Source organism: Podarcis erhardii, assembly GCF_964252035.2.
Source record: "Podarcis erhardii genome assembly, chromosome: 2".
Taxonomy (NCBI): domain Eukaryota; kingdom Metazoa; phylum Chordata; class Lepidosauria; order Squamata; family Lacertidae; genus Podarcis; species Podarcis erhardii.
This window is the reverse complement of record NC_138498.1, coordinates 62,901,951-63,015,284: the sequence shown is the minus strand read 5'-3', so window position 1 is coordinate 63,015,284 and position 113,334 is coordinate 62,901,951. Positions and strand designations below refer to the sequence as shown.

Below are 113,334 nucleotides of genomic sequence, written 5' to 3'. Positions count from 1 at the left end.
ACCACTGAGCCTAGGACTTGCAGATCAGAAGGTTGGCGGTTCGAATCCCCACGACGGGGTGAGCTCCCGTTGCTTGGTCCCTGCTCCTTCAGTTCGAAAGCACATCAAAGTCCAAGTAGATAAATAGGTACCACTCCGACAGGAAGGAAAATGGCGTTTCCGTGCGTTGCTCTGGTTCCCCAGAAGCAGCTTAGTCATGCTGGCCACATGACCCAGAAGCTGTCTGTGGACAAACGCTGGCTCCCTAGGCCAATAAAAGCGAGATGAGTGCCGCAACCCCAGAGTCGGTCACGACTGGACCGAATGGTCAGGGGTCCCTTTACCTTTACCTAATTAAGATTATTTCTGTTTTGTTTCCAGCCCCGTAGCAAGTAGTTATTTACACTGGATTTGCCCCTTTCCACTTCTGAGAGGTGCTGCACAATGGTTCAAGAAATATATTTTTTTTAATTATGTAGTTAGTGACAGTGGAACAGGAAATACAGTCACAAATTCTTGATCAATATTCAAGGCTAGCTGCCCTAGTGGTTCCATCAGGACAAAACATGGAAGCAGGACCTGGATACCACATGCACACATGAACACATGCACGCACACGCATGCACACACACAGAGCGAGAATGAACAGGAAGTCCTCCAAACACAGCAAGGCTAGTTTACCATATTTTGAAGCAAGTGAAGTGATGCACATTGTCATCTAAAGAAGAGCACCCTGGTAAGACAATTAAATCCAGAGTCTTAAACTACCCAACAGTACCACTAAGCAATTCCGCAGCTGGTATTAGGAAAAGACAGGGCCAAAGTAAGCATCAGGCATAGATATTTGCATTGAGGTCAGGGTGCTGGGGAAGATAGAGATTAACCCTTTCCTTCCAGACAGCTTTCCTGATTAAAATCACCCCACCTCCCAGAAGCTGTAGTTTCCCCCTGTAGGCTGAAACATGAAAGGTTTGTGTTACCTGAAGGCTGCAAATTTATACACATAGTACTAGGATTAAGCCCGTTTAAAATCAGTGGTATTTTATTTCTGAGTAAACATACTTGGATCCAAGCTGATTGTTGGGTCCCTTTGGAGCAATTGCTGCCTCTGAGACTGAGTGCAGGCTCCAATTAGAATTCCAGTGTTTGCTGCAGAACACTGAGCACCTAGCAAGTGCCTGCCGTGCTTCACTGACAAATTAAGCAGCAGTGCCATTCTACTCCCCTCCCTTCCTATCAAACAATTATTTTTGTTTGTTCGTAAGCATGTTTCCTTGAAATATTTTGTCACTCTTTGTGCTGTAAACCGCGTTTGTGGTTACACAAAGCCTTTGCCAGCAACAGCCTGTTCTGTTGTGCACCACTGCAGTTTATTTCCAATTTGATGCCAGGAGCAATGAACTATTAAGAGGGTTAGAGAAAGCCCTAAGAAATGTGCTCTGGGTGATAAGGGTGATGTATTGTATTCACAGAAGGAGTGATGAATTGTGCAATGGCACAGCCTGCGCTCCTGTGCGCAGGGCTTAGTTCTGAGTAACAGAGAACACAACAGAGGCAGCAAAACTGAAAGGCGGCACTCATACTTCACAGCCGAGAGAAGCATAATACCCCATTGCTTGTGTGTGTGTATACTTTGGAGGGTATGGTTCAGCGCTAGAATTACATACAGGTCTTAATCACTTTAGAAGGTTTGGAGTAGGGGTCTCCAATGTGGCGTTTATGACCACACATGTAGTAGTAGTAATTGTTGTTAGTGGTGGTGTTGTTGTTTGTACCCTATCTGATGCGGGTGGCATTGTGGGTTAAACCACAGATCCTAGGGCTTGCCGATCAGAAGGTTGGCGGTTCGAATCCCCACGACGGGGTGAGCTCCCGTTGCTTGGTCCCTGCTCCTGCCAACCTAGCGTTCAAAAGCACATCAAAGTGCAAGTATATAAATAGGTACTGCTCCGGTGGGAAGGTAAACAGCATTTCCGTGTGCTGCTCTGGTTTGCCAGAAGCAACTTAGTCATGCTGGCCACATGATGCGGAAGCTGTACGCCGGCTCCCTTGGCCAGTAAAGTGAGATGAGCACCACAACCCCAGAGTCGTCCATGACTGGACCTAATGGTCAGGGGCCCCTTTACCTTTACCTTACCTATCTGACTGGGTTGCCTCAACCACTCTGGGTAGCTTCCTGCTTATAAAAAATAATAATAAAACATTAAAAACTTTCGTATACAGGGCTGCCTTCAAATGTCTTCTAAAGGTTATATAGCTATTTGTCTCCTTGACATATGATGGAAGGGTGTTCCACAGGTGGGCGCCACTACCGATAAGACTCTCTGCCTACCCTCTCCCTGCAACTTCACTTCTTGCAGTGGGGGAACCGCCAGAAGGCCCTTGGAGCTATATCTCAAGTATCCAGGCTGAATGATGGGGGTGGAGACGCTCCTTCCACTTTCCTCCATCCCTGCTACAGCAGCAAGTCTGGTTTGGCCTCATAGCAGACAGACCAGCCCCCTGTCTCTTTTCATGATGTGGAGTCGGAGATATTACTACTATTCCTCTGCTGCAGAGATGGGGAACCTCTGACTCTCTAGCTGGTGTTAAGATTACAACTCCCATCATCCCTGACCATTTGTCATAGACTAAAAGGATCATAGAGCTGTAGAGCTGGAAGGGACTTGAAGGGTTGTCTTATCCAACTCCCTGCAGTGCAAGAATTGTAACTAAAGGATCTGAAATATACTCAGAGTCGCAAAGTGATTTCATGCTCTTTATTCAGCTCATAGTGGTGAGGAGGAATGAATGAATGTCCCCTCAAAGTATCTGCTTTATATACATTATTTACACAATGGGCTGCACATGATTGGCTAATTCCAGGATTCTACTGTAGGCCAATCAGGTTGTGGATTCACTTCTATCTGGAGCATGATTGGGTGGTTCCTGCTAACCAATCATACTGCTGCATTGTTCTAGGACCAATCAGACTGCTGCATTCTGAATCCTATTGTTCTAGGACCAATCAGACTGCTGCCTTTTGGAGCCTATTGTTCTAGGACCAATCAGACTGCTGCAGTTTGGATCCTATTCAACTCAGTACATAACAGGATCCTTGACAGATGACTATCCAACCTCCAATGAAGGGGAGTCCACCACCTTCCATGGTAGTCCATTCCACTAGTGGTAAGCGCTGATGGGAGTTGGAGTCCAGCGATGTCTGGAGGATCCCCAATCCCTGTTCTCTTTATTAGTGCTTGGTGGAATAAATGTTTGAGAGGTTAGGACAGACTGGATAAACCCAAGGACATATGCGGTCTCAATCTCTCCTTTGCAAAATTCGCAGTAAGAACAGCAGGTGGTGCTGCTGGCTTAGCTGGAGTTCGCATATGATAGGCGTGAGTATTTTCTCTTGTATTCTGCGCCCACAGAGTACAAACAAGAAAGGACAGAGAGGAGCCCTTCCTAGCTTCTTTTAGTTTTGCATCATCACAAAGCCTGGGTTTTTCTGACTAGCTTCTAGCATTTGTATCCGCCTGAAGCCTATAAAAAGATACAGTTATCTTCTGCCACTGTAACGATATATCTTGCTAGGAATGCTGTGTTTCAGTGTTTTCTTAGCTTTGCTATTAAATGTCCTCCTTGGGGATACTTGAGCAATTTGTAGGGAAAACTCATCATAGTTTGCAATAGCCTCCCTTTGCTCAAAAAGTTCTACAGGCATCTCTGTGTCCCCTCCCCACAATAGACTGTATTGGGAGGGTTGCACTGGCTGTGTGGCAGCTGTTCACTGCCTCTTCCAGTTGGGATATTTAAGACTAGGGATTGCTGCAATGATTGACTGACAGCTGTAGGAGTAGATAGAGAGGAACAGTTGGAAGAGAGACATGGAGGGATTAAGGCTAGTTCGTATGCTACTGCAGTTGAGGGGGGCATATGTGTGTCTGGGGCAATTAATCCTAGCTGGAGCTTGTAATAAATATCTGTGTTTGGGTACTGTTGGGACTACTAGAGAGTTGGGATCATGTGCATACTTGTGTGGGTTTGTGAATAAGCATTAGAATTTTTGCACAGTGGTGCAGTCTGAAACCAGCTATAGCCAGTGCTGAACTATAAAAGGAGAAAAATCAGTTTTCAACCTTGCTTGCATACTGATTCAACCTTGAGTGTATGCTGGCACACAGCATGTTCTAGTGCTGATCCTTTAGTTTAAGACTCTTGACAGAAAAGGGATTCCCCCCCCCCCCAACACCTTGCCATACTCTCAGAAAACTTCACTGCAAATGTTTCAGGTTTTAGAACTAGACTGAGATTATGCCTATCTTTGGCACCATGTGTTTTATCCACACTTTATTTTTCACTCTTGATATATATGTGCTACTGCTGTGTGGTGCTGCCTGCAATCATCCAAAGCCCATTTATATTCTGGGCTCTCCTGGTCTACCTGGTCTACCACTACCATAACACTGGCCACATTAGGGGGTTATTTCTAATTGTCTTTTCCTTTGCAAAACATCATTTTAAAAAATCAGCACATGACATGTATGACCCTGTGTACAAGCAAATGTGTGCAGCTTTATGACCTCTCAAACTCCTCTAATTATCCAGATAGCTGTGCGAGGGTAGGAAAGAGGATAGATGGAGAGTATGCCTCTGAGTGTGGACCTCTCTCTGCCCCACTAAGCCCTGTTACCTCTTCAGCTTCCAACACTTCCTCCCAGTCTTCTCCCTCTGACCACTCATCATCGTCCCACCACCAGTCTCTTGGCTCTGAGCCTTCCTCTCTTGTGGGTTCCCCAGCTGGTTACTCCCACCATTCCTCTGCATCCAACCAATCCATGACATCACTCATAAACCCAACCCATCCTTAAAATTGATTTACTCTCTGCAAGACACAAATGCATAGTCTTTGCACTTGCTTCAAGATTCAGGTTTCTTTCGCTTTTAAAATAAAAATGAAAACCACACACAATGTTTTTATTCAAATAGATCAGATACAGAATAAAATCGAAAGGCATCAGAATAAAAATAAGTGAAACACAATTAAGAACTGTGCCCATCAAATCTCATATAAGGAAAGGTAGATGTGCAAGACAGTTATTTTTTGCTTCAGTGGTTTCTATAAATGTATTTGTGATTGAAGTTGAAGTTGAAGAAAAGAGTATTATGCAAGACGAACACCTACACAAATCCATCCTTTCTGGTATTGGCAGTGTTTGTTTCAATCCATAGCAAAGGTTTGCAAAACTATTGTTTTGGCTTCCTCCCTTGTAAGCATGCAAAGGATTGCAGCCTTGGTTACATGTAATGCACACAGTGCTCAGTTACAAATGAGTAAAGGCTGGCTGACAATTGCCCAATTGCGCAATCAAATCCCCAAATGGTAGTGACAATGGTGCATGATATTATCTGTAACTAATTGGCTAGTAGTGTCTGTTACAGAAAGTTATTTTCAGTTTATTAGTTCCATTCCTTCTTGCGCACTCTGTCTTCTTTCTAAAGTCCTGTTTATCTTTTGTTTGTTTATTATGCCATTTATATTCCACCTTTCCTCCAAGGAGTTTCACACGGTGTACATGGTCCTATCATTTTATCCTCACAAGAAGCCTATGAGAGTCAGGCTGAGACAGTGACTGGCTCAAGGTCACCTAGTGGGGAGATTAACCTTTCTCTCAAAGGTCCTAGTCTGACACTAACCACTCACTATTCCACACTGGCTCTATTGTCTTCTTTTTCTTCCACTCTTCAGCTTCCCCCTTCTCCAGCTGCCACCAACTAACAGCGCCATAGCTGCAGGAAGGCTAGCAGTGGGTTTTTTTTTGCCCTGGGTGAAACCTCCAGAGGGGTTCCATTGAAGCTCCCAGCCTGTGTGTGTGTCAAATTGGGTCTTTGACCCATGTGAAATAAAGCCTACCTCCCTTACATTTTCTCAGCATCCTGTATTCTTCTTTTTACTGGCTCCATATTTCATAATAAGCACACAGGAGTAGGCATTGCATGTAGAATGCTCCATAACCTCAAGACGTAGTCCGAAGGTTTAATGCAGTTTCTTGAGATAGAAGGCAATTCCAAATGACACTTCGATTCCCCTATACTCCTCCTCCTCCTCCTCCTCGTATGCCATTGATGTTTAGAAGTACTGTATGTGGTTTCATGCATTTCCTTACACACTTTCTGTGTTGGGAGATACTGTAGGGAAACCTATGTCTTCCTCTTGAGTCCTGTAAAGCCGTTTAGTATTTTAGAATGGAATTAAGACTTTCTCTCACAGTGTCCCTTTGGAGTCAAGAGGGACAGAATGCATGCATTAGGGTAGTTCACACATATATGCACCCTTGTACTGCAGTCATATACATATCCACTCAACTGAGGCTTGCAGCCTTAATGTTTGCCTCATTTGTCAGGCTGGGCCATGGGCAGTGGTTTTTGAGGTGAGTCAGAAGCTGTGGGACAATGCCAGTAGAAAGGACCGACAGAGGAAGTCAGGACTGAAAGACAAACTAGGAGCAAGCCATGAATCAGGAATGAGGGACAAGATAGGAATCAGAACCAAACAATCAACGAACACACCAGAATTCACCACAAAGAGTTTGTTGCACAGGAACAGGAAACCCTCACATAGACCTTCCTATCCATGAGGGTCCAGTGGCAGACCTGGGATGCCAAGATGCTCAATCAGATGCTGCCATATGGGTGCTCCCTGCTGAAGCTCCCAGCAGCTTCTGACACTCATCACTTGATTACTCAATGCTGCATGACTCAAGCTAAATATGAGAACTGCCTCTGCTGAAGAGTATTGAGCTTTAGGCTGTATCAGTAATTAAACAATGAACTGTATGTGTGAATTCAGCCTCATAGAGCCAGCTCACGTGTTCTGCAGGGAGCCATCAAATGACCAGACAAATGTTACTGAAGGATATGCATCTACAGCCATAACTTTGGAGAGACTCCCCACTGTGTGTGATATGAAAGTCCATAGTCGGTTCAAAGATTATGGTCCCTGCAGTGATGCTCCCATGTGGTAGCTAACATTTGTAAATAATTCACTACAAGGCTGGTGCTGTCATGTGGAGCATCTCTATGCCAGTGCCAACAACCTCCACATAAATATATATTGGGCAGGCTAAGGAAAAGAAGCAGAAGAATTGAACCTGTCTTCAGTCTTCCTTGGAACTGAACCCACTAATGAGCTTGAATGACAAATGCCTCCTCTTTATTTTCGGTGAATCATGGTTGCAGAAAAAGACTACTTGGTGGACCATTTACTGAGCACCCATTCACACATGGATCTGCATTTGATGACTAGAAACTTAATGGTTGCACTGGCTCCTCTTTAAAAAAAAAAAAAGTATTCTGAGAGGATGGGAAAGCAGTGGTGTTGAACCTGTGATTACAAAGCGTCATAAAATGCACCTGTGAACCCGACTGTGCCTGTAATGGTGGACTGAGTTTGCTGCAGGTTTCTCCATCGTGTTCGAGGACCGTGTAACTGGTGTCACTAGGCTTTCCGGAGGTAGGACAAGGTTTCCTCCTCTCCAATATAAGGCAGTCCCCTCTCCTTTCGACTGGGGTGGGGTCTTGCCCACTAACCCAACTATAAGCTGGAACACGAGGGCGTGGGAGCGTGTCCTGCTCTACAGGTCGCCCTACAGTCCAGCGGCTTTCGGCAGCCGCTCTTCCTCACACCCTCGTCGACCCCGGTTTTCTACACGCGCCTGCCTGCACGTGTCTGTCGCTAGGCACCCCCTTGCCCGCTTGCGGGCTGCTGCTGCCGGCGGCGCCCAGGCGCGCGCGCGCGCACGGCTCCTTTAACACGGTGCTGCCATCATCTCCGCCCCTTCTCTTCCCTCGGCGGCACGGCAGCCCCCCTCTCTCCTCCAGGCCCGGGGAAAGGCAAACGGCGGCGAGAGCAGCCCCTGCTGCCTGCTGGAGCCGGCGGCCCGGTGGGGCGCGGCCAGTGCATGAGGGCAGCGGGCGGAGGCGCCGAAGAAGGAGGAGGAGGGGAAGGAGGAGGCGGGGGCGGCGAGTCCCGCCCGCCCGCCCGCCCGGGCACTGGCAGCCCCTGCCGCCGCCGCCGCCGCCGCCGCCTCTCCTTGCCGGGCCCGGGAGGCTGAGGCCGCCGCGTAGCGCCCGGGACATGCGGCCTCTCCAGCCGCAGCCATCGCCGAGGAGACGGGGGACATGAGGCTCCGCAATGGCACCTTCCTCACGCTGCTGCTCGGCTGCCTCTGCGCGCTCTTCTCGCTCTCCTGGTACGGGGCCTTCGGCGGGCACAAAGGTAAGGACGGGACTCGCTCGGAGCCGGGCGGGGAGGGAGCGAGGGAGGGTTCCCGCCTTACGCACTGCGCCTGGCCCGGGAGGAGAGGGGAGAGGGAGCCCCCACCCCAGGCAGCACCCGAGGGGGAGAGGCAGCATCTCCCCCCGCCCCAGGGGACCCCAAAAGGCCGCCGCCGCCACCTGCTGAGAAGGTCCCCTCTTCGGGCTGGATGAGGCCAGGAGACCCTGACATGCAACTTAAATGTTTTTCTGGGTGCCTCTCGCAACTGAACCGCATTTCGAGTTTTGTTGGGGTTGGAGAGGCGAGGCGTCCCCCGAAAACCACCCCTTCCTCCCAGATTCCTTGACACCTAGCACTGCCTCCTCTTCAGGTCTTTCCTACATCCCAGATTGCTGTCTGGTCATTTGTTTTTTCCTCAATTCCTCTTTTCCTGCTTCTGACGCAAAAAAGCCCCCTTTCTCTGAGAAAGTGGTGTTTAAGGATTCCCACCTACCCACCACCATTTTTCTCTGTGCCCTCACAGAGAGTGTGACAAAATCTGTTCTGTGGTTGCCTCCTTGGAACAGGTAGTCTCTCACCCTAGCTCCCTTTGTTTTTTTACCCTTGTATTGTTTAGGCTGCTCTTTGATAGAACATCTAAGACTCCCACCATTGCCTATTTACACAGGATGTTTTTATGTGTGCAGGTTTTTAACTCTGGGCTGTAGCCAAAGTGGCCAGGCAGGGCATGCAACCCTTGTGTTCAAAATGGCCCTGAACTTTATACTGCTCAAATTGAACTGAAGGCGAGGAAATTGAGTTCTCCAGTCTTGACCTGTGTTCTTGAAGACTTTTTGTGTGATATCTGTAAGCTTGCCTGTTGAGGGAAGGCGAGTGGGTTAGCTTGAAGGGCAGCCAAGCAGTTATCAAATAAAGCAGTTTGTTCTTATGCCGCTAGTTTTCTTTCCTTTTTTTTACACATTTAGTGCCTCTTTGCATCCCTCTCTCCACATCCTGCATTTTAGCTGAATATTAAGCATTTCCCCCATATCTTCCTCTGTTGGTGTTTTAAATAAAATAAATACAGTTGTAATCATGAACCTCCCTAAAAGCAATTTACCTCTTATGACCTGCAAGCTGTACGCCGGCTCCCTCGGCCACTAAAATGAGATGAGCGCCACAACCCCAGAGTCGGTCATGACTGGACCTAATGGTCAGGGTTCCCTTTACCTTTACCTTTATGTTTTGGTAAAGTGATGGCTATGGCACATTAAGGCATGTAAGTAGGAAGAGATACCACATTTGATGCAGGTAGAGCAAGAGACCATGTTGGAGGCATGTTATTAGGTCTTCGAGAACTGCTTCACATGCTGCTTTTTAAGACTTGTAGCTTCATGTTGGAAAGAACACAATAATGTGTTGAATGGTGGCTCTAGTGTTGTTTTGTATCACTCTAAAATGCATATGCTGGAAAGGTGATAGACTATCTGGCAGCTAACTTCATAATGTGGGAGGATGAAAAATATTTGCATCACCACTCACTTGTTTACTTTTCTTGAGGCCACTTCATACATTACTTTTTCATAAACAGAAATTGTATCTCTGTATTGGAAAAGATATTTTCTATATTAAGAAAAAGTGTTTTGTAAAATATGAAGGACAGTGGCTGGCCAGTCAGTTATACCCCTGTAAAGGAATTTAATTGGTCACAGTTAATGTATTGCAAATAAAAGTCTTCCCCTATAATCTCAGTGGAACAATCTAACACTTGCTCCTTATGCACAATAGGAACAAAATCTATCTTGGAAATGTTGTGCATTGTTGGGGCAAGATGTGAATAAATATAATAAAGCTTATACTTGTCCCTCCCAAACCTTCTTTCTGGGCACTTTGATGTATGTATGGTATGTATGGTAGTGGCAGTGTTAAGGATGACTTGCATGGATAATTACATGAAGAACTTGGAATTTATACCTACGATTCTTATCAAGGAATTTATACCTACGATTCTTATCAAGGACTATTGCTGGGGTCCTTGATAACAGGGAGTTAAGAATCGCAACAGTGAACAAAAATAATAAAGGTAGTGCTAGCAATTTTTGTTCTGGGGTAGTAAAAATGGACTTTATGTTGATGTCTGAGATGTGACCATTTCAGGCACAGTTCATTCTGGCACATCTTCTCATGTTCTTTTCTGTTTCACTTTATGACCTTATATTACACCACATCTGGCAGTAGTGGTTATTGCCAGTGTAACAGCATTAAGAATCGGGGTTGCTATACTGTTGTAAACCCAGTCCCAATCCTCATCAGAGTTGCAGTGCCACAGTTCTGCAATATTACAGTTGCACAACAATCCTTGTCCTCAGTTTTATGCAACACATTGCTGGCACAGTAGTTCAGACGAGTAGACACTTGACTGCTGAGATGTAAGTTTAATGACTGAGGAGCATCAGTTGTCTGTCAAGATGAAAGTTTAGTTATTGAGTTATACCTGCATCCTGATCCCATTATTAACTACTTATGCTATTGGAATAACAGAACAACATGTTTAAAGAGGTCTGTTCCGAAAGGAGCTTTGGATTTTAGGATTGGGCTATAGCATTATCAGATACCTTACTTTTGTTTTTGTAGAAATATTTAGTTATCTACTTGTCAAAACGCCTAAGGAATATTCTATTTATGGTCACAAGTATCCCCTTTCTTCTAGTGATCACACAGTTATAATTTTGCAACTTGTCTTGTCTTATTTTCTTCACCACAGAAAACTATTTAAGTGTAGCATAAATCAAATCAACTTTCCTATCAAGTTACAGAGGGAATATCATGCTGGTTGTGCAGTTCACTCCCTTGGTCTTGTTACCACCGCCACCCACAAGCTAATATATACACCTAGCTCCCATCAGTTATGCTGGAAGAGCAGCAAAACCTTGTCAATGGTTGTAGGACAAGTTTGCATTGTGAAAGCAATAATTTCTAAAGTAGGCTCTCTCAAGACTAGTACATTTTTATCTATTTGAGAAAAATTGAGAGAGTTTTGTCTTCTTCCTTCATCTAATAATTGTTATGATGGTACAGAATATTAACAGAGAGGTAAAAAAAAAAAAAAAAGCCCCTGAAATTAATACATGCATGGAATGCATAAACCAGTGTCAAACAAAGAGGGCCATGATACATTAAAAGGGGGGGGGCACCTCATGAAAAAGAGAGGATTACCATTGGATCTCTTTACTTGTCAATAACTCACAGCTACAGTCCTGAAGTAGTTTTGGTCGTAAAGAATCCATTGTATATATGGATTGATCAGTGCTTGGAACAGAAAGGTTTTCCTTTAGATGCTGCTTAACTGAATAAGAGGCAACTGTTGCCTCTGTCTAGTAAACTTAGTGCTGTTTTGTTTTTTACTGTAGGTAGACCACTGGTCCATTTAGCTCAAGAGTTGTCCACATTGATTGGCAGTGGCTCTCCAGGGTTTAAGGCAGGGAACATTGACAGCCCTATCTGGACATGCCTGGAATTGAACCTGGAACCTTCGGCGTGCAAGGCAAAAGCTCTTCCACTGAGCTATAGCCCTTCCCTAGTTGTGTGGAATGTGTTTTGTAGAGCTCTGCCAAACCTCACCATCTTCAATCATCTTACCTGGACACAGGGTTTCTTTCTCTTTGCCACTTTACCCAGCTGTTTATACAACTTCTATTAGCTGGTTTCTCAGCTCTTCATCTCTCAGTAAGCTGAGTGCCCAAAGTATTTTGTTTTCATGAATTGTTCATAATATGGTTAACATCATCATCATCATCATTATCATCATCATCATCATCATCATCATCATCATCATCATACTGGCCTACTGAGGATTAGATTTGGCTATCATATTGCACCTTACATCTTATAACAGCATAAGAGGATCAGTTCCCATCACATCACTCATGTTTTCCTTTTTAATAGAATGAAGCATAACTAGGAAGAGGAACATATGTGTTTAAAAGTGGATCTAGATGTGCAGAGGATACAGTAGTGCAGTTAGGTAATTTTAGATTATGTTCTTATGGGGACTGTTTTGATATTAATGGGTGCTTCTACTCATTCTGCCGAAGAGTGCTGTGGAATTTTGCCCCAGGGCCTGCCTAATGGCATCACTGGTGGTGGTATATGCTTAACATTTTAACCTGGTGAAACTTGTTGCTCCTCTTCTTAACCAGGGTGATTGATGTACACAGCAGAGTACAAGTGCCAGTAAAATACTATGTTATTCCCTTTCTGCATTGATCACATTTGCACTGGGAATACATGTAAGGAAAGGGCATCTGCAAAATCGTTGCCAACAATAATGGGAGCCGCTGATTACGAGGCAGAGCGAATCCATCATGCAGTCGACATCATGTTATCTTTGTGACAGGGGTAGACTGGAAAAGGTGAGGGAAGGACACTGTGCATAATGATTTTCTATAGCTTTGCCTCCTTTGTGGAGTACTCTGTTTTCAGAATGCCCCAAAACAAAAGGTGCATACTGTTAATGGACAGTTACAGGCATGGGCTGTTAGTGCTGCTTTGAGGGTAAATGATGGGGGCAGCTTTGCTAAGCCTGGCCTCTGTCAAACTGCACTTGAAAGCAACCGCTTAAAGGAATAGCCATTCATGGCTCTTGGTGTTAGTCTGGCAAAGCTAATGGATATTGTGCGTTGCACACTGCTTAGCCTCTTTATTAACTTAGTGTCTCTACTTTTGCTGCTAGTTTCTGCACTTTAAAAGTCATTAGGGCCACATCATCCATCTGTCTCAAGGCTACTTTACTTCCCCTTACCCATTTAAACAATGCGTCTTTGTTACTGCTGTATAATGGGTTTTGGCTTTGTGATGCTTCTGTTACTTGCTTCCTTTGCATTACTCATCAGCTAAAAGGTTCTTTCAGCTGTGGTTTAAATCTCATTAAAACTATTTCCCTACAGAGCCTCAGTTAAAGAGATTTGGGGACTGATATCAGTGAAGAAATTCTTTATGGCAGCTATTGCTATTTGGATCTTTTTCTTGAAAATATTACATATGATCTGTTTTGGCACTCAGCTCTTTTGGACACTTGAAAACATGGTCATGTGACTGTGTGCATGATGACTACAAAAGATAAAGGAATGTGGTTTTCTATTTAAAAAAGAAATGGCACATAGGTAAGCATACCTACTGTACTGAGATGATCCTCCAGATTAAAGGGAGAGTCTTTTCTGCGGTTTATTTTTGTTGTTCACACTATTAATCATCTCCTCTTAACTTCATGTATCAAAATAACAGCATTTTCTCCCTGCCTCATTATCTAAGGGGGTTAATCTTCCAAGTTTTTCTTTCTTCAAAATATGTGTCTATGGACTATGCTCATATTGACTATTTGCAAATAACAAGCAGTGTCTTATATAGGGTTGCGTCTAATGCTGCCTGTACGTGAGCAGAATGGATTTCCACCCTCACAACAGAGACTTCACTTTCCTCTCTTCTCCCCTAAGCACCCTCAAAATATGCTATGGAGAGTTGGGGGACTCTGGAGCAGATTTAGGGGATGCGGGAAGAAGGAAGCCTTGACTTTATAGAAGAATGTAGGAAGTGCCTGCTGGATCAAGCCAATGGCCCATCTCATCCAGCATCCTGTTCTCACAGTGGCCAACCAGATTACTGTGGGAAACCCACAAGCAGGATTTGAGTAAAAGAGCACTCTCCTCTCCTGTGGTTTCAAGCAACTGGTATTCAGAAACTTTACCACCTGCAACTAGTAGCCATTATTAGCCCTCTGCTCCATGAATTTAAACACTATCTCGGTTGCATTCCATAGTTTATCTATGTGCTGTGGAGTACTGTCTTTGTGTTTGTATCTTCCAGCCTTTAGCTTCATTGGATGCCATGAGTTCTAGCATTATGAGAGAATGAGAAAACTTTTCTCTTGTCACTTTTCCCCATGCCATGCATAATTTTATAAAATTCTATCATGTCACCTCTTGCCTTTTCTCTAGGCTAAAAAGACCCAAATGCTGCAACCTTTCTTCACAGGCAGGAGTTGCTCTGTTTCCTTGATTGTTTTGGTTGCCTTTTCCAGCTATATAATATCCTTTTTGAGGCGAGGCGACCAGAAATGTGTACAGTGGTACCTCGGGTTAAGAGCTTAATTCGTTCCGGAGGTCTGTACTTAACCTGAAACTGTTCTTAACCTGAAGCACCACTTTAGCTAATGGGGCCTCCCACTGCTGCCATGCCACCGGAACATGATATCTGTTCTCATCCTGAAGCAAAGTTCTTAACCCGAGGTACTATTTCTGGGTTAGTGGAGTCTGTAACCTGAAGCGTATGTAACCTGAGGTACCACTGTACAGTATTCCAAATACTGCCTTGCCATAGATTTGTATAACAGCATGATGATATTGGCAGTTTTATTTTAAAACCCTTTCCTAATGATCCCTAGCATGGAATTTCCTCTTTCATAGCCACCACACACTGGGTTGACATCTTCATTGAGCTATCATCTACTATGACTCCAAGGTCTTGTCCCTAGTCTGTCACTGCCAGTTCAGACCCCATGAGCACATATGTGAAATTAATATATTTTGCCCCAACATGCCTCACTTTACACTTGTTTACATTGAACTGCATTTGCCATTTAACCATTCACTTGGTTTGAAGACGTCCTTTTGGAGCTATTCACTATTTTTGTATTAATGACTGAAGAATTTAATATCATCAGCAAACCAGGCCACCTCATTTCTCACTCCTAACTCTTGATAGGGTGGGGAAGCCCATCCTGATGGACAGGATATAAATATGATGATGATGATGATGATGATGAAGAAGAAGCTAAAATGCACAGTTTCAAATGCTGAACCTTGGGGAAGTCCACTTCTACTCTCCATTCAGAGAACTGTCCATTCATCCCTACTCTTTGTTTTGTGCAACTTAACCAACTCCTGAGCCATATAACAATATAAAGAGCTCCTTGTCTTTACATCTTATGTCTCAATGTTTTTAGCAATGTGTTCCTCAAATTATTTCTTTAGCATCCTTTTCTGTCTGCTTAAGGGCAGATGGGACTCATCAACCTGGGAAGATAGCCCATCTAAGAGAAGGAAAACTTACCCTAAACCTTCACTGCCTTGCAGGATATTTTCGGGAGAAGAAAAGGCTAAGGAGTAAACCCTACACAAATCCAGAGTAGAGCCCCTAAGACAATTGGATGGCACCTTGTACGCTTCCTTCCAGCAACTCCTGCAGCCAAGCTGCTGCCAAAGATATTGCTCTGCTTTCCTTTGGACCACATCAGCAAGTCTGAGAAAGGGGGCCTTGTTGTCTGGGCAGCCCAGGACCTCCATACACACTGCCCAGGCTTATGTTGCTAATGTAGTGCTACTAATGTAGTGGTTTGCCTTCACCCCTGGAAGCTCTCTCTCTCTATCACTCTCTCTCTCTCTCTGCACACTGAATCTGTGAAGGAAGCAGAGTTGTGGGTTTTTTCAGCTGAAACCTGCTCATTAGGAAGTTGACGGAAGCCATTTATTTAATAGGCTACCAGGTAGCCTTGACTTCTTCCTGCTGATTGTAGTGACGGGTTTGACTGATGATCTGGAGGTGGGGAAATGCTCTGGTGGCCAAGTAGCAATTAAACCCTTGAACCATTATGTTCCAATGTGGCAGCTGCATTCCACAAAGGAGTGACTCCTTGTCACACATTCTGAAATTTTTTCAGCAAATTATTTATCTGAATTAGCACCAAGTTCAAACAGGATGTGATCCACTTACCCAATGCAGGCTTATTACCAGCTGGTGATAACTTATACGGATGTCTGTGGCTGTATCTGCTTTTTGCTTAGGCTACCTGTTATACAGGATAACATGAGATTACCCTCCTCCCCCCAGTATCCAGTAAAAGAAGGATTAACACAATTACACACAAAATTTAATGTGAAGTTGTTCAGCAAGGATGGTGAAATGTTAACAAATGATGAAGAGAAGGCAAAATTTCCTATTTCGCCCCTGTTTTATTTCCAAAAAGAGGTGCAGCCTTACATAAGTAATATAACTGGTATGGGGGTAGGACTTCATTTTAAGATTGATAAGGAGCTGGCCAGGCAGTGCCTAGCTTCTTTAAATGAGTGCATATCTTTAAAGCCAGATGACTTGCATTTTAAGGAACTTGCTGGTGTACTATCAGGGTCTCTTTTTATAATCTTTTAAGAAATTCTGGAGAACAGGTACCATGGGCAAGTGTCCCAACTTTCAAAGATCTGAGAAACTAACAGACAGGTCAGCCTGACTTCAATATCTAAAAAGGTAATAGAACAGATTATAGAGGAGTCAATTTGTAAGAAATATATAAGCAACTTTAGTGATTAGTAGGAGCCAGCATAACTTTTCCTTCCTTCCTTCCTTCCTTCCTTCCTTCCTTCCTTCCTTCCTTCCTTCCTTCCCTCCTTCCTTCCTTCCTTCCCTCCTTCCTTCCTTCCTTCCTTCCCTCCCTCCCTCCTCCCTCCTCCTCCTCCTCTTCTTCTTCTTGCCAGCATGACTTTCTCAAGAATAAAGTCTGCCAGACTAATCTCCTTTTATCATGTAGATTGTAGGAATGCCATGATTGTAATTTAACTTGATTTCAACATGGCATTTGACAAAGCCCCCTTTGGTTTGCAAACCGACTGCATGTGGGCCACTTGATAGTACCATCAGATAGATTCACAGCTGGCTGAAAAACCATATTGAAGAGTGCTCATTAATGGTTCCTCATCAAACAGGAGGGAGGTTGGGTCTAGTAACCTTTAATCCTTTTACCAATAGGTTAGAAGGCAGGTAGGAATCCTCATCAGATTTACAGATGACACAGAACTGGGATGGATAGCTAACGCCTCAGAAGAAAGTAATACAATGATCTTGATAGAAGGGAAGGCTGGGCTGCAACTAACAAGTTCTGCATCTAGGCAAATTAACCCGCATAGGTTGGGGTATACGTGACTTTGCAGTAGTATATGATCTCAGGATTGTAGCAGATGACAAAGTGACCATGAGCCAGCAGTGTGATGCAGCTACAAAAACAATTAATGTGATTTTAGGCTGCATTAGTAGAACCTTAGTTTTCACACTAAGAAGGATATAGACAAATTGGAATGGGTTCAGAAATGAGCAACAAAGGTGATCAATAGGAAAAACAATCCTGTGAGATGGTTGAAGGAACTAGGTATATTCAACGTGGAGAAGAGAAGACAGAGGGGGAAGACAGAATAGCGCTCTCCAAATATCTGAGAGGCAGTTGGTTAGAAAAAGGTAAATACTTTTTCTCTGATGCCTAAAAGGGAAAGACTTAATTGGCTGAAATTATGGAAAGATAGATTTTGGTTGAACAATGGGATAAATGTCTCCATGGCAAGAGCAGATCAACCAATTACCTAGTTGGGTGGTAAGATCTTTTGCTGGAACCATTCAAGCAGAAGCTGAACAGCCATCTGTTGGGGAAGCGGAGGCCAGAATAGATACCCCCTCAATTCTGTGATTCTAAGAATTGGTGTTGGCCAGCTAGTTTTGTGCTTTCTTGGTATGTTAAGCAACTACATAACTTGAAAACACACTTTAATTTAAACCCATGGGAAATTAGGATAATGTAATGATGGCAGTATCTGCCCTGCATTTCTCCTTTTATTTCTTACCTCATATACCAAAAATATGAAGAAGGCTTGCTTTGTTTTAAGATTTTAATTCAGCATCATTTCAAAGGTGTGTGTCTGCTATTTGGTTCCCTGTACTTTTGGAGTGGCAGACTGGGTGACAGAGGTGTTGCCTACTCTTCTGCAGTAAAATTAGAGTTGCTGTATGCATAGAACTTGAGATTTCCTGTGGTTCATCATCACTGCGGGGAATACCTGTTGAATGATTTTTTTAAAAAAGTGTCTTACTGTTTCCATATTGCATTAACACCCCCCTTTTCTTTTTTTGCTAAGAATAAAAGTATTTGCTTCTTTTTCTTCCATCTTTAGGTTAGCTAAGCCTTGAGTAATCAGCCTTTTGGGGTTTTAAGAGAGACTATGTGGAAGTCACTTGTTCCTTTTAAAAAGTAACGTTTGAAAACTTCTGGTTTTCTAATAATAATAATATAAAAAATTATCAAATCTCTCTTTTCCCTGTGAAATTTTTGCTTTGATTCCCTCTTAACTGTTACAAAACTATTAAGGAGGTCAGGGGAGCTGAAAGAACAGAACAAAAGCAGTAATGAAAAAATTATTGAAACCACTTCAAGGTGGCATTTCTTATTTGTAGTTAATTTCATCCTGCCCACACATATTTCATTGACATACTGTTTTTCTAATAGAAGATAAATGTTAGTTATGAGATCTCTGCAAATGCTGTTGACTAGTGGTGCTCATCTAACCAAAATAAGGTATGGGAGATTGTATCCTGGCTTGAAAAATAAGCAAGTGTAAGACGTAGTACCTAAGGAGAAAGGCACATTTCCCCCTTTGTAGCAACAGGCATCTCTTGTTGTGATTCTGTTTTTAATTAAAGATCACAGGACGTTTCCATATAATAAGTATTTCAAGGTCCTCTGTTGCAAAATAGGTGTTCTGTTCTTCATCTTGACTATCCAGGAAAAATTGTGGCACCCTTTCTTTTCTAGTTACTGTAGAGCCTTGTCTGGAGAGTTTAAAGTGAAATGGTTCTCCTGGGGCTAGCAGTTAACCAGATACCTTTTGGTATTTGTTACACTTTGGCTCAGCATTTGCCAGTATCACAAACATTGCAACTTGTCCAACTACAGCTTTCTAAGGAACTTGTAGACTTGGAAGGTTCAGAGGTGATGTTTTCTCAACCAAACCTCAGCGTGTGCTTTGAAGTGCCAACTTAATAAGTGAGTATGTTCTGTGTCTCTTGCAAGCACAGGCAGCCGCACAAAAAAACACAAACCTGACAAGCTTAAGTCCCCTGCACACATTAAAGACAATCTCTACCCACCTTCAAGAGACATGCCTTAAGGTCCTTCTCCGCTGCCATTGGTTCCCAGTGCAACTGTCTAATATAAGTAAGACATTGTCCCCATTATGTTGGAAAGGCTGTTGGAATTATGGTTCTTTTTGCATGCATGGTGGGCCTGCAACACAGTGTAAAACTCTGGGGAAATATTTGTTTGCATAATAAGCTTGGAATTAAAGCCCAACCAATCCATAGCCCTATTAGTGCTCGAAATTGACACAAACCCAGTAATCAAGCACGAGGACCTACTGTTCTTATTGTTGACAGCAGCATGACTGGCTGAATCATAACCACCAGTGGAGACCTGGATTAATTACTGTATTTTTCGCTCTATAAGACACACTTTCCCCCTCCTAAAAAGTAAGGGGAAATGTGTGTGCGTCTTATGGAGTGAATGCAGGCTGCACAGCTTTCGCTGAAGCCAGGAGACCAAGAGGGATTGGTGCGCTCCCGCTGTGCTCAGGAGGCTTCGCGTTGCTTTCGCAGAGAGAGGGAGCAGCGCCCCTTCTGCAAAGCGGGAGGAGAAATGGAAGGGGCTCCACTTCTCCTGCCGCTTTGCTGAAGGGGCACTGCGCAGAGAGGGAGATAACTTTTTTTTCTTGTTCTCCTCTTCTAGAACTAGGTGCGTCTTATGGTTGGGTGCGTCTTATAGAGCGAAAACTATGGTATGTCTGAAGCATGAATTTCAGGCCAATCTTGGAGCCTCTTGCTCCTTAATTGGCTGTGAATCAATTTTAATATGGCAAAAGTGGTCATCTGTACCCATCTATTCTTTGGTTGCTACATCTTCCAAGTTAACTGGACAGCATGGTATCTGAAAAGCTAGGCTTTCCAAAATATGACATTGACCAAGGGTTGATCTACAAACATCCACCAAAATTAGGTTGGAAAGTCTTTTGGGCACTGTGCAATTTTGCAGTTTTAAATGGGGTGCATGCGTTTGTGTCACATTTTGAACATTCCTCCATGTAAAATAAACATTAGCTTTCTCCTTAATGTGCTAGTTTGTGCTGAGTGGATGGTTTGATTGTTGTTGTTTCACATGGGTAAGCTTAAAAATTGCTGTCTCTCGACTGCAGCAGTTTAGTCCTAGAATTACTTATTTTGCTGGGTGTGTAGCTTAACTGTTTGGTATGAAGACTTGCAGGAAACGTTTTCACCATGGTGTTGGCTTACCAAAACCTGCATATGAATGTTGACTTACGACATGTGCCAGATTGTCTTAGAGTCATGTTTCACTAATCCCGGCTTAAAATCAACCCTTTTATAACTCATTTTCCCACATCTCAGATGGAACTATCCCTTTCAGAAACAGGGGTGGGGAGCAACTAATGTTGTTTGCTCAGCCTGTTTGGCAGTTGTACTTTGGTATTTGGTATTATTTGTATAGCTTTTTGAACCAACAGCAACTACATACAGGGTTACAAAAGATGTAGCCAAACAGTTGCCCTGAATAATGATAATAATAAACCTCATGGCGTTTACAAAGGAGGCAAAGAAATAGCTGAGTATATGTATTATCTCCTTTTGGAATAATGGTATGACTTTCATGGTGAAATGTTTATTTTTTTCCCCTTTTTAAAAAAATAATATTTATTAACATATTAAAGACTACAAAAGAAAGAAAAAGAATTAAACAAAACAATACAATACAATACAATACAAAAACAAAAACACCACACAACACCAACCCCAAAACATTAAATTAACAAAACCAAACAAACACAATTTAAAACACATCTAATAAGTTCAGTATCTTAACTTTCATTTACTTGTTTCAACGACCTCCTCACACCTCCCTTTTTGTATTCCACTTTAATTAACTGTTTCAGCAATTCCTTTCCATCTTCCTCTGTTTTCTGTCCTGTAATTTATCTTAACATATTCTAACCATATTTTCCCCTTTAATATATAATTGTCTTAACATATTTTAACCTTATTTTCCCTTTAATACTCTAATAATCCATTTGTACTTAATTCCTTGTAACATTTCTACTAAAGCCATATAACTCCTTTCCAACATTTTTCTAACACTCATTAATTTTACAATATTTTTATAAATAGTCTTTAATCTTTTTCCAATCTTCTTCCACCGACTCTTCTCCCTGGTCCCGGATTCTGCCAGTCAAATCCGCCAATTCCCTATAGTCCATCAACCTGGTGATCTTCTGTCCGATGCTCTTAACTCTTTTCCAAGTCCCTTCTGCGAGTCTTCTTCATATTTATACATGAACTTTACTTTGTCTTCCACTGATCTTATTTTCATTTTCCTTCCTTTGAGGCTAAAGAGTAGATCTCGGGGAAACTCCCACCTAAAGATAATTTTATTCCTTCTCGACAGGGCAACCAAATCTCCGTAGTTAAATCTAAGATCCAAAAGGCCCTCACAGTTTTAATCTCTTCTTGACCCAAGTCCCGGTCCCAAAAGTCATAAAATTCCTGTGTGAGGAAATCTATCAAACTTTCCTTCTCCAGTTCAGGTAGGGCTCTGATCCTCGGAATCTGATTTTCTTTAAATTCAATCATAGCAGGCATCAACTTATGGTCATCAAATTGCATCTGTAAGGCTGGGACTCTCTCTCTCTCCAATTGTGTTACTTTAGGTTCAACAGCAATAACTTTCTCCCTAGCCTTCTCCGCAGTTTGCCATGTCAAAGTAGATTCCTGTGTCAGTTTCTGAATAGTTTCTATATTGGTGTTCACTTTTTGTCCCAAATTGTCGATTTTATTAGTTACCACATCCACCTTTTTGTGAAGCTGTTCCAGTGAGTCACTTATCTTACATAATACAACCACTAAGGCCTCTTCTGTCAACATTCTTAACCGATTCAAGGTCCCCAGAATCTCACAGGTTTTATCTTGCAGCTGGAAATTCCCCCAGCTCAACTCTTGTGACAGTTTCAAAGGCTTCCTCTAGAGGGAAACAGTTCCTCTAGAGGGAAACAGTTTCTATTTGTATTAGTCCTTTTAAACTCAATTCAAACAATAAAGTTAGTTTCAATTTTCTGTTACTTTTACTCCTTTTTAAACGCAGACGGAGACAATGGAAACAATGTATTCCTCTTATTTAACTAACTGTCAGTGAACGTGCTAATCACGGTCAGTCCTGATTGGCAGCCCGTTTCCAGGATCGGAGCGGTGGTATATTAACTCTGTTCGCTCTCTCCTGCAGGTATACTCAGTCCAAAACTTTCCCCCCTCTTCTCCTGCCACCAAGGGGGGTTTAGTATTTTTTACTGATGAAAATTTAGTCATTTACAAGACTTTCCGTGACTTCAGCTTGCATCCTCATTGCTTCAATCTATTTACAAAAGGGGAAGGTGGACTTCCTGTTTTAGACCTCCCCGTTTCGGCACCAAATTAAGACATTTAAAAATCCAATTCTCCACTCTACTCACGGGTAGTTACTTTAAGATCAAATTGTCCACAGGAAAAAGTCAGCGCTCTCCGGCAACAGCTATGCGGCTTCGCTCTGTGGAATAAGCAGTCAATTCGAAGCACCACGCCGCTCACCCCACGTCGCTCCGGATCCCCGAAACTGGGTCTCCCCGCGAGTAGGGGAGGCGCAAAAGGTGCCAGCCGAATCCCACGTTCACAGGCTTCACCCACCTGTGATTTCTAGTGGGTCTCCGCCTTCGCCGTGGTGGCCAGACCCAGATTCCCACGAAGCAAATTTCTCCTGATCAGAGGAATTCCGCCATTACCGGAGGCGCTAACCCAGAAGTCTCCCATGGTGAAATGTTTAATGTCCATTAGAAGAGACCATTGATTTCTGTGCCCATGAGGAAGAAAGCTTATTATTTATGCAGGGTCATTTATAATATAACAGCCTGTGATTTTAACCCTATTAAAGCGTTCACCTGAAAATGTGTTGAGGGAAGAGCAGAGCAGCAAGCACTAGCCCTGCTGCCAACATCCCTATCCCTTCGGGCTAAAGAATCAGACCTTCCTGCTCATTGGGTGGAAGAACTGAAACGGGATTCTTTGTGTGCTCAGCTGAATGTGCTTAGAATCCTCCGTGCTCTTCGGAACTCTAACCATGCAATGTTCCTGATTGCAGAAAGGCTTCTAATAGCATTACACCAAATGTGCTTAGAATACCCTTTCAGACCTTCCTGCTCAGCGTGGGAAGGTCCAGTGGAGCTGGCAGGGCAGGTACACGCAGGGATGTTGGGGGTGGAGGCCATTCATGCTCACTGCATGCTTTATTCCACCCCCACCCCCAATCTCCAAATAGGGCTTTTGCTTTGTGAAAAGTGCTAGTATGTGATAAGCGTGCCTAAGGAAAGAACAGTGCAAAAACATAGTCCGATTCAAAATAAGACAGCTTCCTGTTGGTCTGTCTGGATTAGTATTGTCCACGCTGACTGGCCACAGCTCTCTAGAGTTTTAGGCAGACAACATTTCCAGCCCTACTTGGAGATACTGGGTATTGAACCAGGGACTTTCTGCATGCAAAGCAGATGCTCTGTCACTGAGCTATGGCTCTTCTCCATGAGCATTAATATGTGTGGCCAAGGTGATGCACAGTGAGCACATATGTATATGTGAAAGGAAAAACAACAACTCTGAAGGTCAGCTTTGAAGGGAAGCAGCTTTTGGTATTTTCTAAATTGTAGGTCATTGTCTACAAGTTTTGAAATTTGGGTGGCTGTTAATTAATGCACAGATGAATGTGTTCTCCCAGAATACTGAGCTTTGTAGCCACCGTGCATTGAGCACCAAGTGGAACAAGTTTAAAGAGGCTGAGCGGAAAAATGAATTTGTAACCACAGTCCTTTGGACAAGCTGCAAAAATGTACAATGAGCATGATATATTGAACCCTTTAGATGAATTAATTCCACTTTGTTCTCAATGCATACCAACTGCAAAAGTCAGACAAATGGCCTTTTCTCCAAATTCCCATGGAAACATGTTTGGCATGACATTGCACTGTTTACCCTCACCCCCAAAAGGAGCTGTGGGGCGCCATGCCCAATTCCTTTTATTTTGGGCCTTTGAATATGCTGCAATGGTACATTATATATCTAACCATTGTGCCAAGCCCAGAATTCTTTAGGTGATGTTGAATACTTGACATTATTAATTCTTATTTACAGAGGAGCTGGTTCTATAGCATAAGCATGAATACAATACCAGATTGATGTTCCTGACCGACATACAATTCCTGTGTAAAAGGAACTCGGCAGAATGGAGAATTTTTGCTCCAATATTCTGTGTGACATTATCAGTGCAGCAAATTGATAGAAAAGAGGAGGAGAAACAGTGATAAGCAATATTCACTTCTTCCTACAGTATTCTTATAGATTTCTTCTTGACACTCAGACAGCAATTGAGAAAGAAGAATAACTCATCATCTGTTGTATCCTGCCATTCCAAAGATTTTATTTTGGGCTGTGTCCAAAGGATCAGTGCAATCACTGCAAGGATTTCTTCTTGCACAGTGAGGTATGCACAGTGGAGCATACAGGAAGGGGTTAACTCCTTTTCAGAAGGCAGGGTCATATGATAAGAAAAGGATTCCCCCCCCCTCAGTTTCTAGGTGGAAGAGGAGAGAACCTCCCTGCGGTTGAGATCCTGCTCCTGTACTCTTCATTATTGGGTACAGGGACTCTTCTCTTTTGAGAAGCATAGTTACCGTATTTTTTCCTATTTTCTCCCTCAGGGAAGCCACAGACCCCCCTCCATCAGCTCTTAGTTAGAATTAGGTGGGGGAAACTTGCTTTCCCTCACATACTGAGAGGCAGGGAAGGTAGGCCCTGCAATAGATTGTACACAACAGCTGAGGTAGCTGGGACTCTCTTGGGTCTCCCAGGTGTTGTGCCTCTGTTTTCAGCTTCCTGTTCCTCCTACTGCTTGAAAAGCAGCCTGAATGTTCCACAGGTTTCAACTGGGGATCATTGGATTCCTGCCTGGACCCTCCCCCAATACACCAAGCATTGGGACACAGACCAGCAAACCAAGGCTTATCCATCCACAATCTCTTTCACAGAATATAATCCGTAGATCTGACAGAGACCTACCTCTACATCCCCATTTGCCCACCCTTCAAGTTGAACCTGCCCTGGGGTAGCTTTTTATTCTGAACATAGGGTGCATTGAATTTGTGTGGTTTACTCCAGTAATACAGTCAAGACTTTCCACTACTTTCTGTAGCCTTTTCTCATTTCCCCCCTTATGTTCCATTCTGTTGCTTAGGATTTATCAATTTTCTCATTGCAAATAGGTATGCTTTTTCATTTAAGTAGATACTGTATAGATATTCCTCTGGACAAGTTCCTACTGCTGTTGAAGAGGCCAAGTCTGGTGACTGGAGGGAGTTTCCTGTCTCTTCCTGCCAGACAGGGGGAAATACTCTTCTTCTTCTTTTTGTTTGGTCATCTGACTCTATGTCTGCTGAAGAGGCATTCACTCTTTCCTGTATGCTGCTCTCTCCACTGACCAGAAGAACATTTTCATCCCCCCACTCTCCTACCCCAGCATGCCCCCTAAATCTGTTCTAGGGAGTTTCTCCAACTCTTTAGAGCAGATATGCAGAGGGTACAGGGCATATGTGTGTGTGGGGGGGGGAGTCCAGTTATAGAAGTGGATATCATTGTGCTGATGGGACATACTACCCTTTTACCTTTTACCTTACTACTTGGGTACCACCCTTCGGAATAAAACATTTCCTGTGTTTTCTAATCGCTTGTTCCTTATTTTGCTGTAATCTCTATTACTGTAGTTAACATATACTTCAAGGGAATGTTACTCTCAGGCAGAGGTCGTCTCAGGCTCCCATTTGCTAAGTCAGACAAGCCTGTCCCCTTTGTGGCATCTTATTTGATCACCTGATAGCCTATTAACATATATTTGCAGGTGTGTTTTTTTTTCTAGTTTGAATTTATTCTTCTTTTCACATGCTCTCTTCTTTACTATCCAGAATTCCCAGGCAGATTCTGTGTTTTCCTGTAGATTATTTCTCTTACAGAGTAGATCTCTACACTTTAATGCAGTCATACATCTCCCATCGACACCAGTCTGCATGAATCGAGATGCTGGAAAGCATCTAATTTTCAGCAGGCTATTGGAATGGGATGCATTATGGGTATAAACTTCCAAAATGTCCTCCCTATGCAACACAGCCTGACAATGAAGTCATAGCCTGCAGCTATTCTCACTTCTTCAGATGTGCTCCCCACCCCACTCTGCTAAAGGAAAGGTCCTGCAGTCTCACCTCTTCTCTCCCTTCACAGGAAGAAACTGATTAAAGAATCCCCACAAGCAGCGTTGCAATGTAATAGAAACTGCACTGGTCAGAGATTAGATTCCTGCAGCACTTTTTTTTTTCTTGAAGGGGAAAAAATGTGAATTTGCAACCAAAAGACCCACAACAAAAAGGAGAATGTAAGCTCCATGGGACAGGGCCTGTCTCTCTTGCTTATGCTACTTGGTAAAGTGCCATGTGTATAGAAGGCACTAGAGTAAAATACATTTAATTTCATCACTATGAATTATATAAATTTATTGCGTGTAAGACAAATTCTTGGGTATTTCAGAGTGTATTTAAATTGCAAAGCCACACTCTTGTCGTATCTGAGTGAATTTTATGGAAGGACATTATACTGTGTAAGTTCCTTCACATTCCCTATTTCTTTCATACAATGCAGCTGTTTCATAACCTTGCAGTTAAGATACTTTGTGTGTGTGGTACAGCATGTTCTGTGTTGGAGATTAGATCTTTTGCTTCCTCCGATGCCTCCCCAAGGAGGCAAATTGCTTACTTTTCTTGGTAACTTTGCTCTATGGTCTTTGACCGCAATAAAGATTGGTTGATACATTTGTATACCATTTTTATCTTCCAAGGATCTCAAGGTGTGGTGTACATGATTCTCCTCCCCATTTCATCCTCACAACAACTCTGTGGGTAGGTTAGGCTAAGAGATGGTGAGTGGCCCAAGGTCACCCAGTGAACTTCTTAGGAACTGTAATTCTGTGACAGGTCTCCTAACAACTCTCAGCGCCCTTAACAATTTGCGAATTGCTTATCTTTCTTGGTAACTTTGCTCTCTGGTCTTTGACTGCAATAAAGATTGATTTATACATTTATATACCATTTTTATCTTCCAAAGCAGTATTCTTTGACTGCTTTAAATGTGTGGTGGAGATGTGAGTGGAGACCTTATCTGTGATCCCTGCTGGATCCTGTGTCTTGGCCACACATTATGATAACACTCTCTCCACCAGTTTTATCTATGGTGTTTATTATTTATTTATTTATTTATTTATTAGATTTTTTTGTTTGTTTGTTCTGCTCTGCTTTTAAGTATATCAGTGAGGTATTCATACAGTTTCACCCATCCATTTTATTTGCACAGCAATCCTGTGAGGATAGGCCAAGAGATTGTGAGTGGCTCAAGATCAGCCAGTGGCTGAGCTTAATAGTGAAGAAGAAATTTGAACCCGAGTTTCCCTGTTCTCAGTCTGACGCTGTAACTACTACACTGGTTCTCCCCCTTCCCTCTTATTTGACAGCAGTAAGCCTATTTCCCGATCTTCTGCCTTACATAAGCCTGATTTTAAAATAATGCGTAACTGTGTAATCTACTGCAATCTTATGTGCTATTAAAACAGTTGTTGTAACAGAAATTAATTAAAGATATTAATGTCTTTAAAACCAGGGTTGGTATCTGCAGATTGATAAAACCTGCCTTGTTATGTGCCGTTCTGTTATGTACCTACTTCTTAGACCACCCACTTTTTTTTTGTCTGGCATCATCTGAATGCAGGTCACTTGACTAAAAAAAGAAAAGAGAATAGTGATAGCAAAGCCAATTTTAGCAAAAAGATTGAGGTTTGTTGAATGAGGAAAATGAAGCCAGTTTAGTAGGTGAATAACTTCTGTATAATATATTTTTTGTGCCACTTAAGTAAGACCTCTGAGGGATGTGCTTCCTATAATTAAATACTAAATTGTGTCATCACAAGGTTCCCCTCCACAAAGCCCTGCAGTTAAAATGAAACCCAGGGCATTTGCTGACAGTTTTGTTAATAGGGATATCTAGGTTCTATACCTTTCAATATAGTGAAAGATTTAAGTGCCTGTTGAATTACTAACACACCTTGAAGGTTATATTGATTTCAAGTTGACTTGTGGGCTGTTGTAGAGAAATCTATGGGAGGACAGCTTACATGGTGTCCATAGGAATTTTAGTGCTTATTTCAGGAGTGTCTAAAGAAACATTCACTGCTTGTGTGGGAGGGGGGAGGAAAAGCTGTGCTAACAGTTTTACAAGTAATATTGCAGATTTCTTTAGTGAAAGGTGAAAGGAACCCCTACTGGAGGATTTAAGGATAATTGGCACCTGTTATCACTCTCACTCTCTCCTTTCTTTATAGGCTAGCGTAAATCCCGCTATGTAAGACAACTCTCCCACGGCTACAATTACAGTGTTGTAACATATACTTGTTAAATGGCTTGCACATATTAATGTGAGATATCTTAGATGCACAATATACATGAAAAACAAATGTGTGTGGTTTTTTTTTGTAATGGAAAGTACCCTTGAAAGGTTGTGGTGATGATGGAAAAGTGGTGGTAAAAGTCCTATTGTGTATATGGATAATCCTAGATAAATGGCAAAGTTGCAGCCGAAACCTCCCCACTTCCAAAACAGCAGCAGCAACAGCAACGACCAAAACCACCCCTGTGTTTTCCTTGTGAAGAAGTTCCAAAAGCATGTTTATAAGAATCCCAGAATTCTGGAATCCCGTGGGGGGGGGAGGGGGGACATAAAGGTACATTTAGGATTAAAATGATTGGTAGGAGAAAGCAAACAAACATCCCTTTCCTTACCAGTCTTCCACTCAAAACCTTTTACTGTATCTGCTTTTCATTTATCTGCTTTTCATTAAAAAAAAAACAACTTATGGGGTTTCATCACCAGCATCTGTGTGTAACATATAACTTGGTCCTTAAATATATAACTTCTCTCCTTGCATGAGAGGCTCAACCAAGTATATTCTCCATTTGCCCACACTCTTTGGCAGTCCAAGCCCCACTTGCGTGAGCAGAGGTTGCATGGCAGCATATCTGGTGGGCTGCTTTCCTTGTCAGTTGCTACATATTTGATAGGTTTGCGGGATTAAGCAAATAAAATGAGATTTGTTTTGCAGTTAATTAATAGATCATGTTACACGTTCTATGTAACAGGAAAGTGCAGTGGAATAAGCTTCTGATAAAATTCCTAGATGGGAAAAGAGTGGTGTTCTCTTACTCTAGCCCCCGACTTTTCCGCTTAAGGGGCTTTAATTGGGATTTGCATTAAAATGAGCCAAACATTGTAAACATGACTGTAGAACACTTGTGAGAGGGTCAGATGGTATGGCAAAATGTATTTCTGACCCCAAACCATTGTCTGCAAAAATAATTTAGAGGTTGGCCATCCCAGATTTATACAGTTGTTGTTTAGTCGTTTAGTCGTGTCCGACTCTTCGTGACCCCATGGACCAGAGCACGCCAGGCACTCCTGTCTTCCACTGCCTCCCGCAGCTTGGTCAGGCTCATGTTTGTAGCTTCGAGAACACTGTCCAACCATCTCGTCCTGTCGTCCCCTTCTCCTTGTGCCCTCCATCTTTCCCAACATCAGGGTCTTTTCCAGGGAGTCGTCTCTTCTTATGAGGTGGCCAAAGTATTGGAGCCTCAATTTCACGATCTGTCCTTCCAGTGAGCACTCAGGGCTGATACTGTATATCACTGTAGTCCTTACCTTTAAGTCTCACCTTTTTTTTCTTCTCCCTCTGGTATATGATGATGTCTGTAAATATTAGGGAGCATTTGTTAGGCCCATTTTAATCATGGGTATACATTGAAGACCGTAACTGGCCACTGTTTTATCTGCCTTTTCTCAATTCAGCTGTAGAGTCCTTTTCTTACTTATTGATAATAAATAAATACAGCGCTTTTCTCTGTCATGTGATAGGGAAGCTTTTGAGCAGAAGGCATTACAGCTAGCCCTAGAAAGTGTGTAATCTTCATTTGATACAACGGTATAGAGATAATTCCAATCGGGATTGAAGCTACAAGGACAAATAATGCTTGCGCAATCCGCTTATGGTATTCCCAGACATGGATGAAAACTACTAATGGAATAAAGAAGGATCCAGATAATTATCTCAGCTGCATTAACTATCCATCCTTTCAGTAGGTTACTCTTGCTTTTGACACAGTTTCCACAGTCTGGAGTGCTAAACCTGCCTAGATACTTTCAAAATGTTACTGGTTATCTCTTTTTTGAATCATGGAATGGTATTTCAGGAATTGTATTTCTCTTTTGCGTGTTCAGAAGCCTCCACGACTATCTGGCCCCTCTGCTGCTGTCACCTACAAGCCACCCTGTCTCCTGCTGCAGTGTTAACCATTTATTTGCAGGGGGGTTTTCTACTTCTGTGTGCTTATGGTGTTTGCCCCTTTTATCTCTTATAAAATCATAGACCATAGACTTGGAAGGGACGCTGAGGCACATATAGTCCAACCCCATGCAATGCAGGAATGTGCAACTGTCCCTTACTGGGATTTAACCTGCAATCTTGGCATTATCAGCAGCACGCTCTAACCAACTGAGCTATCTTACTAGTTATGTCTCAGTTTGTAAGGAAGGGTAGAAGAGTAGGCAGTAGGAACTGCATGGTATTTTCTAAAGAGTGGCAGATTCAAGTTGACAAAATATATGGGTTCAAACCTCCCGCTCAACAATTAGCTCAGTTCAGTTAACATGAACTTGGTCTGCTCCAATCTTTTAGCCTAACCTACCTCACAAGCTAGGCTGTACACCATACATGCCATACAAGGAGTACACAATCCATGCCACCCTGTGTTCCTTTAGGGAAAGTTTAGTATAAAAATCAATAATAATAATAATAATAATAATAATAATAATAATATCTTTAAAACTGTGTATTAAGGGAATTGTCATGCATCTAATCATAGACTTGCTAGCTAAGATTATAGTTTCCTGCTTTCCACCTAAGGTTTAAGTGCTCTGGTATTGGGATACATAAAGAGAGAAGCTGATAATGGCCTAGTTTGCATGGCAGAGTAAACCAAACTATAACTTAGTGGGATTTTGTGAATGTATGGGCTCTCAGAGAGGAGCTGCTGGCCACTTTGCTCCTCCCTTCTCCTTTCCGCTGCCATCCTGTGCTGAGACACGAAGGTTTGTTTTTGGCTACAGCTCATAGTTACTGAAGAGAGAGCTTAGCCACAAGTCCTGGTGTGCATAGCACACTAAGCCAAACCTTGGCTCAGCGCATAGAGTGTGGGAGCAAAAGGACCAGGGTTGCACACTTCTCTCCGGGAGTATGTGCAGTCCAGGAGTAAGTTGTAGTTTGACTTACCGTGTGATATGAGCCAGGCCAATGTGACCCACAAATCATTTGACTATGCAGACAAAAGCTGATTTACACCCTTTAGCAATTTAAGGTTGCAGTCCTTTGAAAAGGTACATGAGAATAAGTCTCTTTGGAGAATACGTGCATAGAATAGGCTGCATGGTGACTGGAATTCACAACTGCTGAGAGTCTGTCTAATAATATGTCATTTCTGGCTTCTCTAGAGACTCAGCATCCCACAATCAATCCGTGCACATTTACTCTTAAAAACCCTTTTTGTAGATAACTTTGGGTGCAGAAACCCATATTGGGCATCTCTAATTAAAATGTGACCTGGGAGAGATCTAAATACAAATGCTGCATTAGAACTGCATGCAGCAGAACTGTCATAAACCTTTATGAATGTGACTTAATCCACAACTGTCCTTTAGGTTTGGAGACCTAGCATTCAGAAAAGAACAAATGATTGTGAATGCATCAAAGGGAGTCGTTTTAATAGGCAAAATCTGTATCTTGTCCCACTTTGCAGTGGGAAGCAAAGTTATAGCTGACTTATGCTGGGCATGTATAGCCAGAAGTGACTCATGGTTGTAAGGGAAACAGAAGTCTGGCCTCCTTCCATGTGGCTCTGCTTCCCTATTCATGCTGGTGGGTTTGGGGGAGGTGGATTTTTCTATGTGGAGGCAGAATTTCTACCCAGAACCACACATTACTGGCAGTGAGATCATTACAGAATATAAAACAGAGGCAAGGAATCGTTTCAACCCACCAGTATGATATAATGGAAATAACGTTGGAGTTCAGATCCTGTGTTCACCCATGAAGCTGACACCTTTCTCTCCATCCCCTGCCACTCTGGTTGCTCTGCTCCCTGTTCTGCCCCAAGCTTACCAAATGGTGTTGGGAAGGGTTTCCTTTTTATTGTTTGTGTTGTTTTTCAGTGCAGTACATTTGCTACCATGTTACTTACAAGGAAGAGTAATAAACCCATTCCTGACACTGCTTGGTGAGTGTGGAGGAGAGAATGGTGGGCAGATGCTGAGCTTACTCCGTTCTCTCCCCACCGACCCACCCAACCTGGTGATGTTGGGAAGAGCAGGGGCTCTGTTTTGTTCCTCTGATTTCTTGGAAACAGTCAGTCCAGGAGTGGGAGCAGAGTAGCTGAGAGCCAGCTCCAGTCATGAGTTCTCACTCCTACCTTCATTTTCCAGAGCATTGGTGGGCCCCAGATGGGAGTCCAGAGGCACCTTGGGCAAACACAGACGGTTGTGGCATCTTTGTCCTGGCTTCCTGCAACAAAGTAATTTCTCTCACATTTTTAAATGGGATGTTGCCACCTGCATTTCCTACTCATTTGGGCGATGCTTGGGCTGGCATGGCCCTAGACCTCTGCCACAAAGCCCAGGGCTAACAGCATCACTGCTCTTCCCTCTTCCAACCCATCCCCACCCCCACGTTCTGGATTTATGAATCTAATTGTTTTGTTTCTCTTTTGCTGCAACCAACACATGATTTTGACCTGAGGGTCAATCTCTGCATCCTCCTTACATGAGCAAAGAATGAACAAATATTTCCCTAACAAAAGCTATTTATCAAAAAGTGAGAGCATGGCACAAACATACTGGAGGACTGTGCCAATGTCCAAAATATTTCTGCTTAACAATTAATCTGAATGAGCTCTTGTATAAAACCAGAGAAAGCAATATAAAATACATCCAGATGGGATGAATAAAAAGGCTGGCAGAATTATGATTGTGAATTCGTACAAGACAGCTTCCAGCAGAGATCCTATTTGTACTCGGTAAATCTCAGAAATATATTAGTAGACATACTAGCAGGGATAAAAAGACAAGGTACCTGGAATTTGGTATTAGTGGGATAGATATAGAAATGGTAGCGATGTCATTTACCTGGAGTGGCTTGTCAAAATCAACATGTAATTTTATTTCAGGTCTAGCTTCATTGGTTTCCTTGGCTATATTCCTGAGCTCATTTATGCATCCATGGTTCCATTTCCAGAGAAGTAGCCGTTTTAGCCAGTCGCAACAAGGACAAAAAACCCCCATCTTGTGTCATCTTACAAATGTAATGAGTCTATCATGGCATTAGTATTTGTGGACCAGTGCCCCCTTTATCAGGCATACAAAGTGAAATTCTAAATTGGCCAGTTTATATTCACGGTGGGATGCAGTGGATTGTTAATCTTTAAGATGCTGCAGGACTTTTGTCATTCTAATAGAAAACAATAGAACACAAGAGTTTATAATTGGACTGGAATACTTGTTTTAAATAAATGCTGAGCTTTCTTACACACTTGGTTGTGTGAAACACTTACCTTGAGCTTTCTTTTTTCTTTTTTACTAGAAACTGCTCATATTTTGCATGCTATTTTTCAGACTAATAAAAGGATTTTAGAAATGTTGGGGAGATTTTTCAAGCTATAGGGAAATTCTCATAAGGGTTGTCATAAAGCTGCACAAAACACAAGCAAAATGCTGTTCACTGAACAAAGCATAGAAACAGAGTACCAGCATCTATACATGCTACCTGTTCACCCTTTTTTTTAATAGTGCTGAGCTTAAACATTTTAAACATCTTATTATATAATATCTCTAGATGCAGCTAATCTGGATATACAGTTCGAGGCATTTGGGGATATGTATCATAGTCTGATACATATGGGACGCAGGTGGCGCTGTGGGTTAAAGCCTCAGCGCCTAGGACTTGCCGATCGAAAGGTCGGCGGTTCGAATCCCTGCGGCGGGGTGCGCTCCCGCTGCTCGGTCCCAGCGCCTGCCAACCTAGCAGTTCGAAAGCACCTCCGGGTGCAAGTAGATAAATAGGGACCGCTTACCAGCGGGAAGGTAAACGGCATTTCCGTGTGCGGCTCTGGCTCGCCAGATGCAGCTTTGTCACGCTGGCCACGTGACCCGGAAGTGTCTCCGGACAGCGCTGGCCCCTGGCCTCTTAAGTGAGATGGGCGCACAACCCCAGAGTCTGTCAAGACTGGCCCGTACGGGCAGGGGTACCTTTACCTTTACCTTTACCTATCATAGTCTGAAAGTGCTAATTTTAGTGTTCTATAAAAGTGCTTCCTAATCTGTGGCAAAGAAACATTTGGCCTGACCACTTCCATGTGAGAATGGGAAGTATCAGTTTCTTTTCTAGTCAGGCGGTTGGAATCGCATGCATGAAATCACGTGAATTCCTGCAGGACTTCATAATTGGATGAAGTCTTAAGATACGTAAGATTCAAAGGGAATGGATTGCATGGCTATGAGCTGGGAGATGGGTGGGTTATTGTTCCTGTTGTTGCTTTTGCTTCTAGATCTGTCATAGGTTTGGCCTTGCTCTCTCACTTTATCTGCAGAACAAAGCAAAACCTTTTAATGTATCTTATCCAAATAAATGTGACCCTTATAAAGGAGCTGTGGGTTGTATCCAGTGATAACCCTACTCAGAGCAGACTCATTGAAATGGATGGATATGATTAACTTAGGTCCTTTAATTTTAATGGCTTTACTTTGTTGAACTTAATTGGAAATAGCCCATTGTGCTAAACCTGCCACCTGTTTTGAGACCCAGAATCCATCTTCTGTTTTAGGCAACTTTTAATAAAAACCCTCTTTCTAATGCATTGTTTTGATTACCTTATGTAATTTGGCAGCATCAGGGTGGTTTGTTTGTTTGCTTGCTTGCTTGCTTTTCTTGTATTTACTGAAAGCAGGGATGGGGAAATGCACCTAATTGTGGTACCCTGAAATCACCACAACACCTGCATAGGCTGGTCAGTTGCAGCACCCAGATGTCTGTGTCTTTTAGACATATTTTTAGTGTGCTGTTTGGTTAGGATTCATTCTATATCTGAAATAGAGATGACATTTACTGGATTAGAAGAAGCTGTGTGGTGAATATCATGGTCAGCAGAAACAACACAAGGCCTCTGGGGAAAGCAAATGGGGGGCTATCCTCAGAGGAATGATAAAAGCTTATAGGACTCCCTAGAGGGAGGCATTAGTGTCTGGTTGTGGCAAGGTTTTGCTGAGGCACTTTGACAGCAAGGACTCTTTATAGCCAACTAGATCTCCTGCAACAAGGCTATTGATTTTAGATGCAGCCCGCTTTGTGGTAGCTGTCCTGTTGGACAGCTGTTACTTGAAAGCCTCTGTTAACTTTCAGTTCACTCCAAGGTTATGGTAAACAAGCTTATTATTGTGGCTTTGTAAAACATAGAGGGATTAAGGTACATAAAGAGATAGTTATAGGTTGCAGAAAAACCTTCAGTTGGCAGAGGTACAGCATGTGAATTTCAGGTGTTTTGCAGGATTTATTTGTTGTTTCTATTTACCTTGCCTTTGCACTACTCACAAGTACAACCTTGCAGATGTTTGTGGCCTGGCACTGTGAATGGATACCTCTGGTAGGGACTTACCAGTGAACTGGCACCATGCATCTAATACTTGGAAGACAACACTATCGGCTTCATGCTCAATGAGGGCTCTTCCCATCTCTGTAATTCTAACAGCATTTTTTGTCTGCCACTCCCCTTTTCTTAATGACATTGTTTTTGGTTGCTTTTCTATATGTGTATGCAGAAAGCCTACAGAAACTATTAATTCAAAAGAGTAAAACAGATTCATTCCAGGCAGCGCTGTCAGATTTGCAGGGGAAACTGATTGGGAACACAAATAACTAGTTTTGCCTAGATTTAGTTTTTATAAGAACAAGGGGGTGGGAGCTAAAAGTTGCGGGGCATAAACTTCTATACAGGAGTTGTTATTGTTAAAAGTGAAGAAGACTATTTGTTCTTCTAGAATCATAGAATCTTAGGGTTGGAAGGGACCCCAGGTTCATCTAGTCCAACCCCCTGCAATGCATCTAAAGCATCGATGACAGAAGCTGCTTGTGCATAATTCTTTGACTTGTCATGCTGCTTTCTGTAACCTTGACTGCAAATTATAGTACCTTTATACTAGTGAACTACCTTCCCCAATATTGACTTGGTTTTTATTCTAGGTGATTGGCAAACACTGTGGCACAGCAGCATATAATCCACTAGCAACATACTATATTGAATCTGCATGTAATCAATGTAGAGAGCCAAGCTTGCAGGGAAGTACCACTGTTTTCCACTTGATTTAAAACCAAGATACAACTGGTTCTTCCACCCCTAGGATGATGCATATCCTGCCAGGTTTAGAGGAGGTTTACCCATTTCTGAAAGAGCATCACCAGCCAGTTGCCTCTGTGGCAACACATCTGTTCTTCACCAACTCTTTAGACATAATGGCTAAGAGACATGGCCAGACCTATTACCTTAATAAAGAGAATGATTTGACAAGTTCCTCGGTTCCTTCTACTACAGATGACAGTCTTCCAGATACAATAACACAGATTTGTTGGGGACTCACAGGCATAATCCACCCCAGCTCCCAAATCCTATAACATGTCTGAAGTGGTCTAAAAGAGACTGGACATCTGTGATTAATATTTTCTATGATTTTGCTTGTTTTTGCTAATTACTAGCTTCCTGGGCTGTTTTGAAGATCAGAAAAGTATTGCTATGGGATGAAAGGCTTAAAGAACTTCACCAGAACAGCACTTTCTGCAGGCTTCAACTTAAAAAACCCCCAATATGAATAAATTATATTTACTTATCTGCTGACGCACATTTAGCTTGACTCAGTGTTGGGCTCCATCCTGACGAAACACAATTTCCCCAGTCTGCATTTGCTGAAATGTAGGGACTCATTTGCACAGGAGGGTTAGCAGAGATAGTGGTGCTTAACCTCTTCTATTCCTCTCAATTATCTATTGTAAATCCACCCATTAGACATTTCCCCAGCTGGACTTAATTCTGGTCTTGGAGCCTAGCTATTGATCAGTACAGAAACCCAGGGTGCATTTGCAGGGAAGCATTGGTGGGTAAGGAAAAGTAAGGAAACACCATCCTTTCATCTGTTGACTCTCCTTTATGAGGGAAACGAGTCTGGCTCCAGCATCAGGTTCATTGTGAGAGACACATAGAGATGTCCATCCCTTTGATGTCCTTGATCTAAAGTCTCTGACTTGCAAGTAGCAAATTGGGGTTGGGGTTCACATAGCTGAGGTGATCACAATGCAGAAATGAGCACGTACTGCCATCCTAGGCTATGGAAAGGTAGCACAGTGTCTCAGTATTTTGGATGGCACAGAAATGCAAATCCATGACTAAATGGGAGCAATATCATACATATGTTACCTGAGCTGTTAGCATCTGTCTACAGCTGTCTGCACTCTGATTTGGGCATTGAAGCTCATAATTGCAAGTTTAGGAAGCTGCCTTTTCGTCTCTTCTCCCCCAATCCTGGAATGCCTTTGGTCTCCAAATTCCTCAGCCATTTCGATTTCCAAGTGGATGGACAGGAAAGAAGGGAAGGCTTAAGTGCATGGAGTGTGAGCATCAGATGTGCTGTAGAAGCTTCCTTAGTTCCCAAAATGAATGCCACATTAATGCCCCACTCCACCCAGAAACACTTTCATGCTGTCTTTGGTTTCTAAACATACAACACTTAGGCCAAAGAATTTAAAATAGTTCTCTCTACTTAAAAACCTTATATACTGACACACTGGCTCTTCCATTTAATGCCTCCTCCCTTAGGTTTTGTGGTCTGATTTGAGGTTGGGGTGGAGGCAGTGGCCATTAAAACTCTGATGGCGGTGTTTTGTTTTAAAGATCGTATTTTGACACATCATGTTCTTGTTTGGCTGGAGGCTGAAATACCAGTTGAGGTTTTCGGTTTGTGAAGCAGGTTTGCATTTTGGAAGTTAGTGTTCACAGCAGGCGGGCAAGAAGCAGTGGTGGTGGTGGGGGGGCTGACACTGCTTTGGTCTAGTGCAACCTATTTATTTAGTGCATATAAGTCCTGCAAGTTTTCAGTGATTTACTCCCATGAGGAAACAGGCGTTCTCCTGAAAGTGGGGAGATGAAACAATCCTTGCAGCTTCAGACTGCTTTTGGGACTTTCCTGCTGGTTTTGCTTAGGGAGTTGTTCCCTTCCAAACAATCTCTTGCTGCACTGCCTCCGACACTACCTGTTAACATACCCCCAAGGCTCCTTGCAGCCTTCTATATATATTGGAAATCCTTAATATAGCATGTGGGTTACAGTAGTTACCCCACTGTAGTGCTGCCAAGAAGCTTTTTCCTTTGCTGCAAAGGAATCTTATTGCACAATGACTTCAACACATTTTCCTATCTATGATTAATCTGTAAGTGGAAAGTTTCCCTCTCATGAAACTAATAGCAAATGTTCACATAAATTCTGTGAGTTGGCCTATTTGAGTTGACCTATTAACGAAAGCAAAGTGAAGAAGAGGCAGAAATGCATTCAGCTCCTCTAGGTTTGATTGGTAATGAGAGCCCGCATTTACTGCACCCATGCCATTATTTCCTCTTGCTCTTGTTAATTTCCATAGAGTTCGTTTTTATTAGAAGGCCTGCTTTCATGCTTGTTTATAATCCCTTCCAACTGTTCTTCTCTCTTGTCTTCCCCCACCCCTTGTAAAATCCATTTCCGTAATGCTACTGGGTATTACACAGATTTGCAGAAGCTCTTAATGCTGATGATGTGGGTGAGAATTTGCATGCCCACTTGGTACATATTTAGACTCAGAATTAACGCAAATGGCTATATTTCTTACTCTTGCCAATAAAATATCCTGAACAAAGGAAAAATCAGAAATCATAATGGAGCTCATTTATTGATTTGCAAACTCTAAGCACCACAGAGACATTATGTCCCTGGACTTATTGGTGCAGAAAAGTTAATCACTCCAAATTGCTAAGACTTTTATTATCTTGGCCACGTTCCAGGGAGCTACTTCTTTTAGGTGTGTCCTTGTGTACAATTACGGGGGTTTTTTTATTCTGTTTTATTTGGACAGCAAACATTCATGTGCTTTTAAGGCTTTCCTGAGTTTCAAAAGCAGCTTGCTACACTAACAGAGCTGCTTTTTAAGGAATCGAGATAAAAGTCCTGTTTTTTCTGATTTTAAGAAATACAGATTCAAAGCCACGTGGGCATGTGTAGCTAATTTTGTGGTTCTCTAGATTATGTGTGGGGTTTTTTTTTCTTATTCTGTAACATAAAGTTACTCTTGTAAGCTACAGCTTAAAAGGTGTTGGCACCTATCAGCTTGATCAGTTTTTTTGTTTTGCTATATACCGTAACTTCAGTTATTTGTCCTGATGAAATATGTAAAGTGGGGTAAAGGAAGAGCAGGGTCAACCCTTGCTGTTGTGCAGTGCCCTCCATCCCCCCAGACCCCTCAAGTTTGACCTTCAGAGCATTTGAACTTGGATTCCTCTAATCTTGATATTGAGCTTTTGAAGAAGCTTTTTCAAATGCTTCTCCAAATGCCCAAGGACTAAAAAATGACTCATTTATTGAAACCTTAACATTGCATAACTTTAGTGAGTTCTTTTTGGGGAGCAGAAAGTGCCAAATATTTGAGAAAAAGGAAAGTGTTACCTTAATTCTACCCTCAGTGTTAACTTAATTCTACTTCCATATGAAAGTTTATTTCATTTTTAACCTGCAATCTGAAAGCACAAATGATATGAGAAATGTTATTTAAAAGTCTAGTTTTTTAAAAAATGTGTTTTGTAAACACACACAGCTGCAGTCAATATTGATGCAAGTTTTGAAAAGCCTATTGTAATCAGTTAGGAGTGCTCTTTGTTCAGATGAAGGAGTGCTTCACCTAATGAGACTGTCTGATTTCCTACATGACTTTTGCTGTTATATAGGAAATTTATGTGCATGCTGTCAGTATAATGAGCACACGTCTCTCTCACTTCAGTGCAAACAGCAGAAAACCCTTTGTGTGCTAATTGTATGTGACAGGGAATGTATAACTTCCTACACGAAAGCAATATCAGCATGCGTATATGTGCGTGTTTGTGTGTACACACACACACACACACACACACACACACATCTTATCTCTTGCCCTTCTACTGCCTATGTACTACTGAGGGGGCTATCAACAATTAAAAATCACAATATCATGTTTAAAAGATACATTTAGATAAAAATACAATAAAAATACAACAAAGGCAGGGACTGCCGATAAAACACAACCTCTGAATAAAACACCAGGCATTTAGCTGGCAAAAGCCTTCCAGAATAGAAGTGTCTTCACCAATCAGAAAGTATAACAACTTCTGCCTTGTGCGAAATGGCCCTGAGATGGTGGCTCTGCAGTTACTTGCGCTACTGAATTCTAGCCAGAGGCATATGTGTCTGATGAGACAGATGTTCCCATAGAATAAATCCATAGTTGTACAAGAAACTTAGTTATATCAAGGCTCTGTGGTTTCTTTCCTCCTTGGATATATTCAGATTCTGGCAAAACAATCTTTTAAAGTTGGCTGTGGCATCTACTGATCTTATTGGTGAAAAATTATATTGGCCAGTTTCATTCATTTTCTGTGCTTCAGTTGCACATTTGTACATGATCAAAGCTAGCTAGCTTGCTAGCTTAAAACCTGTAAATTGTAAAAATTTGTATTTGTATAGATGGGATTATTTGTCAATATTGCTGACCTTTATATATTGCAGTTATTTATTTATTTTTACAGAATTATCACTTTCTGAGGTAGTCTATTCCACTGTCAAACTGGTCTTACTGTCAGAAAGTTCTTCCTAATGTTTCGTCAGAATCTCATTTTCCTGTAATTTGGATCCATGGGTTCAGTTCCTACTCTCTGGAGCAGTAGAAAAGCTTGCTTCATTTTTCACATGACAGCCCTTCAGATATTTGAAGGTGGCTATCTTGCCACCTCCCAGCCTTTTTCTTCTCCAGATATCCAACTCCCTCAACAGTTCCTCATATGGCTTGGTTTCCACACCCTTCTCCATCTTGGTCACCCTCCTATGAGCATGTTTCAGCTTGTCAATATTCTTTTCAAATTGTGGTGCCCAGAGCTGGCCACAGAACTCCAGGTGGGGGTCTGACCAAGGTACTATTACTTCCACTGATATGGGCACTATACTCATGTTGACTCATGTTGCAAATTCACTGGAGTTTAAACAGGATTTGTGTAAGCAAGGAAAGCTCCTCTTGTGGCCATTCTGCAGTGAAGCAGAGAAATATGACGACTTGTTTTGAGACAAGCTCCTAATAGTTCACCATCTTATACTGGGACATGGAAACAGGGCTTTTTTGCATGATTGTCACAGGCGACAAAATACAGTGAAAGCAGGATTTATGGGCTTAACAAAACAGAACACAAAGTACAGGATACTGTTCATAGAGGAACAAAGGGGAAAATGCAATTACATGCTGGTGATGGTAACATAACTAACAGATGCTTGCCAGCTGAAAACTAAAAGCTACCAGTCAATTATGCATGCAGTGCATAGTTGCCCACAAAGACCATCTGAAGCTGGGGGGGAAAGTAGCTGCACCTAGTGGATTGGCCAAATCTCAGTGAAGCATAAAAGCCCTTTAGGGATTTTAGCAGCTTCTTATGACGGTGCTGGGTCGACTGTTTGGGCCAAATGTTTTTCTGTGCAAGCAAATTTTGAGATTTTCGGGTACTGTAAAATGTAAAATTTTAAACTGTGTTTTGTATCCCAAATATCATTTCTTGATTATGCACCAACCGTAGTCTTCCAGCTGGCTTCAAGAGCAGTTTATACCAAGCAGGTTTGCACAGTCCATGCTTAAAGCATGGAAGGAGAAAGTAGGCAAACTGTCCCCAACCCCATCCCCACAGACCCCCCCTGGCTCATCACCCACTATTCCATCACGCAGCCCCAAACTTCCAAATAAAAACTTGGCAAGCCTAAACCGCCTTACACACTTCTATGAAAATAACAAACCCATATCAACACAAGAAATACAAGACAAACTAGGGGACACCCAAATACCCTAGCTAACGCACCACCAACTACACGTCTTCCTAAACAACCCAGCAGTAAAAACAGCAGCCACTAGGCTCTTGACCACCTTTGAAAACCTTTTCCTGGCAGCAGAGGGACACAGCAAGGGGATGGTATTCACAATATACAAAATGCTACTCCATAATCCCACAACCCCCCTCAACACATTCAAAAAAACAATGGGAGCATGACATAGGCTACGAAATAAATCCTACCCAATGGACTAAAATGTGGTCTAAACCTCCCTTTAAATCGATCTCAGCCAAATGTAGGGAACTCTCTTTGAATCTTACTTATAGATAGCACCTAACACCATGGAAATTGGCACTGATTGGTGTTGGAGAGGCTGCACCTCCACAGGCATGTAGCTCCACGTGTTGTGGGATTTCCCCCAAATCCAACCCTTTTGGACGGCGGTCCTACAAGAAATATGCAAAATAACAAGGCACCCCAGAAGTGGCTCTATTGAATATTTTCGAAGTCACTCACTCACACTATAAAGAGCTTATAACCCGCCTACTCTCAGCAACCAGAAGCACTGTAGCTAGACACTGGAGAGACCTGTCAAGAGTGAACCTGGACCACTGGTACCAAATTGTACGTGAAACAGCATTACTAGAAAAGCTAACCAACAGACTGAAACTGACACAGAGACAAATAAAGGAGGAAGCCTTCACCCTGGTGTGGCTCCCCTTTCTTATACACGAAGCCGGACAAGACAACAACAAGAATCCACTGACAGCATACGAATCAATATGGCTAGCTTGGCCCAACAACCCCTCCCCCTCCTCTCACACAAAAACACATCTCACTGCAGTCAACTAAAGGCAACCAAGCATGCCCTGAGCTCCCTGCTCAACATTCTCTCACTGCCCATGAAAACTAATAAATGAATAGAAAGAGAACCTACCCAAGTGACACTGACACAAAAAACCTCACACATGCCCTAAGTAAAAGAATGCAAGTTTACCACCCCTTTTCTCTCCGCACCACTCTTCTACCCCAACCTTATGCTACATGCAACATTTATGTTTCACATCAAATGAAACTGATCTGTGGAAAAGATTCTACAACCTGAAAATAGAGACAGCGCACGTACTTTTGTAACCTAAGAAAATCCTTAATAAAAAATGATTGATTGATTGGGTTTATTTAACAAGAATAATAGTATACAAACAAGTATCCCAAGTTTTCTCATGTCATTTGTATATCACAAAAATAGCATAATAAATATGGAAAAATATATACAACATATGTTTTATTATTAGTGGTCAATGTACAGATATACGGAATCTGATATCATCCTTTATGACTTCCTGACACCACTGGTGGAGGAAGAGGTATGTGGTGGCTGCGGTCCACCCCGGGTGTCATCCCTGAGGGGGGTGACATCACCAGGCCGCCCCCCCTGGGATGCTCGCCCCGCCCCAGCAGATGGCTAGCCCTGTTCCTGGGTGCACTGCATGTGTGCCACTCTGGGTGCCAGAGCAGCTAGCTCCACCTCTGTTTGACACTGGCCAACTTTGCTTTGTTGTGGAATAATTATGGTGTTTTGCTACAGAAGCATTTCCATACTGTGTGCAAGTTGCTTCTAGCATCACTTATAAACTCAGAATAAGGCATAATTTACTGCCCATCAAGATTGGAATGGCTATGGAAATAAGAGAAAATATAAACCTGTAAACTTGTCTATGAATTTTGTTGGTTATGATTGTACCTGTATGCCAAAGAATGCTAATTACAAATCTTTATGTTTTCTCTTTCTGGCTAATTTGAAACTGCTCGGAAGACTCAAGTATCTTAGATGCTGTAACTGATTGGTAGGATCAGTATAATTACTGAACTTTTAAATTTACCTCTGCATTACCAAAAATTTAGATGGCACTGAATTATTAATCTGAAAGTATATACCAGTACTGAAATATTTTTGTGTGTGAGGAGGAATTATATCTGTTTAATACTTTCTAGTGTATGTTGATTAAGAGATTTTTTGAAATGATTGAATTGCACTTTTTGCTCGTGGGAAATCGCAATTACTGTATAGATAAGTTGCAAAGGGAAGAATTTTTGCTCCTTTGAAAACCTTCCTTCTATTTTTAATGGTTGTCTGGTGAATTCATTAGTCTGCAGGATGCCAAGTGGTGTGCAGTAGTTTGCAAAAATAAAAATGCTTTCTGATCTGTACAGTAGCTTTTAAATAGAATGTTAATTTTACTTTAGTTAAGGAGCAGCTGAGAAGTGAGACTTAAACAAGTCACAAATGTCAGCTTCTCATTTTAAAACTTTGCTCTAATTTGAAATTTGTGTAGAAAGTGGGATTTAAACCTTGCCATTTCTCATATGTCTTTATGAAAAGACTTTTCCTATGGTGTTGGTTAACTATAGTTCATTGGGTTTAACCATCTCTTATATATCTCTGGAATGCTTAATTAGATCCTACACACCTTCCTTCACCTCCAGCCCGAAGTAGCACTGGGTGCTCATCAGATTCACAACTCCACTCTTTTAGCAATTGCAGTGAGTCATGCTGAACACTTACTGTTTAAAATAGGACTATTACCATTGCACCATACAGAATTGCTTATGTTCTCCTTTTTGGTAACCAACAGGCATTCATTAACTTAGGAATCCATCCTTTCTATTACGTTATTTTTAGATGTTGATTATCTGCCCCCCCTTCCCCCATAATATGTTCTGTTGTTTATTCCCAGCATGTTTTATTCCCCAATCAAATGAGAACATAGAAACAAAAACAAAACTCCTGTTTTGTACAGAACAGAGAAAATGCTTAGAAAGCTTTTATTTGTGCTGCATGCCTTGAATAATTAGTCTGTTAATGAAGTAGCTCTGCCGATGGGGGTGGGTGGGGGCTTAGAGCAAAAATCCACAGTAAAAGGAAGGAGAGCCTTAAACTGTGTGGATCTGCTTTCCTAATATTGGCCTAGTGAAGGCCTAAAGCTGTCAGGCAATTGCTTAGGCTGGTGGTTGCCAAACTTCCCCCAACCCCACAGACGACTTTAAATTGCTAAGGGTCCTGGTGGAGCAATTAATGGTTTTCCTGACTGTTGTAGCAGTTGTAGTGTGCTGTGCTAGATGCTGTAGGATTTTTCATTGCTTTTTCCATACATGCTGTGGACCACCTGTATGAAGCTCATGGACCACAATTTGGGAACCCATGGCTTAGGTTAGCCTTCTCCAGCCTGGTGTTGTTGGACTACAACTCCCATCAGCTCCAGCAAGCATAGCCAATGGTCAGGTATGGTGGGAGTATTTATTTTATTTATTTCACAAAAATGTTATACCACTTGATTGCAAGAAAAACCCTTAGCGGTTTATGAAAATATATAAACTAATCACCCAAAACATATGGGTAACACCAGGTTGGGAAAAGCTGAATAGACATCCCCGAGCTTGCACCAACTCCTTGCCATCTCTCCCCGCCCCCTTGCATTGTCATTTTCCCCACCCTTCCAGTTTTGGAGTGCACTGTGATTGATGTTACAACTGCACCAGCATTTTGCTAATCATAGTTAGCACCAAATGACAGTTTGCAAACCAGGTTAGAAGTGGGATGCTACAAAAACACTTGTGCAGACACGATACTAGCCATCATTAGCTCCAAGACTGAAAAGGAGTGGGGAACAGCTCATAAACCAGTGTGGTGCTGTGGATCACCTCCCGAGGGTTAGGCAGTCAGCTGGCATCACATCTGTACTAAACTTCTTTGAATATAAGCTGTAATCGGTTTAAATACTGATTATGGGGGGGGGGTCCATTCTGCTATTCTAACATGGGTAAATGGATTATTTTACATGAGTGCAGAAGCAATAAAATGTCAGCTTGCAGTCTTTGGGGTAGGAGAGGTCTACATCAGAACCGGGACCACTGAGCTGCTTGGGCTTGCTGATCAGAAAGTCAGCGGTTCGAATCCCCGCGATGGAGTGAGCTCTTGTTGCTCTGTCCCAGCTCCTGCCAACCTAGCACTTCGAAAGCACACCAGTGCAAGTAGATAAACAGGTACCACTGTGGTGGGAAGGTAAACAGCGTTTCTGTGCACTCTGGTTTCTGTCACGGTGTCCTGTTGTGCCAGAAGCGGTTTAGTCATGCTGGGCACACAACCTGGAGAGCTGTCCATGGAAAAACACCGGCTCCCTTGGCCTAAAAGAGAGATGAGCACCGCAACCCAATTGTTGTCTTTGACTGGACTTAACCATAACATTAGAACCAGCTGTAAAGGCCTCAGACATACTCTGACATTAGCTCAGGCATACTCCACTCTTTTTGCCTTTACTCTTAAAAAGTAAAAAATAAACTGCCTTGTGAAGGCTTGCTTCACAAAAAGGCAGCATGGAAACAACATATTCTCAGAGAAGAAGTCACATTTATCTTGCTACGTAGGGGCTTTCTCTCCCCCTCCAATCCCCTTGTCTGAAAACTGGAAGGCACTTGTGATAAGATCGCCCCCTTATTTCTGTAAACAGCAGGTCAGAGATGGCACAGATTATTATCCATCACAATGTTGCATCTGTCAGCTGTGCGCTCCAGCAAGCCTCTTCCTCCTGGCAACTGCCTTGGGCCCCAGACACAGGATGTTTCACTGCAGGAAGATTCCTGTTCCTCCCTTACCATATGGTATGGTGCTTTAGTGTTGGTCTTATGAGCGTTTCAAGAGACTGAGCTATGTGGATCAGCTGGTCTCTGAATGATCATGTGCAAAATAATAATAATAATTATCATCATCATCATCATTATTACATTTTCTCAATTTTTTTAAAAATCTGATGTGCAGCATTTACTTTTTAACTGAGCTTTGGGTGAACATGGTGTGTAATGGGGAGGGGTGTCTCATGGCTAAGCTTGAATTTAGATGTATATGAGAACTTTTAAAGGTGCATGCTGAGCCACATGTTAAGTGCCATTTGGATTATGAATGACGTTGCAGCCTCATGGAATTATTTGGACACAGATTGCATTTTTTCTAAGTTCACAAGGATTATGTTATCATAATTCAGGTTGCAGATGATTCAGGTACATCATCGTGTGTTCAAGTTGCAAGAAATGAGATTCCTACTAAGATCTTTCTGGCAGTGAGGAGTTTGAAAGCAGAACAGACTCCCTCGAGGGGTGGCGGACTCTCCTTCCTTGGAGGTTTTTAAGCAGAGATTGGATGGCCACCTGTCATGTATGAGCTAGCTGAGATTCCTGCATTGCAGGGGATTGGACTAGATCAGGGATCAGCAACATTTTTCAACTGTGGGCCGGTCCACCGTCCCCCAGACCATGTGGGGGGCTGGACTATATTTTGAAGGGGGGGAAATGAACAATTTCCTATGCCCCACAAATAACCCAGAGATGCATTTTAAATAAAAGGACACATTCTACTCATGTAAAAACACGCTGATTCCCGATTGGGCCGCATCCGGCCCCCGGGCCTTAGGTTGCCTACCCCTGGACTAGATGATGCTCATGGTCCTTTCTACAATTCTATGATTCTAAATATAACATGTCCAAGAGAACTAGCTATTCAGCCAGCAGCATGGTTGCCCAGTGCAGTGTGAGCAGCCTCCTGACTCAGCTGCCTCCAACAGACACTTGCTGGTAACTCTCATTTGTTGCTCAGCAACTGCTTATTGCTTTCCATCTCACCTCACTAGTCACTGCTACCTTAAGGTGTGAACCTACTGAATGGACTTTGGCGAGGTACTGTCAGCCTCAGGTCTCTTTCCCAAGTGATACATACCGTGACGATAATGATGATACCAATTCATAGAGTAGCATAAATATTATTTAGATGCCATGTGAGTAAATCTATATAGTTATAGTGGCTGCAGTCCCTATGCGCATTTAAATATTATCCAAGGTCAAATCTTATTTTCAAATCCTAATTGTAAGGGAGCTTTTTTTATTTTTAAGCTGGCAGAAGAAGGGGAGAGTCCAGGGGAGAAAAGGAAAAAAATGAAGGGGTGCCTGCTGTTATAGTCAGCTCCTGATATCTTATACACATGTGGTAACCCTTGGCGTCTTTCTGTTAAAAAAAAATAGCACCATGCAGTGGGTTTGGTAAATATGGTCACCCCTTGTAAGTCACTGCTTTTGTTTCTTATTAAATGTTTCCCAGATATGTATTCCTATTTCATTTCAAGTTTTCAATATATTTATACTAGTCTAGAAAGTTTTTAATAATTAGCTGAAATTCTTAGTATTTTCACAGGAGCCATTTCTTGATGGTAGCCATTAAGCTGCACCTGAACTAGCTAATTATTGGGATCTCTTCAGGTTGTTACATGAAGTGGAAAGGCACACTTATTAGATTTCAGGACCCTAAAGCACTTATTTCAAGGGCATTTCTGTCATCTTTGGCAGGTTCTCTCCTTGATCCCACTGAAGTGCTATCCATCTAGGCTCTGTCTGATTTTTTTGTAAATGGTTCAGTGCAGTAATACATTTGCCAAGTGGTGCTGTGACTGTAGATATTTTGGTCAGTGTTTGCTTTGAAATTCAAGGCAGTAAAAGCTGAGTAGCAAATGTGCCAGGTTGCAAAACTTGGCACAGACCCCAAAGTGTAGGTTTTCAAGTCAGTACAGTTTGTTCATTAGCTGGCAAAATACTTTGCCTGATGTGTTCCAGCATAGAGCTGGCATGTATGAACTATTTCTCAAACTAGTTTATTTTATGGTTGTAGCATTGTATTCTGGCATATCATTTACAGCATCAGGTTGGAAACTATTCCTGAAATCCTGCTCAACAACACATTTCCTCAAACTTTCTCCACATTTGGCCTCAGAACAATCCCATTCTGAGTTGCTCTGAGACTGATTTTCTGTTATTTACATTATGTTTCCTAGGAAACATGCTTCCCGCCCCATATATTTGCTTAGTATTGTCATCTTACCTTAAACAAACAAAAGATAAATATTTGTATGTATTAACTAAACAGACAGGCATCAATATGGTGAGTGTGTTGTTAATGTGGGAGACTGTCTTTCATGCATCTGTCACTGCTATAAGTGATATACGTAGCAAACAACTGAACCCCAAATGATTCAGTCTTGACCTCTTAATGTGTCTCTGTAGTCTGCTTCCTCATGTGTACAGCATGGGGTCTTGGTACTTCTTTCATCTCCCAACCTGAAGATGCCAGAGATTGAATTTGGGACCCTTCCACTGAGCTATAGCCCTTCACTGAAGTGCTTGCATGCTTTTAATATCCTCATAGGGAGAAACCTAAGTGTTGTGTATTGAGTCAAAGGATTTTATATCTGTATTATTATTGTCTGTATTTGCATTAGGGTAAAGTAACTGCCTTTTGGTTCCAGAGGGTACAGCTACTATTGGTTCATTTAAGCTGCTGTATTTGGATCCTCTGTCTTATTGGTTGCCTCCAAAAGGCAGGACTGTGATTGCCTGATATTGTTCCCTCCAAAATGTATCCTTTCTAGCTAGTTCCCTGTCCCTATAAATGTAGCTCTCCCCTCCTCAAGTTTCAGTCTTGTTGCGTTAATAAAGAAGTGTTACTAGAGAACTGTCTCCAGCATATTATGTCAAGAGAGCTGAAATCACAAACCCCACGTCACAACACTAAGGAAGGCTAAGGATTGCTCCACATTTCAAAATCAGATTAGGGGAAACTAAGAGTATTTCATAAGACGGCCTCTGACTTTTAGAATGATGATTTTAGCCATTTCTTTGTTTCTTTCTGGCTTTTGTAGGTGGGGGAGACATTGTCTGAATCATATTTTTACAGCCTTTGTAAAACTGATTTTTACAGCCTTTGAGAACTGATTGCGTTTAATGAAAGGGCTGGTGCCTTGCTGTTTCATTATTTAACAGGTTTTATTTGTGTATCTGGTTTTAATTCTATTAATGTTTAATTGTTTTTAATGCTGGCTTTCTCTATGTTTTAAGCGATTCTTGATTTTATCTGTAAGCGACCTTGAGTCCCATCAGGGAAAAAGGTGGGGTATGCATAAATATAATGATCAACATCATCTTTCACAACTAGGGGATTACTTATAAATTGCCTGTTCTGTCTTTACAGGCTAAAATTGTTTGGGGCTTGGGGAGAGACAGAGACAGGAAATTGGGAGCAAAGTAGCTCTGAGCCTTACAAATCAGAAGCATTAAAACCAGATACAGTTTCACATTTGAAATTTCCAGCTAATGAAAGGGAATCTCTCCGATGTTGCCTCGTCTTTCCAGGTTAATGAGCAGTGCCACTCTCTGATGAAACAGGCAGATCATTAATGACCAATAATCAGTGACATTTCTCCTCCTACTGTACCTGTGATGGGGGAATTGGCTTCTTTTTAAACTACTGAATAGAGAATTCTAGTCATCTTCCAGGTTTTATGTAAAATATTTTTGAAGCAAAAGTTAAGTTGCACCTTGCTTTCCTTAACTGCACTGGGCTGATCCAGAATTATAACATGGGTATGTTTAGACAGTGCTTAAAGGCTGGACTTGCCACAATTTTTCCTCCCTTGCTCTGAGCTGAGCACATCCTCTGGGATGGGACAGGAGAGCCATTAATAACATAAGCATTCAAGGAACCATTTCTTCTTGCACTCTGTTCAATCCTACTCGTGTGTCTAGGTGTAGGTTCCTGCCCCCTACTTTGTGTTCTGGGTCGCTGCATCATATTGTGTCTTTGGCCTTTATTTTGGTAGTCGGCTTAAAAGTACTCTGGTTCTCTGAACAGGTTGAAACCATGTTCATTCCTACAACTAGTGTGGAGTTCAGTTTCACATCTTGCTCCTGGAAAGGCCTGTTCCCTTAAGCCTTGCCCGTGACACTTCTGAACAGTTGTTATCTGTTGCAGCTTGTGGGGTCCAAAGGAGGAAAGGGCTTGGCTTTACAGAGAGATTGTTGGATCATGTAAAGGCTGCCCTTTAGACAGCGCAAGAATGGTGGTTTAAGAGATTTTCTGCAGAATATAAAATGCCATTTGATGGTTCTGTATCTGTACTGTTGCACTCAGGTAACGAATACCTTGGAAATATGACTCTGTTGTTGAGTTTGTGAGTCGGCAATGGGCAAGCCAAGCATGCATCTGCCGTGAAAAATCACAACCTTTGCTACAGCTTTATTTCTGCCCAAGTGCCTTCTTGTGCTCCATCAGTGTAAATTCTGTGGAGGAGCAATATCTCTGATTTCTGTGCCAGCAGGATCTGAGCAGGGTCATCTTGCAGTCTTCACTCATCGCTGATTTTAAGACGGGGAGGGAGAGACTGAGCCAGAAGCCTTTGGTAGATAAAAGTCAGGACTGGGGGAGCAGCTGCTTGTCCATCACTGCCTTCTGGGTATGTCCTGCTGAAAATAATATGAATTTGACTTTGCCTGCAGTGTACTTCTAGCTAATCAGAAGCATGGTTTACATATAGGACACTCAGGGAATTGCCTAACAGCCTGCTAATTAAATACTCGCTCCATCCATTGATTTTGTTTTCCCAAGAGCTGCCTTGTGCCATCTGTCTAAGGGGGCAGTCTGAGGTCCTGTATCCTTCCCTTAATTATTCATGCAGGTCTGTTCGGAAGCAGCTGGCAGTTCGGATGCAGCTGGAGAAAGGTGCCTTGCAGATCTGACTTTTGAGCCTCTCCTGACCTGGCCATGAGGTGATGGTGGCAAGAATCCTGGTTCTGTAGTCTTCATGCATTTTTTTCTTCATTACAGAGCCTTTGGCATGGAATTTTAATTTAGCCCTTTTATTACTTTTCCATTCTCTTTAAATTGGTCGCTGCTGGAATTCCAGTTTGTACACAATGCATCAGGAGTGTGGGAAACAATTCAGAGGTTTTTTTTTTCATGTTTTGTGTATGTGTGGAGAGGCTATTTTTGTGTCTTTCTGGTGGCTGGTCTCGGGAACACTGGTTGCTATAGTAATATTAATAATAACATCACTTAGCATTGTGAAATACCCATTTGAATGTTTGAGATGAGGTTAAATTTAAGATTGGTTTATCATTCCTGGTTTCAAATATAGTCCTGAGGTGTGCACACCCCCACCCCCACCCCCACACAACCCCCCACCCCTTTGGTTTTTCAAAGTGACGTTTCCTGTAATTGCTGGGTCTGAAAGGGCAAGCCAGAACAGTATTTCCATGACACAGTAGTTTCTCCCTGTTTCCTTAAATGGCATGTTTTAAAATGGCGTTCACTTCCTCAGGATAGTTAAAACATGAACTTAACACCTGGGATAGTTAAAACATGAACTTAACAGCTAGTTAGCATTGGTTATTTTCTGAAATGTTTTTTGAAGTCTTATTCAAAATGCCAGGATGTGCTTGGCAGGGCACAGATCCACTAATGTAACCTTACTCCAAGTTCAGTGGATTAGCCCACACATGAAAACTCATAAGCAAACAAAACTCAGAGGATGGGGAGGGGGGTATAGATGTCTGTGGTATTTATCCACTTACTTGGAATGGTAAAAAATGACATGCTCATCCTGTCGTTTTCACTTGCAAATCCTCAGTGGACATGCCAGTAGGCTAACCTCCCCCTCCCACCTTACAATGTGTGTGTATGAGCCAATTTCTGACATACTACTTCAAACAAATTACTCCCTTAGCTGTTCTACATATATGATCACAGTGAAGCAGAAGAAGCCAGTCGCTGCTTCCCTCTGTTTTCCTTAGTAGGTATTCTAACAAAATGGGCAATTCTATGTATTGCATAGCAAGCTTCCAGCTCAAGGTGACTTTCGAAGGAATCCAGTTTATATATAAACCATTTAACAGTGACTTTGCTCTCGGCTACTTCTAAATTTATCTGTACTTCTGCCCAAAGGCATTAACCATGAATGCAGGTGCGAATGTTTAGAGGTGTGTAGGACCCAAATGAGCATACTGAACTGAGTAATATACTTCTAGTTGAATCAAAAGTGTGCCCCCCCTTCCAAACCAGTAAGAGGAGGAGGGGGCTCCCTCTTCCCTGCCTCCCCTTCTCCACATGGAACCAATTTGTCTGCACTACAGAAATCCTTCCTTTTTCAGCAAAATAATAACAATCAGCATTTTCTCTTTTGTGCAGGTGATGTTGTGGATATCTATCAGCGAGAGTTCCTAGCGTTAAGAGACCGCTTGCATGCTGCAGAACAGGAGAGCCTCAAGCGATCGAAGGAGCTGAACCTAGTCCTGGATGAGATAAAGCGAGCCATCTCTGAGAAGCAGGCCCTGAGGGATATAAACCGGACGTGGAGCAGCTTATCTGGTAAATCTGGCTTTAACAAGGATGAGCTCATGATACACTGAAGCTGCAGAGAAGAAGCTTCTCCACAGAAGTGTGCGCATTCACACAGATCAGCAGATAGACAGGCATGCCTTTCCACAGGGGGCAGATCATTTGGATGTTTTGTTGAGCATATAAAAACTGAAAATATTATTGGTAGGGCGGGTGTGAGTGGCATTAAGACATTTCCCTTCACCTATATCACACCCTCACTATGTATGTGATGTGAATAGGATGAAAAAAAGGTTGGAAATCCAGCGAAAACATAGTAATCTTCAACTTGCCAGCTACTGTCACATGGTATGTGAAATCTCTGTGAAAGTTATACTTCTGTGCGCTTAAACTTTGGCAACCGAGTTACTTGTCTCCGCCTGCTTATGAGTCTGGTCCCTTATGAATTGCCGCAAATATCATTCCTCGCACCCACTTGTGCAGTTGTGTTTTCAAATGGCCTGACTGCCTGCTTCTTTCTTTTGCAATTATCCTAGCTTCCCATAGGCCACGGATGGGGAACCTGAGACGCTCCAAGTATGTTGAATTACAGTTCCCACCTTCCCTGACCATTGGCTATGGTAGCTGGAGCGAAGCCTGACAACATCTGGAGAGCCAAAGGTTCATCATTCCTGCTTTGGGCAGCCTTGTCAATGTTGCTTCCTTCTGCAGTGAAAGCCCATTCTTGCCTTCATAGGCTACACTGGTAGCAGAGGCAGCCTGCAGAAGATGGCCTTCAGTGCTCCCTAGTGGTGATTGAATAAGCACTTCAGAGGGGCTGAATGTGGAATTCCCCCCCCCCTTCATTATTTATAAAAAATCATGAATTTAATCCGGATGGATGTATAATATAAATACCATTTTTAAAATAAAAGTTTCAGTACAGTTGCTTTTAAACAACACTTTACTACCCTGAACAAAGTGATTTTTAATGACTTGTTGTTTTTTATAAAAATTTTATTAAGGTTTTACATTACAAAAATTAAAAAAAATACAAAATACAAAATAAAAATTATTAAAAACAATCAATCTTTCCATCACATTATTTTTCATTTACTTGTTTCTCGGACCTCCTCATACCTCCCTTTTTTGTATTCCAAATCAAGTTATTAGTTCAACAATTTCTTTCCCTCTTTATGCTATCTAAATCTTTATTCTTAAATTATTACAATCTTGAATTTTTGCTTATAAAAACCCATTTTTTCATATTCTTTTAACCCATTACAGCTAGAAATCACTTAGTTCCAATTCAACATTATTCTAAACTTCATTAATTTTGCAATATCTCTGTATATAGTCTTTAAATTTCTTCCAGTCTTCTTCCACTGACTCTTCTCCCTGATCTCGGATCCTGCCGGTCATTTCCGCCAATTCCATGTAGTCCATCACCTTCATCTGCCATTCTTCCAAAGTGGGTAGATCTTGTGTCTTCCAATATTTTGTGATAAGTATTCTTGCTGCTGTTGTGGCATACATAAAGAAAGTTCTATCCTTCTTTAACACCGATTGGTCAACTATGCCCAGAAGAAAGGCCTCTGGTTTCTTCAAAAAGGTATATTTAAATACTTTTTTCAGTTCATTATATATCACCTCCCAGAAAGCCTTAATCCTTGGGCACGTCCACCAAAGGTGAAAGAATGTGCCTTCATTTTCTCTACATTTCCAACATTTATTATCGGGCAAGTGATAAATTTTTGCAAGCTTGACTGGGGTCATGTACCACCTGTAAATCATTTTCATAATATTCTCTCTTAGGGCATTACATGCCGTAAATTTCATACCGGTGTTCCACAACTGTTCCCAGTCAGCAAACATGATATTATGTCCAACATCTTGTGCCCATTTAATCATAGCAGATTTCACCATTTCATCCTGAGTATTCCATTTCAACAGCAAGTTATACATCCTTGACAAATTCTTAGTTTTGGGTTCTAACAGTTCTGTTTCTAATTTTGATTTTTCCACCTGGAAGCCAATTTTCTTGTCCAAATTATATGCCTCCATTATCTGATAATAATGAAGCCAGTCTCGCACTTTGTTCTTTAGTTTCTCAAAACTCTGCAGTTTTAGTCTATCTCCATCTTGTTCCAAAATTTCCCAATATTTCGGCCATTTAGCCTCCATATTGAGCTTTTTCAGAGCCTTTGCTTCCATCGGTGACAGCCACCTTGGGGTTTTATTTTCCAATAGGTCCTTGTATCTTATCCAAACATTAAACAATGCTTTCCTAACAATATGGTTTTTAAATGTGTTATGCGCTTTGATCTTATCATACCAGAGATATGCATGCCATCCAAATACATTGTTAAAACCTTCCAAATCCAAAATGTCTGTGTTTTCAAGAAGTAGCCAATCTTTCAGCCAGCAAAAAGCTGCTGATTCATAATAAAGTTTAAAGTCTGGCAGGGCAAACCCACCTCTCTCCTTTGCGTCCGTTAATATTTTGAATTTTATTCTAGGCTTCTTGCCCTGGATTTTTTAATGACTTGTTGGAACTTCTGATCGCTAGTGTGTTCAGTCTCCACAGATTTAGTACATAGTAATGGGGCAAAATTAGGTCCTTGAGATTTGGTAAAAGCACAATAATACGAGGTGTAAATTTAGGCCTTTTTGCCAAAGGTTTGGTTTAAGTTTTATTCTTCTCTCAAATGACTTGGGTGTGTGCTTATCTATCTTGAGCTTTAAATAATTCCTGCTAAACTTAATGGGATTATAGGGTACAAGTGAAAAAGATTGGACTGATTAACCCAAGTTAAGTGATCATCTCAGCTGGCCAGATGGTGCTATGAAGTGGGCATGCCCTCAAGCCTAACAGTCTCCCTCCTTCCTCATTATAACATTGGGGGAAATGTCAGAACGTTCGTCTTTTCTTTTCTCAAACAGATGAAACAAAACTGAAACTCTGGAATATCACTAACAAGAATGTGTTGCATCTCCCCACCATCTTCCATCATTTGCCTCATTTGCTGTCCAAGGAAAACAGCCTGCAGCCAGCTGTGCATGTTGGACAGGGACGCACCGGAGGTAAGTGGATGCCGTGGGTTTCTTGTTGCTCTTTAGGCCACTTCCCTTCCAACTCTTCCCCCATGCCTACCCTGTCCCAGACCTAACAGAATTATCAAATGACAAACTAAGGATGCATAAGATTTATATGTTACGGCTGCTGCCATACCTAGGCCACTTCCTGTGGCGGCCATTTTTGAGAAGCCGGCCAGTTGTGTGGCCAGCTTCTGATACGGTTGAGATGGTGCTTCCATGGAAAACAGCTTCCCTTTACCTTCCATGGGCATGTATGCACATGAACTTCCCATCCTTCTCATTCTGTTTGTGTGCACAAGCCAGCAGAGACTGAAGGAAGCTCCTAGAAATGGTCTGGCAGGCAGTTTGCTTTGCTAGAGTCTCTTCTTTCAGTTATATGAACTGTTCCTTCTGCGCTTATCTCATTATACACCACTTTGTGGCACAAATGGGCAAGATGACCTGCCCAGGCTGAGCACAAGTGCTGTGTACCTTCCATTCAGAAACTGTCTTAGGGGTATATTGCCTGTGCTATATTATTTTAAGAGACAATGCTTTACTGCATAAAGGAGGGACCTTCAGGTACTGCTGCTGGTGTCTGCAAAGCCCCCTCAATTTTCAAAATGTTTTTAATTTAGTTGTTTTATTTTAGGATGAGGTTGTTTGATCAGGAGTTACCTTTCTTTTGGAAGGAGGGTGTTGCCTGCCTTTATGTTGTTGTTGTTTTGACATTTAGGTATGTGCATCACCAGGTTTTTTCCTGTGAAATATTTTATGGTACCCACAATTTCTTAGATTTGCAAGTGTGCCCACTGGCCTAAAAAGATTGTGGGGTCCCTGGTATAGAGTGTCTTTTGAGGATCTGGCTAAGACTTTGTTAGAACAAACCCAAACCTCCAGGAGTTAAAGTACTTAAGTTACATCTCTACTTTTGATTCCCTCAAGTCTTGTTCTAGCAGTGTAGGGCAGATTCTGCTTCCTCAGTCAAAAGCAACATGGTGTACGAGGACTCTCTGCCAGCTTACAATCCCAGGACAGCCATGGTGGCCACTGCTACACATCCATTCTACACTGTGTTTGAGGGTATTAGTTCATTCTCCAGCAGAAGCAGCTACTGGGTGGTGCAGAACTGCTTTGCTAGCTTTCTGGAATGTAGGTCACTGTTGCTTACCGGGAGTGGGAGGGGCAAGGTGGCCGGGAGGTTGGTTTGGTGCAAACGTCCTGGCAGGATTGCCATATTTGGCCCCCTGGTGCATTTGCACTATGCCCATCTTCTTGCTGTCTTGCCCCCCCCCCCCCATGTAAACAATGGTGATCGACGTGCCATGAAGCTCTTGATGTCATTCTTGACAAGCCACCTTCATTATCCAGAATATATGGAGAACTTTGCCAAAAACAAGTAGAAAAGGAAATTGTGCTCCTTTGAGATGTGAAGTATGACATGAGAAAGTGTGTGTTTTTTTAGCAAGCTAACTTTAACTATATTTTTGTTCTGCTCATTTACAGTATCGATAGTGATGGGGATCCCTAGTGTCAAGCGGGAGGTGCATTCCTATCTTACAGATACCCTAAACTCTCTGATCTCAGAGCTCAACCAGCAGGAAAAGGAAGACTCTGTCATTGTTGTCATGATTGCGGAGGTAAAGTTATCATCTCACCTCCGAATCCAGCTTTGATAACTCCGTATCCCTTTATTGTCCATCTGACAGGGACTTGATGCTGATCCAGGAGCCTGCATGTAGTCATGAAACAGCAGGATGTCTCTCTCCACATGGCTGCGGGCCAACTTCTCCTTTGGCACAGGGAGATAAGTCTAACCTCAGGCTGCTGTCTGACAAGGATCATCGGGCACATCCCGCCAATGGGGCCCAGCGGGCTGTTTCCAGTGTGAAACAATGCTTGGATGCACTCAGCTGTAGAGGGTCAATATGTTAGCAGAAGGCTGCATGGCTGTTGCCAAGAAGGCACTTGTGTATGTCCCTTTAATTTAAATTGCACTCGGCTTGTTGACCTTTGCTCCAGCAGAATGCTAGGCAGCTGTTCTAAAAAAGGGGCCTGGTACAAAATTGCCTTAAGGGTGTTCTTTCAGGATCCTGTGCATTTGCTGCCACCCCCTGCTAGAGATCCCAAAAAGAACCTTAACTGAAAAAAATGCCTATGCATTTTGCTGTACTAAATGCCTCACATCATAACCAGCTTCTGGATTTGAGAGTTAGGATGACCTTTGCACATTAATCCGCTGTGACCACTTTTTGTCTCAGGGTTTGTGTGTGTATATATTTTTTTCATGTGGCAGTCCCATTGGGATTATTTGTCTCAAGCTTGAAACAAATTAGTTTTTCTTGCTTTCCAGAAATCCTTTCTGCAAAAATAGCCTTCAGTAGCAAATTATTTCGAAGAGAACAGCAGCCCTTAATGACCCCTTTACTGATTCCTTTTTTCAGCATTTATTGATGGTATTTTTGTATGTGGAATTCCTTCCCACTTTGCAATTAAGCTGCATTTGAGGAGCAAATGGCTTCTTATCCTAAAACGGGAGATACTTTGCTTAGCAGAAAGGAGAGCTCAGGGCTGCTTCACATCAGGCCCAGTACAGAATATACTCCAGCAAATGGCGAGGCTCTGGAGCCCAGGAGGAGGCACTGCTGATGTTGTTGCCACCATACCTTATGTGGCTCAGCTATGTGGCAACAGGAACAGTGTGGGGGCAAATACACTGAATGGAGTGTCAGATCTGTGCAGCATGCTTTAACTCATTGACTGCTGCAGACATGGGCAGGCAGTCTACCCTCAAGCTACTAAGTTGTCCACGGTGGGGGAAGGGCAGCCACCAGTAGGGGACCATTGAGACCATCCTGCCCAAATTTTCCCCCAGACTGGAAGTTGGGCCTGCTTCACATATTTTTTTTCCTTTACACTTAAGTTGATCTGTAGTGTATCAAGGGCTGTCTGAGTCTCTCTTGCATGTCATGCATGCACTGGAAAGCCTCTGTGTGCCTTTGTTTCTTGTTTTGGATAAGATACTCATGCTGTCCTTTTCTTACTGCCTGGATACATGTTGTTGTTTTTTTACAAATTATTCAAAGAAAAAATGGCATGTCAAGTAATTTTAAGGAGCTTGATTGGCATGCTTTGCCTGCAGACAACACATTTTAATGTCTCTGTCTTAGCTTTTAGCCAATGTTTGTGCATCTTGTGAGAATTTTAAGGAGATAGTGAACTTGAAATAGCTTGGATTTCAGGTTGCCCATAGTGGAACTCCACTAACTGCTCCCTTGGGCATAAGAGGGGGATGCAATTTTTGCTAACTTCCCCATGCCTCTGAGCCCCCTTTTTCTCCCCCAGTTCTGCTCTGGACAGTTAGAGAACCCTTTGGAAAAGCATGGAAAGTGGCATAAGGGGCTGCCAGGGGGAGGTTAAATTGGTGAACATCACCTCTTCTCTCTCCCCACCCCCCTTTTCTGCAGGAGGTTCTGCTAAAACCAAGTCACTTCCACAAATGAAAGAAGAATATCATTATCTATATATATATATATCATTATATATGTCTTTTGAATGTGTGAGGAAATTTGAAGATCTGTTGCTCACCGACAGATGAGCACCCTACACTCACATCCACACCCTACACTCACAGAGCTAACATTCCCAGCATTCTTGACAATCTAGGATTATTTTGGGGGGGAACCTATGGCTGCTAAAGTGGTGTTGGGGTGCTTTAAGGAAACACTGAAATGGAACAGGCAGACTTCCTCTAAACTGGGTGTCTGATGAGGAAGTGCCTTACAGAGCAAGGCAAGGTAGCATTTCCTGAAGGCACATGTGGACTTCTCATTTTCTGGTGCCAAGTTCTGAGGCAGTTATTTGAGCAGATGCGTGCTGCATCCATTTACGAAGAACATAAAGCACCTTGTCTTCATTTTGCTGTCTGTTTTCTTAGATCAGAAACCACTCCTTGTTTGGGAAACTGAAAGCATCCTTAGATTCTTCCCTCCTCCCCTCCAAATGCGCTTTTATTGTTCCCTTAACATTGTTTCCAAGATGGTTCTGATTTTGGGCATAAAATCCTGACCTTTCATTCATTCATTATGTTGTTTTGTTGCCAGATCTCACTTTTCAAATTGCCTTATCTTGCTATTAGGAGTCCGCTGAGAATGTAAACGCATACTGCATCTTCTGAAGTAGGAAATTTAAAAATAAAGTGTATCTGGCAGCCCTTGGCAAGACTAGCAGCACTTGGCAACAGGACAAGCATGTTGGCATAAGTAGGGCTAGTAAGCATGATCTCTGAGGTGCAGAATATGCATATTGACAACTTCTTAAATCTGCCTGTTCTTATTGACTTATACTCTTCAATTTTCCTTTGTAGACAGATCCACAGTATACAACAGGAGTGGCAGAAAATATCAAAAGCCTGTAAGCAGCATTCTTTATTACTATTGCATTCATCTTAGGAAAAATACCAATTTTTACTTTTAATTAAAAAATGAGAACAAAAGTGGGTTTTTTTTTACATGTTATGTTTTCTTCCTGAGGAAGGTTTTTCTTTCTTTTTTTACTAAGCCTATGCATTGAATTTTCTTGCTGGTTAACCTTTCATTTCCCCTCCCCTGTTAAAACAAGTTGTGAGTCTGCATAAGTCATGCCATCCATTTATTTCCCCTTTGTTTCTTAGATTATCAGGAGAGTCGTTATTTTGGAACAGCAGCATGTGCTATGCTGCCTTTGGCCTGTATTTACGTTACTTGTGGGCTCCATGTCAGTTAACTGCTGCCTTAAGAGTTACAGTGGTCCTGGGCAGACAGTTCTTGTTATCTTCATTCTACAGCCTGTTCACATCAGGAGAAGTGGCTGCTTGCCAGCAACACAGACCTCAAACCAAAATAAGGCTTAGTTCCAACATCAATATCCCTGCCATGATGTTCTTTGCTGCATTAGGGTTATATTCTGTCTCCCTGCTGCTCCTACCAGGTCTGCATCTGATTTCTCCAGAGCTCTATGTCAGCCTAATAGTTAATTTCCGTCTCAAAGCATTATGTGAGTTTCCTTTTGCGGTGTCAGGGTTCTCTCATCAATAAGTTGCTCAGGGCATTTTCTGGGGGGTTTTAAGGATTTGGATGGGAGGCTCTGGTGGGTTGTTGTTTTTTTTAATGATTAGTGAGCTTGTAGAAGACAATGGGCAGGAATTAGTAGCATCAGTGCTCAGAGGACAGAAGATTTAGAAGATAACGGTAATAGAAGAGTCCCCGACTTCATTACTGCTTCTGCATTCTGCATGTTGCCTATTAAACAGCAGCTAAGATCAAGACCTGGAAAAAATGATGTGACCTACTAACTAAAGTTTTGCTCCCTGAGCAAATGAGAGAAGTGATGAGAGAAGGCTCTTGTAATAGCTAAGGTGGGAGTCATTGTGTTTCCAGTGCTGATGAAGAGTCTGTGGCTTATGTGGAGCCTGGCAAACTCCTTTTGGCTCTGGACGTGACCACACAATTATCAAGTCATTATAGGGCTGACTGTGTAATGGACCCCAATGAAATGGATGGACATTGTCTTGGAAAGCAGTTCTCTGTCAGATGCCTTAAATGTTTCCCTTTTATCAGTTTAGCAATTTGATTTCCAAACACACATGCATGCAAGCGCGTGCATGCACACAAATGGCTTGTTTTAGCTCCCTTAAACTGAACAGGGAGAACCATGTGGGGAGGTGAAATACAGTGGTGGCAAATGCCATCTTTAGTTTAGATGGCTTAGAGGAAAAGCAATTGCTCCTGTATCAAGAGAACAGCTTTCCCAATTAGAAGCCACCATTCAAATATTGCAGAAAGATGATTAATTGAAAGGAACACAAAGTTGTCAACAGGAAATAGCCACACACACTCCCCGCACCCCACAATGAGGCAGTGCGTAGACAGAAAGGCTACTTTTTTATTCCTCAATCCCACTGCTGGTTCCTGTCGCCTTGCAATCACTTGATTAAGAAAAAGACTTACTACAGGGCACATGCTGAGACTGATTATCTACAGGCAAACACTGTCAAAACATGTATTATTTAAGGGCTGCCAAAAACACAGATGCTTTTTGGAATTTGAATGTGTACTGGTATGTTGATGTAACCCTATGAAAAGACATTTAAACAAAGTGAAAAGCGAACGAGTCATTAATTGACCCTTGGAATAGTAGTAGTAGTAGTAGTAGTAGTAGTAATAATAATAATAATAATAATAATAATAATGCAGTAGCTCTGCCATGACAGGAAAAACATCAAAGTAGTTGACTTTTCTAAAGAACAGGGAGACAAAATGCAGTGATGTAATCTTTGTAACAGAATATTATATGTCGCTTTGGCCTGCCTGGGGAAAGATAAAATGACTAACCAATTTAATAATTAAATATTGACTTAATGAAGATTCAGATCTGCATATAACACAGATAACATCAGAAATAAAATGAATTGGGAACCTGTCTAGTCTAAACTGCCTTGGGCTCCTTTGGGAGAAAGGAAAGGACACACATTTAACAAATTATTTATTTTATTTACATCCTATTTACATCTTGCCCTTCCTCCTGAAGGGGCCAGCCAGCAGACACAATAATAATAACACATTAGAAATCAAAACTAAATGCAGTTTTAAAACGTTCTAAAAACAGTTACAAACACTCTCAACCAGGTCCTACTCCAACACTCTGCATCTTACAGACACACATGGCTAGTGGTCAGGGGTGAGGGCAGTTGGGAGTCCCAACAACATCAAGAGGGCTGCAGGCCCCACATCCATGAACTAGGGGGAGGAGCTAGTACCCAGTTGCCTTTTGTAATGATCAGGACATTTAGCATGCAATACGTAAAAATTCACAGTAAACAAACAAGCAGGCAGACAAGCCCTCATACTGAGCAGCATTCAAAAGTAACGTTCATGTAAGAATGGGGCACAAGTGTGGTAGGAAAATCTAACTTCACCTTCCACAAGCTGCTGTGAGGTATTTGAGAAATCCAAGGCAGGGAGTAAGCTTTTCAAAATGGCAACAATTCCCCCTGCTGCTGTTTCTTCTGTTTTAAAATAGGACCTGAAAGCACAGTAGTTCCTGTGGAGGTTTTCTTCCCCAGAGCTTTTAATGTCGTCCTGCCCTGTGGTGTGCCATGATTTTCAGGCTATTAATCGCTAGTGTTGGGTTGCATTCTCCTCTTTGCAAAAAGTGACAGCTTCTTCCTTACCTCTTTCTTTCTTTCTTTCTTTCTTTCTTTCTTTCTTTCTTTCTTTCTTTTTTTCTCCCTCTCAGGTTCCCCAATGAAATACATTCTGGCCTTCTAGAAGTTATTTCCCCTTCTCCACACTTCTACCCAGACTTCTCTCGCCTCCGGGAATCCTTTGGCGACCCCAAGGAAAGGGTCAGGTAAGAGAGAGCCTGCTGACTGGATACCTACTGGCACTCTGTGTTCGTCTGCCCCGCCCCCCACCACCATGGCTTTGTAAGAGAAGAAAACAGGCATTTAAAGGGAGCAAGTAGAGGTTGTTGGCTGTTGAATGGCCTGTACTTCTTTTCCAAAATGTATTTGCCTGAGCAAGCTGCTCCAATTGTGAACAGCGCTGTTTCTCTTTTCTTGTGACTCCAATGGAATATGTGCCTTAGAGCTAGTGCCATTATTCACACAATTGCTAATCATGTGACAGCTCTTTTAATTTAACATAAGCAACCCCCGCAGCAAAGGGTGGGTGGGGGGACACAACCCTTTGCCCCCACTGCAGTTCTGATCCAGATGTTGGCCCCTCCCCTTTGCATCAAGAAGGAAACTCCCACCGGCACCCACAGGGAAAAAAATTCTTAATGCAAATAGCAGCCAGAAGGGGGCTGGATAGAAAGCTGCCTTATGCAGACTCAAGACTGTTGTTGGTTCATATTGCTTACACTGAGTGGCAGCAGCTCTCTGGGAATTCAGACCAAGGACATTCCCAGCCCTGCCTGGCTCCAGGGATTGAACCTGGAGCTTTTTGCATGTAAAGCAGGTGCTCTGTCAATGAGCTATGGCCCTTCCCCATGAAAGTAGAGACTGTAACCGGGACAAAGGGTTAAATCTCTTACTCCCCACCCCTCTCCTCATGCTGCAGTTACAATCTGGACTGAACCGCCTCCCATGACTGTTCCGTTACTTAGATTTTTAAAACTACACGTTGCTAATCCCATGAATAACAACAGATGTCGTTGGGTCCTAATATCACCTAGGGTCCAAGCTAGAATGATAGCTATGCACTCAGAATAGATCTGGAACTCATTATGGTCTCAGAATGAGAGTGTACCGGATTCTGAATTCCCTGCTGAACTTGTGTTTTTCTCCATTAAAAGCACCTGCTGCCTGCCAGCAATGGAACAACTTTCTGCCTTGTGTGCCATTATAGCCTTTCTCTATTTTATAGGTGGAGGACTAAACAGAACCTAGATTATTGCTTTCTAATGATGTATGCACAGTCCAAAGGCATCTATTATGTCCAGGTAAGTTAAACATTGGCTAAAGTATAGATTCTGTTGCTCCCAGGAAGGAACATTTTGTCTGGGTCCTTGATCAAAACACAAAAGTATGTGTGGGGAGCCTGTGTTTTAGAAGGGGAGAGGGTACATACAGTAGACCATGTTGTTCATTATTTTGATCTGGCTCTTATGTGTTGCATTAAAACTGTTAATTTTAACCCTTTCTTGGGTATGACCTTGGTGTTCTAACAGCAGTTGGCCAGATGAATTTTGCTAAGATTTAGACGGGGAAATGATCACTTTAACCTTCACAAGATTTGAGGGAGGGCCATAGTTAAGGGAGCAAAACATTTGCTTTGAATGCAGAAGGTCCCAGATTCAGTTCCTGGCAGGGACAGGCTCCTGGCTGCAGGCCTGTGTTGACAGCACTGAGCCAGAAGGATCAATGGTCTGACTCGGTATCAGATAGCTTCATATGTTCTATATCCTGAGTTAGCTGGAGTGGTAGAATGGGGCATTATGGGTTTTTGTTTTTTTAAAAAAAGCATTTCAGCTTTGACATTATGTGGTCTTGACTTGGTAGCCTAACTCTGGAATCAGCATATTGCTGCTGGTACCTTGTTATGTAACATGACTTATGATAGCAGGGTCTATTTCTAATGTTTGCCTGCTTCCAATGGCTAGAAAAACAAGATCCGTGTTTGATTATGGGAATAGGTCTTTTATTGTATAATGCTGGCATGCCTGGAGCTAATTGACCATTACTGATTGAATATTATTCATTATTTTAGTTTGTTTAACAAAAACAGGAAACTGCTGGAAGGTTTTGTCTTCCTTATTAAAATCCTGTCCCTGGCTAGAGGTTTCTTCCTCCCATTTTTGCTTGTTGGACATGTTGTAGGGTAGAGGTTTTCTTCAGCAGAGTGCATGATCTGTCACGAGCACTGGCATCTCCCACTGTTTGTTTTGTAGCTGGAAGATGATATTGTAGCCAAGCCAAACTATCTCAGCACAATGAAGAACTTTGCTCTGCAGCAGCCATCAGAGGAATGGATGATCCTGGAGTTCTCGCAGCTTGGGTTTATTGGTAAGGCTCCCTTCAACATAGCACCAACAGCACCTTCAGGTGCATTTTGCTTAGAGGAGAAACCTCTCCCAGAGGCGTGTGCTTCAGTGCTGTGCCTAACTCTGCCTGCAAGAGAAAGAAAAGCACCATCCATGTTCTCAGTTGTGCTTCTTTTGGCACAAATGGAACACAAAAGTTGTGACAGTTGCACTCTGGCTTCCTCCAAACTCAACGCAGAACACAAAGAACATACAGCAAAGCCAGCCATCTCTAGTTTCACTTTGCTTTTTTGTGTGACACAAATGTTTTATTGATGTGGCTTGTTAAACAGGCCAAGCGTCTTAAGAGGCTCTAGTTACTAGCTGGGAGGAGCAGCTGGTTCATGTGCATGCTTGTCTTGTGGAGATGGAAAGAGAGAGGTGTTAAGCAGCCCTGTACAGGGAAGTTTTTAATGTTTGATGTCTTACTGTGTTTTAATTTGTTGATAGCCACCCAGAGTGGCTGGGGCAACCGAGTCAGATGAGCAGCATATAAATTTACTACTACTACTACTATGATGTTAAAACAGCAGAGATCTTTCACTGATTACAGGTGGGGAAAAACCAATCTTTCCTACCACTACTATTTGGGTGGCAACAATATTGCAAGGGATATGGGGGCACTGAATGCAACTGAATCAGGAACTGGAGAGATGGCCTTGAATGAAGCCTAACAGGAAAGGTTGCGTCAAACCTCCATTCCAATTAAGGAGCAGAGCAGACATGGCTCATGGAGAAATAATAATAATAATAATAATAATAATAATAATAATAATAATAAATTCATTAGTAGTTTACCTTTCCTTCAAGGAGCTCAAGGTGGCTTACATAGTTGTCCTCCCCATTTTTTTCTCACAACAACCCTGTGAAGTAGGTTGGACTGCGAGAGTAAGTGGTCCAAGGTCACCCAGTAGGCTTCATGGCTGAATAGGTATTTGAAACCTGATCTCCCAGGTACTAGTTCAACACTCCAACTGGTACTCCACACTGGTTCTCTATAACTTAATCAAGGTTGGGTTAAGAAGGGCATCCTGATCAAATTTGCAGATGACACCAAACTGGGAGGGGTGGCTAACACCCCAGAGGACAGGATCACACTTCAAAACGACCTTGACAGATTAGAGAACTGGGCCAAAACAAACAAGATGAATTTTAACAGGGAGAAATGTAAAGTATTGCACTTGGGCAAAAAAAATGAGAGGCACAAATACAAGATGGGTGACACCTGGCTTGAGAGCAGTACATGTGAAAAGGATCTAGGAGTCTTGGTTGACCTCAAACTTGACATGAGCCAACAGTGTGACGCGGCAGCTAAAAAAGCCAATGCAATTCTGGGCTGCATCAATAGGAGTATAGCATCTAGATCAAGGGAAGTAATAGTGCCACTGTATTCTGCTCTGGTCAGACCTCACCTGGAGTACTGTGTCCAATTCTGGGCACCACAGTTCAAGAAGGACACTGACAAACTGGAACGTGTCCAGAGGAGGGCAACCAAAATGGTCAAAGGCCTGGAAACGATGCCTTATGAGGAACGGCTAAGGGAGCTGGGCATGTTTAGCCTGGAGAAGAGGAGGTTAAGGGGTGATATGATAGCCATGTTCAAATATATAAAAGGATGTCACATAGAGGAGGGAGAAAGGTTGTTTTCTGCTGCTCCAGAGAAGCGGACACGGAGCAATGGATCCAAACTACAAGAAAAAAGATTCCACCTAAACATTAGGAAGAACTTGCTGAGCTACATCTCCAGCCCCAGGCAGTGAGCGTGGCCAGTCATCAGGGATGATGGATGTCATAGTTCAGCAACATCTGCAGGGCCACAAGTTAGCCACCACTGCTTCGATACTACATTTCTCCCCAGAATAGCACATATTGATTTTAGGCTGTGCCGGAGCAAATACAGTCCACTCTTATAAAGCCCTCACTGATATGAGGCATTAACTTTATTTACAGTGTCTGACCTCCTACATGTCAGAACATGTAGCAAAACGTACTTCTGGCCCGCAGACCACTGTTTGGCGAACAGACTGGCCCCTGAGAACATAGAAGTTGGCCTAAAGTCTTGGTCAAGAGTTGTCTGTAAGAGCACGGCCATATGCAAGGGGCTAGCAGTGTGCCAGTATTAGATTCTGCTAATTGGCTCAGCATCAGCAGGCTGAATGCCTTTTTAAAAAGAAGTTCACATCTGTAGAGAGTACTCCAGGGCAAGGAAAGGGTTGTTTCTCTGATCCAACATGCATTTCTAATTTTTCTCTCTTGTCCACACTTTCAGGGAAGATGTTCAAGTCTTTGGATCTCAGTCTTATTGTGGAATTCATACTCATGTTCTATAAGGACAAGCCCATAGACTGGCTCCTGGATCATATCCTCTGGGTAAAAGTCTGCAACCCAGAGAAAGATGCAGTAAGTTAACCCCAAATTTGTTGAAATGGTCTCCTTCTAACTTATGCAGATGTGCCTTTTAACGAAATGATACTGAAATTATGCAGGGATTCTGCAGTGGGTCATTTTAAAGGTATATTGAGTCTCTTTTAAATTAAAAACTGAATTCTGTAAAGGATGGAATCACTTGGGGAGATGTTAAGGAATACTGGGTGTTGGCTGGAGGGGATACAATTTGTGGTTCCTAAAAGCTATTACAAGCCACAGAACTCCTCCCTCTGGTATGCTGTGAGATGCTGCCCAAAACAAGAGAGTTCCTGGCACTGGAGAGAGATGAGCTGGTTTGCATTGCTTTGATGCAAAATTCTCTCCAATAAAAACACATCAAATAGTTGGGTGATGAAGTAATTCTTGCAACTGGATGCAAGGTAGTCAGAAGATAATCATTTGTGATATCATACTTAATGTTTGTTTATTCTTAAGAGACAACATTTAGTACCCAGAGTAAGACTCAGCTACTGCCTATCTCCTTGCCTGGTTCCAGTCTACCTTTCGCACCCACACGTAGCCTTTTCTGGAACAAACAAAGCTTGTTCACTCACCCCTGAGCACTTAGCGCTCAGGAAAGACCAGCAGTTGCCACAGAAAGAAATATCTACTTGCCAAAAGTAAGTAGATATTTCTTCCGCTGCAGCTGAGGCTGACTAATACCTGGTTTGCTGGGTGGACAGTGATTTTCCCTGGGCTGGGATCTGCCTTGTGGTTTGCTCTGTGTCAATATAATGAGGTGTTGCTGGTGTTTATCTTGTTTTCAAGGCCTTGAACTAGAACATAGTTTCAATGTCACTGTGCATCCACCTTCGCTTGCCTTCCCCTTCCAAATTCCCCCCTCCCGCCCCCTGGCATGCTTTCCAGGGGATCCTGAGAGCATCTAAATCATTGTCTATTTTAAAATGTAACCTAGTTCCAGCATAGATTTCTGGCTCCCACTCCTGCTGCTTGCCTGATTAACTCTGCACAACAGTCTTTTAAACCAGACTTGCTCTTGTAAATCCTGCTGTGTAGAATCAAATTGGTAACTTGTAGGATTTGTCTCCTTGATTGAAAGTTTGCCTGACCTGAGGTTTAGTGGTGAAATGCTTTGCCTGATCTGAATATCTCTTCCTTTTGTCTGAAAACCAACTTTTAGAGTTCACCCGCTGTAGCTGCTTTCATTAGCTGCATCGGTAACAACAATAAGAAGGCACAAGGCAGAGAGTGGAACCACTCTTGACTGCTGTGTCCCACTTAACATCAGGCAGGAAGGAGCCCTTTGCTAGCTGCATTCAGGAATTCTCTCATGAGTGGAGCCAGGTTTTTAATTTTCTAAAGTAATGAGAGCTGGATTAGGGGATTATCTTGGAGCAGGGCTTCAGGGAATATGACTGCAATGCCAAGTGTTGCAGGTAGTACAAATGGTTTTGCGAAGCAACCTGTGTCTGTGAGAGAGAGGGCTTACACATATTAGGTAGACAGCTATATTGGCAGTGGAACCACAGGTGACTGCCATTGCTAAAATGTGAGAGTTCTTGGTCTTAAAAAGGCCTACCCAGCGGGATTTGTGAGTTCTATTGTTATTGTTTTCTGTTATATAATTTCCTAGCTAAAGATTAATTTAGCACCTCACATTGATAAGAATGTACATCCAGACCACCACTTCTTGGGACCAGCCATAAAGTATGTCACACCTCAAGAAATGGGGGGGGAATGCAAACGTGTGACAGACAGAATTTTTGTAGGGGACAAAAATGGGGCAGGGGTGGGTGATGCCTTGAAAAAAGGTCAGAGAGTGACATGGTGGTTTGGGCAGATTTCATTTTGCTTTCTCTTTTGCTGTCCTAGTCCTCCTAATGGTTGCATGTTTTCCTTCACATAAAATTGCAGGCTAAGATTTTAAATATGTTTTCCTTAATAAATGCTGGCATCAGGCAATCACACCTTTTATACACCCATTTGCCATTTGCCTCATGAAAGGGAGGCAGGGCAAGGCAGTGGGGAATGACCTTGGGAAAAGATAATAAAATAGTATTCTTAAGTAGGCAGCTTTAGCTTATTCTAAGAGAAATTAGCAAGTGAAATTAACAAGGTGAATTGGCGCAAGGGTTCAGCGGCATACACCTACAGACTTTTAAAAGAGAAAAAAGCCTCTAGTGACGGAGGAGGAAGTGTCGATAATGAGTAGACAAGAGAAACAGCTTCAGACTTGCATCTTGTATTTTAGGAAGGTGGTGGTAGAAGTGAAAGTGGTATTAGGCGCAAATTATACCTCCTTTTCACAGTACTATAAGTAAAAGAATAGTCTGTGCATGCGCCAAATTCAAAAGCTTATTTGCTCAGCGCTTAGTTTCTCCTTCATGCCTATGTGTCTCTGTTCTTCATAAGTCTCCTACGTGCAGCATATTTTCATTCACAAATGTATTCTCAAACTCTCCCAGGTGACAGAGTTGGGCAGAGGATTTTTTTGTTTTTAAGAAAAAGTGCCGCAGATTTGCTTGGTACCACTCTAGAGTTGATCAAAATTTTCTCTTTTACAAACTGGTGGTAGAAACAGAAGGTGGCTCAGTTTCCTCTTAGCTGTGTAGAGACAAAATGAGACAGTTGCAATGAACATCAGCAAAATAGTGTTTTATGAACAAAGAATACAAACATATGAAGTTGGGAGGAAGGCCCATGATTTATCCCGACAGCTAGTTAATTAATTTAACAGTAACGACACATTCATGAGATTACACTAACCAGAAGGTCATAGCGTCCTGCTGCCCAAGGCTGCCTCCTTCCCATTCCCTGACTCTAGCAGGTTGCTAGAGATCAACAGTACACTAACCTATCCACTTCCCTTAGAGTTGAGTCTAGCAGCCTGGCTCAGTTGAAATCCCATTGAAGAACACATTCCTGAGCTGTACTTCATTCTGTCTCACTAGTGGTGACACCAGAATTGAGCTGGACAGCTGATCTCAATCCATATCCATCATCTTTTAAACATTTTTAAGAAGTTGCAATACCAGTCAAGGGAAGATAGTGGTCCACTTGGAACTAGACCTTCATACCAACTTTGGTGTAGATGAAAGCATACCTGTTTTAAGTGTGGCAGAAACATTTTATACACACATTTGCTGCATTCTGAGGTATTTGTTTTCAGGGTAGCAAATATGTATTCAAAATACTTTCACAACACTTAGGCAGTGTACACACTATACCTTTAAAGCATGTTCAAAGCACATTCTATCGCTCAAAGAATTCTGGGCATGGTCGTTTGTAATTCTGTGTAGGGTAAACTACAGGGCCAAGAATTCTTTGAGGGGTAGAATGTGTTTTAATGTGCTTTAAATGTAATAGGAAGGATTCAAATTACAGTCATACCTCGGAAGTCAAACGGAATCCATTCTGGAAGTCCGCTCAACTTCCAAAACATTCGGAAACTAAATTGTGGCTTCTGATTGGCTGAAGGAAGCTCCTGCAGCCATTTGAAACCACAGAAACCCTGCCAGACGTTCGGCTTCCAAAAATAGTTTTCAAACCAGAACAATCACCAGCCAAAACATTTGAGAACTAAGCTGTTCGAAAACCAAGGTACGACTGTAGTGCAGTGGCAGTTTTGTAGTCAGCGCAATCATTTCAGCTTGCCACATGGAAAAATACTCTCGGTCTCTTCCTCTGCTCCACTCTTCTGGGGTTGTCTCAACATGCCCCAGAGCCCATTTCTGGAGGATTACAGGAGAAAAGCCCTGTTGTGCTAGCAGGAGCACTTGTGCTGGCTTCTTCTAGTGCAGGGGTCAGCAACCTTTTTCAGCCGTGGGCCGGTCCACCGTCCCTCAGACCACGTGGTGGGCCGGACTATATTTTTTTGGGGGAAAGGAATGAATTCCTATGCCCCACAAATAACCCAGAGATGCATTTTAAATAAAAGGACACATTCTAATCATGTAAAAACACTCTGATTCCCAGACCATCCACAGGCTGGATTTAGAAGACAATTGGGCCGCATCTGGCCCCCGGGCCTTAGGTTGCCTACCCCTGCTCAAGTGGGACTCATTAGCTGAATCCCACCCCTTGTGTGTACACAGCCTTAGGGTGATGAAGGCAATAGCAGCTTAAGTGTGGTTTGGACATGCCTTCTTTGAAACCACTTCTTTCACACTTACAGGTGAAAAGTAATTGTGTCCCAAATGGCAAACTTGACTGAAAGTGGGAAGCACAAATCTTGATTTTTATATATATTATTATTTTAGAAACACTGTGACAGACAGAAGGCAAACCTGAGGATACGCTTCAAGCCCTCACTCTTCCAGCACGTAGGAACCCACTCCTCCCTCGCTGGTAAAATACAGAAGCTGAAAGTGAGTATGTGACGTCCTAGCACTGGGAAACTGCATCCCTACGCGTTGGGCAAATTTATATGTAAAATGTGATAAGTTTTCAAATATGTGTAGCAGTTTAGGCAGGGAAAGCAGGTGCTTTCAAATGCAGGTGCCTTCCCTAGGGAAGAGAGGTCAGTTGTGCTTCTTCTGCAGAGAAGGAGTGGATGCTTCACTGATAGAGTATGAAAGAAATTGTTAATGGCTTGGAAGCAAAGGCGAGGCATCGGGGTCAGGAGCCAAGGGAACTGGAGCATGGCAGGTATCAACTCTGATTAATAGCTGCTAGGCAGCGTTCAGTAGCTATGTGTTGCAGCAGCTTTAAAAGCCTCATATCAGCAGTGTTCTTTGGAAAGTGAGTCTGGGCAGAGGACAGGAACTCCATGCAAACGTTTGACTGTAAAACTTGGGCATCACAACACATTCGAGAGTTGTACTAGTTTCAGTGAGCTCTACCAAAACTATAATCTAAAGATCCAGTTCTAGGATTCTTACGTTTCTCTCTCTCTCTCTCTCTTACTTCATACAGATTTTGGTTCTCTTAAGTCCCCCCCCTCTCTCTCTCTCTTTCTTTCTTTCTTTCTTTCTTTCTTTCTTTCTTTCTTTCTTTCTTTCTTTCTTTCTTTTTTTCCCACCCTTTCTCAAGGAGAGGACTCAGGAGAGAGGGGTATTGCCAGAGGCATCACAGAAATAGGGAGTTTTGAGGATAGATTTGAAGACAGAGAGAGAAGGGCAATCAGTGTTGCATAGGTGTTCTTGGAAGGGAGTTCCAGGCATGTGGGGCAATGTGAGAGAAAGGGCAGACAAAAGTTGGGATGGGGTGGGAGGGAGGGAGTTTAAAGAGCAACAGTTATGCAAACTAATATTTGCTTATTTGTCTGTTTCTCATTGCTTTATGTATACCCCTTAAAGATTTGTTTATTTTTGATTAAGAGGATTATATATTTTTTCTAAACAAAAATAATAATAAACAGTCTTAGTCAGGGATACATTGACATACAAGTGTGGAAAGGAGAGCCAAGGCCATGGAGTGCTTTTGAAGATAAGAGTGAGGGGTTTGTGCTGGATCCCAGGGTGGACAGGAGGCCAGTGCTGATATTTAAAGAGAGGCATCACATCGTCTGAGAGACTGGAGTGATGAGAGAGATGAATGATAGAAATGAGGGTCCTGAGCAGTGACAACAGAAGCCCAGCAAGGAAAAGATACAAAGGCAGGAAATGACTGGATTGTGAACCAGAGTTTCTTGCTGGGGTGTATTTTCACCATGTGCAGGCAGAACTGACATGACTTTGGTGATGGACTGAATATATAGAGGGAGCAAAGCAGAGATAAAGGAGAGAACAGAGATAAAGCTAAGGTTTTTTGAAGCCCAAACAGCAGCCTGGATGGTAATGATGTTCATTGGCTCAGGGGATACAGAAAGAGAGTGAGGCCAGGGAAGAAAGATTTAAAGCCCCCTTAATTAAAGCAGCCCCACTACTGAATAGCAGTATTTCCATAAAAGTGCAATGGGAGTAGGAAACACAGTTTTATATAGTTTAAATTGTTTTGCTTTTACCTTGCATGTTGAGGACAAAGATTTTGGGAAGCAAGCACTTCGAAAAGAACACGTCAACCCTCCTGCAGAAGTTAGCACCAGTCTGAAAACCTACCAGCACTTCTCCTTAGAGAAAGCGTATCTGAGGGAAGATTTCTTTTGGGCATTTACCCCCACGGCGGGTGACTTCATACGCTTTCGCTTCTTTAAGCCCCTACGCATTGAACGGTGAGTATATGGAGATTTGTGGGGGAAGATTAGCTTGACATTTAAAAGTCACTCATCCCCTCTCCCCTGTGGTAGAACAAGAGTTCATCTGAAAGGCAGGTTGCATCTCATCCACTCATCACCCTGCTTCTCCCACATACGGCCTTTTAGCTTTCAGTTCTGCCTGCACAGCCTTACAGATAGTAAGCTAAAGCACGGATGAAATTAATTGGCTTTTTCAGTTACAAAGGGAAATCTACCCAAGTCTCAGTGGTGCCCAAGTCACCTAGACCCCATCCTGCTTTCTAACAGGGTATGCTTAATAAGGTTTGTTAGTTTTTGGTTCTGATACCATTGTGAATCATGTGTAGAGCTTTCATGAAAGTTCAGCCTGTCTCTGTGTGTTTCCTCCCTTTAGTGGCTCTATGACTGAGGTTTTGCCTCATTTTGATACCACTAAGAAATATTCATCTAGGAATGAGGAACCTGTGACTCTCCAGATGTAACTAGACTCCAAATCCCATCAGTCCCAGCCATTGATATGAGGCTCATGAGTGGGAGAATTCTGTTGCACGCATGTCTTGCTTGTGAGCTTCCCATATGCATTGGGCTGGCCCCTCTGAGAGCGTAATGATAGGCCAAGCAGGGCTTTTGTGGTCCACCGGGCTCTGGAGGGCCACAAGTTGCCATTCCAGGGGAGGAATTCAACGTAGTGCTGAGTTTATTGCGTCAGCTTGCCAGACAGAATGATCTCCCTTCTCCTTCCCCCATGTGCTGGTCTAGGGGTTCCCCTAACACACACACTCCAGACAATTTAGGAAGGCGGTGGGAGGTGAGGGCAAAAAGTCCTATTGTGCTAGCAGAAGATTCTTGCACTGGCTTCTACTAGCAGAACTCATAAACTGAATCTGGCCCCTGGTCTACAACTTAAATCATGTGCAGGAATTATGGGGGAAATTGAATGTTGTATGTAGAAGTCCATTTGTTTGTCTGTTAAATTTCCCTGAACATTTAGTGTCCGGGGTGGGTGGGTGTTCTCCCTCTCTCTCTGCCACTCCCTCTTGATTTGTTAACATGGGAATGTCTTGTCTGTGTGGCTTTATCCTTCCCAGAATCCGTTCAGGAAGCACAAGGAGTCACTTCTTACTTTTCCAGCTTGGTATCACTGAATAGTGAACTGTTCTCATCACAGGAGTAGATAATTGCACTTCTTACTGGAGTGCTTAATTTGCAAGCGCAATCAAACAATCAATCCATAATTAGTTGTTTGTGCACTTAGAGCCATCTTTCTCTCAAATGCGGCTTTCTGTGGAAAGAGAGGCCCCTTTTGGGTGAGTTTATGCCTGGTGGGGTCCTTCTGTGTTACATCCCCCATGAAGCTGTGCATTCATTGCTGGTTCCTGCCCCACAGGTTTTTCTTTCGCAGTGGCAATATTGAACACCCTGAAGACAAGCTCTTCAACACAACTGTGGAAGTGTTACCTTTTGACGTAAGTTTACTGAGCTTACCATAGTTCAGGTGAGGGGGGGGGGAGACCAAGGTTTAGGAGATTATAATCCAGATTTTTGTTACTTTGTGGTTGGATACCATGAGAAGAATATGTATGGGGTCAATGGGCTTAGCAGTGGAAGCTTCTGAGAAGCCTGTGCCACCTAATCTGAATTCTAATTCTAATTCCTGAGGCATTATTCCGAAACCTAGGAGCAAGGCTGCTTATTCATTCTCTATTTAAAGTACACTACCTGTGGCAGGAAAAAGGTAGTCCTTACAAGGATTTATATTTTAATAGACTTTTTTGGGGGGAGGGGGGGTCCTTGAAAGCATAGAGAAGGTCTTCCAGCAACCCGGTATGCTAGAGTAATTCTGTGTCTCTGAAAAAGTAAACATTGCCTGATGTTTTATGACCATAGTGGTTTAAACTGTACCCGCAGCAGGCTGCCTAAATCCTTCTTGCTGGCTTTTTGCAAAGATTGTCTCTTTTCCTGCGCAGAGTCTCCAGTCAGATAAGGAAGCCCTGCAGGAGGGAAGAGCAACAGCATTCAAGTACCACAGGACATCTGACGGCTACATACAGATAGGTAAATTGCTGGTTCAAGGCAAACAGCAGCCTGCTGGTTGTGGATAATGCCCTGTGGTATGTTGCTGTTCAGATAACACAATTACGCAGAGAGTGATTGCATGGAAGGTTTCAGGGGTGGGAGACAAGCTTATCTTGAATTAATTAGCATCCCCCACCCCACCATTGACCTGGAATTTAGAGTGAAAGTCATTCACTCAGAACACACATGACATTTTTGTCATTTTCCCAAGGAATAGAATTTGCATATGTCTTCATTTTAAAGACTTTGCTGAGGTGGATTTTCTCGGCTAACACTGTGCAAATGCAAATGTTGACAACACTGCAGAGGTCAAGAAGTACGGATAAACCTGAAGGACAGAAAGAACAGCTTGATTATACAGTTAATCTCAAATTGTTCTTTGGGGCAGTAAAAAAAGAAATGAAATGAAAAGTGTTTTCTCTTTAGTTCTCTTCTTAAGCACATTGATATGTGGAATCAGTGGAGCCTGTTCTCATGTGGTGTCTTTTTATGATTGGAGCTTTGGCACTCATCCTGCTGCTCTTTCTGGGCAGCTTCCAGCATCATCTCTTCTGCCTACTTGCTTTCTGAAAACAATTGCAGGAACTAGGGGAGCAAATGGTTACAGGTTTACATCTTCCTGCCTGTAGGAATGGTATCTTGTGGGTCTGAAACCCTACTCTGAAACCCTACACTGAGCACTTTCCACATGTGCCAGCCAGTAGCTGTGTCATGGTTGATTTGCTACCTGTTGTTTTTGCTTTTTTAACAAGTCGAAAACTATGCTAGGGTTTGGACTTAAGATTACGTACTTCTGGCCCCAGTAACTTTCAGATCTCACTGGGCGTCTGTGTGTCTGGGTTTGGGGGAAGGAGGACATGGAAGAGGGATGTTTTGTATCTAAAAAGTTTCAATACCTCCAGGGAATAAGCAAAAGGGAGCAGGAGCTGTAACATCAGAAGTGGTCCTCAGCTTATGCAGTTACCTTGTGTGAATCAGAGAATTCCTTGATTGTTGAGAGGCACAAGCTATAGCTGAGCAAGTATCATAGCTGCTCCTTGTAAGCAATCTGCACATTCTTGTTGCCAAAATGGCTTAAGCCTCATTTAGCACCAAGTCTGAGGCTGCGTACACATTAGTGGCTTAAAATATAGCAAAGTCATTCTTCCCTGCCACTTTTCCAAGTCATATTTGCACATTTCTGTGTACACCAGAGGTATGTCTTCACCCAAAGTGCATTAGCTGTTTGGTTTTGCTGTGCCTTCAAACCCCATTTATGAAGCTGTGATCTGCATATGCCCAGCCCAGAGGGTTTGCAGTCCTCTTGAAAACAGGCTGTTTTGGAATTTGAATATGATTTATGAGCACAAAATACATGTGCTATACAGCTCAGTGTGAACTAAGTCCATATGTATATTTAGTTGTCTGTCTCTTTAAAATGCCCTTGAGTCCTTTCCTGGCCACTGCTCACTTGTAATTTAAAGTCTCATCGAAGTGGCCTTTGGGGAACGTTAAGAGAAAGAAGTTGAGAGTGGAAAGAGTTTAAGTGGTGGCAGGAAAAATGGAGACTCTAGCAGCGCAGGAAAGGCTTTGCAGAATTTGGTGGACTTTTGAAGGCAGAGGAGGTGACTAGCTGGATAAGACAGGAAGTGCTAGGCCTAGGAAACTCCATGATAGCTGCAGCAGGAGAGGGCAGCCAAAGTGGGATGATGTCACAATGTCCTTGTGCAAAACAGGGAAAGCAAGGAGAGAAGCAGAGGCAAATAAGAGAGTCTGCATTCCATGCCAGAGCTAGAAGCTTGGATTTGAAGTGCAAAACAGCAGGGTACCAGCGTTGACTTGAGGAGAGAGGTGACAGGATTGCACAGGGTGTGACAGGTGGGTGGAGAAATTTTACCAAAGGTGTTTCTAGTTGACACGAGAAAGGAAAGACTGCAGGCATATTGATCAGGACAAGAAGTTACAGTAGACTTGGAGAGACAGGAACTGGTCGCAAATGATAATTTTAGCAGAGAGAAAATAATTGATTTGGGAGATGTTGAAGAGGAAAAAGAGGCAATGCATGGTAATGGCTGGGATAGCAGAAAGAGAGTGGCAAGATTATTCCCTGCTGCTTTTAAGATGGCTGCTCATTTAATGCAGGCATAGATTTCAAGAGTACATCATATCCATACATATCTTCAGTTAGCAAGGGCAAATCTGTCGATCAATAACTGTTTCCCCTTCAAATGTGCAGAAGTGGGGACAGTCCTTTACCAGAGATGCCAGGGACGTAGGAAGGGGGGGGGGCAATGAGGACGGACCGCCCTGGGTGCCCTCACTGAGGGGGGTGACATTTGGCATGCCACCCACCTGTGACTCCCAATTCTACCCTGAGCCGTCAGGGTAAGGGGGGAGCTGCGCTGCTTTGCTGGAGGCATTCCCCCCCTTCCCCCTTCATTTTGACAGCTTGGGGGAGGCTTGGGAGTCACAGGCAGGTGGCGCGCTGAATGTCTGCCATGGGTGGCTTGCTCCACCCCTGGCTGCAGGGCACCCGAGTGGCTATCCTGCGCCTGGGAGGGCACCCTCCGTGCCACGCCCCCCTCAGGAGTGCGCCTGCCCTGGGCAGTGCAGCCATATGCTCCGCCGCTGCCAGATGCCACTTCTATGCACAGTGCTAAGAACAATTTGTTTATTTAATAGTTTTGTAGAGTTACAGGAACATATGCAACTACAAAAATGCCTGGAAGCAATAAATTAACATTCAGATGAAACTAACAAATTGTTTGCATGAAAGTTTGTGTCCTTCACAATTGTCATTGGGGTAAATCAAAGCACTGTGTTGTATGTATATACAAGCTTATGCCTTGCATGTAAAAGGCACCAGGTTCAGTCCTTGCATCACCAGTTAGCAGGGATCAGGTAGCAGGTAAAAGGCCTGTGATTTTGTGTGTGTGTCAGAAGATTCACATGTATGTTTTTTCTGGTTTTTGTGCCAAAGTACAAGATGCCAGGAATAAAGTGGCTCTTACATTATGAACTCCTCGGTCAGAGGAATGTGCCTACCTCTCCAGGCACCGGCTGAATTCCTTTTGACCTCTCCCTGCGACTCCCGGCAGGTTAAACAGACGAGGTCTGTATCGACGATTTTTCCCAGACTGTGAGAAAAACACACCATTGCTTCTCCCTCCTCCCTGCTTCCCCAGGGAGGGGAAATAGACTCAGACAGAAATGTATCTACATGCTTTTATTTCTGTCTTTAGCAGCCATACAGATAAAGATGTCTGCACTCTTCACAAACAACAGCAGAGAGAGTATAAACTCCACCCATGTACATCCTGTACAGGTCATATGACACACACTGAGCTAACATCCGGTGCTCAATACGGAGAATGGACTGCCCCTTTCTTGCCATGGTAACAGTCACAAACATCCTGTCTGGCTTTCCAGCCACCTGCAGCTGGCTTAGCTGCCACTTGCTTCTGCATTGCTTCTTTATGGTAACAGGTAGCAGTGTCTATGAGGATTTGTTGTTGTTTGGTCATTTAGTCGTGTCCGACTCTTCGTGACCCCATGGACCAGAGCACGCCAGGCACTCCTGTCTTCCACTGCCTCCCACAGTTTGGTCAGACTCATGTTCGTAGCTTCGAGAACACTGTCCAACCATCTCGTCCTCTGTCATCCCCTTCTCCTTGTGCCCTCCATCTTTCCCAGCATCAGGGTCTTTTCCAGGGTCTTCTCTTCTCATGAGGTGGCCAAAGTATTGGAGTCTCAGCTTCAGGATCTGTCCTTCCAGTGAGCACTCAGGGCTGATTTCCTTCAGAATGGATAGGTTTGATCTTCTTGCAGTCCATGGGACCCTCAAGAGTCTCCTCCAGCACCATAATTCAAAAGCATCAATTCTTCGGCAATCAGCCTTCTTTACATCACTACTTCCATACATCACTACTGGGAAAACCATAGCTTTAAGGAAAACCATAGCTTTAACTATAAGGATTAGAGCCCTGCAAATAAAGCATAGCAACTAGGAGATTGTGCTACAAACTGAGAAATCCCTCCATCAAATACCACCTGTCATTTTGGCAAACTGCTCTTCTCTCAGCCTCAGCCATATAACACAATACTGACTCTGATTTGCAGGCTTATGGCAAGAGAGTATACACAAAGAACACAAAGTGTTAGAAAGTGCAAGTGAAAGGGGACATGGTAGAAGTTTGTAAAATTATGCATGGCATGGAGAAAGTGGATATAGAAAAGTGTTTCTCCCTCTTTCCTAACACCAGAACTCATGGAAATTTGATGAAGCTGAATGTTGGAAGAGTTGGGACAGATGAAAGAAAGTCCTTGTTCACACAGTGCCTAGTGAACTATGGAACTCACTGCCATAGGAGGCAGTAATAGCCATCAACTTGGATGTCTTTAAAAGATTAGACAAATTAATGGAGGGCAAGGCTATCAGTGGCTAATAGACATGATGGTTATATTCTACCTTCACTGTTGGAGGCAGTGTGCCTCTGATTACCACTTTTTGGGTAATGCAGACGGGCAGAGTGGTGTTGCTCTCATGTCCAGCTTGCAAGTTTCACACAGGTATGTGATTGGCCCCTGTGAGAACAGGATGCTGGACTAGATGGGTCCTGGGTCCTGCAGGCTCTTATTTTCCTAGGATTCCTAATGGCCTTTGAGGACACTCCTTTCCTTTCCTCCTCCCTCCAGATTTCCATTTACATCAACAACAAGCAATGCTTTTTTCAGCAGGAACTCACCAGAACTCAGTTCTGGCACCTCTTTTTCTAGAAAAAATAGCACTGACAACTGGCACTCTCCATGTGCCATCTTAGATGGGATGTTGCATGTGTGTGTAGGGGCACCCCCTTTATGTTACGGATAGTGCCATTTTCATTACATAAGGATCGGTACACAGAGAATGAATTCACTATTTGTGTGAGAGAGAGACTTGAGAGTGAGAGATTATAATATACGATAAAGCAGTGCCACCTACTGGACAGCTGCAGCTTTGCAAAGCATAAAGACATGGAACTAAATACAGTGGTATCTCGTCTAGCATCCGCCTCACCGAGCGCCTGTTCCGTCGAATGTCCACAGCAAACCCAGAAGTACCAGAGCAGGTTACTTCCGGGTTTGCCACATGCGAAGAAGTGCAAACCGCTCCATGCGCAGATGCGGCACCTTGTCCAGCATCCTTTTCGGCCAGCGACCGGGGCTCCGGAATGGATCCCGGTCGCAAAACGAGCTACTACTGTAGTCTTTTAAGTTTCTTCAGGGGAGAGAAGATTTGACGTTTGCAGCCATTCACACCACAACTTAGTGTAGTGATATTGTTTGGTGGTCTGTAACTGTCATGTTTGGATGTTGCTTCCACCTCCAGAAAGCTATTATTTGGGGACTTCTAGTATGGAGATCAAACATTGTGCCCCCTCATCATGTAATGTATTAAGATTTCTCAAGAACTCTTTTTAAAACAGATGTCAATAGCCACATCCTTCCTCTTGGGCAATATGGTATTTTCTTTCAGAAAAAAACCTTTGTGTGTCTACAGGGCATAACTCATTCACAAAGTCATTCTTAATACTACATGTTTGTTAGCTCTGTTAAAAAGGGAAGAGGTCAGTGTGTAAAAATTAGGCAGGAGGGGAGCCAAACCCAGGAGGCTGCCTGCATTTGAAACATCTACACTGAGCTAGCAGGAGGTTCATCACTTGGTCATCACTAAATATTCAGATGTGTGTCATGTGGCATTTTAATGTTAACATGACCACGCCAGGCTTGCCGTACATATTTGGGTGATAAGTGGCCCATGACAGAGAGTAACCCTACAGGAAGTAGGGCAATAATATTGTGTGACATGCTCATCACTTGAAAATCCAGTCATGCGATTTCACACAAGGCGTGGTTTTTATAAACCGGGTCAGCTTGTAGAACAGTGGGTAGGAAATGTTTCCTCATGAGCACGCTCCTCTACAGCCAGTCACGTAAACTGAAAAGAGGAGTCCGTTTTAGGTAGCTCCACTGACTTCTCTGAAAGAGGGAGGTGGTGGCTTAGGAGCCACAGCAGTTACCATGACCGACTGCATCTCACATTGCAAGCAGCGCCCCTTTGTTTGAGCACAGAGGCTCCAGTGCATGCCATGACATTTCTAGGCATGACTGCATATGCTGGAGCCAGCCTGCAGAAATGACCCCGTTTCACCATGGAGAGCTGAGCGTGCAGTGGTGTTGCTGCCACTAAGAGGAACTGAGAGTTGTCCTGAAGTATTTTTTCCTTCGTCCATTGTGCAGGCACTTTTTCAAAGGGCATTGCTGAAGGAGAAGTGGACCCTTCCTTTGGGCCTCTGGAAGCAATACGGCTAACCATCCAGACTGACTCTCCCGTATGGATCATCTTGAGCGAGGTAATGTGTTTTCCTGGGAAAAACTCCCTTTATAAGGGTGGTGGTTACAGCAGCTCCCACTTAACCTTTCCGCCAACTGATCTGTCTAGGCGGGACAGGGAAAGCAAGTTCTTGAGAGATACAGTGCCCGTTTAGGGCCATTGCCTGCAATGCCCCAGACAATTCTATCTGGGGCACAGTGGAGAATTTTAAAATTGTGGCTTGTAATGCCAGGGGCTGAGCACAGTTGGCAATGCAGCCTGCCGGGGATTCTCTGGGTCTTTCCCCAGGCATTCATTCGGTAAGTAACCACAGTAATTGACCACAGTCCTCCACAGAGACAGGCTTAGCTTCCTGACAACCACCTTCGCAGGAGCTGCCCCCCACCCCCCACAACTCAAGAGACCTACCTCCCAAAGCCAGAAAGGAGAATGTATGTTGCTTAGAAGATAAAACACACTTTGGTGCTCAGGTGAACAGGAGTGGTTTGCTTATTTGGTTGTTGCATGGGGCTTGTGAGGTGATGCAAACTGAGTTGGTGAAATAGAAGCTTGGTAGTCAGATCCTCTAGGGACGCAAATGGCGCTGTGGGTTAAACCACAGAACCTAGGGCTTGCCGATCAGAAGGTCAGTGGTTCGAATCCCCGCGACAGGGTGAGCTCCCGTTGCTCGGCTCCTTCTCCTGCCCACCTAGCAGTTCGAAAGCACGTCAAAGTGCATGTAGATAAATAGGTACCGCTCTGGCGGGAAGGTAAACGGCATTTCCGTGCGCTGCTCTGGTTCGCCAGAAGTGGCTTAGTCATGCTGGCCACATGACCCAGAAGCTGTACGCCGGCTCCCTTGGCCAATAAAGCGAGATGAGCGCCGCAACCCCAGAGTCATCCGCGACTGGACCTAATGGTTAGGGATCCCTTTACCTTTAGTCAGATCCTCTAGACAGCAGTTGCATCCGCCTGCAGCTGTGATTTTATGTCTTAACTGTGAAATCCCTCCCCATTTCCGACAGAGATTTCATGCTGTGATTTGCTTCAGGTATGGTTGTCCAGAAGAGACAAAACTCTTTTCACTTGCACTTGGCATTAATTAATAGGGCAATATTCTAGAGGAGAAAAACAGATTTGCCCAGCTCTGACCTTTTTCTGTTGTTTTGCTAATCCCATGTACTTCCAGATATTCCTGAAGAAAGCTGATTGAACTTCAAGACCCAGGGATAATGCACAACATGGCTGTCAGCTCTTCCCCTCTTCTTCCTCTTGTCTATGAAACTGCAGACACAGCAGAATAGGAGCAGCCTAGTCAAAGGTGCCTGCTGAAGGGCACCTGCTGCTCCCAGAACAGGAAGAAAATGTTGGTGGTGAAACTTGGCAGGGCCTTAAGGGTTTCTGGACCACATTTACTGGGAGGAGAAGCGAAGCATTTTTTCATGCACAGGTGCTGGACTGTATTTAAAAAATGAAGCACTAGTGCTGGCCTATCTTGGATCCAGCTGCTTCTGCAGCTACAAAAAGAGGACCTTGGAGACTAACTTTCTGTGTAAAAGATTTGTTCTCCCCCCTTCCTTTGAGCAAGGACCACACACTATTCCCATGCCTCTTCCTCTTCCCCCCCACCCCCACCCCTGGCCCCTTGGGTGTTGATTCCTGAATGTATCACTAAAGGGTGCATTTAGAAATACGGGTTTAAGGACTATGAAGGCTAACTGCGAGGGCAGCTCAACTGTCAAGCAAAGCACTGATGCATCTTGGGAGCAAAGCAGACTGCACCTCCGGTCCCATGTGTGTAAGTAAAAGCAGTTGCTCCAGACTAAAGCTGAGGATTAAATATGAGGGGTAACTGGTCTGGGGTGGGAGGGAAGGGATGTATGGAGGGAACAGAATGGCAGGGAAATGAAAAACCACACTGTGCCTGCCAGGGTTGTACATGTGCCCTTCATACAATAAGAGTTCCTGTCGAAGTCTCCAGTGTCTTCATGCCTTGAGAATGAGTGCTAAAGTCCATCCTTTTAAATCCATATCTGTTATTTACTGGTTGGTGTGAATTTTGGAGAAAAATAAACCATGTAGGCCAGTCCTCAAATGGTAGGGATTAGAGTAATTTAAAACAAAAAAACCCAATGTCTCTAGCTATACACTGGAATGCGTTATACTACTTTAATGTGCTGTATTTTTTATTATTGGATACATTTGATTTTTAAGTATATCTATATAAAATATATATATTAAAATGTGCACTGTAAAATTTTAATTCAACTTAAAGTTGCATGTTTTATTTTACTGGCTCTTTCATTAATTAGGAAAGTCAAAGGCAAAGCGTGATTTTATAAGGCTATTAAAAGTAAGACATGCTTTCTGTACAGACACAGCTAAGACGGATTTTGCAATGGGGAGGATTTCTATTTAAACCAAAACCTACAGATACTTCCTCTAACACAGTAACCTATTTAACACACTGGCCCTTAACGTCGTCAAACTTGCATGCTCTCCTCCTTTATCACAGGTATTCTCCATGTGATCCATTAGGGAACTCACAATGGTAGTAGGGTCCCTGTGACGGATAGCACTATGCACAAATGCAAGTGAAAGGGTGCAAAATAGTTTTTGACCAAATCAAAGGCTGCCTTCCCACAGGCACTGAAGCTCACTACTGAGGCATAAATAAAAGCAGCATTGTGGTTTCCAACTGGAGCACAAAGTACAGCCATTTTGCATGGAGGAAGGTCCTGCTTTGCCTGAGATATTGGAGAGTTGTAGCCACACAGAAGACATTAAGTTAAATGTATTGTATAAGGCAGCCACATGCAAGCAAAGGTTCAAGCAAAGGAAAAAGTTGATAAAAAACCTTAAGGAGGGGGGAAAGAGAAGCTCCAAAACAATCTGAAATTCAACAACGTCCGTAAGACCACAGGTTAGTCCTCACCCTTACCAAAGATAGTAAGTTCTTGCTTCAGACAGGAATTCACAGCTTGGTTATGACAGATACTGTTTAGAAACCATCATGTTGGAGCAGAGTTTCTGAGAGGCAAACTGGGCTGGCCACCTCAGAGCTCACTGATGACTCCCAAAACTTGCTGGCACATAAAAATAATTGTTACTCTAAATCTCTTGCTCACTCTCTCCTGCTAGTTGAAGTTGACCCAATGTCACTTTTAATGTAAAAACTGTTGCAACCACAACACAGCTAAGAAATGTACCGTCACAAAATTGCTTTTTTAAAAAAAGAAATATGTACAATCATTTTAATTTAAAGAAATGAAATGAATGTTGGAATTAAAGTTGAAACCTATGGTATCATAAGCAGGATAATTTACCAGCAGAAGGGCAGTAGATGCTGACTCAGAAGCTCACTTCGGGAATAGAAAACGTGGGAGTGGCACAAAATAGACAAGGAGCCCTGTCACAGACAAGCCGATAAGAATGCAAAGAACTCCAGCACTGAGGTACAAGGGGGCGAGTCTGTGGGGAGGAACAAGAACACAAGATGCTAGTTACTATTAGGATCGGGTGGTCCGTTGTGACACTTATTAAAAGCTTCTCTTGGGTGATGATTTCCATAGTAATATGATAAATAGACTTTGAGACAACTGCAATTAGTTTGAAAGTATAGAAAAGTTTTAGCTCTCACAACCTCATGTGTGTACCATTTGTTAAATCTGGTTTTAAATCTTTTTCTAATTTATTTGGACATTTCTGATGACAACACCAAACAGAATTTCAACAAATAGAAAGTTTTCCATATAACACAGGATCCTGTTGGAACTGGGATGTAACCATACAGTTACTTACAGGACTTATGAAGCTCCTGTCCAGTGACCCCCCCTTCCTGTTCTCTTTCCTAAGAAAGTCACCAGTCAAGTCCAAGCCCCACCCCTCTATAATGATTGCAGGGCATGGGACATCCTTAAGCAGGGCTGTCAGTGCTAGGCCACAGGCAATGATACACCTGTGGAACAGCAGGATTGTGGGGTTTTCCAAAGAGGTTTTGTAAAAAGGAGATCAAGAATGTGAGCCACCTGTGGTTGCTGGAGCAAGGTACTGCTCTCAGTAAAGTCGTCAGTCTGTTTGTGGGGTGTATCATTTCAGGCTGCAGTTGGAGCTCATGGGTTTAAATGCACCTCTGCATCAAGAAGCTACAACACATGCCTATACATAGAAATCTAGATGCCAGGAAAATGGTAATGCCCCCCGATACTTAGTTTTCTATAAGTAAGGAATGTGTTTGGTATGGAAGAGCACTCGACTCTGTATGCCCACCCCCCATTAGTAGCCTGAAGGGATACAAGGTTAGGCTGCCAGTAAGACTGCAGATGCCAGCTAATATCCAGAGGTGGCAGACAGCCACTTGCCTATTTGAGAGAGAAGCTGACAGGCACACTGAAAAACACAGAGCATTGTGCTTAGAACAACTCACCTTCCTTGAGCACATCGTGCATATCCACTAAAGTACTGATAGCGAGCAATCAGATAAAGAACCCCACAGCATGCAGCCAAAACTATAGGAGGAGACAATCAAAGTAGTTATTATGGAAAGACTCAGGAAGATTGACCCTATTTTCAAACAAAAAACCCATCAAAAGCTTAGGCTTACAGTTCATGCTCTTAAGCACTATGCTACAGCAACTCACAAGATACATCCAAGCACACAAAGTTCTGCAGAAGTCCACATCCATCAGTTATTTGGAGAAGGGAACCAAAGCAAAGCAGGAGGCCTTTAGTCTGAGGTCACAACAGCCCCTGCATTAGCCTTGCTTTAATAGAGAAAACAACTATTTATCACACCACCACTACTTGAAGGCATCCTGTGCTATTGTGCCACATTAAATTTGTCAGTGTTTAAGTTGCCACAGGATTCTTGTTTTTGCATTAAAAGCATTAAAATAAGCCTTTGAGGTCTTCCAAATCAATCAGCACCAACTTGGAATGTCATAGCACCTCCCAGCTAGAGGTCAGAAGAGAAGGATTCTACTTAGCCCTCCCCCTGACAGCATAGTGACTTTCCTGGAACTTTAAACATTTCCCCCCTAGGCTCTGGAATAACCATGCTACCACAACCAAAGGGAATTTGGGGAGGAAAGGACTTGCTATGTGGATTGGGCCATTATGTCACATGCTACACAAATCATTTTCTAGATGTGGCTCAAATGAGCATTTGTTTTCACCCTTTCACAAACTTGCAAGCAAAACTGAGGGTAAAAACATGTTAGAGTGGCTTCACACATTACATGTGGCAGAAACAACTGCTGCAGTTTCACCACTGCTTCCTGCAGCAAGCAAGTCAAGTACAGACAGGATACTAACATCTTAAACCCCCTCTGTGCCTGTATCTCTGATTGGACCATGACTTACAGGTTATATTAGTCACACTTTGCAGTGAAAGACACTTGCAGCAATCATGTTTACCATGAATGTGTGCAAGCGACAGAGTGTGCATGTGTGAGTGAGTGAGAGAGCGCATGTGTCTGCAGATGAGACACATAAAGCATCTATGTGCAGGCAACGGCCAAGATCAGCCCAGTGGAATGAGGCCCCTGAGTCTCCACCCATCACATGTGATCTTCAAAAGCAAAATAAGTTGCCCACTTCTAACCTGAAGCATGAAGCCACCTCATTTAAAGAGCAGAAGTCTTGAACCCTTTGCTCAAAATATGCAATAATGTTAGCATAGGGTGTAATCCAACAGAACACTTAAGTGTCTTGTTCCACCAGCACGATGATTTCTACTTGCCCAAGAGAAAGTTCTCCCTCTCTCCTACTCCCACACCAGACAGGGAAGAGGGGTGGGGGGAAGTCCCATTGCACAAGCAGAACTCTTGCACTGAGATGACACGGCAGCTGAGTGCCACCCTTTATGTAGCAACAAACATCATTTTGCAGCTGCGTACGTAGCACAGCGGCAGCAGCTTAGCTGACAAAAACGTTTTATGCTTTTCACATTAAGAGTTTTATGAATTAAGGTTTGCTTTTTACCTTGATGGGAAAAGACTCCAGCCACCCACAAGAGTGAAAGAAATATTGGGAAGTATTCGGTGCAATTTGCTCTAAACAAAACAAAGTAGACAATTAATTAATCTGTAGTTTGGGGATGAGGAGATGACACACAACAGAGGCTTAGACCCTGGATAATATCCCACCTAACCAGCTTATTTAATGACTGGATTTATCATGAAGCACCCCACACTGAGCACAATATCCTTATCTCCAACCCACAACACTATGGTCTAGTTCACACTGCAGAGAATGGACCCATGTCTGGGCTGTACCACTTTAGGACATTTTACATGACTGAATGTCCCTGCAAAGAAAACTCTTCCCTGAGATGAGGATGTCAGAGAGAAGGCTGGAATAGAACCTTTCTCTCCTGACCTCTAGCTAGAAGGTGAAAGTTGGTACCAGTTCATTTGGAATATCTAAAAGGCTTATCTTAATGCTTCCTTGACATTTCATGAGGCAAATGCAAGGCTCTGACATGCTCAATCACTGCCATGAACATGACAAGGGAGAAGAATCCAGGTGCTATCCAATTGTGGCTATACTACTCTGGTACTTGGCGGGTGAGGAACGGCAGCAAGGAACTCATGTTGAATGCAGAGAATCTAAGATTTTCGTTAAAAAGGAACAAAGAAGTTGCTTCTATTGCTGGGAGATACTGAAAATACAGGGAAAATTTTGTGCTATGTAATTCACTATGCTTATATACTGCCATCAATGCACCTTGTGTTACGATTAAGAAAAAAAAATCAGTGGGCTCGCATTCAAAAATTCAACAAACGGGAGACAAGGGAGGAACTGGGTGGGGGTAGCAAAGGAGACAGATAACAAGGGACACATAGGCAACTCTATACAGTGATGCACATATTTAGGCTTAGATGCAGTTTGGTCAAAGGAGGTTGTGCCAAAGCATTCATGGAAAAGGAGAGGTGAAATTTGAAGGAACAGCTGGCACCCTACAAGTGTTCTAAGAGGCAGTTTGAAGCACACACAGGGCAGCAAGGGGGAAAGGGTAGAGTCATTTGAGAGGAGAAGAGCTTCAGAGGTAAGAAGAGTGGAGGTTGTGAACGGAGAACTTCAGAGCAGCCAAGAAAAAGCATGGACCCCAATGCCTGGGGGTGGGGCTCTACTTCCTCCAGTCCCAGAAGTTTGTACTGATGCATACTCTCTTTGCTCTCTGTTCTGTAACCAGTTACTGATCCAAAAGAGGAACTTGCTTATTGTTCTGTGACTGCTAAGCTGAATGGGGGAGTCTTTTTGAAAGTCTTATGTATGCTGTGCTGACTGGATCACTTCTGCCTGTATGCTTGCCACTCTCAAGGAACTCTGAAAGGTTAGCGTGATGGGATGAAAGAAAAGAGGCGGGGGCAAGGACTGCTTGAAGGTTTTCAAGAGAAAGGATGAAGAGGTCACGCTGGATGTCAGAGCAGACAGGAAGCCAAGAGGGAAGAGATCTAAGCAGTGGTATCACGGAACTGCAGTTTTAACAGAGGTGGACATATTTGCCATTGGAGAGCTGAATAAAGGGGACTGAGGTGGGAGAACAACACAAGGTTTATTTAATCATTTTAAATCTCACACTGTGGCACAACGGAGCCCTTGGGACAAGTCACTGCAGAAATATGAGACAGTCCCAACAAAAAATATATAAAATAGAACATATAATAAAATGAAATAGCTATTAAAATCCATTAGAAACCATTCAAAACAGCAGGACAATAAAACAAATCTGATTAGCCACCATCTCAAAACAGTGCTCTTAAGGTACACTACAGAGCAGAAATCTCCCAAGGCCCTGCAGGCCCTGCCCCTTATTTCAGTCAGCCAGATCTTGGATAAGGTTGGCATGTGGGAATGGGCACTTGTTTCCCCAATGTATTCTAGAGTTTAGGTCATTTCAGATTTGAAATTGCCCAGGAAAAAGATATTGTGCCAATGAACTTATCTTGGCCCAGGTAGTATCTGCTTCCTCTGCACTGTATCCATCAGAGAGACATACTAGCACACTTTGAGCTGACTGGAAGTTTCAATTCAGTCTTCAAAAAGACAGGCCGATGTAAATTTATGTTACAGTAGTCCAATCTGGTGATTACCAGTGCACACATCAATCATTAAAAGTCTGAATAGGATACAGCTGGACACAGTAGAGCCCATTTAATTTTAAATGACACACATGTGTGTCTGTTTATGAACAGATGCGGGTGGACTGATGCTTATTTTTAGAATGGCAAAGTCTGCAGGCAGCTACATTCTGCTGAGAGGCAAATTACATATTATACTGCAGCTGTGTACAATAAAGGCCCATGGTCCTCTTTGCTCTCATAAAAGTCCCACTGGAGAGAAAATTTGCATTGGAGAGGTGAAGGCTACTTTGCTTTTCCTCTTAAAATTGCGGGTAGCAGGTTTTGCCCACAACTGTGTTCCAGGTACATGTTTACTTCACAAAAATGGGTCTAGAACCCGAAGGGAGGGTTTAGAGGGAAAGGGAAACATCCAATAAGGGAAAGGTGAAGCCCTCCATTTCTCCCTGTCCTTTGTTCAAAGCAAATTGTCCCCTCCTACCTTGAACTTTGAAGATACGGGGCTGTCAGTGTGAAGTACAGATTGCTCTTAAGCAGTTATCATTTCAGTGTAAAAACAGCAGCATCTTCTCTGATAGAACTTACCTGTCCCCTCCACCATATATTTTGTGACTTCCCATGTGGACACAGGGGTATATGACCATCACTGTTAGTCTATGGCAAGCTTTACTACCTTTAAAATGAATGTGTTAATTGGAACCCACGACAAGGTGTTCATATTTCTGCAGAATTTAAAAGCTCTACTCCTGCAGTTGGAGCATCTCCCAAATAAAAAGCTGTGGGGCGGGAGTGAGGAGAAGAGAAAGAGAAAATGCAAAATAACAACAATCCCTTTTTTCATACACTGAATGCAGACTGTCACGATGTCTTTGCGGAATTCTAAAAGCAATTTTAGCTTCTCCTTTGAAAGTGTCAGTTAGAAACCAGAGTAGGTGGTCAAGTGAGCTGTGCAGAGATGAGTGGGTAGGAATTCTTTACTAAGCAGAGCCTCCCAGTCACAGCTTGCTCTTCCCTGCCATCAGAATTCAGCTGCATGCTGGCCAAAATGCTACCCAAGGGACAAAATCACAAGGGCCACGAAATCACTTCAATGCCAAACATTCACTGAACTGCCGAAAACTGAAGACTATTTGTTCCACAAATGTTGCAATGTATGGAAGGTTTGGTGTTCAAACTCAGTGATCTTGTAGTCACATCACACAGACATAAAATCACTGAGTATAATACACAGTTGTTACACAACTACGGCAAGTAGTAGTATATGAAGAGTCTGAAGAGCAAAGTGTATGTGGTTGCACCTTATCTGTGCCAACCAGCATGTCAGTGTCTCTTAAACTGGTCAAAGGTTTCATCAAAATGTCTTTGCCTGTTCTCACATTGGCCAACCACATGCCTGTGGGAAAACCCCAAACAAGACCACAGCATCTCCTGTTGATGCAACTCTCTTCTAAGAATTTTTCGAACGCAACGTTTGGAGATGATGCATTGCCAGTCTATGCAGCCCGTTGGAGAGACTGAAATGGGGGCGGAGGAAGTATGTGGTTGGTTAACACCCTGATCGCATAAAACACGTGTACAGAATTACAGCTGCTGGTGCCAATAGAAGTTGGTTCTAAGTATGGTTTAGGAACTAAGTATACGACTGTACGGTAACCAATGTCACCACGTGACTGGAAGTATGCCGTTGGGAGATACGTCTACTTGGAGTAATCTAGATTCACATCTCCAGGGGTGGGAAGCTGGAATATAATTATATTATAGAGAAGGGTGGCATGGAAGGGAAAGGAAGGGAAGGAGGAAGCAGGTTAACTTACTGAGCTCTGAAGATCCTTTCAAATTCTGGTGGACCTGAAGTCACAGGAGGAGAGACTTTGCACTTCCGCCGAACGTAGATCACCTGCATGGCAAAATAGGCTGGATGGGAAGTAAAACAAGGAGGAAAGAAAAGCCAGTTATTTCACCCAATGAAGCACAATGGGTTCTCTATTGTTTTTTAAATTATGTTTATTACACTAAATAACAACCAATAGCAGCTAGTTGCACAGTGGATGATGAGCAGTATGCCCATAGTTTGCTCATCTGCACTAGCAAACACCATTCACGTTTCACTTGCAAGAGTAATAAACGAAAGTCTCATTCATTACAGAATCATCCATTTGCAAACTAACCTTTAGTCTCATCATCCTGGTCTTACCTTCCTCTCAACAGCAATAAAGGTGCCTGAAAAATTCTAAAATTGTGCAGCCAAAAACCCACAATTCTCAGCAAGAGACTTAAACTGTGCAATCTGAGCAGATTTATGTTATGTTGTTGATTAGTGTGCATACTTCATTTTGGGTTCACAGTTTTGCTTTGGGTTGCTTTGAAACACTTGATATCAAGGGAATAAGTGTAAAACAGAAATGGGTATAGATCCTGCATGAAGACTCATAACTCAGAGGAGGAGCCATTATAGTCTGTGGCAGCAAACAAACAAGAGGGACAGACACCTTGTGGCACCTAAAAAAAGATTCCTTTCTTTAATGTATTTGTATACCATTTTTTATCACAAGTGATGGCAAATAAATAAATAAAAAGTATAATTACAAGACACAATTAAGATAGCAGTAAAATATCAACAACCTCATTATCAATAGTAAAACCACAAAATCAGAACTATAAAACAAAAACAGGCTCAAGGCTCAAAAACAGGCTAACCAGTGCCACCAAAAACTAGGAAAAGAAACAAGTAAAATTTCCATTGAACAGGGAGGTCCACTTCTTCAGATGCATGCAGTTGTAAAAGGGGAAAACAGGTAAAGGTTGGAGTTCAGTGGCAGTGAAATGCAAAAAGGTAGCCTGCCAACTGAAGATTATGCTTTATGTACCTGACAAAGTGGATTCTAAGCTAGAAAGGGTTATCCTAGGGATTGGGAACTTGTGGCCCTCCAGATGTTGCTGAACTACAACTCCCATCATTCCAGACCACTGGTCATGCCAAGTGAAGATGATGGGAGCTGGAGTCCAAGAACATCTTGGGCCACAGCTTCTCCATCCCAAGCTTGTGCCACACTTAATCTGTTAGTCTTCAAGGGGCCACAAAACTCTGTTGTTTTGGTCCCTAATACCCAAACCATTTTCACATTTTTAAACATTTAATTGAAACAGCCTGGACATTTTCTTTCCCAGCAGTGAAAGCTAGAAAAATGACAACATTTAAATTAACATTTTGATTCTACTCCATCTACCCTAATCAAGAGGTGAAAACTTGAGATATACACTTGATTAAAAAAAATGGTTGACTGTGTAACATCTCCCTCTCCCTTTTTATCTTCATTAATGGAACTGGCACCGTCATCAGATCAGTTCTTGAATGACAGTCTCTAGCAGGCTTCCTCAACCTCAGCCCTCCAGATGTTTTGAGACTACAATTCCCATCATCCCTGACCACTAGTCCTGCTAGCTACAGATCATGATGTTGTAGGGCAAAAGCATCTGGAGGACTAAGGTTGAGGATGCCTGGTCTCTAGTAAGGAGTGAAATTATAATTCAGCAGCCCTTCAAGACCACTGAATTAAGCAGAGAATCAAGCCAATGAGGCCATCGCTTCTTAGAAACACAATTGCACAGATTTGCTCCCAGCTGCCCTTAGCCTAGCATTGTGGCTTATATTAACACGAGAAGGCCAATAAAATCAAGACCTGAGTCCTGCACTGTGAAGTGACAACCAGCCATGCTCTCCCAAGATACCCATTCCATCTCCTGCCCACCCACTCCCTGCAGTTTCCACTTCTCTACCAACATAGACACAGAATTGTATGGTCTCTGGGATTGCTCAGTCTGCATTGCACTGTCAAGTGACAACCTTGGAGGGCAGTCAAGATATAATGACTGGAGAACTAGGTGGCTAAAGGGCTGAATGTATCTAATAGTGAAAACTTTAACAGCAATTGCTATACACCCTGGTACTTCACTTCTGGAAAAAGAGATGCGAGAGCTAAACCCTGGCCAGGGAAAGGGGACACGGACGGACGGACAGACACACACCCTACTCTGAATTGGAAGGTCTTCTTTTTTTATTTGAATATTTAATTGGGTATGTGTATTGCCTGCACCAGAACCTCTAAGCAGCTTACGAAAACACAGAGAATCACAAATACAAAAGTTAATACACATGATTATATCTCAAAAACAACCACCAAGCCCCTCTGTTAAACAAAATCCCCCAATGATTTTGCTCCCTTCTCCATGACCTCCATCTCAGTGCTGACTGCTTTCTTTTAAGTGCTTAGGAACTGTGCCCTTGCAGCACAACATCTTGACAGAAGGGGGGGCACTGAATCAATTTCTCCTAGATTATATTAATTTTATGTCCTTTTTTTTACTCCAGCACTCTGCCTCTCTTATATTCAGATTCAGTCTTCCTCTCCAAAACATCTCTTGGTAATGCTTAGCTCATTTCTCTGGCCACTTTCATCTCTTCTATCATCATCTCCTCAGGCTTTTAGTGTGACTTTTATTCATGCTCCTGCTCCAGCCTTTTTATCTTACTGCATGCTCTAGACATTCTTTACAAATTACTTCTTCACTTCGTGCCTACTCTCGCTCCTTTTTCTCCACTGTATCTTTCAGTTCCCCTTTCCCAGTTTGACTCCTCGATCTCTCAGCTCTCATTTTTCCACATAACTTGCATGTCTCATTCATATCGCTGCATGCTGCCCTAATCTCTAAGCGGTGTGAAATTCCAGGGGTTAAAGGTGCTTACCTTTGTGTTTCCTTTGAAATGAGGGACTCTGGAGACTGTGGTGTCTTTATGATAGAAGGCTTATTTACACATATCTACAACCTGAGCCTACGATGGAGGGGTTCACAGCATTATCACCCCAAGAGGATCTTGCTTCCCTCAAAGCCACAGCCTTGGATTCCAACAGAAATCAGGCATGGCTATGTCTCCCAGATGCACCACCTGCCAGCATCTAGATTCTAGCTCACATAATTCAACTCTCAACTCTGGCACAAAACAATGGGTACACCTAGAGAGGGACACAATTGAAAATACCTGCACCACAACATACCCACTCCTCCCAAACAAACTAAAGAAAATTCCCACAACACTTAACAGGTACACACAGACCATGCTCAAAGCATGGAAAACACAAATAGGCAAACTATCCCCAACCCCATCCCCACTAATCCCCCTGGCGTACCACCCATTATTCCACCATGCAGCACAAAACCTCCAGATAAAAACCTGGCGAACCAAAGGCTTATATCGCCTAATAGACTTTTATAAAAATAACAAACCCTTGTCAACACAAGAAATACAAGACAAACTAGAAGACACCCAAATGCCCTGGTTAACACAACACCAACTACATGCCCTCTTAAACAACCCAACAGTAAAATCAGCAGCAACTAGGCCCCTGACAACCTTTGAAAACCTCCTCCTAACAACAAAGGGAAATGGTAAAGGGACGGTATCCGCAATATACAAAATACTACTCCAAAATCCCGCAAATCCCCTAGACGCAATCAAAAAACAATGGGAGAATGACATAGGTTATGAGATTAACCCCACTCAATGGACCAGAATGTGGTCTAAACCCCCCTTTAAATCCATATCAACGAAAAGAAAAGAACTCACACTGAAACTCACCTACAGGTGGTACCTAACACCAAGGAAACTAGCGCTAATACACCCAGGAACCTCACCAAAATGCTGGAGAGGGTGCACCTCCACAGGCACATACCTTCACATGTGGTGGGAGTCCCCCAAAATCCAACTATTCTGGACAACAGCCATACAAGAAATATGTAAAATAACTAAGCAAGTATTAGACTTCACCCCAGAATTGGCCCTACTAAACATCTTCCAAGACAACAATGCCCATTTACACCACAAAGAACTCATAACCCACCTACTTTCAGCAGCCAGAAACACCATAACCAGACACTGGAGAGACCTGTCAGGAGTAAGCATGGACCAATGGTACCAAATAGTATGGGAAACAGCCCTACTAGAAAAATTAACTAATAAACTGAAACTGACACGGGGACAAACAGAAGAAGACACCTTCACCCCGGTATGGCTCCCCTTTATCACATACACAGCCCAACAGGACAATGACAATAATCCACCAACAGCATACAAATCAATATGGCTAACCTGATCCAAAACACCCACCCACATCACTCACACACGAAAACAAAGATCACCACAGCCAATCACAAACAAACAATCACATCCTAGGCCAACCCCAACCTCTCTCACCACCAAAGGAACACAAGTGAACAACACAAGCACGCTGACACCAAACTACATACATTAAGCATAATAGAAACACCGCTACCCGACCCCACCCCCATCCATCTCCCCTCCCTCCACCCCCCCTTTTTTTTTCTCTTTTTTTTTTCTTCTCCCCCTAATGCCTCAACAAATGAAATGGATTTGTAAAAATGTTACATGGGGGGGGGGGGATACGAGGCATTACACTTACACTGTAAAACAAGAAAACCCTTAATTAAAAAAAAAAAAAAAACACTCTCAACTCTGGCCTTTGTCTTTCTAACTATGACTTCCTTTGTCACCTTAATGGTCCATGCTTAGAGGACCATTACCTTACCAGGAAAGTAGCCTAGCTGTTTCAGGAACTGAATAAACCAATATTTATTAACTGTGAGTGCCTTTAAGGAATACTTTAGCTGCTGCAGAAACTACTCTATAAGACCTGCATTCCTCAGCTGACTTTCATGTTTCTCTGCCTCCACCCGCACTGACTTATTCCAGAAAAGAAAGGGAAAGATTTATTAATTGACTAAGGATGTCAGGCTTTAACGGGAAAGCCAAAAGATAGAAGATATGACTCATATTAGCCTGGGTACTGCCTTTCCAAGGTAAAGATAAGATCGCTCTGGCTTCCTGCACAAGCACTTAATTATTTTTGGTTTTGTGGGGAGGGAGCGCTGTGGTCTAAACCACAGAGCCTAGGGCTTGCCGATTAGAAGATCGGTGGTTCGAATTCCCGCGATGGGGTGAGTTCCTGTTGCTCGGCCTCAGCTCCTGCCCACCTAGCAGTTAGAAAGCACGTCAAAGTGCAAGTAGATAAATAGGTACTGCTCTGACGGGAAGGTAAACAGCATTTCCGTGCGCTGCTCTGGTTTGCCAGAAGCGGCTTAGTCATGCTGGCCACATGACCCGGAAGCTGTACATGGGCTTCCTTGGCCAAAAAAGCGAGATGAGCACCGCAACCCCAGAGTCGTTCGCAACTGGACCTAATGGTCAGGGGTCCCTTTACCTTTTAGGCATGTGTACAGTTCCTTAAGATGCCAAAACAGTCATAGCCATGCATAAATTGGAGGTATCAGCAAATGCAGAGGAACCCCAAAGTTTGCAGAAGTACCACAAAAGAAAAAAATATATTGAGGGAAGAAACCAAGGAGCAGCCCAGTGAGGTACTGACTCGACTGTTTGGGGGGGATGGAAAACCAGAGTAGCACAGGGGAGACATGTCTGATGGACTGGAACAAGGAATGGCAGGGCCTCCACAAATTCTGTTAGTTGGAGCTGGCCCACCCCTGAGGCAAGGTGAGGCAACCACCTCAAGTGGCAGGATCCACAGGGGCAGCTGATCCCTATGTTGCTTCTTGCTGATGTACATACTCAGTCACCCCTTCTTTCCTAGCTGGGAGGTGGGGCACCACTTTATGGTTTGCCTGAGGTGCCATTACTTACTACAATTAGGATCAGTCTTAAATGACACACACTGCTGATTTGCCATCAGGTTTCCATCAAGTTGATTATTTTCTACAATTCTATTTTTAATACTCAAACCTGGTTCCTAAAAATATGCTAGGACAACTGAAATAAAAAAAAATAACAAAAAAGGCAGTTTACTCACATGAACTGCGTGATGTGGGGTTCATCAGCTCCTCTGAGATTATAGTCTCCTCTTTGGGGGGGGGGGAACCCTACAACCTACAGTTTTACTTTTGTTGTAAGGGGAATCATAAACTCATGAAAGTTTGCTCTGCATGTTATCCCCTCATATGAAGACCTCACTTGTATGAACAGGTTTTTTTAAAAAAGGGTAAGACAGTTCCCAGCATATCACCAGAACAGACTTTCATATATTATACATCAGCACACAATAAACACACCACTCTAGCTGACATTTTTAATTGGTCAAGCTGTCAATTCAGGAATTAAAAACAAATCTCACTGTCAGTTTATACCACAACTAAAGGGTTGGGTTTTTTGTGGGGTTTTTTGGGAACAGGCTGCTATCTATCAAGTACACATTAAAGTCTCTTTATATTGTTGCCAGATTTGAACGGTCTTGATCATTATTCTTTCCCCTGCTCATTATGCAAAAAGAATAAAGTTGATTTGAGTGCCTTTTTATGTATTAATCTGCCGTTGCATATGAAATTGCTAGGATGCAATAGGGACACTTTACATTCCATGTACCTCACTTTATGCAGTATTTTGCTCTAACTCCTGGAGACAGAGATTTAAATCATCTTGTTACTACTCAAGGTTTTCCATGAGAGAAGCCTAAATTGCCTAGCAAATTATCCCTTTGATTTAGTTCAGTTAATCTTGACCCTTCTTACCATTTTGTTTCTTCAGGCAATTGTTGGCATTCTAATGAACAAATGTTTTAAAAAGTTGTTTACACCATTATCAACATTGCAAGTATGGCTTTACAATCCAGTTTCCATTCCCTGCTGCTCTAAAATACAAGGCAAGAGTTGCAAGTCAATTATCTTTTTAGACTTTAAAGTTCATCTTTTTCTCCCAACAGCTCCATCAATGGTACATATTTCCTATTTAACTTGAGAGATCTTATTTGGCTTATATTGCCTAAAAAGAGATATTAAACTTGTCTCTAATAGTAGTGGCATGTTCCTTACCTTGCTCCAAGACTCCCAGGACAGTAACAGTGGCCAGCAAGGCTATCTGATGCAGCATGCTGGATCTTGAAACTGCAAGACAAAAGCGAGACAGCTACAAAGCTACACAGACTTTGAAGCTATGACTTTTCTGCTCCTTAATATATGCCCACAGTGGCTGTTAATATAATCAGACAGCACAACCCTCCATTTCCTCTTCCAAAGGGCTGGTTAGTTAACTCACTGCTTGCTGGATGGTTTTGACTGGATCCCGTCAACAGTGGTACTATTGAAACAGTCTGAGCTTCATTTACCTTTTCAATAGTCTATTGTTAAGATGTGGGCACTTCACAATGGCTGAATACCTAGCCTTTTACAATAAGCACTATATGCACCACTTCAGCCATGGTATGATAGGAATTAGTGATATTTTCTTTTCTTTTCTTTTAAATGTCATTCAGTTTTGAGGCCAAAGATTTCTTTTTGGACATTTACTTGCTCACTAGTGAAATACTGAACCAATGTGACAGCAGATGACCACTTCAATGACCAACCTTTGTTTTCTTGCTAGCTAAAGCAATGAAAATTAGAAACCGTGTGCTTTCGGAGTAAAGCAAAAACACAGCATATACACATTTGATTAAGCAGATATAGTCACACTGCTTCCTTCCTATGAGTGACTTGTGAACAGGTGAGAATGAGTGACATCTTGTGAGCACAGGTGCATTTACACAGTTTAATCCAATTTGCCCTCTGGACAAAGTCATCTTGGATTGACTCACATCCCAAAGTTGGTTAGGTCTTCCTTTTCCAATTATACTGGCTGTGCCTGTATATGCAAGGTTTTTAGGTATGCAAGGTTTTTCTTAAAAAGTCAAGAAAACTTATTTCCTGGCCCAGGCCATCATGGGCCTGTTTCTTTTCCCTTCCTGATCACTTTGTCTGAAAGGCAGCATTGGCTGCTGGGCCCATTTCACGTCTTATGGGGCCTTGGACAGGACCTTCTGGTGGCAATGGCAGGCAGAAGCAACAGTGCTCTGAGCAGTATTAGGCAGTCACCATCATAAATGCCCCACAACTGAGAATCCTGTGGCCCTCCAAATGTTCTTGGACTCCAACTCCTATTTGCCCTAGCCAGCATGCCTGTTCTGCCCACCAGTGAACTACCGGGTTCCCTTCAAGGTGTTAGCATCAGTGTATCAAGTCCTAATTGGAATCAGAGTGCTTAAAAAAGCCCCTCTATCAATATCAACAATCTTGGGACCTACAATCAACAGGAGAAGCCCTGTTGGTGCTGCCTGCTTTGTGGATTAAACAGTGGATCAGCAGGTTTGCTCGCTGCCACTTTGGGCCATCTTCCTTATCATTGCTTTGCTCCTCCTGCATCCTGATTTTAAGGAGCAAGTTAGCTGGTAATGGAAGAGGCACTCCTGCAGGTATTTGGGTCCCAAGCTATTTAGGGCTTTGTAAGCCATTGTTAATACCTTGATGCAAACTCAACTGCACATCTCCTACCTGCTCAATGGACATGGAGATTGCCCTGGGGAGGGGAACCTGGAAGAATGTGTAGATGCTGTTGATGTGTTCTGCTTCTCTTATTTTGCAGCAGTCTCCTGTAGTGCAGACAGATGATACTGCATGGAATGTAGTAACAACCTTTGAACATCCTCCATCTCTCCCCAACCACACAATCACTTTGCAGTACTTGCTGTTAAGGCATTTGCCATTGTCATTTAAGTTGGGCTCTCATACAAAGGAGGACACTTGCCAGCCATGCTTGCTGTGCTGCCTAATTTGTCAGCATCTAGCATGGCTGCAGCTGTAGGTGCCACCTTGATGTGAAGAAGTGGATGTGGTGGCTGAGTCATAGTGCAAATGTCACCACCCATGACTTCAAAAAGGACTGGATGCAATTACCTGGGAAATAATGTGTGGTTCTTTTTGAAAATTTGGGATAACTCCCATTGGACATGCTGGAACTTAATGGTGTGACTGAGTTGGGCAGGGGTTGAGGGCATCACTATTGTTGATCCCTGAAGATAAAGGACTGTTCATACATCTCCATTTCTCTGCCATCTATAACTTACTTTTTCATATGTCCAAGCAGCCAACAAGGTCTCTACCCTTTTCCTGCCATCCCAGGCTGTGCCCTCCTGCTTTTCCTCCCTGCCTCCTATCACACTGTCGGGGGAAAAATAATTTCCTTTCTATCTCTCTCTCCCCCATTCTGTGTCTTACACACACAGACTCCAATGACCAATGCATAAATATTCTGGATAGTTAAAGACCTATCAGTACAGCAGCATACATGGTGCTGCTGCTCCCCCAAAATAAACATTCCTATCTGGATTCTGGGCTCCAAGAGCTGCACATTGACATAAATGCCTTGACCTCCAAAATAAAACTTGGGCAACTCTTGCTATTCTCTGCACTACCCCAAACCAGCCTCAGTCCTTCCAAGTAACTCATTTTCTATATCTGCTCCAGCAGCCAAGATTCCCCCACTTCCACCAGCTGTTCAGGGCCACACATCAATAGTCATAAGCAAGCTGTTCACAATGCATTTTTCAGGTATTAGGAATGCCTTGATAGATTATCACAGTAAGAAAATACTGCACACAGATTGGCAAAATGAGTGCCAAGCACAAGTCAAGCGTTAAAACAAAATCCAGGGAATGCAAATCACAATTCTTATTTGAAAAGGCTTTTTCGAGAGTGGTCTTTGTTTGTGTGCTCTCATGCATGTGCGGAGGAAGGAAATGTAAAAACAAATCATCAGATGGTATTGATGAAGCAGAGATAGATTTTCAAATAGCAAATCTGAAACAGTAAAAAAAACCTGTATTGAAGATTATACTTGAATACAAATCTTCCTTTTTTGAAATGTCTAATGTACTTTCTTAAAGCACTTATTGAAACTTATAGCAATGTGAAAACTTTAGATATCTCATAGAAATAGGAGGCAATATCAAAATCAGAGTAAACCTATTGATTTAAATAAGTCTGCTCTAAGTATGACTAATGTCACCCACTGTGTAGTTTAACTGGAGGCAAGTGAAGAACACAAGACTTATTTGAAATATATTTTCATATTAAAATCCTCCTGCTCCGTTTCATTTTTTCCCACTAAAGGAGCTGATAAAAAATGGAATTTGCAGATGTATTCAAATTACATTTGCTTAGAAATCCCACAGGATTCAATAATGCAGCTCAGCAAGGTGCGCAGACGACTACAGTATTTTTCTGCAAGCCCTGTGCACTGAGGGATGGAAGTGAAACAAGAACTTATGTCTTCCTTGCTCATCCCTGAACCATCTAGGCCATCTAGGGTGAAGGTCTGATATCAGAATACTATCAATAATCTGTGACAACTAATGTAAGATTTTCCAAAGCGTTTATAATGCTTTCTCCCTAGGAAATACAAAAGGAATTAAAAAATGTGTGTGTGAAAAACTGACCCAGTATCCTCCTGAGTTTTAAATCTACTTTACATTTTTTTTTAACCTCTGTTGAAATACCGTATTTTTTGCTCTACAGGACGCACTTTTTCCCCTTCAAAAATGAAGGGGAAATGTGTGTGCGTCCTATGGAGCGAAGACGCCATAGCCCCACTACCCTCTCCTGGCTGGAGAGGTGACGCACAGCTATGGCTGGAGCCTCTATAGCCGCGCGTCACCTCTCCAGCCGGGAGAGCGCACGCGGGGCAAAAGAAGCCATAGCCCCGCGACCCTCTCCCGGCTGGAGAGGTGACGCGCGGCTATGGCTGGAGCCTCTCCGCTGCACCTTTCTGCTGCTCCCTGACCTGTATCTTTGGGGCTGGTGGTGGGCTTCCCCCCGCCAGCCCCAAAGAGCAGGTCGAAAGAACCTGAAGCCTGGAGAGCGAGAGGGGTCGGTGCACACCGACCCCTCTCGCTCTCCAGGCTTCCAAGGTAGCCGCCTGAATGCACCTTAAACAGCACCTTGTTGTAGAGCGGGAAAACAAGAGGGGGAAAATTCTCCCCCCTATAAAACAAGATGCATCCTATTGTCCGGTACGTCCTATGGTGCAAAAAATACGGTACATTCCAAAATAATTCTAAAAGTCATGACACCTATGAGGATTATTCCATTTTTCATAGATCAATAATTTAAGATGGCAGAACAGACTAGAGTCAGGGTCTCTGTACAACAGCCTGCAGCCAATTCTACAGCCATGAACTCTAGAGAAACCTGCACATGTGCTTTTTAGCAAGTGGATCCATGGCAAATGGGGCTATAAAGTCTCTTCTGAATGCCAAAGGACAAGTTGCTACTCCACAACTTCATGGTGCGATTCTCATGACGGTCCTTAAGGCATCGCAGCCCAACCTTTCTTAAAATTCTTGCCAGCTCTGTCAGTTTGTGGCCAGTATGTTGCACCGCTCTTCCACCACCAGAAAAAGCAGCTCTTTTTAGCATCTTGTACTGCAGTGTTTAAAACCATAAGAGAAACAGACAGCTAAAAGTTGCATCTCTACTGTCCTCCTAATTTAATATATAACTGATGGCTGAACAAAGTTTGGCAAATCATTTAGCAAGACCCTAAGTTATTTATACAGTAGAGCAGCGATGGGAAACCTCATGCCTCTGGGCCAAAATCCAGGCTCCCTATCTGATCCTTAAAGACTCTCCACAGACCACAAGACTCTCTGCTCAGACCATGCTCTTCGCCAGCCCTATTCCACCCCACCCCAAAGTAGCTTTGCCTGTTCGGAATGTATCCGTCTCTTGGTTGGCTAGATGGAGAGATGGATGTGCAGATGTAGAGAAACACCTGACTTCTGAACGGCTGGGATACAGCTTAGAGGTACATCTGTTGCTCCGCTCACTTTGGTCTCTGGCCCTACTCACGAAAAAGATTCCTCCGTCCTGTGCTGGAGTATCCATGTACAAAGTATCTCAAACCAAGGAAGTGTAACCCCAATCCCAAGACCCTGGCGCAACCCCAAGATCCCTCTGATTTAGCAGCAGCAAAAAGTGGGGGGAAGTAGACCCTGTTTAAACTTCTCCATCCAGCCCAGCACCCTGATGGGAATGGGAATTGCTGCTTCCCCAGTCAATCAGATCAAACATTTGATGAACATGGAGGGGGCAATAACCGCGCCACCTCTGCTGGTCTGCACAGATCAGCTGAGGAGTGGGAGCTGTGTGTGGCTGGGTCCATTCTGTGTGTGTACATGAAGGTGATGGCATCCATCACTGGCATACAGACCCAGGAGAGTTAACCAAGGGTGAAAGTGGCCCTCAAGCCAAAGGAGGTTAGCAACCCCTTATCTAATACTTGCACATGTCTTTGTGACTACAAAGCACACAAGTATCTTAAACGGAACAGTCTATCCCCCCACCCCCGAGTGATACTGCATCTATTAAGGGTTCAGACTAGAATATGAATATCCTGTAACCACAAAAAAAAGATTAAAATAGAATCTCAAGCTAAAAGCACAATTGATTCCTGCAAAAGATCTGCACCAGAACTGTGAAAATCGCTGATTCAGCTTGGATGGACTGATAGAAGTCAGAAATACTTTATTTTTGTTCTGATGCAAAACATGATTCTTCAGTTTGAAAGGGGAAACAGATAAAAGTTACTTACTGTCACAGCCACCCAGGTGGGTCCCAGCTCACGAGAGACCTTACTCCGTTATAGTTTACTTACAGGAAAAGTTTATTGAAGATAATTGCTTCTTTCACAGTTCAGCATTGTGGCTGTACGTCTGTCACGTTAGACCGCCGAAGTCCCCCTCTGACTCCTCCCCTCCTCCACACCAACTTAATAGCCTGGCTCTAGACCACCTCTTCCTCTCCTTTCTTTTCCGCAGGGTCTTTCTGCCCCCCTGGGTTCTCTCTTTCCGGGATTCGCCTGAGGCTGAATCCTCTGCCGCCTCCTGCCCCCTCCTTCTGGCTTTGGGGCCGGGCTCCTCCTCTGAGCTTTCCCCACTTCCGCGCGCCTCTATGTTTGAACTTGGCGCGCGTACGTTGCTTTTGACCTTTCCTTCGTCCTCTATACTGCCCCCTGTTCCACTCTCTACCCTTTCCGGCTGAACACCTTGCTCCAACCCCCTCTCTCTGTTTTCTCCTGTTCCTCCTCCCTCCGAGAGGCTGACAACTCCACCCCCTTTACTCCGTTCCGGCTGAGACCCCTCTGACAGCGTCTGTGCTTCACTGGGCTTTCTCCCCTCCTTCCCTGACTTTTCACAGCTTCTCTCTTCTCCTGCTTTTCGCCTGATCATGCTAGCTCCCTTTTGGGAATCCTCTGACTCACTGCTTAGGCTCATAGATTCCCTTCGAATTCCGTCATCTTCTTCCTCGTCTCTCTCTCCCTCCTCCCACTCGCTTTCCGTCTCCTCTGCCATCTCCTCACTTCTCCCAGAAACCCTGACATCCATCCCCCCCTCGAAGCCCCCCCTTCCCCCCTCCCGGTCGCTGGGTGCAGGTTGAGGGAAATGTGGTTCTTCCTGGGTCGGTTCAGGATACCGGGTGTCCACGTCAATCTTCTCCTCTGGCAGCTCCGTATACGTGTGTTCGAACTCGGGTTCCCCCCCTGAAGGCATCACAGTCTCTTCCTCCCTCACTGCTTCTCCTGGCGCTGCCTGCCAAGGACCTATCATCCACCTCTGACTCCATACCTCCCTTGGCTGATCCACCCACCAATAAGGGTTTGTCTCTCCCCCCCCCAGGCGGGGATCCCTGGTCGGGCTTGTTTTGGGCGTAGAGCCCTCGGGCGAGGAGAAACCCCCGAACGTGCTGCCCGACAAAGTGGGCGTGAAAAGCCAATCATCAAAATACTCCTCGGGCATGGGTTTGTGCGGAAAAATTGCATGAAACTCCTCCTTCAACAGGGGTTCGTCCAAAGCGTAACCCGGCACCCAGCTATTTGCAGAGACTGGAGTGCCTTCCCTGGCGAGAAAATATTCAACTCCCTCCTCCCCCCATCGTGAATCCAGTATCTCTGTGACCTCATTAAGAGGTTCTGGTCTTGGCGACTCCCCTCTCTCAGGCGCCCTTCTACGTGGCTCTGGAGGTGCTCCTGACTCTTGAAACCTGTGTGGGGCTTTGTAGGGAGTGAGCACCGACCTATGAAAGACCGGGTGCACCCTGGAGCCCTCCGGAAGGGCTAGGCGAAAAGCCACCGGATTGATCTTAGCCTCAACTTGATATGGTCCTAGCTGCCTGTGTTCTAACTTCTTTTTGGCCAACGACCTGGCCGGCATCGCGTGGGCTGCTAACCATACCCAGTCCCCAACCTGAATGTCTTCCCCCGCCCTTCTGTGTTTATCGGCTTGCACCTTATACGCCTGCTTTGCCAGCTCCAAATGTCTCCGCAGCTCCTCGTGCACCTCTTGCAACTCTGCTGCAAACTGGTCGGCATTTTGAGGTCCCCCCCCTTCAGGTGCTGTAAAGCTCGGGAAGGTTCTGGGATGACGTCCATAGTTCGCGAAGAAAGGCGTCACCCCGGTGGATGCGTGCTTCGTGTTGTTGTAGGCGAACTCAGCCATCGGCAGGTAGTCCACCCACGCCGCGGGTCGCTGGTTGGCGTAACACCGTAGGTACTGCTGCATGATCGCGTTGACCCTCTCCGCTTGACCGTTGGTCTGTGGATGCCTCGCCGACGTCAGGTTGATCTTGACGTGCAAGATACCCAGAAGCTTCCGCCAGAAAGTGGAAACAAATTGGCGCCCCCTGTCGGACAAGACGGACTGCGGTAGTCCATGCACTCTGAAGACGTGATCGATGAAGAGCTTTGCGGTCTGTTCTGCCGTCGCCACCTTGGCACAAGGAATGAAGTGCGCCATCTTGGTGAACAAGTCCACAACCACTAACACCGCCGTCTTACCTCTGGAGCTGGGCAGGTCTGTAACAAAGTCCAACGCTACCCTCTCCCACGGTTGCTGCGGTGTCTCCAGCGGTTCTAACAATCCCGCCTGCTTCTGATGCACTGGTTTGGACCTCTGGCAGATATCGCACCTGGCTACGTAGTCCGCCACCTCTCCTCTCATCTGGGGCCACCAAAAGTCCCTTGCCACCAACTCCATCGTCTTCTCTTTGCCGAAATGGCCCGCACTCGGGGCATCGTGCAATTGTTGCAAAACCGTGGCGCGAAGCTCGTCGGTGGGCACGTAAAGGGCGCCCTTGCGAGTCAAAAGTCCATCCTGCAACTGAAACTCATTGTTGTCAGGCGACCCTCTGCGGAGCTCCTCCATCTTGGATTGTGCAAACTGATCCTCTTGCAGCGCGCGTCGCACCGCGTCCAGGTCGACTGCAATGGTAGCGCACGTCCACGCCTGCGGTGCGAAAATGTACTTTGCTGCGATTGGAGCTACTTCCTCCAGGTATTGAGGCTTTCGGGACAGCGCGTCTGCTATAACATTGGAGTCTCCAGGGATGTATTCTATTTTGAAATCGAAATCCGCAAAGAATTCCGCCCAGCGCATGTGTCGTTGGGTTTGCAATTTAGCCGTCCGCCAATACTCCAAGTTCTTGTGATCCGTGCGGACCTGCACCGTGTGCTTGGCTCCTATCAAGAAGTGTCGCCACGCTTTGAAAGCTGCATGAATGGCCAACAACTCCCTGTCCCATATGGTGTAGTTGCGCTCCGTCTTGCTGAGCTTCCGGGAGTAGAATGCACCCGGTCTCCAGTTGCCTTGCGAATCCTCTTGCAAGAGGACGGCCCCAACTGCTCTGTCTGATGCATCTGTCTCTACCCGCATGGGCCTGCCAGGATTCACGTGCAGCAGCTGCTCCTCGGAGGCGAAAAGGCTTTTAAGCTTCCGAAAGGATCGCTCTGCTTGTTCGGTCCAGACGAACTTCTTCTTCTTGGAACTGAGGGTGTCAGTGATTGCCGCCGTCGCGTTTGCAAAACCTTTAATAAACTTGCGATAAAAATTGGCAAAGCCGATGAACCTCTGGACCTCCTTCCGATTTCGAGGGCTTTTCCAGTCCAACAGCGCTTGGACTTTAGTCTTGTCCATGGCCAGTCCCTCGTCGGACAGCTTGTAGCCAAGGAAATCTACCTCTCTCACATCAAACTGGCACTTCTCCAACTTGGCGTACAGCCTGTGTTCCTTCAGCCTCTGCAGAACTTCCTTCACGTCCTTATCGTGATCCTCTGGCGATTCCGAGAAAATCAGGATATCGTCGAGAAAACAGACACACTTCTTGTAGAGGAGACCTGCCAGGACGTGATGCATGAATGCTTGGAAAACATGGCTGCCATTTTGTAGACCGAAGGGCATAACTCTGTATTCGTACGTGCCCAAAGGAGTGAACATGGCCGTCTTCCACTCGTCGCCCTTCCTGATGCGGATGAGGTTGTAAGCTCCACGTAAATCCAGCTTGGTAAAAATCTTCCCCCTCCTGACTGTAGCCAAAAGGTCGTCAATTTTGGGCATGGGGAAGGCCTTGGGCTTGGTTAGTCTGTTTATGAACCGGTAGTCCACAATGAGCCTCTTCTGGGGCGTGTCTTTCTTTTTCACAAAGAAAACAGGACTGCCTCCCGCTGCTTTAGATTCCTGGATGAATCCGCGCTTGAGGTTGTGTTCTATGAACTCCCGAAGCTCTTGCAGCTCGTCTTCCGACATGGAGTACAGCTTGGCAGTTGGCAACTGCGCGCCTGGCACTAAGTCAATCGCGCAGTCGTAAGGTCTGTGAGGCGGCAATTTGTCAGCTTCCTTTTCGCAGAAAACCTCCAAGAACTCCGCGTACTTGTGAGGAACCGCTTGCACCATACTCAGATGCAGCTGCTGTTCGGCTTCTCCTCCTTGATCGGTTTGGATGCAATTCTGGGCGCAATACGATGAACAAAAGGTGATCTGCCTCTGGTACCAAGCAACCGCGGGACTGTGCCTGTCCAGCCAACTCATGCCCAACACGATGGGCGTGTCCGATAAGTGGGTGACATTGAAACTAATAAGCTCTCGATGGTCTCCAATTTGCATCATCATGGGAGGGGTTTGCTGCACCACTTGCCCCCCCAGCAACTTCCTGCCGTCTACCGTGACCACGTTCAGAGGCGTCGTTGCAGGCAGGAGCGCTATGTTATGCTGCTTGACGAACTGTAATCCCACGAAATCGGCGTTGCTTCCCGAATCGATGGTTGTTGGAACCTCGAGAAGTCGCCCATCAGGCAGCTGGAGTGTTGCTGTGAGTAAAACTGCTGGTTTGGGAGGTAAAGGGTCCATGCGCTGCAAGGATGTTGGGGACTTCTCTACAGATCCGCCTGGCTGAGCCCCAGTAGCTCTGCTTCCAGCCAGGCACTGCAGTTTCCCTGAAGCTGCTCCTCTGATTGCACCTCTGCTGTCACAGTTGCTAGTGCTGCAGTGTGCTTCTGGAGCCTCTGGGGGCACTCTTTCGCCATATGGTGTGCACTGTCGCAGATGTAACACTTCCTGGTCCCTCTAGGAGGCTTCGCTTTGGCTGCAGCAGGGATGGGGCTCTGGGATGGCTTTTGAGCCCTAGCACCACCAATCTCCATTGGCTCTTCGCCTTCCTTCCCCATCGGTGAGGGGTGCGCACGGCTGAAATCCCTGTGCACAAAAGGGAGAGCTTTTGCTTGCGCGCGCGCTTGGGGCCCCCCCTCCTCGTGCCACGGACGTCCCTCATGTCGAATTCCTATAGCCAAAGCCCGTTGCACCACGTCTTCCAGGGTCTGGGGTCTGTCCCCCCTTGCGATCTCATCCTTGACGGAGGGGCTCAATCCCTCCCAAAAAAGATCCCTGACCGGTAGACTGTCCTTCGGCCAATCTAAGGCGGTGAGCAATGCAAAAAATTTAGAATGATATTGGCGTACAGTGGCTCTCCCCTGCCTCAGCCCGTGCATCTGCCGGCGCGCAATGTCCTTATCCACAGAGGATTGAAAACAAGCATCCATTGCCTTGATAAACGCATCTGCATTGCGACGGGCTGGTCCATCTTCGCGCCACAGATTGCGTAGCCAAGCCCTGGCCTCCCCATGCAGGTGCGAAACAATAAATCCCACTCTCTCCTCCTCATCTCTAAAATCATGACGGAGTAAATGCAGTGCATACACGACATCTGCCCTGAAGTTGGGATAGTCTTGCAAGTTGCCATTAAAATGCGAAACTAGGGCACCCCCCCTCCTTCCAAGCGCAATGCCCTCCGCTCTGGAGCCCGGGGTCCCCGCCTTGTCCGCATTTTCCCACCTTGCTTGCAAATCCTGGCACGCTTTCTCCAAGTCAGCATTCTTCTTCTGCGAAGCAATGACTGCCGTTGTGAGAGTGGTAATCTGATCCCGGAGTGCAGCCAGCTGTTCCTCAGCACTCATGGCTGCCCCGTTCGTGAGCTTCGCAAAAAAAAATTTTTGCTTTCAGAGGGAGGGGGACTTTCGGTCACAGCCACCCAGGTGGGTCCCAGCTCACGAGAGACCTTACTCCGTTATAGTTTACTTACAGGAAAAGTTTATTGAAGATAATTGCTTCTTTCACAGTTCAGCATTGTGGCTGTACGTCTGTCACGTTAGACCGCCGAAGTCCCCCTCTGACTCCTCCCCTCCTCCACACCAACTTAATAGCCTGGCTCTAGACCACCTCTTCCTCTCCTTTCTTTTCCGCAGGGTCTTTCTGCCCCCCTGGGTTCTCTCTTTCCGGGATTCGCCTGAGGCTGAATCCTCTGCCGCCTCCTGCCCCCTCCTTCTGGCTTTGGGGCCGGGCTCCTCCTCTGAGCTTTCCCCACTTCCGCGCGCCTCTATGTTTGAACTTGGCGCGCGTACGTTGCTTTTGACCTTTCCTTCGTCCTCTATACTGCCCCCTGTTCCACTCTCTACCCTTTCCGGCTGAACACCTTGCTCCAACCCCCTCTCTCTGTTTTCTCCTGTTCCTCCTCCCTCCGAGAGGCTGACAACTCCACCCCCTTTACTCCGTTCCGGCTGAGACCCCTCTGACAGCGTCTGTGCTTCACTGGGCTTTCTCCCCTCCTTCCCTGACTTTTCACAGCTTCTCTCTTCTCCTGCTTTTCGCCTGATCATGCTAGCTCCCTTTTGGGAATCCTCTGACTCACTGCTTAGGCTCATAGATTCCCTTCGAATTCCGTCATCTTCTTCCTCGTCTCTCTCTCCCTCCTCCCACTCGCTTTCCGTCTCCTCTGCCATCTCCTCACTTCTCCCAGAAACCCTGACACTTACCATGCAAGGCGCTGGCTGCTATCATTCTGTGGTCTGTGCATTTGTCATGCGAACCAGTAGCCTGCAAAGTAAGTTTTCTTGGAAAGGAGCAGAAGAATATTTTATGCAAAAGAACAACATACAATTGTACATGGGATTTTACTCTAACCTATAACATGATAGCACATTAACACCTATACACTCCTCACACATTAACATTTTAGGTGTACAGTGGTGCCTCGCAAGACGAACGCCTCGCAAAACGAAAAACTCGCAAGACGAAAGAGTTTTCCGTTTTTGAGTCGTTCTGCAAAACGAATTTCCCTATGGGCTTGCTTCGCAAGAAGAAAGCCCATAGGGAAATCTCCGGGGACCTCTTTTAAATGCTGGCGGTGGGGAGCAAAGCCTTTCGCCCCCCTCCGGCCTTCAGAAGAGGTCCAGGAAGGCCGGTGGGGGCCAAAAGGCTTTGCTCCCCAACGCCAGCATTTTAAAAGCGGTCCGGGATAGCAGGGAAGCGCGCTGCGCTTTCCCGCTATCCCGGACCGAAATGCTGGCCGTCGGGAGCAAAGACTTTCGCCCACCGCCGGCCTTCAGAAGAGGTCCTGGACCTCTTCTGAAGGCCGGCGGGGGGCAAAAGTCTTTGCTCCCCCCTGCCTGCCTTCCCGGGATAGCGGAGAAGCGCAGCGCGTTTCTCCGCTATCCCGGACGGCTTTTGAAGGCAGGCGGGGGGGGGGGAGCAAAGACTTTCACCCACCGCCTGCCTTCAGAAGACCTCCGCTGTCCCGGGGGCTTTTAAAATGCTGGCGGTCGGCAGCAAAGCCCTCCTGTCCCTGGAGCTTGCGGGGCGGGAGGTGGGGAGAAGGGCTTTTCTTCCCACCGCCAGCCTTCAGAACAGCCTTCTGAAGGCTGGCGGTGGGAAGAAAAGCCCTTGTCCCCCCCCCCAGCCTTCAGAAGAGGTTGGGGGACAGACTGGAATGCATAGGAATGCATTGATTGATTTT

General features: G+C 43.7%; 2 protein-coding genes and 1 long non-coding RNA gene across 3 annotated transcripts; 1 reads left to right on the top strand and 2 right to left on the bottom strand.

The window, feature by feature from the left end:
• Window positions 1-8,004: 8,004 nt before the first annotated feature.
• MGAT4B (alpha-1,3-mannosyl-glycoprotein 4-beta-N-acetylglucosaminyltransferase B) lies at window positions 8,005-85,513 on the top strand. The gene is made up of 15 exons (XM_081851437.1): window positions 8,005-8,239; window positions 53,526-53,705; window positions 56,598-56,738; window positions 58,239-58,372; window positions 61,099-61,145; window positions 64,008-64,121; window positions 65,141-65,216; window positions 66,165-66,279; window positions 68,566-68,696; window positions 72,944-73,051; window positions 74,642-74,835; window positions 76,226-76,304; window positions 76,806-76,893; window positions 83,173-83,285; window positions 84,435-85,513. Exons 1-15 carry the CDS (start codon window positions 8,143-8,145, stop codon window positions 84,456-84,458), a joined length of 1,641 nt encoding a protein of 546 aa, XP_081707563.1. The 5' UTR covers window positions 8,005-8,142; the 3' UTR covers window positions 84,459-85,513.
• A 969-nt stretch (window positions 85,514-86,482) lies between these two features.
• Window positions 86,483-112,394, bottom strand: LTC4S (leukotriene C4 synthase). The gene is made up of 6 exons (XM_081851495.1): window positions 112,355-112,394; window positions 100,222-100,293; window positions 93,144-93,243; window positions 89,228-89,298; window positions 87,672-87,753; window positions 86,483-86,716 (listed from the first exon to the last, which is right to left on the bottom strand). The coding sequence occupies exons 1-6, from the start codon at window positions 112,377-112,379 to the stop codon at window positions 86,605-86,607; spliced, it is 462 nt and encodes a 153-aa protein (XP_081707621.1). The 5' UTR covers window positions 112,380-112,394; the 3' UTR covers window positions 86,483-86,604.
• On the bottom strand, window positions 96,630-97,683 carry LOC309336069. The gene is made up of 2 exons (XR_014153884.1): window positions 97,418-97,683; window positions 96,630-97,381 (listed from the first exon to the last, which is right to left on the bottom strand). It is a non-coding gene; the product is annotated as an uncharacterized lncRNA (long non-coding RNA).
• Window positions 112,395-113,334: the final 940 nt, after the last annotated feature.

Coding starts and splice junctions, on each gene's coding strand:
- MGAT4B (XM_081851437.1), top strand. CDS start 8,143: ATGAGGCTCCGCAATGGCACCTTCCTCACGCTGCTGCTCGGCTGCCTC. Junction 53,706..56,597: donor GACGTGGAGCAGCTTATCTG/GTAAATCTGGCT, acceptor TTTCTCAAACAG/ATGAAACAAAACTGAAACTC. Junction 61,146..64,007: donor GCAGAAAATATCAAAAGCCT/GTAAGCAGCATT, acceptor TCTCCCTCTCAG/GTTCCCCAATGAAATACATT.
- LTC4S (XM_081851495.1), bottom strand. CDS start 112,379: ATGATAGCAGCCAGCGCCTTGCATG. Junction 89,299..93,143: donor GAAAGGATCTTCAGAGCTCA/GTAAGTTAACCT, acceptor TGTTTTGTTTAG/AGCAAATTGCACCGAATACT. Junction 86,717..87,671: donor GCACGATGTGCTCAAGGAAG/GTGAGTTGTTCT, acceptor TCCTCCCCACAG/ACTCGCCCCCTTGTACCTCA.